General features: G+C 42.7%; 1 protein-coding gene across 2 annotated transcripts; it reads right to left on the reverse strand.

Annotated features, from left to right (window-relative positions):
- Nucleotides 1-19394: 19394 nt before the first annotated feature.
- Nucleotides 19395-85417, reverse strand: EMB2766 (structural constituent of nuclear pore). 2 transcript variants are annotated; one of them, XM_086800843.1, is made up of 9 exons: nucleotides 83665-85417; nucleotides 77680-77767; nucleotides 77478-77553; nucleotides 77273-77395; nucleotides 41298-41375; nucleotides 31644-31747; nucleotides 21277-21364; nucleotides 20064-20162; nucleotides 19395-19909 (listed from the first exon to the last, which is right to left on the reverse strand). In XM_086800843.1, the coding sequence occupies exons 1-9, from the start codon at nucleotides 85304-85306 to the stop codon at nucleotides 19817-19819; spliced, it is 2391 nt and encodes a 796-aa protein (XP_086656969.1). In that variant the 5' UTR covers nucleotides 85307-85417; the 3' UTR covers nucleotides 19395-19816. The 2 variants fall into 2 exon arrangements, with proteins under 2 accessions (XP_086656969.1, XP_086656970.1); XM_086800844.1 differs by having other exon boundaries at nucleotides 83725-85389.
- Between the last annotated feature and the right edge of the window lie 58762 nt (nucleotides 85418-144179).

Below are 144179 nucleotides of genomic sequence, written 5' to 3' on the forward strand. Positions count from 1 at the left end.
CTACTTTAGAAAGTCAACCATTTCTATTTTATAAGAGAAAATCCCTTGCTTCAGTAACTCTAAGCTTGGTAACACATCCTCGGGTGTGCTAACATGACAACAAACCCAAGGAGTCTTAGATTTAGATGTACACATAGAAGAAAAAAATGTCTTTGTGATAGTGATGAAGAGGATGCCTCGTCTACCTCCTTAGGGGAAGGCACGCCAACTAGTGATGGTGATGGTATAGGTAGCAATGATGAGGAGGAGCCATAAATATTCCATGAGTTGTATGTCTAGAAAATACCTCCTTTTTTTAGAGTTATATTAATTTCTTTTTTGGATCGAAGATGGAAATTACAAATGGTCTCTATTTTGGTATATACTTTAAACCTTATTGTTAGATTTTCAGTTGTAATCTCAAAAAGTAAGCAGAACCAAGTCTTTTATTCCATCTAATTTTTTGTAAAAAATGTGCAGTGTCCGAAATATTGTTATTTTTGGTTGGTGTTGTACACATGCATAGACCACGTTCCAAAAAGGTTAAAAATTGACCATTTTTTATGAGATACTAAATTTTATCATTTTTTATGAGATACTAAATTTTATCATTTTTTCATGAAATGTTACCTAGTTTGCTTGCAATAGCGTTCAATGATTTATACATAGAGAGCAGATGCATAATGATTTATACATAGAGAGAATATGCATAGAGTTCTATGCTCTATGGTCTATGCATAGAGATTTCACTACTACAAATCTTCATGGAAATGGTACCCCAAAATTATCATTTCTTATAGTATAAATGGAACTTTTAAGATGCCATTTCCACACCCACCATTCTTTTTGTACTGCTATTTCTTGTGTCATAAACTTTGCTATTTTTTATGTGATATAATTTATGAATTTTATGCCATATTTTTTGTCATTTCACGTGCTACAAAATTTGATAATTCTTATTCCAAAATTTGTTCATTTATTATGCCATATATACTGTCATCTTACACTATAAATTTTTTCATACATTTTGTCATTTTTTTGGCATATAATAGATAACATTTTGACTTCTAGCATTATTCATGAATAGTAGATTTTCATGTGCCTTTTTACCTTGAAATTGATTGCAAATTCTCAATACCATGAAATTTTGATTAATTGAAGATACTCTATGACGTAAATCTCTATGCATAAAGCTCTAGGCATTGCATAAATCTATAGAGCTTGTGTGCATAAGCTCTATATAAAGCTATATGTATAGAGAGTGCATGCATAGATCATATGCATAGAACTTGCATATAAAAAAATAAAATTCAAATCCCAACACACACAAGGGTGCCATGTCGTAAAGCCAATGAGAGTATGAGAGTCTTAATCAAGATGTAAATGATGTTGCATGGTAGGATCCAGTGTAGCTAGCTTACCATGATTATAGAAGCCTCAACTCACAAGGGAGTTATGAAGCACACGAGGGTGCCATGTTGTAAAAGACAATGAGTAGTATCAGAGTCTTACACCTGAGATGGAAACGGTGTCACATGGTAGGATCCAATAGTGTAACTACATGATTGTAGAAGCCTCAACCTACAAGGGAGTCATGAAGTTCACACAAAACTCTTATGCACAAAGCTCACATGCATGGAGCTTCATGCATACAACCCTATGCATAGATGTCATTTTTATATCAAAAAAGGATGTGAAAGAAACAAAGTTTAAAGAAGATACATACATACAACCCTATGCATAGAGGTCATTCTTATATTGAAAAAGTATGTGAAAGAAAAAACAAAATTTAAAGAAAATACATACATGAAAAGCTTAGTGAACTTACTCTATGAAGGCTGTTTGAAAGATTGTAATAATGTACAAAACAAGCTAGGCTATAGATGAAAGCGTTTACAAATCTTTATCAAACATATGATCCCCTTCCTAAAAAACTATAAAGGGAAAAAAATGTGCTTCAAGTAAGTAAGCCAGCTTACCATATCTCTAAATAAGAACTTTCTACAAACTAGCATTTTTATAAAATCTCTTATCCTTGTCTAATTTCAAATTACTCTTCCTAGAATTTATTCTCAAGAATGCCATTTCTTTTTCCTTGAATTCTATTAGTATTTGATTCTCATCATAATATCTTTTATACATGTCTTGTGCATTCTTCATGCATATACTTTTATAAATTTCATCTCTTTTTTCATCTTCTCTGATGTTTCTTTATAAATTTTAGAATGCACATAGTAATATTTTTCTTAATATGTCCATTTTACTTTAATCTCACTCACATAAAAAAAGTTGAGATCTACCAATCTTATTGTTAGCCAAGAAATCCTCTTCAAGCATACTCATCATGATGTCAAAAGGTAAACATTTCACAACTCATTTGTCTAGGCAAGGATTGTGAGCTTTTGTCTAGGCAGGGATCCTGAGCTTTTGCATGATCAGGTCGAAGGGGGTCCTCCCACTCTCCAAAAGTATGACTTATCTTGGTCAAAGCAAGAGAGAACCTCCATCTTAGACTCCTCCCTAGACATCTCACTAGAGATATCCCCATGGCCATCATCCATTTCAATTTTATCCTCTTGAAGAGTTTGGCACATGGGTAAGAACCCCTCATGAGCCTCCTTTGGCAACAACAAAGAGGCAAAGTGTCACCATCGTTGCTCTGTTTCTAAAGCCCCTCCATGTCTTGGGAAGGCAAGTCAACAATCTGGGCATTTTATGTGTTCACCCTTCCAAGTTCTCCTTCTTATATCTGCCTCCACTTGTTTTCGTTCTCCATTAAGTTACCAATTTTTCCTCTTTCTTTTGCATGGCCATCGTTTCCTTCTTTTTATTGGCATCCATCTTCACCATATAATCCCTTACATATTTCTCGATATTTTTACACCCATAACAATCATTATGGAATGAGGAGAAGGCCATCGGTTGCTTGTTACCTCCCACTCTCGTGTCTAGATCCAATCCTTAAGGAATGAGGAGAAAGCCACCGGTTCTCCTGCTCCCATGTTTAGACCACAAATGCCAAAACTTGATGCTCCACATTCCACAACAAACAAATCTTCACATCTACTCCAAAGAAAAGGTATTGTTGCCTAGGAACAAAAATCACTCTCGCCAAGCATATTCACAATGCTATGAATGTGAATTTTGGAGATACATAAGTAATAATTCATTGAAAGTAACCCATAGATAACATGAGAGAAGTTCCTCCCCAGAGGTCCCATGGCATAGAAAAAGCAAAATACATATTTTCCTAATGCCACCTCTACAACAAAGTCATACACAATGTCTTTGGATGTGCACATAGCTAAGTAGAAACCCTTCTTGAGAGTTAGAAATTTTTTAATAGAAGATCCACCTCAGATCTCATGACAACATATGTCATGGGTTTACCCATGAAGTACAATAGACTCCCAATTCCACATGATTTTCCAAACAATCTACTACCACATCTAGATCACAATCAAAGGATTTCTCTCCTAGCTTTCTTTGTTAATCTCGATTAAGCACTAAAGAGAAATGCCTTTGGAAGCTTGCAACAACAAAGGTTGTTGGTCTTAGTCACCAAACCTCATTTTCTTAGATCCATAGAACCAAAAGATAAAGTGAAGGCAAAAGACTTAGCTTGGATAGTATGAGGGTTTTCTTTTGTGCATATTGGCTTACCTAGGCATCCAGAAGGCACACAATAATCTTTATTATAAAGCACTTCAAAAGAATAGATACATACTAGGAGCTATTATAAGAAAATTTAACCAATGATAGTAATTTTGTCAATGTGTGTGCCTTTCATTTACGTACATTCTAAGCATGTCTACTAACACTTGAACTCTTTTGGTCTCTCCATATATCTACATATGAAAAGCGATATGCATTCTCAATTAAGGACCAATAGCTTTGAAAGTAGCTTGCCAAAGTTAGAGGTGAATTATAAATCTCTATCAAAGACAATGTTCGTATGTGATCGATGAAGTCTAAATATCTCCTCTATTCACATTTTAACAACCCTTAATGCTCCATTTGTCTTCTTCATATAAAAAGGAAGTGAGATATCTTGGTTAGCTAACCAACCACCATAAAGATGGTATCATAGCCTACTTTAGAAGTGGTAATCTAGTAGTAAAAACCATTCATATTATTTCCATTGCTTATGAGAAATATCTAATGGCTTTTACTCTCTAGAAGTCCTTATTTGATTCAACTTCACTCCTTGGTGATGGAAGCACTCGTTCACATTCTCAATAACATCCCTCTTCAACCCAAGCCAAAAATTTCTAATAAGTATTGTTAAATCTCAATGCTTAGTGATAGCCCTCATTAGTCTAGAAAAAAACTTTCTAGTAAATCTTGTTGAATCTTATATGACTAGAAAATGATCTACAAAATACTTTTTAAAATTTCTAGAACATTCAACACACACACATACTATTTGCTTCAAGTAAATCTTATCATCAATAATTTTGAACTTTTTAGCAAGTAATTCATTGCCTTCACTCAAACACTACAACGTTATTAGGCATTATTGACACTTATTTTGTTAGCATTAATTTTCTACAATCATAGTATAATGTAGCTTAATTTATGGAAAGCTTATATCCAAGTCTAGCATATTAATGCATCCTTTCAACAAATAGCTTATATCCAAGTCTAGCATATTAATGCATCCTTTCAACAAATAGCTTATATCTAAGCCTAGCATATTAAATGAAAGCCCCCATTCCACTACTTGATGAGGTGGATGCATTATCTTCATCATTATGACGATGAGATGGTGACATGTCCCATTAATTCCACTACTTGATGAGGTGGATGCATCATCGTCATCATTATGACATGGCCCATCAATTTCATTTATTGAAATCAAAGCTAGTGGGTTTCTTCCATCTGTTGGTGGGCATCGTTGTTATATGCACATTATGTGTGCATATACTAGGAGGCTAACCCACATTAGGCTTGTGAGCATGGGAGCATGGGTTAGGACTAACCTTAAGGGTTAAGGTTAGGGTCAGGCATCCAAGCGTCACACATGGGAGATGGAGAGTCAAGAGTCACTTGAGGGCCCTCCTATATAATAGGGACATGGGGGCACACTCAAGGGAGGCTTAGGCTATGGTCTCTTGATGTTATCTTGAGGCTAAGGCTATGTTATCTTGAGGCTTAGGCTATGTTATCTTGAGACTAGGTTATGATATGATGTTCTCTTGTAAAGAGGATTATATCTACTCACCTACCATTTCACACTATAGCTACATGCTACTGGATTGGAGTTATACCTCTTGATGGTATGGGACATCAAGGTAAAGGTATGATGTACATTATAATTCATGTGTGCATCCCTTGGGCTCGGGGGTGGTCAGGTTCTCAGAATGCACACCTGTGATATTTCTCAAAACTTGCCAATTACACCCCATAATCATTATTCATGTGTATACGTCTTAGAATATACACGCTTAGTGCCAAAAAATCAGCCTTCCAACTGCATTACATTATAAAATTTATACTATAACCCAATAAAATTTCAATAATCATGAAGAATCACACTCAACACATCTTGTCAAAGTAGGATCTGTACTTATATCCTCTTGCATATCCCCTTATAGAAAAAGGCTTTACTTACTTGGTAGTTGCATCCCCTTGTAGAAAACAACTTTACACGTACATGGTAGTTGCATCCTCTTACAGAAATTTTTTTTACTTCCAAGGTAGTTACATCCCCTTTCATACTCCCATTCCTCTATCATGACCACCTCTCCCTCATTTTCAATCAATTATATAAAAATATTTACTTATATGGTAGTTATGTCCCCTTGCATAGTCCCATTCCTCTCTCATGACCACCTCTCCCTTCTTTTTAGCTTGCTCCATGGCCTCTTAAATCTCTATCCAATATTACAATCCTTTGGAAGGATCGATAAGAATTTTGGGTATTCCATATGCGGTTATGTGCCCTCTTAAATTATCTTCTCTTTTCTACCCTTCTTTTCCTTCTTCATATTTATTATTCACTTTCTCATCCACAAAATTTTAAGGAGATAAAATGTATTTCCATCACAAAATTGTTTAGGAGAAAAAATGTATTCTCCTTTTTTTTAAATTATCCCTTCATATGTGGCACATGTTGAGAAGAATGCAAGGGAGAGGATGAGCTTGAGCTCCTTGCAAGCAAACACACATACACAAGAGTAAAACACACACACATAAGAGATATAGATGACTAAATTTTCTTCTATTCTATTCTCTTCTCTAAAACCATAACATAAAGAGATAAAAGTACATGCTAAAAGGGAAATTACACTCCTAATATAACATACAAAGGTCAGTCCCCATAGTGTGAGCTTGACTACATAAAATGGTGTTATAACTATGTCATAACTCTAGTACACCAAAGTGGTTGTCACACAGCCTAACAGCGTCCATTATCTCACAAACCAAGCTAGTGGCATAAGTGTGGAAGCTATTATCCAATCAAGTCATCAATGTTTGTAGGACTACTTGAGCTCGATATCTCAACACTCTCCCTTAAGCTCCTAAACTTGCGAAGCTTCTTTGTACCCAAAGCCTTCTCGAAGATGTTAGCCACTTGATCCTCTATGCTGATATATAGCAAATCCACATCACTTACTAGAACATTCTCTCTCATAAAACGATACCGCACCTTAATGTGCTTTGTTCTAGCATGATAGACTAGGTTTCTAGTCATGCTACTCATGTTACAATAAATAACAATGGCCCTATCCATGGGCTCACCCATATCACCAAGTAGCTTTTAAAACCAATCTACCTCATAAGATGCCATAACAGTGCTTGAGTACTCTACCCCTATACTCTATCTTTGTACTTAAAAAGAAACTGTCGATTAGTTCTTGCTGCTCTAACTCATATCAGCACTCCCAAAAGAAAACATAAAGCTACTCATAGATCTCCTGTGTCTGAGACACTACCAGCCTAATTAGCTATACCCATGTAGATGTATCTCTCTACCAACCTCATAGAAAAGTCCATAATTAACAATGGACTTTATGTATCTAAGAATTCGTCTAGCTACATCCAAGTGTGACTTCCATGGGGCCTACAAAATTGACTCACAAGTCTAATAGCATAGTTCAAATATGACCTAATAATGGTAATATAGATCAAGCTACCCATAATGCGCCTTTACATAGTGGGGTCCTCCAACATCTCACCTGTATCTATGCAAAGCTTAGTGTTCTACTCCAATGGTAGAGTAAAATAGGCTTACAGCTTATATCATACCATACTTGGACAACATGTCCAAGCTATATTACCTCTATAATAACAAATTCCATTAGGTGATCTCACCACCTCTATACTAGGAAAATTTTGTAGCTTACCAAAATCTTCATCTCAAATTTTTACTTCAAAAGCATATTGACATCATGTATGTCAACATCGCTATCACTAGCGCTAATCAAGTCATCTACATAAATTACTAATAACATGATTCCTCTTTTTACCTTTTTTACATATTTGCATTAGATATCTAAATCCAATGGTAATAAGATACTCCCCGATCTTGCTTGACTATGCTCTGGGAGCTTGATTTAAACCATATAAGGCTTTGTATAACTTGCACACAAAATCTAGATGTGCATCACTTTCATAAAACTAATGGCTACATCATGTGAACTTCTTCTTGTAATCAACATGCAAGAACGAATTCTTTATGTCCATCTGATTTAAAGACCAACCCTTTGCTCTGTAGCCTTAGCAATGATAGCTCTCACGGTTTATATTCTTACTCCTCATAGCTTATGCCATATATCTGCGCATAACCCAAGCTTGCCTTATATCTATTCACAAATCCTTCTAAGCTATGCTTGACATTACCTTATACCTATTCACATATCCATTTGAGTTATTCTTGACTTTGTACACCCATGTATATCTAATTTTTTTCTTCTTATCGCTCGTGAGGTAAAAACACTAATTTCCATGTCGCATTTGTATCCAATGTTGCCAACTCCTCATCCATGGCATCTTTCCCATTTCTAATTTCTAAGTACCTGCTCAAAATAAGTGGGCTCTATCTCATGTGTTGCCAACTAATCTTGCCTTAATAACTATTCACAGATCCATTTGAGTTATGCTTGACCTTGTACACCCACTTATATCTAATTTTCTTCTTATCCTTAGGCAAAGACACTAATTATTATGTCGCATTTGTATCTAATGCTACCATCTTCTCATCCATGGCATCTTTCCATTTCTGATTTTTAAGTGCTTGCTCAAAACGAGTGATCTCTATCTCTTGTATTGCTTTAACCATGTAAGCATAGTGATGGGTTGTATATCCATATATCTCAACCTCTCAACAAGGTATCTACCTCAAGTAGACTTGCATACACTTGGATCACTATCAATTATCCTCAAAACAACCATGGTTCTCAATGCACCAGGAATAACCACTAATGGAATGCCAAGCTTCTCATCAAGGATCTACTCGGAGACACTAGATTCACTATCCACATAAGAGTGACTTGTTGATAAATCATGCACAAAATGTTGATCTACCTATTTCTTCTCTTTGCATGACACATATGTACGAGCACCTATAGTACCATGAGTTCATGCATCTACATTCCTTTCATATATCCTCAACCTGTGTGACCATGGACTAACACTAGATCCACTACTAGAGGAATCTCCAAGTCCACTAAAGCACTTGTGAGTGTTGCTTTACATGTGGGACTTAATAATTAGTTCTTACATCTACATCTTCAGTTGCCTTTAGTGGTGCATACCAGCTACTCATCTCGTCTCAAAGATAACATCTCCGCTTACTTGAAACTCATGAGTGGTAGGGTTATAGCATCTATAACCTTTCTGCTCCGATGCATAACGAATGAAGATACATTTCTTTGCCTTTGGATCCAACTTAATTCTCACTTCATCTCACGAACACGCACATATATAATATACCCAAACACTTTCAAGTGAGAAACATCTGGTTTTATGGTTGTAAACTTTTATTTAGAGACCATGAATAGATGTAATGGGAGTCCTATTCATAATGTAAATAATGATTACTACTACTTCAGTCCAAAAATCATCTAGTATATCCTATTTAGACATTAAGGCACGAGAAACTTCTGTAATGTGCCTGTTTTTTCTTTCTGCAAATACCATTCTATTGTGAAGTGTACATGCATGTGAATTGCCTCTTGATTCCCTACTTTTTTCCTCACCATCCGATCTTAGGCATTTGATGTGCATACATTTTTCCTTCTCAACTAAGTCTTTAAATCTCTGAAAGTAAAAAAACCCTCTCTTTTCTACTTCATAAAGTAAACGCACACTTTTGTGGTGTGATTTTATCAATGAATATAACATAATACCTCTAACTTGTAATTGTTTGCAGTCTTGGTCGGTCTCCCCATACATCCAAATGTATAATTTTTTATATCATTTTGCTTTTTACAAAGAGTTCTTTGAAATGTGCCCTAGTTTGCTATAATAATAGCACTCCATGCTATTTGTATTTTGATTTCTTTGCTAACCACTTCAGCCTTCTCTGGCTCCCCCTACCTCTAAAGTGGCCTCTTTTAAATGCATGAGACTAATTTTCTTCTTCTTGCTGTTGCTTTTAATTTTGATTTCCAAAGTAACCACCACCACGTCCTCTAGATGACGAGCTGCCTCTACCTCTAGTTGTAAATGAGTAGAAGGCATGCTCGTGTGAGTTTCCAGAGGATGAACCTCCCCCAATATTCATCTTCACACAGATGAGGATTCTTAAAAAATCAAGAAAGTTCTCTCGAACTCTAATGGAGGTCTGGAACTTCTACAAGACCATTCAAGGTCAATGAATGAACTCCCAATTTTCCTTTTCCATCATCCTGAATTTATAAGCCTCGAAATTATTTTTGTCCAACTTTCAGCACTCAAGATTTGAGACAAGCTATCAAACATCTTTACTACCTATATAGCAACTTACTAAATAGTGCTTATAAAAACTTCTACACTTACAGAGCAGACTTGCAATCTCCAACACTTTTACAACAATATTGTAAACATGTTATATTGTAACTGTATATAGAATAGTCACACAACATACATCCACCACCATCAACTTACAAATCTTAGATTCTCTACACTGACCATCTTGCAACCAAACTTATGTTGCAACTTTGTGCGCTGAGCTAGAAATTAGGCATAGACAGTCAAAATTAACACTTCCACAAAGTACATGCAAAAAACTTACACAGTCAAAACGAGGCTTCAAATGGCCTCAAATATAAATTATAAAATCATAAAGCTTCTGCAACCTTATTTGCACAATACAATGCCCCTTTTCTTCACTGCAAAGGGCACCTAAAGATGTGATAGTGCATCTTAATATTGTGCATATTCGCCTAGTAGCTACCTATAGAGGTTTACTTACCCATGCACCACTTCCTTTGCTTGCCTCTTGCTTATCTCTTGAGCTCTTCACATAAACTGGCACTCTAATACCATGAGAAGAATGTGGGAGAGAGGATGAGCTTGAGCTCTTTGCAAGAGTGAACACACAGACACAAAAGAGAGATGGATGGCTGAAATTTCTTCTATTCTTTTCTCTTATCTACAACCATAAGAGTACATACTAAAAGGGAAAGCACTCTCCTACTATAACATATAGAGGTTAGACCTAGCATGAACCCGACTACATGAGCTGGCACTATGACTAGGCCTTAACTCTAGTGCACCTAAGTGGCTGTCACAAAGCCTGTAAACCATTAGCAACATATCTCCTATAATCTTAGCAACCCAACGAGTGACGTGAGTGCGAAAGCTATCACCCAAGCATGTCATCAATGTTCGTAGTACTAGATATCTCAACACATGTGATACCATTCATTCATCTTCTTTATTAAAGGTTAGTCATGGCACAAGACCTATTTGATTTAAATATTCCAAGATGTAAACAAGGATTATTGCACCAAGCAACCCTTTTCCATTCTCCTCTCTTGCCTTGCTCTTTATTTCACAAAACTCTTTTATGTTTTCATGAATATTTCAAGGAAGAACATCGAGTGGGGCTATGAACAATACTATATATAGCCCTCATCCATACCAATGTACCACAAGGTGCAATATTGAGTTGTGAGTATAGTTGTTGGGAATTTATCTTCAATCTACACACTACCCTTATTTCCTTAACTCATTAGGGAAAATTAGGACAGGGATGGTGGAGTACAAACTTGGAAGCTATGTTTTAGGCCCCCGTTATTCCACTAGTGGTCCCCTAGTCCTCCAACTAGCTCCTCTAGCCCCTTTACTTATCATAAGTAGTCATGGCTTATTCCCCCTATTTGTTATAACCAGGTATGGATTTATTCAACTCTCCTTTTCACCTTGGTTGGCCCTCTTTTCTATGGGTGCTAAAGACCATTAAAATTTTCAAATTGTTTTCCCTAACATGTAAAATTTTCCCTCCTAAACCATTTCCCATATGGTCCTCTATAGCAAAAATCACTATTTGCAACCCATGTATTCTCTTTCATTTAACCCACACCCTTTGCATACATTCTTGCCCTCTTACCCACATGCCTTACGTACTCTTTCTTACATATTTCTATACTCTTATCCAACTATTTCTTTACCTTCAATCCCCTTGTCCTTGCAACTATCCTCTGTCTAAGAGATTTCATTTTAGACCTTAGTGTTCATAATGTAAGAGGGGGAAACATTTTCTGAGTAAAAACTTCTAAGCATCCGATTTAAGAACAATGGAGATCTGAGAAAATCTAACCGTCAAGAATGAAATTTGACCATATGGTCACATTGTCCTCATAATTGTCTATCCTTGGATCATTAAATCAAGTAAAAATACATAATGTTTGATATAAAGCTGTGCTATACAAAAAATTACTCTTTTGGTTTATTTAGTTTCTCAAAGAAATATACACAATGATGTGTTCAAATACAAAGTAAAGACTCAAGTACAAAATGAAGACTAAACATTACAACTTTCCTCAAAATGTTCTCCAAGGCTCTTTTACCTCTTGTCAAAACCTTTTTGTGAATTCCTTAAAACTATTCTTCTCATTCTTTCCTTTCTTAAAAAGATATACACTATGCATTTTCCTAATACGATATAAAATCCCAAAATTATGACTTTTTCCATAAATTCTAAGAGGCCCTTCATCTCTTCTCAAACCTTATTTTTTGTAGAAAAATTATGCATGAGATAATTAAAAGTAGAAGTTTTCTTTAGATATGAATATTACTTATGACATAGAAAGCATAATATAAGTTGTTGAGTTTTATATCAAGTTTTTCATAGAAAACCAATATAAATGTTTCTCTTTGCATGTTATTTCCATACAAAAAATGGTATCTTTTTCTTGCATGTCAAAGCCTCAAGGTAAAAAAATGCATGACTACTACTCTTTAAACATAGTTGCTAGCGAAACTAGGTTGCTAGCGAAACTAGGTTTACGGGTTTTCAAAGTAGCAATTACTTTTACATTTAGTGTCCAAATATAGCCATTCAATCACTCAAATCAAGGCCATTTAAAAATATTAAAGGAATTAAATTTATGTATCTCATCATTTATGATAGATTTTTTCAAAAAAAAACTTGTCTATTTTTTTAAAGGCATTAACCTTATATTAGTGATATTTTGTGTAAATTTTATATCATAAATTATTATTATAAAAATAATTTCTCTTAATTATTTTTAAATATTAATGTGATTTTTTAATTAAAAATATTTATGATTTAATCTTTATTTTTGAATTATAATTTTTGAGGATAAGATTTTAAAAATTATATAAAATATTATTTAATCCACTTGAATAAGATACTTTCTTTTTTAGATGTTCTCTATCTTCTTTAGAATAAGGTATTTATGTAAACAATATAAATCTACTTAAAACACTCTACAACTTCTTTTATTCACACTGCCCTAGTATGAATCAAATAAATTTTTCTTAGTTAGGTCATATATTATGTTATCATCATAAAGGTAGAAATTAGACATGTATTCAATATAGATTAGGTAACTTATGATACTAGATTTATCATGAATATAAGTTAAATATTGGTAATAGTTTAGGAAATTAATTTTTTTATACCAACCACTCAAAAATATTGTGTAAAATATGTATCATTTCTCGATACTTACTTTAGAGACTATGCATTAGAAATATATTTCTTTGAGAAAATGATTTTTACACGAGTCTAACAAATAGCCACTCGAAAATCTTACTCTAGAGATTTTTGCTCAGGCGATGTACTCATCCATGTAAAAGATGCACAAGGTCACACAATCTTTAAAGATTTGTTGGTTTTATGCAAGGGCATGGAAACACGTGTGCCTTCAACGAGGGAGAAGAAATGAGGAATGCATTGCTCGCTTGGAAACGATGCACTCACTGCATTACTTGCGTAGAGGCGATGCACTGCATTACTCGCTTAGAGACCATGCACTGGAAATATATATCTTTGAAAAATTAGCTCAATCTCTACCTCAATGCCAATCCTAAGAGTGCAAGATGGGGGAGAGACGGAGAGGGAGAAGAGGAGAGCAAGCAACATCACTCAATGCACTCACATACACAATTCACTAGCAAGAAAGCAAAGCAAGTAAACAAGCCTCACCACAAGAGCTTAAGACTAGAAACACATGATCCACTAGCAAAGAAAGCAAGCAACAAAGAGAAAGCAAAGTAAGCAAACAACCCTCACTACAAGAGCACAACACTAGACTCATACACACAAGCAAGCAAACAAGCCTCAAGAGCACAAGACTAGACTCAATTGTGATAATGGGATTATGTGTATTCTCATTAAAGAATGACTTGCATACATGCCTCATATTTACAATGCCCGGCCACTCAAGTAATGACCAAGGGGCTAAAAACTAGAATGAGCATATCTTCTACATATAGGCTACCAGCATTACACATGTTGTACGTTGAGTAATTATGGATCAACCAGCATAACACACGTTGAGTAATTATGGATCAACTAGCATAACACACTTCATAAGCTCGATGATATCCCAAAATCATTACATGAAGTGCATTGTGTGGATACAAAACAATGTGGGAAAAAGGTGTAGCTGCGTGTCCAAAGTAATGTTAACCATTGTCATTAACATATCCCTGTCCCTAATCGTGGTTCCATCCTCGACGTGTCATAGCAAGTCACTCGATGGAGTGATCCCAATAGAAATCATAGCATGACTTTTGGTACTGAGTATTTTGATGGAAGGTCTTGTAGGACATCCAAAAAGCTCTCTCGAACGTGTCTTTAAAGGTCAGGACACTCACGTATAACAGCCAAGGGTTTGGTTCAGTTTGCGGTCTTTGTTAATATCAAAGGGAGACCTTCATTGAGCCTATGCAAATCAGGGGAATTCCACCAAGAGGATAATGATGAGCCTAAAAAAGCAGATGGTAGTGACTATGTCGAGGATCTAGCACTCTGTCATATTGCTTGATGAAGTGCCTCATCGTTCAGAGCATTGAAGCCTCGCTCGGGATCTTCACTTGGTAGCTTTGGTGGGGAAGAAGTAGATGGGGCTGACTCTAAGGTAGTGCCGTGCGTTCACAGTACTCGTGGCACAAGTGGTGCTTCAGCAAATAGGTTGCGGGTTGCTACCCCATCATGTCATGGGTAAATGGGGCAGGTGTTGGCATGAGTCCTTTTGTAGCCACTATAAGGTCTTCTTGTGGTCCTCCCAAGCCTTGAACTTTCTTCTCAAGGTAGCCCTTGATCAAGCAGATATGGATCACTTCTAGTGATAAGGTTGGTCTCTTCTCGGGAGTGAGTGGAGTATCCACCCCCAAACTCTCTAATATTCTGCATTGTTTTCTAATAGATCACGCCAGTTGATGACAATAGCGCTGCCACGTCTAAGCATAACCCAAGACCAAACAATCCACCACCAAGAGGCAGCCACCACGAGCACGAACACCACCCCCCCTCGGACACTGCAGTAAACCCCCCACCTCTTGGTATGTTGCCCCCCACAAATATCGGCCAGCGGAGGTACCTATGACAAGGTGCAACTCTAGCCTATATATGGCTCTTCTACTTCCCATGTTTCTGCATATGGGATAATCTAGCACACCTTCCAGTACATTTCATGCTCGAATTACCTCCAACACCCTCCTCCATTCAAGCCACGCGAAGGCAGGAGCGAGGGTTGCCTAGGACCACAAGCCTGAGCTCTGAAACCTTAAAATAATTTCTTGAGGTGGAAGTAGAAGCAGCAGTGGTGGATGGAGGTGGGAAGCCTACGAATGGGGGTGGTGGTAGTTGTGAGACCTCATGAAAGGTAGCTTTTGAGCTTGGAACAGCTAATAAGCCTATAGAGGGGGCTTTCAATGATGATCTTCCTCCCGTGTGGGAGAGCCTTGGTGTCCTAGTTTGGAGCCTCCCATCTTAGAGCCAATGGGGATGTCCTCGTCATCAGCAGCACGATCATCCTTGTCTTCATTATCGATGTCCTCTGCCTCCCCATTCTCCCTTTTTGCAATGATGATGGCTTCGTAACTCATAATGCTTGTGCCTCCCTATACTCTTCATCTGTGATGCCCTGAGGGAAGGCAACATGGTCTGTGTTGAAGAGATGCATAGAGATGCATCTGTTGAACACGGTCTATGTTAGAGTTGCTTCCAGACTATGTGTAGTACAAGGATGCTGATGGGAGGGTAGATGGTACTGGCTTCTGCCACCAAAGTGTGCATAGGTGTCATCATGTGAGTGCTAGCCATGCCCCCTGATCCAGTTGGATGAGGATCGAGGGGACAGGGAAATGGAATAGGCCTTTAAGGATGATGAGCTCAATGTGAACTCACCCTCGTCCAGCCTATCAGAGTAGGTGAGGGTTCTGCAACGCACCATGCTTTAAGGTTCAGTTGTGAGGGGCTGATATGTAAGTCTGAAGATGGTGGTGGGTTTGGTGAGGGAGATCTGGGAAAAAATGACAGAAGACATCTCCTTGTCAATGAAAATATTGTGTGTTGAGGAGGTTGATGAGCTGCAGGGACCTCCTGTGGTGGACAGCTCCAGGATGTTGGCAGGTGGTTTTGGGGGGGGGGGGGGGGGGAGAGAGAGAGAGAGAGAGAGAGAGAGAGAGAGAGACAGAAGCTGAGGAGGTTGGTGAAAGCCCCCATGAGCGCATCCACCTTGTGCTCATTGGTGGGAGTGGCATGTTTGTCTTGCGGGGGGGATTTGGGACTGCAAGCTTCTCCTCAAGATTGTAAATGGAGCTTTTGTTGTCAGCCAGGGTTGTTGGCCAGGGTCTTGGCAAAGATCTTCTTTTGTTTCGAGAGTTTATTGTGAAGATAATCTATGGTGGTGGCCAGTTATTTCTTTTGGCCAAGTGGTCTATGTCGGCTTGTGCCTCCTACATGTATGTGAGCTCCACTACATCTTAGCTCCTCAGGGCTTGGGCTCCTTCCAGCTCAGGTTGTAGCACCTCTCTCTCTTTTTAGGTGGTGATCTGTGCTAAGGCTTCAAGTGCACGTTCTTGCAGCTGGTCGTTGAGAGAGGAGAGCCTCGGGTTGCCCTGGCCAGCTCCACCTGGTGATCCATATAACTGCTGACAATGCCCAGGAGCTCCTGTAGCAAAGACGTGAGTCCAGCAGGGACATTTGGCATGGCTCCCTGTGAATTGTGTATGGTGGCTGTGAAGAGCTCTTGGGAGCTGAAATCTTCTTCATGGAGGGTATCCTTAGTGTTCTTGGCCTTGGCACCGGGTCAAAAAAAAGGCTTGTGCTAGGTGTTTGCCCTCTTCTCATGTTGCACAGAATCGGTAATGGGGACGGGCCTTGTGGGAGCCGCACCTGGCATGGGTTCTCGTGAGCCTCCAGTTGCCTCATGAATATGTTCCTGTGTGTGCGGTGTGTGTACGGGAAGGAGACGTTCCTCTCTTCAGAAGAGTGCTTTCTAGAAAATCCTAGCCTCTGTAAGATTCCTCCTACTCTGCTGCTCAGTGTGAGGTAGGGGAGTTGATGGTGGGTGGAGGAATATCACGGCCAAGCATGGGGGCACTCTACTGGCATCTGTAGGGGGGAGGGAGCCGCTCCCAACTGTTGTATAGTAGAGAATCCTTCAACCTGGTTAGCACAGATGCCCTGGAGCTGATGGTGGAAGTGGTCAGCCCAGTTGACCATGTGACCTTGCTTGACGCTGGCAAGGACGGAGAGGTTGCATCGATAATACCTGTCATGAAAGTGAGGGCTCCGGTAGGAATAATGAGCTCAAGCCTGGATATTTTGCCCCACTTGGTGGGACTATGGATTACATCCTTGACCAACCCCTTGAGCTCAAGACTAGATATATTGCCCCACTTGGTGGGACTACCGATTACATCCTTGACCAACCCATAGGGTTCAATGGCTCAAGGCAAGTGGAGGGCCAGACACCCTCCAGGGTGAGATGCTGGTGGTGAGCTCGTCTTCTAGAGGTTGCATCGGTTATACCTGTCATGAAAGTGAGGGCTCCGGTAGGAATAATGAGCTCAAGCCTGGATATTTTGCCCCACTTGGTGGGACTATGGATTACATCCTTGACCAACCCCTAGAGCTCAAGACTAGATATATTGCCCCACTTGGTGGGACTACCGATTACATCCTTGACCAACCCCTGCTCTCATAGGGTTCAATGGCTCAAGGCAAGTGGAAGGCCAGACACCGACGAAGGTGAGATGACGGTGGTGAGCCCGTCTTCTAGATCCCACCACGGGATAACTTCATACATGTGGAGGGATTTGATCCCCATGTAGGAAGTGCTTCAAGGCCCCCTAACCCAAGCGGTCCATGTACATCATCACCTCTGGCCACCTGACAATCTCCTAGCATGGCTCGATGTGGCAGATGACCTTGTGCTCCGCCTTCTGCATGGACTTAATGATGCAGCTGTGAATCTACCTGCCTAACCCAGAGGAGAGTTCTGTATCGCAATCACCTTGTATTCCTGCGGCCTGTGCACCTTTAGAGCCTTCCTCTTCTTGGTGTGGGAGTCTGAATGGTCTCTGAGGAGGGGTTCGATGTGGTCTCTGACATGATGATGAGCCTGTGGTAAACAGCTTGGGAATCGAAGTCTGAATGATGGTCTCTGAGGAGGTGTCTGATGCAGCCTGTGGAAAACAACTCGCTAGCTGCATAAGGATCTACACAGATGATATACAACTGTCTTACCAGTTTGCCATCGCAGGATCTACAAAGTCCATGCAAAAATCTTGGACAAGGCTAAACGGTCCGCTTATCTGTGTGTCACCTAGAATACTATCACTAATGGTTCCTCGTTTATTGTTCTACAGGCCATAAGCAATTTCCAAATTCCCATGGTGGATTGAAATCTTAAGTACTTTGATTACGCAATAATAATTCCTCTTATATTTAATCCTTAATCCCTCTTTTAATTAAGCTTTTAATTGCACGTGATTAAGCATATACCTGGGCGGGTGGTGGCGCAATCGTGGACACATGGGCGAAGGTACGTGGCTGGAAGAGCAAAGCAGGAGACGGATGTCACAGGCGACAAAAGCTGGCACATAACAATCGGCCAGCTGGGCGGGGCTGTGAGGGTGGCTAGCTAACGGCTCTCTGTCCGTGTCCGTGGCACATCCATTGGGAGACTTCTCTCTATGAAAGATAATCTCTATGACATCTTGTTACGTTTTGTCTGTGCGCGCGCTCGGGGGGGGGGGGGGGGGGGGGGGGGGGGGGGGCGCGGCCGGGCGGCCGGGGATTATGATACGCCATCAGGGTGTGGGTGCAGTTGGATGTGGGTGCGGTGTGGTAATGTGACATGGATGTGGTACCGAGAACGGGAGCCCACAAGAAATAGCCTCCTTCCTTTTGGACTCATAATGTCAAAACCATAACCCCACTCTCCAACCCCTTCACTTTTTCAAGTCGATTTCTCAACCTTCTCTTTATGCGAACCTCTCAACGGTCAATTTAACATTCCATCGACTACAATCTTAAGCTATAGAGAGTTCTCTCTCATCATATTCAGCTAGCAAAGGCTCATTGAAAAGCTTAAAGATTCCCAAACTCGAAGGCAAGTGCAAATTAATGAGAGCGCGCCATAATAAATAGCAACAAGAATCCACAACAAGAAGGAAAGAGTAATCTTAATCATGTAAATAGAAGTCCTTTACAATGTGGATAAATTGGCTTTTGTACTATAGAATGTAGATAAATTGGCTTATGTACAAAGAGAGAAGGACACTACACACGTCTTTAACCATTGACTTAATTGTACCTTAGTCTACTCTATCGTTCTATAATTTATGAAGATGAGTGAAAGACTTGCCTAAAATGGCATCCATCAACTATAGTCTACAAAATGCAAAACAATTATCAAGCACGTGTAACGACAACTCTCCAAGAAAAAAATGTTGAAAAAAGGAAATCAGATTCAACGGATAAATTTGAGACAGCAAAAGTAGAATTCAAGTAACTCAATTGTGACCATTCTCACAATACAACGTAGCTCATCACAAGCAAACTGGCGGTAACCAGAACAACAACCTTTATAAGTCTTGCAGGTTAAGGGGGGTCAGATACACTGCATGTGTCAACATAAGAGTGTGATTCTACATGAAGCATTACGTGTGGTCCAAAACGCATGCGTGGGTTAATATAATAAAAGACACGGAGCATATGCCAAAAAGGCCCAGTTCATTAGACACCTGATGGGATTACTGCACAAACCCTTGTACAGAAACCCTAAAACCATGCTAAACCAGTCAGCGTCAACAAGCTATTTCAAGAGATGTTTTTGTATTGATAAAGGGCCAAAAAAAGAAGGATGGCGTGCCACATGATTGAATTTCCTGTTATAAAAGGCTTGTGAGGTCTGCAGACCCATTATGCTCCCCGAAATCTTGAGCTTATCCAAGCCTTGTCAGCTGTTGCACCATGATCCATTAATTTGTGTATCCTTGAGGAGAGCTCTTCTGCCTGGAAATAAAAGCTTACAAAACTCAATTCATTGGATGAAAAATTGTCCCTACCTTCCTATTGCCTGGCACCAGTCACCAAAAAGGAAACCAAAGTTTTACTTATATGTTGTTTCCTGCTCTACTTGCCCTGCCAGCTTTGATGAAAAGCTTACCTTATCATCGATCCAAACCAGTGAACTAAGCTGATTATTCAAAATCCGCACGACGACATCAATGGGGCTACTACCATCAGCCAAGCCCAATTCTCCCACCTGCAATCAAGCCAGGTAGATTTGAACAAGCATAAAAAGAGTATGACCAATTAGAAAGGAACCTATAACACAAGACTCACTTCCTTCTGGAAACTTAGCTCAGACTCTAGTAAATCCACCATCAGCAAGTGCTCTTCATGTAATCTTCACAAGGCTTATGAAATAAATACACCCCAAAATAGTCCACTCTCAATTGATGCCCTACAACTAAAAGAACAAGACCTCCACAGCTGAGCGCCAGTTTTGGCAACCAAAACAACCACAGCCACATCCTCAAATTCGACAACCACTAGATCAAATGCAGTGCAAAAGAATGCCACTGAACCCTTGGGAAACTTGAACCTCGTGAAAAGGGTAGGAATAACCAAAAAATGCATTTGCTCAACATGCAGACCCAACAAGGGAACATACAGTTGTCACATGATCTGAGCAGCCACCGCCCACAGCAGGGGCAAGGACCATTGACACATGCACTCACTAAAAATCACCCATCCAAAAAACAAAAAGGGTGGATCCAACATACCAAGGGTGATCTGACCAGTGCCTATTTCTATTCGTTTGCCCGAAGAAGATACGGGAGCGGACGGGCTTCCAATCTCCTTTTTTCTTCCTCACTAGGATCCTATGGAAGGTGGCCTTAGAGCAGCCTTCAACGAGATTATGACTACAAGTGCCACGCCAGAGAGACTTTTAAAGAATCTGATTCACTTGATTCCTAAGGAGAGTGGCAACAAATTGGAGATTCAGCAGTGCAGACCCATCACCCTCCTCGGGACCGCCTATAAGATTTTGGCCAAGGCCATTAGCCGGAGACTTCAGCCCCTCCCCCCCCCCCCCAGACTTGACTCATGATACTCAAACAGGTTTTGTTCAAGATCGGAGCATTCTGGACGTCTTCACTTTCTGGGAGTCAAGGAATAGACGTATTTGTTTCATATCCATGTATGTACATTGTAGAGTGAGGCCCAATGTCGCAAACAACCGACAGCTTCGACCAAGATGCAACAACAGGATGTCATAGTGCTCCTTCTGGATTTGACTAACACAGTGAAAGAAATTACTTTTATATAAACTGACAAAACGACAAAAATTGCTTCAAAAGCAAGCACAGCACCTGACTCATGTTAATGTTTTCAATTGTCTCTCTAATTTGTTCACCCATTTGCTCCAGCTCTCTTTCAAGATGCTCACTTTGTTCAAACCTACATATTCATAGTAAAGAAGTTAGAGAATTGCAAAAAAAGAAAATGAAATTGATGTCTTAACAGCTTTAACAACACCATAGTCGAAAGGCATGAAATAAAAACAAAAAAAAAATCATGTTTGGTGAAACTCTACCCTCCATTAGTCCACTTCATATTGCACTTAATCCTCAGTGATTTCATGTTGAAAAAGGTAGCAGCAGTCAATTAGAAGAGGAACACAGCTATTCACAAAGTAACATAACTATTGGCATATATGCTATGAGTAGTGCCACATGTGAACATGCACTAACCAAGGGCACTTTTCTCCCTTTGGGTTTCTCCCCTTGGATATTAGGTGTGAAAGGACACCACTCATTTATAGTATTTTGATATTGTGGAGTCAACCCCCAAGCTCCACACATTGTATGCTATCTTCTTTGTGTGAGCATCAATCAACATCTCTCTAAGAGTGTGCTTGCTGCTGTGTGTCTGTATTTGTGTGCAGCCCTAACCCCAATAGTGGTACAAGAGCAGGTTGTAGCCTTTTGCACGGTGTTCCTGGAGTTTCCGACATTCTGCGCGCTTCTGGACGGCCACGGCTCCGCTGTTCCATCGCCGGCAGCCGCTGCTCCGTTGACCCCGTCAAGGCCGCCCTCAGCCACCTCTGCGCAACCCACCTACCGCTCCTCAACCAGTTTCAGCCTCCAATCCCAGCCACACTAGTGCCGAGGGCTCCACCACCGCCCAGCCCACAAGCAGCACTCGCGCCACAATGGATGGTGGCTGGCTGAGCCCCGCCACACTTGTGGCTTACGTGGCAAGGGCAAAATTTTCGCAAAGTATAGGATGCCCATTCCATCGCCATGAACGTTCCGGCGCCCAATCATCGTCAGCTAAGCTGTCCAATTCCTAGTCGCCCAGTCTTCGCACCGTCGCCGCCTTACAACTGGTAACAACCCGCCACATACTGCATCTGCAGCTTCTGCGCATGCACCGACTGGAGCAGCTTCCACACCCACCCATCTGCTGTGCTGCATCTTCACCGTAGCCAACTGTAGCAGCTTCCGCGCCCGTCTGCTATGCTGAGCCAATTGCAGCAACTTCCGAGGGCCCGTCCGTCTACCACCTATAGCTCCTACATGCGCCGCCGACAAGGTCTTGCCTCAAGGTCTTGGCCCACCTGAAATTTTGCAAAATCAAGGTTATAGGTAACTGATTTTTTGGTTCAATTCAAGGGGCTTTTGTACATTTCTTGCTTCATTGCAAAAAACAAGTGCAAGCAGTAGTGCAAGGCAACATTTGGGTGCAAGATTCCGGAAAATTTGGGGATTTTTCAAAATTTGGAGTTTTTTTCAAAATTTTCACAATTACGATTACACGACATAGAGAAATTTGGGGCTTTCTTAAAATTAGTGCTTAATTGCACAATTAAAGCTCATTGGTATACAAATTTTTGGGGCATTTGTGAATTATGAGCAAATGACACACCTTAATCAGCCCATTGGTGCTCAGAAATTGGGAGATTTTCAGCATTGCTTATCTGAAGCCTTGTATTTGGGGCAAAAAATTTGCAAGGGACTTTATGGTTGCCTGGCATTGCACTCCGGTGCGTTTGAAATTTTACGTGCACGTGCTTCTTAGAATAAATTTGGTTGAACGTGTTTGCATATCTCTCGGTAAAGAGAGTTCAACCAATGGCTGGCAATGCGACCGATATATTCGGAGTTTTGTTCCAAGAGGACAAATTGGATGGCAGTAATTACTCTCTCTGGAGTTTAATGGTCCAAAATCTTCTTGTGGCCAAAGGATTATGGGATTAGTGTCCAGTGAAGATGTACGCCTTGTCGACATAGCAACTAACACGCCTGGCTATGGTGCTCAACAAGCTGCAGTGCCCACTCCTCCCTCACAAGAGATGGGATACTCGCGATGCCCAAGCGATGGCTTTGATTACTTTGTCAGTAAAGCGATCAATCATACTCCATATTCCGTCTTGCAAGGCCTCACGGCGAGCTTGGGATGTACTTGAAACCATGTACCAGGAAAAGAATGAGACCAGGGTTGCATTTCTCAAGAAATACCTTGAGAACTTGGACATGAATGAAGGTGATAGTCTGGCTGATTATCTTACGAAGATCCAGGATTTTCGGAAGCAGCTGCTCTATATCAGCTTGATAGGTTTGACAGGAGAAAACATGATGCTCATGTTGTTACCACTCTTACACCTGCCATGCACGAGACAGAATTGTGCCATGCCACGTTTGGGCATGTGAATTATGGCAATTTGATGCTATTGCAAAGGCATAAAATGGGTACAAGACATGCTTCATGTAGAGCTCCCACCAAAACATGTATGTGAAGGATGCATATATGCACAGAAATGCATTCCCAAAAGATCGATTAACAAGGGCTGTCCCGAAATTACAACTTGTGCACAGTGATTTATGTGGTCCTATGCGAACACCATCTATTGGTAAGCACCTATACTTTGTAACCTTTGTTGATGACTACTCCAGATTCGCTTGGGCGTATCCCTTGAAGACAAAATCTGATGTATTTGCATGTTTTCAGCATTTTTTGGCACAAGCTGAAAATCAAACAAGTTGCAAAGTGCAGACCCTTCATACAGATCAAGGAGGGAGGAATACATGTCCATTGCTTTCAAAGCATTTATGGCAAAAAAACGCATAAAGCATCAATGCACGATGCCATATTCTCCTCAGCAAAATGATGTTACTGAGAGAAAGAACATGTCTTTGATGGAAATGGCTAGATGCATGGTTAAAGGCAAAGGCTTGCCTCACAAATTCTAGATGGACACAATAATGTGTGCTACACATGTGTTGAATAGATGCCCTACCAAAGCATTGAAAACCATAACGCCATATGAGGCACGGCACAAAAGGAAACCTAAAGTTGATCACTTTACAGTTTTTGGATGTATAGCTTATGCACATGTACCTCAACAATCGAGAGGTAAGCTTGATGACAAAGCAACTAAGTGCATATTTATGGGTTATAGCAATGGCACTATAGGCTACCGTCTCTTTAATCCTTCCACACAAAGGATTTCGGAGCTGAATTCTTTGGACAACCACCTTCAGGCCCACTCAACATTTTGAAGAACTTCTCCCGTTGGGAATTGATGGCTGAACAAATCAGCCATCAAATTTGCCTAATGTACAGTATTTGGGTACTCAAAATCAGCCCATGAATGAGCTCATTACACCTCAAAATGTGGAAGAAGCAATGCAGCAAGAGCGGACAGCAACGGAAGAGGCTAAAATTGTGCCTCGTTAGCTGCTCCGTCCTTTACAGGAGAGAAAACTTTCAGCTCCCCTTGGTAGTAGGATTCCGGCTAGATCACGTAATGCAAGAGAACATGTAGATGTTGCTTGCATGAGTACACTTTGTGATGCAGATGAGCCAGATTCATTTGAAGAGGCTCATGAGAATGAGCATTGGATGCAAGGCATGCTAAATGAGATGGATTCTATCCATAAAAACAGCACTTGGGATTTGGTAGACTTGCCCGCTAGCAATAAGCCCATTGGCACAAAGTGGGTTTACAAGTTAAAAAGAAGGTCTATGGTACCATTGACAAGTACAAGGCCAAGCTAGTGGCCAAAGGATATGCCCAGCAAAAAGGCATTGATTACGATGAGACTTTCACACCCACTCCTCGTATAGCCACAGTTAGATGTGTTGTTGCATTGGCTGCCCATCATGGATGGAAAGTTCATCAATTGGACATGAAATCAGCTTTTCTCAATGGGGATTTGCAAGAAAAGTGTATGTAAATCAACCCATTGGTTTTGTGTTGCATGGTCATGAAAACAAAGTATGCAAGCTTCGAAAAGCACTTTATGGTCTCAAACACGCTCCTCGAGCTTGGTATGAGAAGATACATACTTATTTGACCATGCAGGGATTTTGCAATAGTCCAAAGGAGAGCACCCTATATGTGAAAGAAGATCATGGCACTTTGATTATGCTCATTCTTTATGTGGATCACATGTTGCTAACTGGGAATGATATGGATAAAATTTCAACATTCAAAGCTGAATTGCAAACGTCATTTGAGATGACAGATTTAAGATTGTTGCATTATTATTTCGGCATACAATTTGTGCAGACAGATGTTGGGATTTTTGAACACCAATCAAAGTACATTCAAAAGCTGTTGCACAAATTTGGGTTTCAAGATTGTAAGCCCATCTCTACTCCAATGGAGCCAGGGCTGAAATTGAGCATGTATGATGTTGGAGAGCCTTTTGATATGAGTGTTTATAGCCAAGCAGTGGGCTGCCTCATATACTTATGCAACACCCGGATATTCAATTTGGGGTTTCCCAGTGTAGCAACTTTATGCACAACCCAGGTAAAAAAACACAGTTACATGCTTTCAGTGATTCTGACTGGGTTGATGACTATGATACACGGAAATCCACCAGTGGGAAATTGTTTCTTTTTGGGACATTCATGCATATCATGGTTGAGCAAAAAGCAGCCCACTGTTTGCCACATCTACTTGTGAGACTAAGTACAGGGTAGCCTTTACAGCCACAGTAGATTGTGTATGGCTGAGGAGATTAATGATTGATCTTCGTGAGTATCAGCAGACACTCACCACCATACTCACTAACAGTCGTAGTGCTATAGCTGTAGTACGAAACCCAATGTTTCATGCACATACTCAGCACATAGAGATTCATTATCACTATGTCAGGAAGAGGATTCATGCAGGGGAGATCTCATTATCTTACTGCTCTACACAAGACAATGTTGCAGATCTGTCGAAGGCGTGAAGTTTGAAGGCTGTCCACAAAGCTTTAGGCTTACTCTCCTACTGAGAGTGATCTGCTACAAAACTTGTACAGGTTCACATTGCCACTACAAGGGGGATTTATTGGCATATATGCTATGAGTAGTGCCACATGTGAACATGGACTAACCAAGGGCACTTTTCTCCCTTTGGGTTTTTCCCCTTGGATGCTAGGTGTGAAAGGACACCACTCATTTATTGTATTTTGATATTGTGCAATCAACCCCCAAGCTCCACACATTGTATGCTATCTTCTTTGTGTGAGCATCAATCACCATCTCTCTAAGAGGGTGCTTGCTGCTGTGTGTCTCAATTTGTGTGCAGCCCTAACCCTAACAAAAACTATATGGTCATTTGAGACATATGGTCTGATTCCACCTACATAGATATGGAACATACATGTCTATCTAACAATTGAGGCAGTACGGCACAAAGGGTCCTTCATGTAAGGTATGAATCTAGTGAACTTGATGCACTAAATGAAAGAACTTTCTAGTAGTCTGCTTTCCACAGATGCTTTCTTTTGACTAATGGAAGGAACTTTTCTTTTGGGGAGAGGTAGTAGTGCAGGGCATAGTAGCAAGGAAACATCTTTCCTACCTTTTATAGGAAACGAAATGTTTCCAACATTGGAAACGCTTCTTTAATTAGCTTTTTTTTTACATTGAATTATGGAAAGGAAAGGGCCGACACCTATAGCCATAGTTATCTTTTGTCTTGACTCTTGAGGTTGATCGTTTCATAGCTTTCATGCTTTGTACAACTTTATGGCATAAAAGAGACAGCATACATATGATTTTTTTGACACCCCCCCCCATGCACGTACGTGTGAAACGTTTTTGAAACTTCTACCATTTGTGCAACACGTTTCAAAAACTTCTAGAAAAACAGTTTTCAAAAACGCCTGGTTCTCCAGACTTATAGATCAATGCTACTATCGAACAAGGTTTTTGGCAAAGCAATGCCCACAAAGTCAAAGCTCCCACATGCACTCCACCAATCCTGTTATGTACCTGGACACATCTGCACATTAGGAACCTAATCGAACAAGGTTAGCGGACCCTTAGATTAGGGATTAGCGAGCGAATACTTGGCTTGGGTTCTTGGATTGATAAACAAGCTTAATGGCCGTTTATAGCAAGTTAGCTATTTATGGCATAGTTATCACTATATAAGTGAGAGCTTGGGTTATTATGAGACACAGTTGTGTGGATGCACGACTGAAGGCCTGGCTTGGACCAAGAGAGCAGACATGCTCATGCCACACACACGACGAATACGTAGGTTGGCGTGTCAACGGCTTACGGGCAGGCTTCGGTGGTATGGGACGCCATAGTCAGACATAAGCCTATAGGATGTGCAGGAAGCCCTAGCCTTTGCTCAGAGAAGATTAGTGGTGGATGTCGCTCGCGATTGGGAGGTGAGCTAGCCTGCTACCTCATGATTTGGTTTAGGAGTACAAGTGACATGGCATATCATAGCATTTATAAGCATTTAGCAGATAACATTCAGGACATCACGTATTATTCAGGGCATTTACAGCATGTGTAGCTTGAGTTTGGGACTGTTTCAGCTTCCACAGCAGCACAAAGCGTTTAATAGCATTTAATACCATTCATTACATCAGGTCAGGGCCTGTTTTGACTAGCCGACAGCAATTATCAACAGCCAACAGCATTAATAAGGCATTTAAGGCAGTTGTGAGGTCTTAGACACCTGGCCGACACCAACAAACCTAACCGACCAGCATCAATACAGCATATATATGTAAATCGCCTTATTCATTCCATAGAATCTGATAGATCTTCCTCTCTTCTCAGCGTTTCCTACCTAGGGAGCAAGGAGAGTCGTCAGATCAGTATACTCAGCATTCAGATCAATCATCTTCCTCTCTTCTCAGCGTTTCCTTCCTAGGGAGCAAGGAGAGATCAGCAGCACAGTCAGCATATAGTCAGTAGACAACATCGTAGACAGCATTCAGTCATCTTCCTACCTCCCACATAGAGGAAAGCCAGCATCCAAGGGTGGACCTCAACAATGGAGAAAGGAACAGTCGTTCACCATCAGCATTCAGCATCTCTCTCTCATTCTGAGAAGGATATTCAGCATAATAGATCTATTCATAGATCTCAGTTTGTAACCATTTCATTTCATTTCAGACTTCTTGTCAACTCCCTTGACAATGTTCCAGAGAAGTAGATAATGGATGAGGTGGCCTGATCCATGTTGAAAAACTGTGCAGCAAAGGTTTCGTAGATCAATTGGGCAGCCCATTTGGTGGAACTGAGCAAGCAAGCTGACTGGATGCAGCCAGTGGCAGAGATCACAGGATGGCCAACAGGCAGTGACAGCAGCAAGAGGTGGTGCAAGGAGTAACGTGGGCAGCTGGGTGAAGAGCATGCGCAGCAGATGCTGACGATGATGGCGGCGATCAACAGCACGGCAAGGCGGGGCGCAGCAGTCAGCGAGTGGAGACGAGAGCAAATGTCGGTGTCCAGTGGCGATCAGGGTAGGCAGAGCCTCAGTTGGGCGCGAGAGGCCTCAGTGGCAGCAAAAACAGCATTCGCCCAAGAACCCAAGCATGGGAGCTGCTCCGCGTGGCTCAACCAAGGTTCTTGCCCCTCAGTCCCCTTGAGTAGTCATCAATGAATGTGACAAAATAAAGATTTCCCCCTATGGATGGTGTCCGCATTGGACCACATACATCACTGTGTATGAGCTGTAATTTATTTTCAGCTCTAAGAGCTCCATCCCTGGGGAATGGTTTACGATGCCTCTTTCTCAAAATACACCCCTCACGTACATGTCTCGTTGGGAGACTCAAGAGGCAACATATTATCAACCATATGATGCTTCTGCAAAAGCATCAAACTCCAAAAATTTACATGCCCAAACGAGCATGCCAAAGCTATGCATCATGCATAGCAGGAGTGTGGGCAGCCACTGCATGAGCATCATAAGGAGGCTTGTCATAGTTGTCCAGCTTATACAAGCCATTGTATCGTGTTCCGGAAGTGACTATTTCATAACCCTTTGATGGGTCTTTCACCAAACACTTCCCATCTTCAAATTCAACCTTTAAACCTTGGTCGTTTATGGTTAAGACAGAAAGCAGATTTTTATTTATCCCTGGAACATACAACACTTTTGTCATACATATATTTGCACCATTGGCTGCAACAAGTATGACATTGCCAATTCCCTTTACTGGATAAGTGGTATGATCTGCACATGATACAATGCGGCCATTCGGATCATAAATCAAGTGCTGAAATACATCTTTGCATGAAGTGATGTGGCTCGAAGCACCACTATCCAAATACCATGATACATCCTGTCTGTCGGATGCAATGCAAGACATATCATTCCCTGAAGCACTTGGTGTGTCACTAGTGCATGTGACCAAAAAAGTATACTCTTCTTGAACTACATTAGTTGATTGCTCTGCTTTGTCATCAGAAGAGTCTGCTAGTCCATTGCCTGCATCTTTCTTCTTCTCTTTTGCAATCCGCTTTCTACATTCATTGATGTAGTGGCCAGGTTTATGACAGTAGTGACATTTGCCCTTTGTTAAAGGCTTGTTTGCATCCCCTTTGTCAAACTTTTAACCACCGGAAGAGGGTTGTCCATGACCAGCCTTACTAGACTGGTGTCCCCTATATTTAAAGCTCTTTGCTTTACCCTTATCCTTGGCTGTAAATGCCTTGTCTCCACCATGGTTGCTAGATAGGTTTGCTCTTGTTTGCTCTTCCTGCAAGAGTAAACCCACCAACTCTTCAAAAGGGATGGGATTAGCACCTCCTCTCATAGAGAGGTTAAGAGAGGTATGAAAAGCCAAATAGAAGGGTGGTAAAGAATTTAGAGTGTTGGTGACCAGCTGTTTGTCTAAGATAACCTCATCAATGTTGAGCAATTGTTCCTGCAAATCTTTCACTTTGGTGAGGTGATCTGACATGGAGTCACCCTCATCCATAGAAAGAAGATCCAATTGCCTCTTCAAGTAGGCAACTCTTGCCTCGTTGCATACCTAATACATTGCTTCCAAAGTGTCCCATGCAAGCTTCGATGTCTTGCAAGACCGAATGTGTGGTATAATGGACCTTTTCACTAAAAGAGCTATCAAGGACATGGCATGTGCATCCCTAGAGAGTCCCATCTCTTCTGCTCTTGTGTGGGAGCAAGTTCTACTTCAAGAGCTCTTAGAGCACCTCCCCTTTGAGGTGTTGCTGGTTGTATGGTAAGTGGGCGTGTGTAGGCACCACACGATGCCCCAAAGCCCTTTGGCTACCAACAAGTTACGGATCTTAAAACTCCACAGGGAGTAGTTTGATCCATCCAACTTGTCCTCCTAGGTGAGCACACCAAATACAGCTGTAGCATTTTGAGCCATGTAGACAAAATACACTTGCAAGACAACCAAGCACCAATGTGTACTACAAGGCAAGTTGGCAACCAAATGTCATGTGCAATCTTTTGCTTGTAACCTCAAGCAAGTATAAAGCTACACCAAATTGTCCAAGTACACTTAATGTGTGTACATTAGTGACAAATCACTGCTGTAATCCCCTATTACATGCTCCAAACGTATTAAATCCCATTTTTTACGTACTACAATTGCTTCAATGTGCAAATAATTGCCCAATTTTCACAAAAGCCCCAAATTTTCGCAACTGAAAGAGGCTCAATATACTGATTTTGACCTCAATTTGAAAAACCCCCGAATTCCAACCAAAGCAGCTCGCTCAATTTTGCCAATTTTGCATCAAATTGAGAAATCCCCAAATGGTGGTTACTGACATAGCCTTCAGTTTACCATGCAAAGGGCAATTTGGCCAAACCCCCAAGCTTTTGTACCTGCGAGTGTCTGCAAATTGATATTTGTTCAGTATAAAATTTTACCTGCACAATGACCTCGTGAGCTGTTGTTGACTTGAGGTGGAGCTAAAGCACGACTCTGACTTCTATGGCTAGAAGTCCCCAATTAATGAAGATCTTCAATAGGCTACCTCAATGTTCACAGGATGCCAAAGATCTAATCGGCCTTGATTTTGCAAGATCAAGGCTGAACAAACGGGAAATTTGGCTAATTAGGGCGAAATTGGGCCTTTCTTGATACAACTTCCATTTCTTGGCATTCAACGGTATCTCTAAGAAGTTTTAGCATGAAAAAAAGTAAAATTAAAAGAAAAAAGGATGGGTTCACCTCAAAGCAAACCTAAAATAGATTTAGAGACAACTTTGAATCGCACTTCCATCACATGCCAATAGGATAACATATATCTTCATGTAACTAAAATCCCCGCCCAGCGTGCCCGCATATCCCCCACCCCCCAACCCCCCCGCCCCTTTTCCCCTTTCAAAGACGCTAATGATAATTTGGCAGTCGATCGCTTTTCCAATCCCCAACAAAAAAATGGAGAATCATAGCACCATCGTTATACAGCAACTATTGAAATTGAAAAATATACTTACATCATATCCCTTACAGCAGAGGGTTCATCTGCAATTATATTTGCACGTTCTTCTTTGTAAAACTGAATAGCCTCTTCTTCCACGCTTTCAAGAGCTTTCTCAACCTGCACAAGGATCATTTGCAGTGAACTGCTAGTCAGTCATTCCCTTGTGAAACACTACTTTGCATGGTCCTTATGTTAAGGGGAAGTCAGGTTCTGCTTATGTTAGTGTCACATGTATCCACATACTCACTATGATGATTATGATGATTACGACAATGACGTGATTGACATACAACTAGTCTATACTTTTGTATGAGTTTTTTAGCTTCTTTTTAGTCTTTTCATGGCTGAGTATCACATGGAATTCTTGTACAACTTTTGGTCTCATTGACCCATTGAGTATTTCGAAGACGACAATATAACTTTCTTTTCTGTCAGCTATCTTGAATATATCAATAAAGTCTATTAGAAAATATCCATCAACATTGTAAGCTTAGGTTAGCCCACTGCCCTTCCAGGCACCGTAGACTTCCTGTTAGCTGACATATCACATGTGTATGTACCACATCAAGGGGATTATGAATCGGACTACTCTGCTAATCCTACTGATTGTCGGTTATAGATGATCAAGGCCCACAAAGTTCATAGACCTATCCTGCACAAGAACTTAAACCAATGAACAATGGTTATTGTATAAAATAGTAATTGATAGCTGATAATCCTAGTCATGAGTAAACTTTTTGTATATGCAATGCTTAGCTAGGGGCATATGTTTAAACTTTGAAAATAATTTTTACGTGCAGTAATGTGTAAACTCTTATTTGTTGTGTTTTGCATTCACCACCCATACCATAAAGCCATATGATTGTTTGAGACAACTTCTAACATATAGACAAATGCCTCAAGAACGAGTGGCTGAAGCCAATGAGCCCACATAACTTCACCATAAATTTAATAGAACACCATATATTGTCTCTTAACCATAAGCCACTCATATCTCAAAAAACCCTAACCGGGCTCCAGATGCACACGACAAATCCGAGAAGATGACCATGATAGAATTTGGCTAGCCACTCTCCTCCTAGCCATAGGTTCCCTACCAGAACCACCTTTGAGCCTAAGGTCCAGATTGCCGTAAGTCAGCCAGGACCCGGCCGTAGCATCCCATACCATCAAACCGCCTGCAGCTACTCTTTTTACCACGGAAAAAATCCTTCTATTAGTTACTATCAAACAGCCATAGGCTATATGTACAAGCTCAAGACCCCTCAAATAAGGTGTAGAAAATCTCGGGGAGGGTAGCCCCTCCATGGTTGGCTGCTCTTAGAGGGAATTACCTCATACAACTGAAAGGGAGAAAGGGGGGGGGGGGGGGGGGGGGGGGGGGGGGGGGGGGGGAACAAGGGGCTTGTAGTGCCAAATATCGATGAAAACGAAAAGGTCTCTCGGAGCCTTATGATGGCATTAAGAGGGACTCTAAAAATAAGTCCTCCTTATACACTGAACAAGTTCACACTCGTCGAAGTGGCTCATGCCCTTGCCACTGGAGTGACTGTCACTCTATTGGGAGAATCCTTGAAGGCTCACTCTTGCCACTGGGGTGACTGTCACTTTGTTGTTGGGACAATCCTTGAAGGCATGTTTGAATCCTCATTTGTAACATGTGCCTCCATAAGAAATGACATGAGGGTTTCGCACTGGATTCATGGATGGAAATGGGAAACTTGGTGCGTTGGCTCTATGAGGACACTAGACAACACAATGTGGGCCCTTGCAATTGGAAACATTGAAGAGTTTGTAAGAAAGCCTCTCGCTGCCTACGTTGCAAAGATTGTGAATGGAATCGATCCATATAGCGCTGATGGACTCGCCTTTTCTTTTCTTTTTCTTTTTTTCTTTTTTTTTCTTTTTTTGGGGGGGGTGCCCTTGATGGCCTCGCTGCAACGGGCCCGCCATATATGCCATGCAGAAATATTGCTATAATGATCTCCCACCTCTACCACACCAAGCCTCAAACGATAAGTAATGGAAGTGGGAACTATGTCGATCCTGCAGTGTGGAAGTCCGAGAGCTTGCCCTCCTACTACCTCCTCATAGTGGAGGGTGGGACTTGTCCCAATCACTCAGACAACAGCTCCCAATGTGATGATACTTGGTGAAAATCTCCCAATCGTGTAAAGGCGGACCATACATGGTGTGCTTTGGGGTAATCCCAAAGGTGCCGCCGCTGCAACTCCAGGGGGTGGCTGCACCGCACACAATGTGCTGGCCTTTTTTTTTTTTTTGGAAAAACGATCCTTCTATTAGTTAATGAGAAAACGCCATAAGGCTACAAAGCTCACCTCACAAGGAGGGATAAAACACACAGTGAACACCTGAGCTCCACCCCCGTGGCTGGCCGCTCTCTGGGGGGGGGGGGGGGGGGGGGGGGGCTACCTAGTAGTACATGTGGGAGGTGAGAAAAGCCAAACTGGAGGCCTATAGACAATGTGCTAGCCTACCACCAATAGCAAACCAAGTGTCGATCATAGCTGTTTCGTACGATACAATTCGGTTCGTACGATACAATACTGTACACTAAAATATGGTATGATATATAAAAAATCTTATCGTACAATAAAATACGGTCTTTTAAAAAAATACTTACAAACTTAGGTATTTTCAATTTCAAAGAGAAAACAAGTTGTCACAAACCAAAATTCCATTACAACCAAGTTGAAAACATACATAGGCTATAAGTCATACACTACTACGAGGCGCTCTAGAAGCAGGTAGTACAAGAAGAAGTGCACAAAAAAGAGAGGCTGGAGGGTTGGGACTAGAATCTAGATGGAGGAGGCTAGATGGAAAAGTGATCACTATCAAAATCAGAGCTCTTGCTAGGATCATCTCCATCAGAAGAGTGCCCGTCGGAGCACTCGCCGAAGTCACCTTCGCTCAGTATGTTGCCCTCGTCATCAAGCTAGGGCTCTCTAATGTCTGAGCAAGGACCATGTGAAACAACGAAGCCTTTCTTTAAACGTGAGTGTAGTGAGTCTTTAGCAATCCTTTAAAACAGCATACATGAATCTGAAAATAGATGTAGTAGAGACGACACCAAATGGGGTCCCAAATCAATTTGGGGTCACGAATTACCCGCTGAAGCGCACCCCCCCCCAACAACAAGCAGGAGTATTTGCTTTGTTTCTTCTTCTAGAGAGCTGTATACAAGCTGAACTGTGTCCACAAGATTGAGTGTACAAACTGACTGACTGACCACCAAACGAAAGGACAAAGCGACCAAACACTGGGCAGAACTGTGCATAAGCTTTAGGCGACTTGGAAGCTATCTTCGAGAGAAATACACCGGCCCGAGACTCAAGGAAGGTGTGCTGAATACTCCTAAAGAGACTCAGCTTCTTTGCCTTGGGCTGAGAGCACAAGTAGGGCTGTAAGGATGCACAAGCAAGAACCTAAGCATACATGCTTGGATTCTGATGATAAACTCTCATTTATGATTGACAATTTATTGTCTGAACAGCACTTGCCCTTTTATATGGCTCTGAAAAGCTGGTCGGCTGCCAAAAGAGGTTGTCGGCCTGCAAAAAACCCCATTATCCCGCAAACTGGCATAAATGCCTAGTTGGCTGAATCTGGACATGGTCGGGCTCTTGGGGCTGGTCGGGTCGCTGGCCCACTAACTGCATGGCCTGGCCTATTCAGCTTGGCCTAGCCGACCGGAACCCAACCCCACAAGGGGCTGCCGACACGGTCTGGAAGGCATGGCAAGGGTTTTGCTACCCTTTTGAAAGGCTACGCACCTCTTGGGGCTGGCCTTAGGGCTGGCCTCTTCTACATGCAATGCACTTATATGCCTAACCTGCATCTACTGCTATGGCTCACCTCTACATGCTCCTGAATGATGAACACTTGCTGAATTCTCCATAGTGAATTAAGAGGACTGACCTAACACTAAGGCTGAGAGATTGACCTACGTAGCTCGTGGGGCTGACATGTCTCGGACTAGGCTACAAAGGGATCATGGCGTACGACAAATAAATCCTAAAAGGTACTACTTCTATACATGATTATTGCAGTGTTGATGAGCCAATTTGTCACCCTGTACCACAATGCATGGGTGCACGTGACATTCCCTCCTGCTTATATTGGCGGCAGGTTCATAGCTTCGAGGTAGTTCACCAATAACTGTGGATACTCGAGGAAGAATTCTTCATCCAGCCAAACGACTTCATGGGTCCCTTGATCTTTGAACTTTGAATAAAATTCGCGAAGACATCATCAAGAACCATGCTTCCAACGATGTAGAAGGATTTGCTCAGGCTCTATCAACTCTACTTCATCAACCATTTCTAGCTGCTGCTCTTCTGGAACATTCTGCAATGAGGGTCCAATATAAGGCTTTAACCAAAAAAAGAAGTGGAAGACATTGTGCATCATCCAACTCTTTGGCGATCTGAGTTGCATGGCGACATTGCTTATCTTCTTTATGATGGGAAAAGGACCAAAACTTCTAAATGACAACTTTGGACAGCGCTTGCCCACTTGCTTGAGTCTTTGTCTTTATCTCTAAAAATATCCCAACTAGTAGTCCATTTGTCATAGGTACTTTGGCAACTCTTGGTATCTGCTCAATTCCAGACGTAATGACGCGAACAAAATTTCCATCGGAGTCGGGCCAAAAATAGCAACTCTCCTAAATTTTAGGACTATGATCCTTTGTATTCTAGGATAATCCCCCATTCCCAAAGCTTGTTCTTTCCGAATATTTGAATGTGCTAGAGTCCACCACACCCCTTTCATACTGGAAATGTCTAGGCTGGTGACACTATCTATCTAACAACGCCCTTGACGGGGAAGGCAGCCCCGCCGACACGGCCACTAGACTGGCTGCTAGTGGCTGGCACCCTTGTTGTGGTGAGTTTGCTGCTTTAGTGGTGGATGTCATGTGACCTGGTGGTCAAGCTTGCTGGGCTCTCGCGTACCTAGCTGGAGAAAGGACCACCTATATCCTCTTCAAGAGAGTCTTGGGGCAAATCAAAGGGCGAAGCTAGAGGACGTCCTCTACGGGCCGACATCAAGGACAAGCTCACCAAGTGCCCCGAATGTCTGTAGATGAAGCATTGTCTATGGAAGCCTGGATACTCAACCGGCTGCGTAATAGGGTTGCATTCAAGGAAAGGGAGCGCAATGAACTGAGGTAGAGCCTCCGGAGAGGCTATGCAAACCCGAATGGTGGGTATCCCTGCTGCTTAGGAAACACAGAAGCGGCAATCTAGGGGGGTTTCCAAAGCCTAACCAATCAATTGGCCAATCAATTGAATGATGGGGAGATACTCCTTTTTGAGTCTTGAAAAGCAGACTTTGACGAGAAAGACAAGCGCACCTCTGAGGGGTTGGATGCGGGTCAAAACCATGGTGCCATCGAGCATTTAGTCCTAATCTCTTTTTCCAAAACGGCGCTCAGTGAGACTAAACGTCCCAATGGCAATACTAAGAACGGGAGATTTCCAAGTTTATATGCAATTGCACCATGTGTGTGCATCTCAGCTTTTTTCATTTCTCGAGTCGAGCGCATTGCATCACGCACACTACAGGTACAAACATAGGACGTTTTTGGCCACGCCTCTAAGGAGAGCCTTCATAGTTACCGTTTGCATTTAGTGGAGAATCTTTGGCTTCAATGTCGGTGTCTAATGTCATGGAGGCACCAGAGGAGGACATGTCAATAGATTTGTCTTCATCATGGGAGGATAGGCCACCTGGTGTATCTTCACAGTACATAGATTTCTTAGAGACTGTACCAACAACCACCAGGGTTTTGACTTCGGTGTATCAACAAGTGTTTTACTTGAGTGTGCTTCACAAGACATGGGTGGTTTAGACATACAAGTGCTAAGTAGTACTGACGGATACAGAGTTCGTGCGTTATTTATGAGAAGTATTGTTCTTGGTTCTACTTTCTTCCTTCAAGGTGCATTGGAGCCGGTGCAAGCGTTTCTTGTCCTCCATCTCAGCCAATGGGTTGGAGTTTGGTGTTACATAGCTATCACTAACCCTTGGGGTTAGGGACTAATCTAACAGGGCTAGGGGAGCCTTGGGATTAGGGAAAGCTGACGGATCCAAGTGGCTAAGGTTAAAATTTAATAAATCCAAGGTTATTGGCTATTTATGACTGGACTGTTATTTATAGCAAAAATAATAAGTAAGTCGTGGGTTATTATTGATTTATTGTGGCTTGGACTTGGACCAAGAGGCATCCTCCTGCCATGGACATGGTGGATCATAGATAGTCTCCAACATGCTAGGATTTATGAGGAAATGATAGCTAGCCAGACGCAAAAGAACATCTCTCAAAAACCTCAAACCACAAAAACCTCTGAGCAATGAGTAAACGAAAGTTTAAGTTTGAGAAGACTTCTTAAAACCAAACCTAGTAGAAGGATCAAAAGCATCAGCAAACCCTCAAGAACATTAAGGAGAGAAAGTGTTTCACTTGCAATCACAAGGGCCATATGAAGGTGAGTTGTTCAAAGGTAAAGACTAAGGCAGCTCATTTGATTGAAGTAATAGGTAACCCTAAGATTTCTTCCGTATATATTATTGTTTTAAGTGAGAGTTCTTGCATGGAATGTGTTTTCTACACAGCAGTCTTCGGTTCTGACGACTTGATACATATGTATGGGTCGGTGTTAGGAAAGCCTCAGCAGATTCTTTTTGACCTTAGTAGCATTCACAACTTTGTTAATGCTAAACTTGTGTCGAAGCTTCGAGTGAAGACGCAACCAAGTTATCACATGTATCGTAAGAACCTGGCAGCGGCACAACATGGATAGATCTTGGACATGCGTGTCTCAGTTACCAATATCTATCTAGAGTTAAACAAGGTCCCTCGATTTTTTGATTATGAATCTAGATAGAGTCGATGTTATACTAAGGTAAAGAATGGTTTAATAGCCATGGCGTCCACGTAGATTGGAAGGGTCATATTTTGTCCTTTGTGACGGAAGATGCTCCAGTATGTTTTAAGGGTGATTTTGCGATCCCACCCTCTATTTTTGTAAACGCAACAAGACTTCGTAATACAATGTAGTATTTTGTTATGAAGTGTTTCTGTCACCATTTGGCCACCCAACTGGTCCACCCGTACTTTCTCATTATGTATGTACATTGGACTAGCGTCCATGGCAGTTACATATGCCCGGGATTGATGCCACTCATGTGATACTTCTCAAGTTGGCTTTTTGTTGGGACTTGTGTCTGTGTGTACATGCCCGGAAATGCTTGGAGGATTGGTGTTTCATTGGGGCTCGTACCTCGTGTACTTGCCTGGAACACATCTACTTTGGTATAGTCTAATGAATGGGGATTGTCCGTACCAATCTTGCATTGCATAGCATCTTTATGTGCTTGCTTGTAAATCGAATTTGCATGTTGTTTTCATGCTTGCTTGACCAATGTGTAGTTCCGGGTATTTATGGAACGCCCTAATTTTTTGATGCGGTGGAAACTGCAAGTGTTGTCGACGCAAGTTGAGATCGTTCAGCAGGTCATCGATGTCGAAGGCAACCATGGATGGCGTGCCAAGTAGAAGACTTGGGCGCAAGAGATGGCGAATGGCAAGTCGACGTGCTGGGCGGCGACAGCAACTGGGTCAACAGAGGAGGCAATACACAATTGGTAGTGCATAAGTGGTGGACAGACGGCGCACATGGTGACTGGCGACAGTGACTGTAGAGCAAGCATTGGAGCACGAACTGGGATGCAGGCAGCAATAATAGACTGAGAGGGATGGCGAGCTGCTTAGGGTGGTGACCAGCAACGCAGCAAGGCGGACTGCACGCTGTACTGTGGCACTGATGATGGGCAGCTGCAGAAACCCTAGCTCTAATACTATGTTAAATTACAAGTGTGTGTACACAGAACCTAACCTAAGGTGGATGGAAGATATCCATGGTATGAGTGCATAGTCACATGGGACGGGAAACGGGGACGGGGACGAGGAATGGGTCCAAAATGCCCATCCCTTGTGATTATGGTGTGTACGATGGGGAAACGGGGGAACGTGGGATGGGAATATTCTGCCATCCCACCGTCTCGAGGTTTGAAAATGGCCATCCCCTGTGACTATGTATGAGTGTGTGCAGAGAGAGAGAGAGAGAGAGAGAGAGAGAGAGAGAGAGAGAAATGAAATGAAATGTTATATTAACGTCTTCAAAAGGCCAAAGTGACCTATGAGACCAAAGTTACAACCATGTGACATCTGATACACTGTCTGGAAGAGAAAGAGTATTACGCGACTCAATGATAGATTGATTGGCATGATTGAAGTGATGCTACTCAGCAATAATGCTTTTGTAGGCTTGGAGCCTTATCTTTTGACCCATACAAATATCACAATCTAATAAGTGGATGCCACATGGCACACTTATCCACTTATAAGAGTGTGTTCACACACTACTAGAACAATAACCCTTTTAAGGGCTGTTCACACACACACATAAACAGAGGTTCACACACACACACACACGCACGAGGGGACACACACATGAAACTCCGAACCCAACAATGAAGCCCCTTTGCACATACCTCACTTTGACTCACATTCATTCATTGCAGAAAAGCACTCCTAGCACTCCCTCGCTTGGAGAATAAGGCTTATCTTCTTTTAGCTTTAATGGAGTGAATCTATGGACAGCATTTGATGAAATCATGCAGACAAGCAAGCTGCAGAGAGATTTTTGAGGGACTCATACACCAAAATCCCGAAAAAGTGGCCTGTTACCTTTTGGATACATTTGGTGAAAGCTTGGGGATTCGTGAAGTCTATCAATCTTCTAAGTCACCGGTCTCTTCCAAACCTTATCCATGGCACTCAGACAGACTTTGTTTAGGATTAAAAACATCATCATCGACATTTTTACTTTTTACAAGGCAACAGCCCTGGAATTGGAGGAATCTACAGAACATTCTTCTCCACAATCTTGAGAAAGCGCTATGCTAGGAATGGATTTCTCTAGACCTTGGATCCTTGTAGATTCAAACATCTACTCATCAACACAAAGCAAGATGAAGCTTCAAATCTCAACTCCATCATGCACAGCATAGACAATGTGCTATGGCATCCCTGCTCGCGTCATCAACGCCCAAGAGTAGGTGAAGGTTCCCAAGTCCTAAGTCGGGCACGAGATGTTGGCTGGTACATAAACCACCTCAATATCTTTAGGAGATGCAGACATCAAACTTCCCATTGTTGTTTTGGGCAACAAAATTTTCTTTGGATGAAATCAAGTCAATCACCTGAAAGCACTGTAAACAAAAAATCAGCAACAAAGAAAACACATCATGGAAAAATATACCTTTTCTCAACCATCAGTAAAGTGACCAAGCCCAATAGCACCTATAGAGTTTACAAAGCCTGATTTGGGCTGAGGGCATCAGTCATAATTTCAAAGAAAGTCTTCTGCCTTGCACCTTGGTTGAAGCAGAGACCTACCGTTGAATATTTCTCTAAGATGTGTCAGAATATCCTTTTTGTCATAACACCTTAATGATAAAAGCAGGGTTTTAAGTTTTTATTACAACGTAGCTTATTGATGGGATAACAGGCGAAAGGAGAAAGGGGAGGGGGAGGGGGAGGGGGGCGCGGGGCGCGGGGCGAAGGAGGGAGTACCTCTTGTTGATGGGTCTCAATAAGCTCCAATTGCCTCTCAAGGCTATGTTGCGTCTCAACTACTTTCGCAACTTCACTCTGCCAAATATCAAAAGAAAAAGGTTAAATGCCTCAATATATCGGAATGCTTATACAAGACATCCAAACTCATAAAAGTAGTAATTTCCTAAATCAATGGTTCTATATCTCTGCTACATAATGTTTACACAAAATAAGTTCCTTTCTGAATCACCATATTGCTCCAGTCCCTCTTCAAGGAAAGATCGTTCTTTTAGTAGAAAAGTCTTGCATCAGATACCAGCCCTCTAGAAAGAAGAAAATCTATACAATGCTCCCTCATTGCTGCCACTCTTGGAGGAATACATCTGGGCTTTTTTTTTAATGGGGGTGAGGTGGGGATCGGTGCACTGCTTTTGCTATTGTGTATTCTTTGGATATTCCCTTGAGAAAAAATGTTATAGATGCTATAACCCCACTGAGGGACTCGGGAGAGATACGAATGAGGGGTGATGTTTTTGATGAGATGAGTAGCTAGTATACAACAATGAAGGATTCCATAGAGGTTGATGTAAGCAATGCCTACAACACGAATGGAGAGCAGCAATCACATGTGCTCAATGGACTAGGAGAGTCCTTAAGCAGTGGGTCTATTGTTAGACCTTGGTGAAGAAGAATGAGCCAAAACGCCAAGAATTCTAAGACATCATTTGGTGGTACTATAGGTGCTTAAAATTCAGTAAATTCACATGTATGACGTAAAAGAAAAGAGATGGATTAGCCTTTCATAACGCCTGATGTTTCAGCTTTATTAATGGGATCAAAATACAGCAAAAGGCTGCACGGCACTCCAGCATGTCCTATGAACCGCCCTGAAAATGCTCCCAACGACCGCAAAGAGTATGAATGAGGTCCGGTTGATAGACTCCACCAAAAAAATTGCCTAAGCATCCAAAGGTCTTGCAACATCACCGCACACGCCAAATGTGCCATGCTGCCATACTGTTGATGCGGTGGAAGTTAGAGGAGTCCCCAATGTTGTGTGGACCTAAGCCGTTTTGTTGGGTACAATTCTGAATTGCATCAACCAAGCTGTGCTATGCTCTGAGTAATAAAAAGGACTCATGGCAGTAAAACATAAAAAGGACGAGCACGATCCATTGCCAAACTTGTTTTCCTTTCAGCCACTCCCACAGGCAATGTCGTTGAGTCTCCTCCTCTATCTGGCAACGGGGCATCATGCTGCACGGCCTCGAATCCTAAGCCAAGTGCCCACTACCGGACCCTATGCGCGGCGGCCACAAGAAATAGATTTCCATGACCATTTCAAGGAGTCCGAGAGTATGGGAAAAGCCATGCCATGTGTCACGTGCATCCCGCACTTGGATGCCACATAGACATATCTGTATAAGAAGGTGCAGGACCTGGGGTGGAAGACTGGTCCCATGTGAGCCCAGTCCGAGACGAGTCAACCAGGGTTCCACTCCATTCGTCCAAGGTCAGGTGTGCATTGTCTGCACATGAAGCACTGTTGGTCCGCGCTCTGAGTCTCCCTCTGGAATGATGTCAGTTGCTCTGTGTGTTTGGTCTGTGGCCAGATGCCAGAGAGCTATGTAGGTTGCATGTAGAAGCGGGCATCCATTAGGGCTACCCAAGAAAGGGATATTATACCACATGTTTGGGAAGAGGGCAGGCCTTAGGCCACCCCAAGGGACCTATGGCCCTTGCCCACCAGCCTAAGGAGGGGCTGGGCAGGCTGTCGGCCAGCCCAAGGAGGGCTTGGCCAGGCAGCCAACTTGCCTTGGGCCAGCTCAACCAGTCGGCTAGCCCATAGGGCAGCCAAGACTGCAGGCGGCTAAAGCCCAGAGGCTGCCCAGCAGCCTACGTAAAGTGGCCAGGCAGTACTAGCCGGACGAAAACTTCACAATGTGAAATTTGCATGTCCGCTAATATGGCTGAATTATATACCTAGATGAATCTAGGAACATGCCCAAATTTACCTTTTAGAAACGTACATGTTTTAGGCTAACCACCTTCGAAGATGCACTCTTGCTTGCACAGAGTGCGGAAATGAAATACAATGGCGGAAAGCCCAAGACTTCCTAGCCGGCTACTCCCAAGGCTACCACCTCGAGGGGAAAAGGTCAGAACCGGACAGGGTCTTCCCCAGGACAGAGCACGGGAACCTCTGTCTCCAAGAACTTGACCAACACGCCCAAGCTTACTCTAGACTAGAAAGCGGAGGCAGGCAAGACCGGTGGCAAGTTGAGTGCTGAGGAGATTGGTCAGTACAAGGAGGAGGGTAGGTGTTTCTTTTGTCATACAAAAGAACACACTTCTCGAGAGTGTCCTAAGAAGACTACCGCTCCAAAGACCACTGCCTCAACTTCCACGACTTCAGTGGTGAGCCCAGCTCCCACAGACCCCAATGGCTGTCCCTAGTTCTTCGAATCCCAATGCTTCCGTTGGAGCAGCAGGACGCCCATGACCAGGAGAATGAACGTAACGAATTGCTCAAGACCTTTGGCTACATAGGTGGCCCTTAGATTCTTGACCTCAAACTCCAATGCCCATGCCACACATGTCCCTAATGCGACCTCCCTCTTGCCTCTAGCCTCTCCCTCTTGCCTTGCCTCTTCAAGCCTCTTGCCTCTCCCTCTTGCCCATCTATATAAGAACAAGCACACAAACACACTTCCTCACACACACATCTGCAAGCCTTCAAGCCTTCAAGCCTCTAGAGTCAAGGAAGTTCAAGTCTAATTGCTCATTGCTCAAGCTTCACTCTTTGATCAACGTATTTTGCTAATATGACTCAAAAGCTTACCATTTTAGTGTAAATTTGTGCTCATTTTGATGTACTTCCAAAGTAGAATAAGTGCCATTCCCTCCCCGTCCTCGTTCCCTACTTATGGTCATCCCTGTCCTCCATCCCTTGTGACTATGCCCGTGGGTATGTCTACACAATGCACACATTTCTTGGAGACAGTATCGAAAATAGCTGGTGTTTTTACTTTGATGTACGAGCAGATGTATTACTTGGAGTATGTTCCACAAGACAGTGGTGGTCTAGACATACAAGCACAATTGGGTATTTCGGAGTCTAGTAGCATGTCCATTCGTGTGAACAACCCTTATTAAAGTCTAGGTCAAAAGATGAGGCTTGATGCTTATAAAAGAAATCTACATGGTACAAGTCCCGTACATGGTCTTGGTCAGGTGTGCATGTCCTGTATGAAGCAATGCCAGTCTGTACTGTGAGTCACCCTCTAGAATGATGACAAATATTCCAGGCATAAGGCTTGTAGCCAGATGCAAGGGCCTGAGGAAAGCATGTAGTTGCATGTAGGTTGCATGGAGTGTAGGGTGGTACCCAACACTTGGGCTATCTAGGGCAGCCCATGGGCCATGAGATTGGCCCACAAGAAGCCCTAAGCATGGTGGCCAACCCTAGGACGGCATGGGCAGCCTGTCGGCCACCTCCTACCAACATGGCAGCCAGCCAAAGGGCTGTCGCCCACTCGATCCCACGGCTCTATATTCCTGGTTTCATCAGTTTGAAGCCTACTTTGCTGCCAGACATAGAGAAGGTGGTGTTAGCTAGTTGCTACATCAAAAGGGAAGCCATCTTTTGGTGGACTCATTGGGCCCAAGTCAATTCCAATTATGGAGTTACTGCCTACGAGTGGGACCAATTTGTTACTAACCTCAAGAAGCCGTTTCTACCGCCTCATTATCTTCAACAACTCGAGGACGAGTATCTAGAATTATGGCAAAACACGCTACCTATCTTCCAATTTGCAAATAAAGTCACTCGCCTGGCTTTACAGTTGCAAAAATCAAATGCGAACAAAGGTCAATTCCTCTATGGTTTGGACACCCAAATCCAATGGGATGTGCGCATGTTCGAACCAGAGACTTTTGATCGGATACTGTCGCTTGTGCAAAGTGCCCAGGTGAAATGCGACGACAGAAAATCAAAGACCATGCAGCCCAGAGTAGCCAAGGCAACCACTACCTCTGGAAAGAGCTAGAACCAACCCTGTCCCAAGAGCCTCTAGCTCCAAGAACTAGAACAATGAAACTCACTTTACTCCATACTAGAAGGCTCTCACCAGCAAGACAGGTGGTAAGCTCAGTCCTGAAGAGCAGGATCAATACAAGGGAGGGGCAGTGTTTCTTTTGCCATACAAAAGGACACACTTCTAAGGTTTGTCCTAAGAAGACCCCTGCTCAGACTACACCCCGGACTCGACAGCTTTTGTGGTGAGTCAGCCTCCCGCACCAACCCCCCAGGTTGTCGCTAGTTCTCCAACTCCCACTCCTACACTTGGTGCCATTGTCACTCGGGAGCTCGAAGATAAGCAGAAAAGCAACCGTGACCAGGAGTATGAGTGAAACGAATTGCTCAAGACATTTGGCTTCATGTGGCTACATAGGTGGCTAGAGAGGAGTCGTCTTGTTTGACAACAGTAGTACAAAGAATGTGGTCACAGAACAGGCCACTCGTCGACGAGCCCGGTCTTCGTTGACCTCCGTAGATAAGAAAGAGGAGGGATTTAACAAAGCACATGGCAAGGAGCATCAAGTTTGAAGCTCACCGTACTAAATTAATCATCCAAGGCACAAAATTTGTGCGTGATTTCATGGTTGCTCCTCTTCTAGGTGCAAACATAATCTTAGGGATCCAATGGTTTCACAAGTTCACCCCAAACATTGATTGGGACCAACACACGTTCCGGATTACCAGAAATGTGTCAAAGGGTCCCGTAATCATTAAGTGTGAACCCACGATACCTAACTTTCCGATCATTGGCCATATACACACTAAACGAGAGTTCTAGAAAGGCGCACAATGCGGTGATCTATGTTCAAGCCACCCAGACAGTGCCGATTGCTTCGGAGCAGTACAAGGCCCTACATGACCGGTTCCATAAGATCTTTCTTTGGGACAAGTTGCCTTCCAAACTTCCCCATCTAGACCGGAGGACCATAAAATTGAGCTCCTCCCAAGTTTCAAACCCCCCAATAAGTTTCCATACCGCCTGAGCAAGGCCATGGAGACAAAGCTGGATCATCAACTCCACGAACTACTGCAGTCTAGTTTCATACATTCTAGTGTGTCTACATTCGCAACCCCAATCTTTTTCGTCAAAAAGAAGGATGGATCCTTTCGGCTTTGCATAGATTATCAGGCGCTGAACAAGCGGACGATAAAGAGCAAGTTCTCTAGGCCTCGGACTAATTACATCTTAGAGAGGATGAATGGAGGGAAGGTGTTTTCCGAAATTGACCTCAAAAGTGGGTACCATTAGGTAAGAATTGTGAACGGGGACATTCCCAAAACCGCATTCCGAACTGAGAGGGCCCACTACGAGTTCATCGTCATGCCTTTTGGCTTAACAAACACCCCAGCTCAATTTAACTACATGATGATGCAAGTTTTCAAGGACTTGATAGAAAAGCATCTTCATCTTTTTGGATGACATACTCATTTTCTTAGCTACAAAAGAGCTATACCATATTGATAAGGAAAAAGTGATGAAATTGTTGGAATGCAATGAGCTTTACATGAATGAGAAAAAATCAAAATTTTATTTATACGAGGTTCATTACCTCAGATATATAACTTGTGCCAAAGGCATCCAATTAGCCCCTGCTCTGATTGGAGCCTCCAAAGGTGATAGAAATCCTTAATTGGGAGATTCTAGAAACGACAGATGACATTCGATCATTTGTGGATATTTGCCAGGCATATTCCACCCACAATGACAAGTTTTCCGATGTCCCAATAGCTTTTACTGATCTACTGAAAGGCATCAAGACTCGGAGGCAACGGATTAAGATGACCCCTCAGGGTTTACAAGCTTTCCATGACCTTTAGGTTGCATTATCTAAGGCTCCTTGTTTAACGTTAGTCTCTTGGGATGACCCATTTCAAGTGATCACCGATACGAGCAACATCACTATCAAGGCGGACTTGCAACAAAATGGACTTACATGTCGTGTAAGCTGATCCCTACAGAGAAGAACTACTTGATCGATATTGAAAAATCCTTGCGGTGATACAGGCCCTGAAGCATTGAAAACATTTTCTTTATGGACTCAACTTTAAGGTTCACACAGATCACCAGGAATTGGATGCCACAGGGCCATACCACAGTGGGAGCAAGCATTGGATGCCACAAGACCATGCCACTTTTGGATACGAGATGGTTGGCTTTTCTACAAAGGCCGACTTTGTGTCATGAAGTGGTTCAAGGCAGCTCTTCTCCATGACGCCCATGATGCCATCACTGGTGGTCACCGGGTCATGAATTCGACTCTAGAGAAGTTAGAAAGGCAATATTATTGGCCAAGAATGAGGGGAGATGAGTTTGCACATGTGCAACACTGTGACGTTTGTCAGAAAGTGAAAGCTCCTTGTGGGAAGCCGATAGGATTGTTACAGCCTTTACCAATTCCCGAAGGACCTTTCCAAGATATATCGATGGACTTTGTCACGAATCTGCCTCCCAGTCCAGGTAAGCGTAATACTCAATGCTTAATTATTGTTGATAGATATAGCAAATTTGTTATGCTTATCCCATGCAGGGCCAATGTGACCGCCGAAGATGTTGCCCATTTGTTCATTCGGCATTGGTACCCGATTGGCGAGATCCCTAGGACCATAGTGTCGAGCCGAGATGCCAAGTTTACCAGTCATTTTTGGAGGACACTCTTTGATAACTTTGATACTAAATTGAATTTTTCCAGTGCATTTCACCCACAGACTGATGGCCAAACAGAAATCTCCAACCAGTTGGCCTTTGATGCGCTAAGCGTTATGTCCACGATCAACAAGGTAAGTGGAAATCGTATTTGCCTTTAGTTCAAGCTATTTTGAATGATTTCTTTTCTTCAGCTATTGGCAGGACTCCTTATGAAGCAGTGTTTGGAAGACCATTCCAATCGCTATTGACCAGAACCTCATCTTCAATGCCTGAAGGCTTGAAGCGAACAGAATGACAGAGTCTTACCAAGAGATTTTGGAGTCAGTGAAAGACGGAGGCCTACACTCGAAAGGCAAACAAAGACCAAAGGGATGTGAAGTTCTCGAAAGAAGATTGGGTTTATCTTCGGATCATGAAGCAAAGACTCAAACAAATGGGCAAGTGATGCCCACAGTTATCGTTCAGGAGCTTCGGATCTTTTTCCATCGAGAGAAATATTAACGTGGTTTCAATGAAGTTGAAGCTATCTCCAAGTTGACTATGCACGATGTGTTCCATGTCAATTAGCTAAAACCATATGCAGGTCCAATCCCTTCATAAGTAAAAGACCAAGTAGAACCAAATATAGTTGATGAAGCTTAAGTAATGGTTCCAAAACAAATCCTTTTGCACTGCTTCAAGCATGGCTCAAGCCAAAGACAAATACAGTACCTCACGAAGTTTCAAGGCCGAGGGACCCACGAAGCAGTATGCCTTGATAAAGAGTTCTTCGAAGACTATCCGGCTTTATTGATAGACTATTTGGAGGCTATGCAGCTTCCGTCAAGTGAAGCAAAAGGGGATGTCACGTGCATCCCGCACTTGGATGCCACGTAGACATATCTGAACAAGAAGGTGCAGGACCTGGACTGGAAACTGATCCCATGTGAGCCCAGTCTGGGACGAGTCAGCAAGGGTTCCACTCTACGCGTTTGAGGTCAAGCGCACATTGTCCTGCACATGAAGCAGTGCCAGTCCGTACAGTGAGTCTCCCTCTGGAATGATGTCAAATGATCTAAGTATCTAGTTTGCGACCAGGTACCGGACATTTGTAGATGCATGTAGGTTTGCATGTAGAATACGGGCCAACAGCCCATAGGGCTACCCCAAAACCGAGCTTAGTGCTCATGTAGTGGGCATGAGGGAGGCTTAGAACCACCCCCAAAGGCCCAAGAGGGCCCCATGTTGTGCCCACCAGCCCTGGCATGGGCTGGGCAGGCTGTCGGCTAGCCCTAGGGGCCCTGGCGAGGCAGCCGACAGGGCCCAGGGCCTTGGCCAACCAGTCGGCCAGGTGTGAGACAGCCCAAACAGCCAGCACAGGGGCTGCCCAGCAGCCCAACATATGTGCTTGGATGGCCAGCCACTTTAAGGTGTGAAACGATGGCTTTTATAGCATTAAATGCTATTTGTTCCTACAACAGGCCAACTAGAAGCCTGAAGGGGCCAAGAATTCAGTTCTAGCATCTCATTATTCATGAAGGGTTGCCACGTTACAAGGGCCAGAGCAGCCAAGGGCAATGCTCTAACCAACGTGAACATTGCAGGTCAGGATTCAGTCTTTATTTTCAGATTTACATCATTCTAATAAAGCAAATACACCATTCGTGGTGGGGGCCCTACAGAGGGTATTTGGGACCCAATACTATGTCCTCTTCTCCCTCTCTCATATGTGTACCCGGGGATTACATTTACGACTCCGCCAGGAAGATTTACTATGGCACAGGCAGCCAAGGATAGACTCACACGAGGGTATGCAGCTCTGGCCATGCTAGAGAGACAGTGTCACCAGGCACACTTCCAGGAGCCCCGCACGTAGGGGTGGTTGTTTGACGCACTAGTCACCCCTGCTTTGATGTATGCTACAGTAGTCTTGGGCACCTGGGCTCGCCACCACCACATGGTCTCAAATAGAGAGGCCTTAGATTCTCGTGCTCTCACGGATGATCCGCAGCAAACCCTCCGTCCCACATGACATTGTCCGGACGGAGTTTGTTGCACCTCCTACGCTAGTAGAGGCCCTCTTCCAGACGATCTGCTTCATAGAGAGGATCAGAAATACGCCATCACATCGACTCACATAGAGCTTTTGAGGCGTCTAGGCAGCTCGCAGAGGGTGGAGATAGGAGGTCATGGTATTCACAGATGATACAGTGGCTCACTCAGCATGGTCTCGACATAGATCACCTGCCACCTTTCCAGTAAGATATACATGCACCACACATCCAGCTCTCTCACAGTGAGAGGAACAGAGTCCTTCGGCAAGATTTATGGCAATGATACACTCAAGAGACTTGGATTACACCCAATCAGCCTGTACCGCCGAAGATGCTATACTACAGAGAACAGTTTATGCGTATCTCAGCGGAAGGATTCATACAGAGACTTGGATACATGGATGTGTACATGCCTCACAGTGCCCGAGTGGCGATTGGCTTGCTCAGAGTGTCATCACACCAGCTTGAGATTGAGGCACGGATCCCCAAAGCAGAGAGGATATGCAGACTATGCCAGGAGGAGGTTGAGAGTGAGGAACATTATGTATGCAGATGCAGAGCATATAGTGTCATTAGAGAGAGATACACCACCATCTTCAGTGGACATCCCTCACTCCGCCAGATCATGGAGTCCGCAAACCAGCGCAGATTTGGCCAGTTCTTGTTAGAGACAGAGCGCCACAGAGAGACACTGATATGGACTCATACCACAAGGAGAGGTGGGCGACAGCTCAGCTCACTGATTTCTTCTAGAGATCTATCCCAGTGCCTACCCTAACACGAGAGGGGGTTACACTTCAGTGCGCTGCGGACCTCCGAGCCAGACGGAGACCAAGAGCACCAAGCTACCAGACTCCCAGACTACATCAGAGGGAGATCACAGAGATACAAGCTCGACATCAGCACCATATCCAAGAGCGGCTAGCTCACTTACACACACCCGGAGATCATGCTCCAAGGTATTTTTGCCTCGCCATCACCTAAGTATCACATATTACACCCCCATTATGGTACTGGTTGGAGCTAGCCAGATCTGCATTGCATTCTTGTATACCCTACGCATATAGGTTGCATACCGAGCCTCTAGTAGTAGTGCTCCATCTATCACACCCCCCCCCCACTAGCTCAGTACTTTCATACTTTATTTCATGTTCATTTTGTCCTTTTTTTTTCTAGACATTGACGATTGTACATTGATTTGTCTCATAGGTCGAGTTCGGCCTCTAGTAGACGTTAATACAGCTTTCTTTCTTTCTTTCTTCTCTCTCTCTATTTTCTGCACACACGCGATGGTTAGCTTTTCTACAAGGTCAACTTTGTGTGTTGAAACAATTCCAGGCAACTCTTCTCCACAATACCCATGCTGCCATTACTGGTGGTCATAGGGGCATGAACTCGACTTGGGGAAGTTAGAGCGACAGTTTTATTGGCCCAGAATGAGGCGAAACATGTTCACTCATGTGCAACACTGTGTGGTTTGTCAAAAAGTAAAAGCTCCTCATAGGAAGAAGATTGGGTTGTTGCAACCTTTACCTATTCCCAAAGGGCCTTTTCAAGATATCTCCATGGATTTTGTGACGAACCGGTCCAAGTAAGCGTAATACGCAATGTTTGACAATTGTTGATCGTTTTAGCAAGTTTGTTATGCTTATTCCTATTACTGTTGAAGATGTTGCTAGGTTGTTTATCCGGCATTGGTACCCCATGAGAGACATACCTAGGACCATTGTGTCAAATCGAGATGCCAAGTTTACCAGTCATTTCTGGAGGGAATTATTTAATAACTTTGGAACTAAGTTGAATTTTTCCAGTGCATTCCACCCACAGACGGACGGACGGCCATAGATTTGTAATCAGTTGGCATTCAACGTACTTAAGTATTATGTTCACGACCAGTAAGGTAAGTGGAAACAATTCTTGCCTTTAGTTCAAGCTTTTGTTGAATGACTCGTTTTCTTCAGCTATTGGCAAGACTCCATTCGAGGCAACATTTGAAAGTCCGTTCCAGTCTTTTCTAATCAGGATGTCGTCCTCAATGCCTAAAGCTAACAGGTTGACGGAGTCTTACCAGGAGATTTTGGAGTGTGTGAAAGACAAGTTGGCTAAAGCACAATAGGCCTACACTCGACAAGCCAACAAGGATAGAAGAGATGCGATCTTCTCAAAAGGAGATTGGATATATCTCAGGATAATGAAGCAAAGGTTGAAACAAGAGGACAAGCGATGGCCAAAGTTGTCATCTCGGAGCTTTGGATACTTTTCCATTTTAAAGAAGATCAATGAGGTTTCCACGAAGCTAAAGCTACCTCCCAATTGTACCATGCACGATGTCACGTGCATGCCCATGCCATGGCTAATCTTCGGCATGAACAACATTGATCCCTAATTTAAGTTAGCATCAGCATCAACATCAGCACCATCATCACCATCATCAACAACATCCACATCATCAACAACATCATTATGGAGGACTTGGATGCCCAATCGGCAACCAACCATGCAATCAGCTGCTGTATGTGGCATCCCAACAACTAGTCGGCCAATCAAGAGTCGAACAGCAGCCTGGACAAGGCATAAGATCAACGCAATATTTAATAAAGAAAAAGAAGCACTTTTCTTGTCCTAGAGCTGGCCGGCCAGCACTCCAGCATTGTAAATAAGAAGAAGTCATAAATTCAGTCCAATCAAGTCATTTTCATAATCATCCAGCACTCCAGCATTGTAAATAAGAAGAAGTCATAAATTCAGTCCAATCAAGTCATTTTCATAATCATCCATCATAGAAGTCATGTAAAAGGCCACCTAGGGCTCAACCATGTACATTCATTAAGCCACCTTTTTGTACCATATGAAATACAAGAAAAACCTTGTCACTTTTGTACTCCCCCATGTATTCATGTATCAATGTACTCATGTACTCCGTAGCATTAGCTTCCCACTCTCCCTAGTTGCTGCGTCCGGATGCTCCCTACTGATGTATTGTAGGGCTAGATACTTACCTCCAGTTCTTTCTTTTCTTTTCCATACAGTGTATCAGATGTCACATGGTTGTAACTTTGGTCTCATAGGTCACTTTGGCCTTTTGAAGACGTTAATATAACATTTCATTCCATTGTTCGAGCTGAGTTTGCTGCACCACCTATGGCAATGGAGGCATTGTTCTAGACGATCTCCTTTATATACAGGATGAGGGAGATGCCCACGGAGAGATTATCCCGCCAAGTTTTTGAGGCATCCAGATAGCTGGCCGAGGCTGGACACACTGGATCTTGGTATGCACACATGCTACAGTGGTTCTCACATCATGGGATAGACATTGAGCGGTTGCCACCTTTTCAGTATGATCGGTCTGCTCATCGGTCTGCTCCACGGGATTACCTCTCTCTCAATGAGAGGAACAGAGTGATGAGACAGGACATATGGCAGCACTACATACAGGAGACATGGACAGCACCAGAGAGCCCACTACCACCGAAGATGGACAGGAGACATGGACAGCACCAGGAGAGCCCACTACCACCGAAGATGCGGTATTACAGAGACCACTTTATGAGCATCTCAGGGGATGGGTTTATACATCAACCGCGGTACATGGATGTATACATGCCACACAGCTCTCGCGTTGCTATTGGATAGCTATGAGTCTCATCACATCAACTAGAGATAGAGGTTGGGAGAGCGGCACGAGTTCAAAGAGCTGAGCGGATATGCAGATTGTGCTGCGAGGAGGTGGAGACTGAGGATCACTTTGTATGTAGATGTAGAGCCCACCAGGGGGTCAGAGATAGATATGCAGGATTGTTTGAGGAGCACTCTTCACTACATCAGTTGATGGAGGCCTCGGACCAGCGACGACAGCTTGGCAGACTACTACTAGAGCTTCATAGTTCTCGAGAGAGACTCCTCCAGACACCCGCTCCCACTAGGGGTGGGAGACAGTCCCAGCTCACAGATTTCTTCCAGAGAGCTATGCCAGTGCCAGCTGATGTACCACGTGGGGTGACTGCAAAGAGAGCAGAGGAATTGAGAGCCAGGAGGAGACCTAGACAGACTAGACATAGAGCACCCCGACTCCGTCACCGAGAGATAGCAGCTATCCGAATGAGACACCAGATGGAGACACAGGAGAGGCTAGCTCGCTTTCATTCAGACTCGGGGTACATGTTCACGCCATTCACAACCTCAGCATCGGCGATGTATGATATCTTATATCCCTCTTATGGCACTGGATGGAGTTAGCCATAGATCTGCATAGCATGCTTGCACTACCCCTTCAGCATATAGAGATGCATCTTGCCTTAGCACTCCATCCACATCCCCACCCCCCCTTATATTGTTTGTATATGGGCTCCACCGATCCATGATGATTCACAGTTGTATCCAGACACATGCACACTTTTTCTTTTCTTTCTTTTCTTCCGATGACCGGAAGAACACAGTTGTATTATTTTTTGTCTCATAGGCCGACTTTGGCCTCTCGTAGACGTTAATATATCTTTCTTTCTTTCTTTCTCTCTCTCTCTCTCTCTCAATCACGTTTAAATCACCATCTTGTTCTTAATCGAGCTTAGGATTGTGGATCAATATAGTAAGGCTTCCGCGCATGCAACATTGGTATCATAGCATTCAGGCTCAGCTCACTAAGCATAGTCCCAAGGAAGGTGCACACTTCCAGTAGAAGTATGCAGCGGGGTAGCACATGGAGTGGTCTGCCAACAAGCGAAGCTAGAGGAAGCATTCCCTAAGGGTCTCGGATTAGTTCCAAAGGCCTAGCAACAAGCATGATCAGTTCTAGAAAGTGACCCACCGCTGTGTTAAGGGCAAGGGAAAAGCAGGCATGAGGACAACAATGGAACAGATGCTCAGCTCTTCAGCAGGACTCGAAAGTGGAGATTGGAGTGAAGGTGTTCAGACAAAAATATCAATCAAAGTCAAAGTCAGTTAAAGTAGCAGGTCAGAGTCAAAGTCAATAGTCCATTGTCCACGGAGGAAGGATGACAAAGTGTCTACCTTGTCATCAAGTTTAACAAGAGGGGATGTCACGTGCACACCTGTGCCATGGCTAATCTTCGACATGAAGAGCATTAATCCCTGATTTAAGGTCATTAGCATCAGTAAAAGCATCACTAGCATCAGCATCAACATTAGTATTAGCTAGCAACAGAACCATCAGCATCATCATCAACTTCACCACCATCCTCACCATCATCAACAGCATCCACATCATCAACAACATCATTATGGAGGACTTGGATTGCCCAGTCGCAACCAGCCATGCAGCCGGCTACTATATGTGACATCCCATCGACCAGTCATCAAAGCGTAGGATAGCAACCTGGACAAGGCATAAGATCAACTCAACATTTAACAAAGAAAAAGAAGCATTTTCTTGTCCTAGAGCTGGCCGACAACAATTCTGCTGGCCGACCAACACTCCAGCATGGTATATAAGCGCAAGTCATAAATTCAGTCCAATCAAGTCATTTTCATAATCATCCATCATAGAAGTCATCAGCAGAAGTCATGTGAAAGGCCAAGGGTCACCCCTTTGGGGTTGACCTAGGGCTCTGCCATGTACATTCATTAAGCCACCTTTTTATACCATATGAAATACAAGAAAAACCCTGACACCGATCTCTCTCTTTCTCTGTCCTCTATCTTAATCACGTTTAAATCACCATCTTGTTCTTAATCAAGCTTAGGACTGTGAATCAGTACAGCAAGGCTTCCGCGCATGCAACACACAATGTATTCCATGTCAGTTGGTTGAAACCTTATATTTGACCCCCTTCTCTCTGATGTCTACAATGAACAGGAACTACACATAGTGGACAAAGCTGAAGTTATGGTTCCAAAACAAATCCTCTTCCATCGTTTCAAGCATGGATCTGTCCGAAAAGAAAGGCAATTTCTCACCAAGTTTCAGGACCTAGGGACACAGGAAGCCATGTGGCTTGACAAGAACTTTGAAGATTATCTGACATTCTCGACAGACTATATTTGGAGGCTTTGCAACTTCCGTCAAGTTTAGCAAAAGGGGATGTCACGTGCATCCCACACTTGGATGCCACGTGGGCATATCTGTACAACAAGTGCAAGACCTGGAGTGGAAACCGGTCCCTTGTGAGTCCTAGTCCAGGACAGGTTAGCTAGGGTTCCACTTTAAGCATCCAAGGTCAGGTGTACAAGTCACATACATGGTGTTGATCACGTGTGCAAGTCCTGAACATGAAGCAGTGTTAGTCCGTACCATAGTTGTAAGGTACAATACTGTATGATTCGTACAATACGATACCGTACAAGAAAATACGGTATGATGTTAAAAAAAATTCTTATCGTACAATAAAATACGGTGTTTTAACAAAATACTTATAAACATAGATATTTCCAATTCGAGATATAGAGAATTTTAAAAAGGTGGGAAGCATCATAGTACAGAGAAAGCTCAAACAACCATAGACAAGCAAAAACAAGACCATTACCCCCCCAAAAAAAAAATGGTGTCGTACGCCATATGGAAACAACTATGTCACCCTTTGGAATGATGACAGTTTTATCATCCACAAAATGCTCACTTTTGGGTAGCCAAGTTGGGTCACTACCTACAACTCTGCTAGCATATTGAGAGCAAGTTCTCACCTCTCTCTCTCTCTCTCATAGGCCGACTTTGGCCTCTCGTAGACGTTAACATAGATTTTAAATCATTTCATTCTGGACATCCAGGAGACATTTACAGTTGTACATTGATTTGTCTCATAGGTCGAGTTTGGCCTCTAGTAGACGTTAATACAGCTTTCTTTCTTTCTTTCTCTCTCTCTCTCGGGAGGAGGATCTACTGTGGCTTTGTAGATTTCCGCAAGGCCTTTGACACAGTGCCCAGAGCTAGACTAATGCGCAGGCTGCAAGACTTGGGGGTTCCATGTGAGCTCATTTGGGGTATTATGGCACTTTATGAGACAATAGTTGGGCATGTGCGGACTTCAGAGGGTCTCTCCCAACCAGTACACTCCACTATAGGGGTGAAACAGGGCTGCCCGCTCTCTCCGACTCTATTTGGACTATACATTGATGAGATCTCTGATTATATTGGGACACGAAAAGCCCAGTTGACTGGCACTTGCTGGGTTGCAGGAAACGTGGGACGAAGGATAGGAAACGTCGTTTCCACGTTTCCCAACCAGCTCCGCGTTTCCTATAGCGGGAAACGGCTAGGAAACGGTTGATTTTAGTAGTCTTTTTAAAAAACACGTGGCAGGCCAAAAAGTGAAAAGAACAGCTACGAATTTAAAAAAAACGAACCGGGCCCAATATTAATAAAAAACGATTCGCCTTCAAAGCGCCCTGCATACACTCTGCGCAGAGTTAATGAACCCACAAGCCCACAAAGAGAACGAGTGAGCCAGAGCATTCCACGCTACACATTCTGTAGATTTATCGTGAACCTTGAAAACGAGAAGCCCGTTTTTTTTAAAAAGCCCGTTTGTGGATTTTTTTTAAAAAGCACCGTTTTAACAAGGTACCTCGAGAGGGTCGAAGGGAGTAGCAGTTCTATTCAAACGGAAGCTACAGGGGAGACTGAGAGAGGTAGCACAAGATCCAGAGGCCAGATACATGTGGATCAACTTACAGCTCTCACAGGACAGGGTTATATACATAGCCCTATGTTACTTTCCTCCATCACGATCCTCCTATGTCATTACAGAGGACATGCCACAAGAGGAGGAGACAGGAGCCTCGCCATACACTTGTCTATCAGAGGAGATTATGCCTTATTCTACACTAGGAGAGGTATTTCTTACGAGTGACTTCAATGCCCACACACAAAGCAGACAGTGTGAGGTGTATGACTATGATGACATGGAGATCCTCCACCCTGTGGATCCAGAGGAGATAGGGGCTAGTCGGGCATCAGAGGACACTGGACCAGACAGAGGACATTATGGGGACCACTTACTAGAGTTGGGAGCCAGGCATCGTCTCGTTATTTATAATGGGATGCTACAGTGGCCGGGATCAGGAGGGCTGACATGCTTCCCTATGGGTAGTTCTAAAGACGCCATCTCTCCCCAGTTGGCTAATAAATTGAACTGCACATTAGTCCCATATCATCTGGATGTGGACGGGTTTACACCTGGTCTTCGCACCCACATTTCCCAGAAGGCACAGCAATTTGCCTTTGAAGTTCAGAAGGCCTCATTTCAACGAGATTTCATCGTCTCACCTTTGTTGGGGTGTGACATGATCTTAGGAATTCAGTGGTTCCGTCAGTATGAGCCTATTCCCAATTGGGGGCGGGACACTTTTACTATTTGTAAAGGTTTTCCTGAGCCTGTCATGATTCGGGGGGATAGAAGCATTCTTGGCATCCCATTGATTTCACATCTCCAGGCCAGACGAGCTATCCGTAAGGGAGTAAAAGGAGCACTCCTTTATGTTCGTGCTCAAACAGCCCCTCTCTCATTAGTAGCATCCCTTACATCTTCAGTCCCTCAGTTAGCAGACCTCCTATCCAGACACCAGGACATTATATGCTTAGGGACGATCTCCCGCCCAATCTCCCACCCTCTCGCCTTGAGGACCATCACATTGATTTGGTCCCTGGATCAGATCCTCCTAGCAGGTTTCCCTATCGTCTTTCCAAGACTTTGGAGGGCGAGTTAGAAAAGCAGTTATCTGAGCTTCTCCGAGCCGGATTCATTCGGCCTTCTTCCTCCCCATTTGCTGCACCTATCCTATTTGTCCAAAAGAAGGACAAGTCTGCACGCCTTTGTGTAGACTACAGGGCATTAAACAAACTCACTATCAAGAATAAGTTTCCTATGCCCGGGATAGAGTACATTTTGGAGCGTTTAGACGGTGCTAAGTTTTTCACTAAGATCGACCTCAAGAGTGGTTACCATCAGGTCCGCATTTTTGAAGCTGACATTCCAAAAACAGCTTTTCGGACAGAGCGTGGTCACTACGAGTTCGTAGTCATGCCTTTTGGGCTTACAAATGCACCCGCAACGTTCAATAAGATGATGTCTAGGATTTTCGCAGTCCACATTGGGAAGTGTGTTTTCATATTCCTTGATGACATACTAGTCTTCTCAGCCACTGCGGAGCAGCATGAGAAAGATGTGGAGAAAGTCTTGCAACTTTTGCGAGATAATCAGCTCTACATAAATGCCAAAAAGTCTATCTTTGGTGTTAAGGAAGTTCAGTATTTGGGCTACATCATCGGTTCCGATGGGATTCAACTGGACCCATCAAAGGTTCACGAGATCTTAGATTGGGACATTCCTAAGACCGCCTAAAAAATCCGTTCATTCGTAGGTCTTTGTCAGGCCTATAGCACACATGTCCATCAGTTTTCCAACCTTGCAGCACCTCTTACCGACTTGCTCAAGGGGGTGAAGACTCGCAAGCAGAAAGTCTCAGTTACAGGTAAGGCACTTGATGCATTCCGTGCACTCCAAAAAGCTGCCTCAGAAGCACCTGTATTAAAGTTAGCATCATGGAACGAACCTTTCGAGGTCATCACCGATGCCAGCAATGTAGCCATAGGTGCAGTCCTCCAGCAGGACAATAGACCCGTGGCATATTATAGCAAAAAGTTGGATGTCGCTGAAAAGAATTATTCGGTATATGACAAAGAGCTTTTGGGTGTGATCACAGCGCTCAAACATTGGAAGCCTTTTCTTTATGGACAGGCTTTCACAGTGAAAACAGACCACCAAGCACTTAAGTGGCTTCAGACTATGCCAAGTGCCCAGTGGAGTGATCGACAAACCAGGTGGAGTCAAATCTTCCAACAGTTTGGAGGTATGATTGAATACATCCCTGGTAAGCATAACCCCATAGCAGATGCTCTCAGTCGAAAGTCCAGCATCCAGGCAGTCCAAGAAGCTACCATTCTCAAAATCACGGGGAAGGACTTGGATAGTATGAAAGACCAATATGTCGACTCCCCTGAGTACTCAGTATAGTTTGGCCCTCACTTCTGAGCCTGGCCACTATTCAGTACAGAACGGTTGGTTGTTCTACAAGAACCGTCTCTATGTTACTCGGGAAAAGCGTTCTGCTCTTCTCCACGATGCCCATGACTCCTTAGTTGGAGGACATAGGGGTATCAACAGTACCCTCGAGAAATTAGAACGGTCCTTTTATTGGCCAAAGATGAGGCGTGATGTCTATGCACATGTACAAGCCTCTAAGATTTGTCAAAAAGTAAAGGTTCCCCATACAAAGAAGGCAGGTTTACTTCAACCTTTGCCTATGCCCGACGGACCTTTCATCGACATATCTATGGACTTTGTAGGGCCTCTACCAGCATCCACTAGATCCCATAACACTCAATGTTTTACCATCGTGGATCGCTTTAGTAAATTCTACATGCTCATCCCATGCAAGCATACGGCCACAGCCGAGGACATAGCCCATCTGTTTCTCAAGCATTGGTATCCGATTTGTGGTTTGCCTAGCACCATAACATCAAATAGAGATTCCAAGTTTACCTCGCATTTCTGGAGGATATTATTTAAAAACTTCGGAACTAAGTTGCAGTTGTCTAGTGCATTCGACATATGGCCAGACAGAAATTTATAACCAGTTGGCCTTTGTTTTCCTCAAGTCATATTGTCATGACCAGCAGTCCAAATAGGAGCACTATCTTCCATTGGTCCAAGCTATCTTAAACGACACTCATTCATCCAGTGTTGGACGGACTCCATATGAAGCAACCTTTGGTCGCCGTTTTTCTTCTCTTTTGACGAGAATGGTGTCTCCATCTTTAGAGGCTAATAAAACCACGGAAACATTTTCCGAGGTCATTGAGTCAACCAAGGACCGCTTGACCAAAGCTCAGGAAGCATATAGCAGACAAGCAAATAAGTCTAGACGAGATGTCCACTTCAAGGAAGGGGATTGGGTCTATTTGCGTATCATGAAGCAGAGATTGAAACAAGTGGGCAAACGTTGTCCCAAGCTTTCATTCCGTAGTTTTGGCCCTTTTCCAATAGTTAAGAAGTTAAGTGATGTCTCCATGAAGTTAAAGTTGCCTGCCAGTTGGACAATGCATGATGTTTTCCATGTTTCTTGGCTAAAACCTGATGGGAGAAGGAAGAATTAGGGTTAGGTCATGTGGGAGACATACACAGAGAAGCAAGGGAGAGAGAGAGAGTTGGGGATAAGTCAACTCATCAAGTGAGTGTGTGACTCCCCTAACACATGTATATTGCACTAGTACACATAGTGCACTTAGTACATTAAAAGTACTAAGTGTACTATGTACTATAACTTATGGGCTTGTACACACTATAAGGGTGGGCATAACGCCTTTACCCCAACAACCTCCCACTTAAAGGCAAAGTGCCCTTAAGTAAAGGAAAAGAAAAAATCAGCATGTACATGATAATATACAAGGCCATATCAAGGCTAAAAATGGCCTCATCCAATGCCCATCAAGTGTCTGCAATGAGCAAACCGCTCTGGAGGCAAACTCTTTGTCAACAGATCAGCCGGGTTGTCATCCGTGTGAATCTTAACAAGCTGAATTTGCTTGTTCTCTATCACCTCTTTGATGAAGTGATACTTCACATCCACATGCTTCGTCTTTGTATGAAAGACAGGATTCTTTGCCAACTGGATGGCACTCTAACTGTCACAATGCAACAATGGAATATCCCCTGTATAGCCCAAATCAACCACTAACCGAGATAGCCATAATGCCTCCTTGCAAGCCTCTGTGGCTGCAATATACTCGGCCTCTGTAGTAGATAAGGCTGTGCACTTCTGCATCCTGGATATCCATGACACAGCACCTCCTGTGAATGTAAATACATAACCGGTAGTAGACTTCCGGTTATCTGGATGACCGGCATAATCCGAATCCGTGTAACCATGCACTAATGCATCCTGTTTGCCAAAACAAATGCACAAATCCTGTGTGCCCTTCAGGTATCTCATGACACCTTTCACTGCTTCCCAATGCTTCTTGCCAGGGTTGGCCATGTATCTAGAAACCACTCCCACTGCAAATGCAATGTCCGGCCTAGTAGCAACCATGGCATACATGAGACTGCCACAAGCTGAAGCATACGGAATCTTGGCCATATCAGCCCTGTCTCTATCTGACTGTGGACTGTCCATAGCACTGAGTTTCACATATGGAGGCAAAGGAGTACTAGTCTTCTTCCCCCCGTCCATATTGAACCTCTGCAAGACTTTGCCAATGTATTCCTTCTGAGACAAATACAACACATGCTGATTTCTGTCCCGAAGTATCCGCATACCCAAGATGTGATTTGCATCACCCAAATCCTTCATATCAAAGGTTTGATGCAGCCTCTGCTTCAAGGCATCCATCTCTTTACGAGATTTCCCGGCAATCAACATATCATCAACATACAAGATGAGGATCAATAGACTGCCATCCAAAGCTTTCTTGGTGTATAAGCAGTGATCTATGTCACTTCTCCTGAATTTCTGGGATTTCATGACTGTATCAAATTTGTGATACCATTCCCTTGGTGCCTGTTTGAGCCCATAAAGACTCTTTTTCAGCTTGCATACAAGCTTCTCCTTTCCACTCACTGCATAACCCTCTGGCTGCTGCATATATATCTCCTCATGGAGATCACCGTGAAGAAAAGCAGTCTTCACATCCATCTGAATCAAGTCCAGATCATCATGTGCAACCAAAGCTAACACAGCTCTAAGTGTGGTCATTTTGACCACTGGAGAGAAGATCTCATCAAAGTCCACACCATATTCCTGCTTGAAGCCCTTAGCCACTAACCTGGCTTTGTATCTTGGCTTTGCATCTGGTGCAACTTTGAGCCTGTATACCCACTTGCATGGCAAAACCTTCTTGCCTGCAGGCAAATGCACCAACTTCCATGTTCCATTTTTGTGCAGAGAATCCATCTCTGACTTCATAGCACGCTCCCAAAGAGCCTTGTCTGCCCTCTGTAAAGCCTCCTTATAACATGAGGGCTCCCCACAGTCAGTGAGCATCAAGTAGTCAACCCCTGGAACAAACCTGTCAGGGGCTCTGGAGGGTCTAGTGGACCTCCGTACCCAATGACCATCATTTGCAGGTTGCTGTCCAGCCTGCATATCACCCATTGGTGGCTCCTGTTCCATGCCATACGGCTGAAAAATCATGCCCGGTATCTCCTCTAACTGTGGTATATCCATAGGGATATCTTCTGCCATATCTGGCTGTCCATTTGGACCATTTTCAGCACCATTTAAGGGCTGGTTTTCCTGCTGTAATGGCTGATTTACAGCCCTTTGTTGTTGTCCATGATGTCCATCATCATCAAAGATGACTCTGCCAGGCTCCTGTTGCCTTGCATGCTCCTTATACATGCATGTTTCATCAAAAATGACATCATTGCTGCGTATGATCTTTCTATTCATGGGATCCCAAAGTCTATACCCCATTTCACCTCTGTCACCATAGGAATATGCATTTGTGAGACTTAGGATCAAGTTTGGTGCGCATTTCCCTGCGTATGTGCACGTACGCAACGCAACCAAACACTCTCAAGTGCTTGTATGACGGAGGCTTCCCTGTCCATACTTCTTCTGGCACTTTCCCACCAAGCCTCGTGTTAGGTGACCTATTTATAAGGTGAACGGCTGTCATAACAGCTTCAGCCCAAAGACCATGAGGTAATGCAGCATGTGACAACATAGAACGGACCTTTTCCTGTATGGTCCTGTTCATCCTCTCTGCTGTCCCGTTTTGTGGAGGATCATAAGGAGTAGAGAGCTCCCTCTTGATGCCTTTAGCATCACAAAAGTCCTGAAACTGTTTGGACATATACTCTCCACCATTGTCGGAACGCAAAGCCTTCAGTGTTTTGCCAGTTTGATTCTCAACAAGAGCAACAAACTTCTCAAACACTGAGAATGTATCACTCTTCAAACGAAGAGGATAGACCCACACCTTGCGTGTGGCATCATCTATAAAAGACACAAAGTATTTTGCCCCTCCCAAAGAAAGCTGAGGCATCTCACATACATCTGTATGCACAAGCTCTAACTGAGCATCTTTCTGTCCAAGAGCTTTCTTGTGGGGGCACTGTAGCTGCCTACCATATATACAATGCTCACAAAACTGAAAACTTGAAAACTTTAGAGAAGGCAAGTAACCCAAACGAGACAATTGCTCCATTCCCTTGACACTCATGTGTCCCAACCGGCTATACCACATAGAGATTTCCGGCAGCTCGGTTGCATTTACATTAGCATGGTGACAAACACCTGCATGCATGAAATAAAGAGTGTCCACCTTAGAGCCTCTGGCAACAACCAGTGAGCCCTTACTAATCTTCCACTTTCCACTACCAAATGTGGTAACATAATCAGCATCATCAAGCTGTCCAGTAGAAAGCAGATTCTTCTTGATCTCAGGCACATGCCTGACATCATGGAGCATAAGCTGTGAGCCATCTGAAAACACAAGCCTCACATCACCTCTGCCAAGAATCTTGCATGCATGGTTATCACCCAAATAAACCACTCCTTCATTGCCAGCAGTGTACCTGACAAACAAGTCTCTGCAACCTGTGACATGAAAGGAGGCACCTGAATCAATGATCCATGAGTGCATACCATGACCACCTGTAAGAAGTGAATGGGCATCAAGTGAAGACGTAAAGAGGACCTCATCCTCACTGCCACCTGCATGTGACACATTGATTTCTTCAATCTTGACTCCACTTTTGCCCTTTGGCTTTACATCTTTGGCTTCATCCTTCTCTTTGTCTTTGCCTTTTCCCTTTTCCTTTTGATCATTTTTCCATTTGTAGCATTGCTTTTTAATGTGTCCCTTCTTGCCACAATAATGGCATTCCAAATCCTTTTTGGAGCGAGACTTGCTCCTTCCCCGTTCTTGGCTTTTCCCCCTTTGCTGGGATCTCCCACGTGCATTCATTGCATTGGACTTTCCAACAGAGTTGTTCTTCCTGTTCATCTCTTCTTGAAGAAGAGCAGCCTCAACATCTGCATATGACAGCATAGCATGCGAATTGCTAGTGGCTGTCCTGAATGTGTCCCAACTCTCTGGCAAAGTGCATAACAAAAAAGTGGCTCTGAACTCATCGTCCATTGCCAACTTTTGATTTATAACTTGGCTGACAATACCATTAAACTCATTTAGATGGGCTGTCATAGACGCCCCTTCCTTCGTCTGAAGACCTATGAGTTTCTTCAACCAATACACTTTGCTTGAGGCACTTTGTTGGCATACAAGTCATGCAATCTCTGCCACATTCCCCAAGCTGTCTTCTCTTCACAAATGCTGAAAAGTAATGAGTCTGACACAGACAACATGATAGTAGATCTTGCCAGCTCATCCATATCTTCCCACTCTTCAGCAGTAAGAGAAGCGGGCATCACACCCCTTTCTTTGATAGGCTTGTGCTGCTTTTTCTGGAGCAACACATTGTAGCACTGGGTTTGCCAAATATCATAATTATGCGAGCCTTCAAGCTTCTTGATGTGAAGCAATGAAGAGCTCTCACCTGTGGTTGCCATAGCAATATGCAACCTGTCAATGCCTGACTCCCTGCAAAAATGTGCAAACACTGCACCAAAAGCACACAAAGTGCTCACAGTTTCTCTCCCAAGCTTTATCTCCCACTGCGGAAGCAAGAATGCAACTTTTCTCCCACTTTATGTGATGAAATCAGCAAAATCTGGTTGCTGCAGATTTTGGACAGCACCTTAAATGTGCTCTATTGCCCTTCCAAAGTACTGTACAGCAGTACTAAGTGCTCACCTGTAATGTACCAAACCTGTACCGGCAAGTTCAGCAGCTGAAATTGAACCTTTTGGTCACTCAAAGCAGTGTACAGCCATGCCAAAACTTGCACAAAGCTGTGCCAAATCTGTACCAGCAGGTACAATAGCAATAAATGCTCTCCTGGCTGTCCAAATGAGTGAAAATCAGACTTTTACAGTCCTGTACACTGCATACAACAGTCCCGAACAGAAATTGGGCAAAAGCCCCTTGACTGCAAGCTGATTTTTGAGGATTCAAGGCATAAATGTCTTGCCTGCTGCTTTGCCAAGCTCAACAAGCATACAAACTTGAAAAGCCCCTTGATTTAAGATCAATTTCTGATCATACATGGTACATTGACGCACATGAAGGCATCCAGAGTGTTCACGATGCTTCCCCCTGGCTACATATACATCAAATACATGAAAGCCCCTTGAGTTACAGGCACATTGAGTGCTTGTAAGGCATCAACACATTATCCACAGCATCAAACGCGATTGCCTGCATGCAAATCAACCAAATCGGCACAAAAGTCCCTTGGTTTGCACTGCAATTTGGCTGCAATTTTGCCCAAATGTGCGATTTTTCACATCATACAGCATGTATGAGTGCTTAATTGCACAATTACATCAAAAGCCCCAAATTTCGACATTCAATTTCCTGCAAATTGATCCTGATTGTGACCAATTTCCTGCAAATTGATCCTGATTGTGACCAATGTCACCCAATTTTGCCAATTTTGCTCAAAAATTGAGCAATTGGGCACCTGTACCTGCTCAATTGATTACTGTACTTGCTCAATTGCAAATCCCAAAAAAAAAATTGAAGCAAAATACCTTGTAATTTTTTGATTTTTCTCTGATTTGCAGGCGGGTTGATGAATTTGGTGCTGATGCTCCTGATGTTCTGTGTAGGTTTTGCAAGTTGCAGGTTAAGGCTTCTCCTAGCTGCTTTGCTGCTGAAGGAGACTAAGATGCAGGCGCATGCCCTTTGAAAAGCAATGATGCAAAAGGTTCTAAAACAAGGCGATTCTCTTCCTGCAAAGACCCAAGGGTCCGGCCGGGCCGTTTGCCACGGCTCCGGACAACCAAATGGAAGGAGGAGGTCTGCGACTCGCTATCCCGGCAAGGAAAGGGGCGAACTGCGCAGGTGAGGCAAAGCTTGTGGCGGTGATGTGAACAGGACCCGATTGCTGCCTGTTGTATTGACGCCTTCGCCTATCCGCCTGCGTGTGATTCAACGCCCGCTTTCGTACCTTCGCTCGTTTCGCCTAGCGCCAGTTGAACGCCCAACGCCACCAGTTCGCTTGCGTATCTTACTCGCTCACGCCGTGTTCGCCTGGCTGCTGAGCGCCAACGCCTGCCTTCGCCTTCTTTGCCAGCAGCGCTAGAACTCCACGATTACACACAGCCTGTTGACGTCTTCGCTTAGCGCCAGTCTACACCCCGTGTGTGCTACGTTTTTTTTAACGCCTCAACGCCTGCTGTGCGCTGCCTGACTAGCTGGTCGCTTGAGTGCTTTGCTCACGCACCACAGCTACTTCTGCTGGATTCGCTACCTCAGCTTCTGCAGGTTACTACAGTGCTGTCTGAGAAGAGCTCGCACGGTTTCTGGTGATGGGTTGGCCCCCAATTGCTTGTCCAGCACAGAATAGAGAGGCAGTTTGGCAGGACTCAGGAGCTTACCTCTTAGCTCTGATACCAGTTGATGGGAGAAGGAAGAATTAGGGTTAGGTCATGTGGGAGACATACACAGAGAAGCAAGGGAGAGAGAGAGAGAGAGAGAGTTGTGGGGATAAGTCAACTCATCAAGTGAGTGTGTGACTCCCCTATCACACATGTATATTGCACTAGTACACATAGTGCACTTAGTACATTAAAAGTACTAAGTGTACTATGTACTATAACTTATGGGCTTGTACACACTATAAGGGTGGGCATAACGCCTTTACCCCAACAAAACCATATGTTGGTCCATAAGTGTTTGATGAACAGCAGCCAGATGTGGTAGACGAGGCAGAAGTTATTAAGCCTGAGCAGATCCTTCTTCATCGATGGAAGCATGGTTCCAGTCGACGGATTCGTCAGTTCTATACGAAATTCCGAGATCGAGGCACCCACAAAGCCGTATGGCTCGACGAGGAGTTCTTCCAGGAGTACCCCCAGTTATTGGCGGACTACTTGGAAGCCATGAACCTGCCGCCAAGCTAATCAAGAGGGCATGGTGACAAGATGGCTCATCATTAGAAGTGCAACAATTGTGCAGTTTTAGAACCCAATAGGATGATAATTGTCGTACGCCGTGACCCCATTGTACATCCTCAGTCCAGGATAAGTCAGGCACGAGCTACGTAGGTCATTCCTCAGCCTTAGCGGGTCAGTCAGTCAGTCAAGTCCCTTAACCCACTTGGAGAGAATCATTCATGCATGTAGAGTCAGTAGAAGCCTTAGGGTTTGCATCAGAAAGCACTCTACATCCTGCATAATATGCATTCATATGCCTGTGCATCATTTAGAACACCGCAGAAGTCTTAGGGAATTTACTAGGATTTATCTGGTATTTTTTCCATATTTTATAGTATTTATTTAGCATTATTTACATTATTTGTCATTTATAAATATAAACTTTATTAAATGACCAGCCAATTTGACCAACCTCCAGTTAGTATAAATAGGCTTGCATAGGGCTTAGTTTCTCATTCAGTCTTCATTGTGCTAAGAGCTCTCCTCCTCAGCCCCAAGAGTATCCTTGCCTTCAGTCCTAGACTAATCCAGCCCTTGGAGCTTATGAGCTTGCTTCTCCAGCCCTTTGAGAACCCTTGCTTCAGTCAGCCCTAGGCGTCTGCATCCAGCATCAAATCAGTCTGCATTTAGCATACAAACCAGCATCAATTCAACGCCAGACTTCAGCAGTACCCCTGTGTTTCTGTCCAGCAGCATCAGTACTCCTGCGTTTCTGTCCAGCAGCATCAGTACACCTGCATTTCAGTCCTGCACCTTCCCTACAGGTCTGCGTTTCTGTCTACAGCAGTTCTCAGCCCTGAATCAACAGTTTGCATCAGTATTCAGCCTTCTGTGCATCATCCATTCATGCAGCAGTCATCTGGTGAAGGTAACACAGCATTCATAAGTATTTACAACATTCTAACATAGCATAGAACAGTCCACCATCTTCTTTTCTCAGCCTCAAGTGTGCAGCCCTTCCTCATGCCCTTGGGAAGAGTGCATAAGCTCGAGATCAGGTCATCGAGGTGTTTCTACAGCCGTGTACAAATCAGCCAATCTCCGATCCTCAGAGATCTTGCGTTTGGCTTATCTACAGTCCACAGTCATTCTCTCTAAAGAAATAAAGCAAATACTATCTCGTTATCGGGATAGGGGGCCCTTCAGTGGGTAATTCAGGACCCAATCTGGTGTACAGTTCTCATCTATCTCTCTCTCATCTCTTTAAAGTTTGAAGTACTAAAGTGGATTGCTAAACTCACGAAACTCAGGATACAGAAGACGGTGTGAGCATTTGTGTGACAGGATCTTCCAATATAAAGACTTCCGCTGCATATCACAATGTCCTTGGTCTTGGCTTTGCAATCTTTGTCTCTGAATGATTATGAATGATCCATGACTTGCCTTTATATAGGAAAGTGATAACAAGTCGTAATCAGGTCGGTTTTCACTTTTCAAGCCATAAAAAGTCATCAAAAATGTCATAAAATGTGTTCATATTGTGCCCATAATATGTCCCAACCATTGGTACATGTCTTGGGCACCTCCAGGCACCTATAGGGCCACCAAATTGGCTCCAAACTGCCCATATACGACCTCTAACTTTGCCCTTAAGGCAGCTGTAAGGAATAGTCATGTCCACGTGGCACCGGAGTAACGTGTGCACGTGACATTCCCTCCTGCTGAACTTGGAGCACTAGGGCACATGATGCGCATTTGCTCTTCTCCCGTATGGGTCCTCGAAAATGCGAGAACTTTGTTGTTGTGGAGGCACCCACACAATCTTCGAAACTGACTTAGGTAGCTCGGCTACCGAATCTGCTTGCTTCATGGATGTCTTTGCCATTGCCTCCTTGGAAGTTGCAGGCGCTGGAACTGGCCCCTCTAACTTAGGATGCTCTGTTGGCACGGTAGACTCCATGGAAGCTGTGGGGTTGACCTCATCCTCCTCCGAATAGGATTTGGATAGATCTACCTGCTCTAGAACTACTGAAACACTTAACTCATCCTCCTCCTCAATGGATTTGGTGAGAATTGCTAGAACTTCCTCCTCTTTCTCAATGCATTCGGAGAGAACAATTGATTTTGACTTAGAGAGAAATGTTGGAACTTTGGAGATTGTGATGACCTCGAAGATTGGCTCGAGGACTGTTGGTGGCTCTGCATAACTAGACAATTGTGGTTCTTGGGTGACCTCGACCTGTGGATCCAACACTGTGTCTTGTGTCTCTATGGTATCCCATTGTCTTTGGTCCTTGTGCTTCACCACACCTCCTTCTTCTATTTGTGCTTCCTCCATGGGTGGACTCACTGCGGGACTTGCTGCCTTTCTTGCTTGAATCTCCTGTTGGCATTCTATCAACTGTTTCTCCAAATAATGATCTTTGAATTCGATTCCGTACTTCTTTCCCACTTCGTGCAAACAAGAAATTTCATTCTTGCAATACTCCGCCTCAGACTGAAGATACTCCATGCTCACAAACCCTAATTCTAGGCTTCTACATGCATGCTAGACTCCCTAGAATCATACTAGGCTAAAATCTAGACTTTCTAGCACTATGCTATGCTGAAATTGGAAAAAAAACTAATGCAAAAATGCTGATTTACTGCAAAAATGCAAAACCTAATTTTGCATGCAAACCCTGATTTTAGAAACCCTAATTCAACATACACAACTCCTACCTAGGATAGACCTAGATGCTCTGATACCAATGTAATATGACTACTATGCGAAAGCGTGCTTAAATGATGATTAACGCAAAGCAATAAAGATTAACGCTAATCACATGCTCATGACATAGAGTAGAGAGAAGGACAAGAGAGAGACTCTTTACCTAACCTACTCCTACTATATATTACTGAATGAATGAGTAATTACAATGATTGTAATAGATCCAATGTAGATCTAGAATATGAATACTATGAATGAACTTATGCTTACTGTTCTCCACTGTGCGTTAATGGAAAACGCTGATTTGGAGATGTACTTGGCTGATCCAAACTGTTAGACTGCATGTCCTTGGTCTTTGCTCTGCAATCTCTGAATGATTATGAATGATCCATGACTTGCCTTTATATAGGAAAGTGATAGCAAGTCGTACTCAGGTCGGTTTTCACTTTTCAGGCCATAAAAAGTCATCAAAAATGTCATAAAATGTGTTCATATTGTGCCCATAATATAGGCCAACCATTGGTACATGTCCTGGGCACCTCCGGGCACCTATAGGGCCACCAAATTGGCTCCAAACTGCCCATATACAACCTCCAACTTTGCCCTTAAGACGGCTGTAAGGAATAGTCATGTCTACGTGGCACCGGATTAACGTGCGCACGTGACACCAGATCTTGTAGATTCAATGTGGCTATTTCCCCCTAGTTGTTGCCTCGGGGGCCTGAGCAAGGGTGGCCGGGAACAGTGTGAAGCGAAGAGAGAGAAGATGACCACCTACGCGAGGCGGGATCAGCAGTGGGGCAGGAACAGGGAGACAGGCTATTTCCCCCTAGTTGTTGCCTTGGGGGCCTGAGCAAGGGTGGGCGAGAACAGGGAGGCACAATGTGAACAGTGTGAAGCGAAGAGAGAATATGACGAAGAGAGAGAAGATGGCCACCTACACAAGGCGCGATCAGCAGTGGGTCGGGAACAAGGAGGCGCAGCACAGCCGACGGGCGGGAACAGTGTGAAGCGAAGAGAGAGATGGCACGAAGAGCAGCACGAATAGAGAGAAGATGGCCACCTGGGCGAGGCACGATCAGCAGTGGGGCTGAGGGTCACGCCATGGCAGCAGAGAGAGAGAGAGAGAGAGAGAGAGAGAGAGAGAGAGATTTGTACACCTTATTAGGTCCCAAATTACCCACCGAAGGGCCCCCTCCTATTGCTAGGAGTATTTGCTTTATTACTTTGAAGAGAATGACTAACTTTGGACTATAGATAAGCCAAATGCAAGACCTTCGGAAGACCAAGAGTCGGAAGCACCAATGACGACCAATCTCGTACCAAAGCAGTCTTCCAAGGGGCTGTAGGAAAGGCTGCAAACTGTGGCTGAGAAAGGGGCTGAATTGGGACCGTTCTAGACTGTGAATATGCAAGGGGAATGACTGAATATGCTGCGTTTACCTTCAGCCGGGAGGACGGAGAAAACGATGATCGATATAAATGCTGAAATCTGCCGTGGGGCTGAGAAACGCAGATGGACTGAAGCGCTTCTTCCCTATGCTGATGATAATACGTTTTGCTGAAGGCTGGATGCTTGTATGCTTCAAAACGCTGATGCTTGTTGTGCTGAATGCTGAGATACATGAGATGATTCGATGATGCAAAACGCTTGCTATTTATGCATCTATGGGCTGGTCGGCTGGCTACAGATCTGGCTGACTAGGCTAATAAAGCTACACGACTTGTACAAATGATATATGCTGAATTTAATGCTAAATAAGCTGGCCAACTTGACATTAAATGTTGTCGACTGGATGATAATATGGATATATGGTCTAATAATATTCTAAGGCTTATGCAATGGTTCGCATGCACATGAAATGAATGCTATGCAAATCCAAACCATGAACTGATGCAAACCCTAAGGCTTCTACTGACTTCTGCATGCAATGTGCATGAATGATTCTCTTCAAGTGGGTTAAGGGACTTGACAGAGTGACTGACACTCTTAAGGCTGAGGAACGACCTACGTAGCTCATGCCTGACATATCCCGGACTGGGGCCATGGCATACAACAAAATCATATCCTAAAGGGTCCTACTGCAATACAATGATGCACTCATGATGAGCCATCTTGTCACCATGCACTACAATGCAGAGTGCATGTGACACATAGCACTCCAGTGCAAGGTGCATGTGACATTCCCTCGTGCTTAGCGGCAAGTTCATGGCTTCCAAGAAGTTCGCCAAAAGTTGGAGGTACTCTAGAAAGAATTCTTCATTGCACCATACAACTTCATGGGTACCACGGTCCTTTGTCTTCGATTGGATCCATGCTTCCATTTATAGAGGAGAATCTATTAAGGCTCAATAACTTCGCCTTCGTCTACCACGTCCGGTTGTTGCTCATCTGCAATATCCTGCAAAGTTGCACCAATGTAGGGCGTCAACCAAGAAACATGGAAAACATTGTACATAGTCCAACTATCTGGAAGCTTAAGCTTCATGGAGACACCATTGATCTTTTTGATGATAGAAAAGGGTCCGAAGCTACGAAAGGAGAGTTTGGGACAATGCTTGCCCACTTACTTCAATCTCTGCTTCATTATCCTCATATATACCCAATCCCCTTCTTTAAAGTTGACATCGCATCTTGACTTATTGGCTTGCCTGGTGTATGCTACTTGTGCTTTGTTATGACGCTTCTTGACAGACTCAAGAATCTCTGAAAATGTTTTGGTGGTCTTGTTGGCCTTTAAGAGAGGTGACACCATTCTCGTAAGAAGTGACGAGAAACGGCGACCAAATGCTGCCTCATACGCAGTCCGATCAATGCTAGATGAATGAGTGTCGTTGAGGATGGCCTAAACCAAAGGAAGATAATGCTCCCATTTTGGTTGCTTGTCATGGCAATATGATTGGAGAATATCAAATGCCAGTTGATTATAGATTTCTGTCTGACCGTTTGTTTGCGGATGGAATGCACTGGACAGACGCATCTTGGTCCCAAAGTCGTCGAATAATGCTCTCCAAAAATTTGAAGTAAACTCGGTTTCCTTGTCTGATGTTATTGTCCTTGGCAATCTACCTATGAGGTACCAATGGCGAATGAACAAGCGAGCGATGTCTTCGACTGTGGTGGTTGTTTGCTTGCACGGGATCAACGTACAAAACTTACTCAATCAGTCCACAATGGTCATGCACTGTGTGTTCCGAGGTCCAAATGCAACAGAAAGAGGTCCAACAAAGTACATACTGATGTCTTGAAAAGGACCTTCAGGAACTAGCAAAGGTTGAAGCAACCCTGCCTGTTTCGTGTTAGGAACCTTCACTTTATGGCATATCTCACATGCTTAGACATGTTGATAGACATCCCGTCTCGTTTTAGGCCAATAGCCTCTCCAATGTGTTGATTCCTCGATGACCTCCAATGAGAGAGTCATGGACATCATGAAGAAGTGCTTGTCGCTTTTCCTTGTGGATACACAACCGGTTCTTGTAAAATAACCGGCCATCATGGATGGTGTAGTGACTTGATAGTCACTCAAGGACCAATCTACACTGAGTCTCGAATTCCAAAGAACACTCGTACCGTGTCTTCATACTATCGAGATCTTTTCCCTTTATTTCAAGCACAATGAACTCCTGCAAACCTTGTCATACACAGAATAGTTCTTTTCTGCGTCATTTAATTTCTAGCTATAATAAGCCACTAGGCGTCCTTCTTGTTGGAGGACAACTCTTATGGCTCATCGCATGAAATGCCTCGACATGACGGTCAATGCGTCTTCATGCCCTTCAACAGAGCTGTAAGAGGTGCCGCAAGGTCAGAAAATTTATCCATATGTAAACTGAATGCTTGACAAAGACCTACAAAAGAGCAAATCTGAGCATTTTTGGGAGCATCCCATTCGAGAATTGTCCTTATCTTTTTAGGGTCGAGGCTAATCCCGTCTCTACTGATAACATATCCCAAATAATGAATTTCTTCTGCTCCAAATTTGCTCCAAAAGTTGCAAGACCTTTTCAACATCCTACTCATGCTGCTCTGCAGTAGTAGCAAAAAAGATGAGTATATCATCTAAAAAGATGAACACACACTTTCCTATTAGCTCCACAAGCACTCGAGACATCAGCTTGTTAAATGTCACCAGTTCATTGGTGAGGCCAATTCGAGGACACTTTCTGTTGCAGTGGTGTCTTCGTGGACACTTTCTTCTGCAATGATGCCTTCTTGGGTGGTTTTTCCCGACCACAATTTTACCATTCACAAACTTTCTCACTTAGGTAGTCAAGCTAGGTCACAACCAAAAGCTCTATACCAATGTAACATGCAACTGGGTTGATCGTGTAACCCACCTGAAGACCTTCTTTACACCTTTGAGAGAGCAAAGATGACACCAGATTGGGTCCCAATATACCCACTGAAGGGCCCCCTCCACAAGCAAGAGTATTTACTTTATTACTTTGGAGGAGAACCGTTACAATGCTGAGAACTTACTGAGTATGACTGACGGAGACTGCCAAATGCAAGGACATCTGCTGAACCAACAAGCGGGTTGAAAGAAACTTTGAAGCCAGTTTGAATAGCCTTATGCACACCCAGATCTGCTAAGAGAGATGCACTACTAAAGGCTGAATGCTGAAGTAAACTTTGAGACTGCCTATGGACCGAAGCACAAAGTGCTTGGCTGAGACTTATGCATGCAAAAGACCAAGATTCTGCACTGTTTCTATGGTTGAATGAATGATTTGTCAAATGATTTATGCAAGGACTGTTTATAGTGTCTACAGGTTGTTGGTCGGTGGATGCAACTGATGTCAGCCAGGGCCCAGTATAAAATGCCCAGGACTGCTGTAAAAATAGCATTAAATGTTACAAAATTCATATGCGATGTCCTATTGCTGCCCGACTACTGACTGTGTTGCTTATGCTGTTCGACTGGTATTCTATGTTGCTTATGCAGGCCACAAAGGCTGCCGATTGGGAATAGGGGCTGGCCCATAAACCCGTGCATTGTCTGTCCCATGGGCTAGCCCGAGTACCTATGCTTACATGCTGTTGTATGCTCTATGTATGAACCTAATGGACAAAACCACAATCCTGCCACATTAAACATGGCCACAACCACTTAACCAGAATCCATAAAGAACTTGCACAATGCACGATACTAGGGTCGGAATGGGCCAACCCCCTCAAAATGCATTTTTATTCCAAGTACAAGCCTTGGAGGTTTTCTTGGATTTGGATTATCCTCATGCAATACCATATCATAATAATCATATACAATGAATCCATAAATCCTGGTCTCATAAAACCTGGCCAATATCCTCTGGGGTCCTCATTCTTCCCCTCAATGCACATTGGCCAACATTGGCCAATAATCATAGAAGGTACAACAGGCTGGTACAGCACTTAGAACATCTGGTACAACCAGTACATCAAGCACAACAGGTTGGTACAGCACTTACGGCATTTGATACAACTCGCACACCAAGTGCATGAGGCTAGTACAGCATTTAGAACATCCGGTACAGCAAGTACAATGGCTGGTACAGCAAGTTTAGAACATCCGGTACAGCAAGTACAACAGGTTGGTACAGCACTTACGGCATTTGATACAACTCGCACACCAAGTGCATGAGGCTAGTACAGCATTTAGAACATCCGGTACAGCAAGTACAATGGCTGGTACAGCAAGTTTAGTCACTAGTACAGCAAGTGCAATTGTTGGTACAGCAGGTGCAGTGGCGAGTACAACAGGTACAGAGGCTTGTACAAGTGCATATGCTGGTACAACAAGTACACAGCAAGAATAACTAACCCTACACATCTGAACTTCTTTGCTACTGATCACTAATATATGGACCTCATCACAACGTATACAACCTCCTGCCCATTGGTCACTTATATAAGGACAATGTACACTAACATTACAAATGCCTAGGCTATTTGTGGAGGGCTAAAGGAGCAAGCACAATAAGGCATGTGAGTTACATGGTAATCTGATCACAGGGCCTTACCCAAGATGAGCCTGCCTTGATCCAACCTTTTTTTTCTAATGGCCCTTGTATTGATCCTGCTCATCGCTCATTTAAATCATAAACTTAGCTCAGATTTAAACTGTGCACAACCCAAATAGATTCAAAATGGCAAAATGGCAGGTGCGCAAACTATGGATTTGATTTCGCTAGTGGGTAAGGACAGGCCAACCCCACACTGGTAATTTCCCCCCCATCCATATTTAATATCTGTGTGAAGTCAAAGATTGGAAAACATAAAAAGGCTAGAACCTACTCACCTGTTGCGGACCATCAATGCCACCAAAGGATACATCCTAAAGATTGGAAAACATAAAAAGGCTAGAACCTACTCACCTGTTGCGGACCATCAATGCCACCAAAGGATACATCCTAAAGATTAGAATGTCCAAAGCACAAATTGTACATCTACCATTCCACTCACTAAAGCTACTCAAGATAAAATGTACCAAGGTTCAATTTGCAAATTAGAAATATTCAACAAAAAGGCATGGCTGGCTTGCATACCAAACAAAACAAATCAAAAAGGTTAGGATGTACCTCTATTCTTATAAGAGCATTCCTGTTGCTTAGAATTCTGCGATCCCATAAACTTAAAGCTTCTGCCTGCTTCCGAAACTTGATACTTTGTTCTTGTAACTCACTGGTCCAATCCTTAATTATCTGCCCGATAAAATGAGAGATGAGCTGCCAAAACAGCAGTAAGCACTTCAAGTTCTAGACCACACTCAACGATGTCTCTTACCTCCTCCACATTTTTCCCTGTGACTTCTGATGGTATTTTTGGAGCTAGGGCATTGCTTGTTTGTCCACTAGTAGCACTGCAAAATGATTAAAAGATGGACACCCAAGTTTCTATTGTTTCACATAACTAGCCGAATCTCAAAAAACCTTTGACTACAAGAAGGTTCAGCAGCCAGTGTAATAGCTTGGACTAGATTTTCTACCCTGAAATTGAGGAGCTCAATGTCAATGAAGAAGAACCCAAAGCAGTAGACGGAGGGGTGGCTCCTACAGAAGCAGATACACCAGCACCTGCAACAAAGTATTGAATCAGCCTTTCCTAGAAAACCAGCAGTGAACTTGCAAATGTGTATGACTGTTGTGTCAGAATATGCAGCGGAAATGATATCCAAACTTGGGTAGACAAGAGCAAGTAGACTGCAGAAAATAATCAGCACAAGAAACACTGAGAGATGTGTGTAAACTCTTCTCTATACACAAGATCCCGAAGATACTGAATGAGAAAGTGGAGGAGGATGGGGGGCAATATATACAAGCCCATGAGGGCAGTCGGCCAGCTCTAAAAGAGGCCCACGACTGGACAAAACCCCACGACTGCTGAATACAGCAGTCGGCCAGCATCTGATGCCCCATGCCTCGACAGAACAAGTCGGCCAGCACTCCTACAGCCCACGACTGATACAGATGCAGTCGGCCAGCTTCAGAGTGCTCCTGGCATCAACTCGCAGCCCTCCAGCCACTAGGAAAAAATGGGAAAAATAGGGAAAAAATACGGGGAGTGTGAAAAAATGATATACGAGTGGGCACACCCACAACAGAGGCCCTGGTGTATACAAATAGACAGGAGATGACTTCTAACACCCCCTCTCAGCTCCTGGCTGTGTAACCAACCCCAGGGAGCTGGAGTGCCAGCCTGAGGTAGAGACTTCGTGAAGAGGTCCGCCGCATTGTCCTCCGTCGAACAATAAAGTAGCAAGATGTCACCCGCCAAGATCTTCTCACGAACAAAGTGATACTGTATCTCTATATGCTTGGTCCGGGCATGGAAAACCGGGTTCCGAGCAATAGCTATACAACTCTGGTTATCACACTGGATGACTGTGGGCTCCCTCTGTGGAAACCCCATCTCGCCAAGCAGCCTCCGCAGCCATACAACCTCACAAGCAGCACCACAAGCAGCCCGATACTCTGCCTCTGTCGAAGAAAGGGCAATAGTCGGCTGCTTCTTGCTGCTCCAAGAAACCGCTCCTGAGCCGAGGGTAAAAGTGTATCCTGAAGTAGATCTCCTCGTGTCTGGATCTCCTCCCCAATCTGAGTCACTCCAACCTTGGAGCTTGACTCCATTCCCTCCTGTGTAAAAGAGTCCCAGATCCTTCGTACTCTGCAGATACCGCAAGATCCGCAATCTTGCGTCCCAATGAGTCTTCAATGGCGTCTGCATAAAAGAGCTCAACAGCCCCACGGAGAAGCTCAAGTCCAATCTGGTGTTCAGCAACCAGATCAATGAACCAACCAACTTCCGGTACTGCGAGGCATCAACTGGCTCACAAGGATCTGTAACGGTTAACTTTGTGTTCGGGTCCATCGGCGAAGTAATAGGCTTGCAGTTCTCCATCCCAAAGGCCTCAAGCAACTCATGAACATACCGCTGCTGAGAGACGAAAAACCCCCTCTGGGTCTGCCAGATCTCCAATCCCAAGAAGAAGTGGAGTAAGCCTAAGTCGGTCATCTCAAACTCCTTTGACAAGGCAGCCTTCGTCACTCCAATGTGCTCCACATGACCGCCGGTGAGAATGAGATCATCCACATAAAGGATGATGAGTGTGACCATGCCGCGTTCCCGAAAGAGATACAGGTTCGGATCTGCAACCGATCTCTGGAATCCAGTCCGAATAAAGAAGGAATCAATCTTCTGATTCCAAGCCCGCGGAGCCTGCTTAAGACCATACAAGGCCTTACGTAACCTGTAAACCATCCCTTCCGATCCTGGAACAATAAAGCCTGGAGGCTGCTCAACGTACACCTCCTCCTGCAGGTCACCATTAAGGAACGCCGATTTTACATCCATCTGGTACACGGGCCACCTCTGAGAAGAAGCAAGGGCAAGAACGGTCCGAATCGTGGTCATCCGCGCTGTCGGTGCAAAGGTATCCTCGTAGTCGATGCCTGGCCGCTGAGCATAACCCTTAGCCACCAGCCTGGCTTTGTGTTTGTCCACCGACCCATCAGCCGCGTACTTGGTCTTAAAGACCCATTTGACACCAATGACTGACCGCTTCGACGGCCTCGGTACCAACTCCCAAGTGTTGTTCTTCTCGATGGCGTCAAGTTCCACCTGCATGGCTTCCCTCCAAGTATCCTGTGAAAGGGCTTCCTTTACGGAAGTGGGCTCTTTATCCCGCATGATACGAGACATAAGAGCATAGTTCACCTGAAGAAGCTCCGCCATATTGCTTTTATCTCGAACTCGATGTGATCTTCGAGGGCCGTCCTCTGTGGTCCACTCGGAGGGTAGCTCCGTGACACCTGACTCCCGAAGGGTGTCCATCAACCACCTAGGTACTCGAACAGATCGTGGAGCCTCCTGTGATCGCGGGGGCTCAACTCCAGCTGCGGGCTCAACCTCCTGTGATGACTGAGGTGGATCAACTGGAGTGATAGACTGGGAATCATCATCAGACTCTGGATCTCCAAGAAGTGGCGGCTCCTCGACAGTGGATGCTGGAACATGCTCGTCAAAGACCACATCCCGGCTGACAACAATCTCGTTCCTCTCTGGATCATACAACCTGTATCCTTTGGAAAGAGAGTTATACCCCACAAATACCAGCTTGCGGGACTTGGAGTCAAGCTTCCCCCTCTGCTTCTTCGGAATATGTACATACGCGTCACTCCCAAAGACACGGAAGTGCGAGACATCGGGTTTCCTGCCAAAATATGCCTCAAATGGAGTCATATGGGGTACAGAAGTCGTCAGAGAGCGGTTAATGGTATGGACAGCTGTCGCCACAGCCTCACCCCAAAGTGGACGAGGAAGATCTCGATGCTCCAGCATGGTCCTCGCCATCTCCACCACAGTCCTGTTCTTACGTTCAACAACTCCATTCTCCGAAGGCGATCCGGTATTGGCCAATTCCCTCTTGATGCCATGATCTGCACAAAACCGAAAGAATACAGTCGAGGAGAATTCCCCTCCTTTGTCAGCCCTGAGAGTCTTGACCTGAAATCCAGACTCTTTCTCCACCATCACGTGCCAATCCTTGAACCGAGCAAAAGCCTGGTCCTTCTGTGAAAGAAAGTAGACCCACGTGAATCTGGTACAATCATCAACAAGCAGCATGAAGTAGAGAGATCCTCCCAAGGATGGTATCTGCTGTGGTCCACACAAGTCAGTGTGAATCAACTCCAAAGGTTTCGAAGCTCGCCTGGAAGCCTGCTTCGGAAAGGATTCCCTGTGCTGCTTACCACGTATGCAAGAACTGCAGCGTCCTTGCCTACTACCAACATCTGGCAAGCCAACCACCATCTGGTCCCGGAAGGCGCGCCGCAAAGCATCCACATTTAAGTGGCCAAAACGAAAGTGCCACAAGTCTCCGACCTGAGAGCTTGTCAGTGAGGAGAGTGCAGAGAGTTTGTAGATACCGTTCTCCACACCGCCTTCCCAAACAACTTTGCCTGTCTCACGGTCCCTTAGAGCAACTGAATGCTCCTCAAATTCCACCCGAAAGCCAGTCTTGCATACCTCATGCACTGACAAAAGATGGAAGCCCAGAGCAGGGACATAAAGAACACGGGAAGCATGCTTGCCCCCCTTGCCGTCGGGAATGATCTCCATCCGGCCCTCGCTATGAATCGGAATAGTGGAGTTATCGCCAATAAAGATACGACCTGACTGCCGTTTTAGATCCAAGAAGAAGTCACGGGATGGAGTCATGTGCCTGGAAGCACCATTGTCGAGAATCCATTCCCGAGTATCCTTTGCGGTGAAGCCAACTGCCTCCTCGCTCGAAGATGATGAAGCATCGGAGTCCACCATCTCCAAGTGCACAAATGCCGGAGTCTTCGCAGCTGAGGCTGAGGAATCAGCACTCTTCCCTGTCCGCTTAGGGCACTTCCTCCAGTAGTGGCCTTTCTCGCCACAATCATTACAAGATCTTTCGGCCTTCAGCTTCTCTCGTTCTGGATCAGGCTTCTTCTCGGAAGACTTATCTGGTGAAGCCTTCCCTTTGCCCTTGTTGGTATTACGGCCTTTCGACCGTTGGCCAGTTAAGGCCTCCGAACCTCCGCCGTGAGGAGGGTTCGTGAAACGTTCCTCCTGGTCCAAGACCATTGGCACAAGCTCCTCCCAAGTAATGGTGCTGAGCCTGCCACTAGTGATCAACGAGGAATAGAAAGCAGAATACTGACCAGGCAAGTGGGAAAGTAACGTGATGGCCATATCTTCAAATGATATCTCTTTCCCAGCTTGAAGGACTTCCTGCTGAAGGGCCTGCAGCTTGTTAATGTGTTCCCGCATCGTCGAAGACTTTGCAGGGTTCATAACCCGCATCTACACTTCCAAGGATATCCGCTTCATGGGTGACACCCTGTTGTACAAAGAAGCCAAGTGCTCCCAGATACCTCTCGCCAGCGTCATGTGCTTCACATGGTTGATCACCTGTGGTGTGCAATTGAGGAATATAAATGACCGGACCCTGGCGTTGACATGGTCCCACATTTGTGCCAATGCCTCTCGGTCCTTCCTCGCTGATAAAACCTCCCCTTCCTCAGCTTCCGGCCTTGGCACCCCTTTGATAATAAAATCAGCAAGATCATATGACTCCAAAACTGACTCCATCATGACCTTCCAGATGCCATAATTGGACCCGTCCAACTGCCGATCCACTGGGAACGTGGGGAGAGTCGGAATCTTCACGTGCTTCTCAGCCATCTCGAGTAAATCCGCCATCTCGGAGAGTAACCTGAAAGGGTGGGTGGGTGGGAAAAATCTGAAAATCAAAAAATATGCAAGTGGCTGTCCAGCCCCTCTGCCCGCCTTCCTCTTGCACCTTCACTTCCCGTTCAGCCCGAAACAGTCCACCGATCAGCAACCTGTTGCTCCCCCTCTTGCTCAGAAAAACGCCCAAGATCTGCTAGAGCCTAGGGCTCTGATACCATGTCAGAATATGCAGCGGAAATGATATCCAAACTTGGGTAGACAAGAGCAAGTAGACTGCAGAAAATAATCAGCACAAGAAACACTGAGAGATGTGTGTAAACTCTTCTCTATACACAAGATCCCGAAGATACTGAATGAGAAAGTGGAGGATGGGGGGCAATATATACAAGCCCATGAGGGCAGTCGGCCAGCTCTAAAAGAGGCCCACGACTGGACAAAACCCCACGACTGCTGAATACAGCAGTCGGCCAGCATCTGATGCCCCATGCCTCGACAGAACAAGTCGGCCAGCACTCCTACAGCCCACGACTGATACAGATGCAGTCGGCCAGCTTCAGAGTGCTCCTGGCATCAACTCGCAGCCCTCCAGCCACTAGGAAAAAATGGGAAAAATAGGGAAAAAATACGGGGAGTGTGGAAAAATGATATACGGGCGGGCACACCCACAACAGAGGCCCTGGTGTATACAAATAGACAGGAGATGACTTCTAACATGTTGACCATATTATCTAAAGTTTAAACAAAGGTCTAGCAACAAGAAAACTCATTGTGATTTAGCCAATTACTTTGTTCCTGGCTGTACGGGATAAATTCAAGAATACCAAATGCACATTGCAGTAGATCAACATCTGGCGGCCGGGGGTTGGGGGGGGCGGAGTTTATGTATGAATCATCTGAATAAAATCTGCTGATGATTCATACATATACTACCCCTACCCCCCCAAAAAAAACAACCTTGCAACACAAAAACTTTGACTAAAGAGTGTACAGCTTGGTCGAACGAAATATCCTTGAGAGTACCAAGATTGGCTTGACAAGCACTCTATTAAAACCATCAAAGCTTTAGACACCAACCACGGTTCGCTTTTCTGGGTAACCCTTTGTGTGAAATACCCTATGCAGATACTTGCCATTAAGATGCAAAAATGTTTCAAGACTTCATGCAAAAATACCAAGGTAATACTCCTCACTAGTTGTGAAGCAGCAAAGCATGATAATTTATTAGCTATATCACTGAAAATTATCTCACCTGCAGTAACTGTTGGACCAGCTGCAGTTGTAGTAGGAGCAAATGATGCCAAAAACCCACCTGTTGTCAAGGATGGAGATGGCTTGGTTCCAGCAGCCGCTTGTGAAGTGGATTGCTGAAAGCTGAGAGAAAAAGATGGTGAAGCCCCTGTAGTTGTGGAGCTGGAGAGGTTAGTAGTTATGGACTGAGAACTTCCTAACAAAGTACTAGGGGGCAAGCCTGAAGTAGAAATTAAGGGTGTCGACCCAGTTGTTGATACCGCAGCAGAGGCTGATGTGGCAGTCAAGGAAGGGGCTGGGGGCAAAGCTGTGGTTGCAGAGGAGAGGCCAGTTGAAGGAGTTGCAAAGGAGGAAGCCGCTGATGATGATGCTACTAATGCAGGCTGGGATGCAGAACTGGTCGGTTGCAAGCTGAAAGAGAAATTAGAAGCAGGAGCTGTGAAAGATGGTGCGGGAGTAGAAGTAGTGGTAGTGCTGGGGAATGCCGGAGAAGTCTGGAATGCACCTGCAGAAGCAGGAGTGGCAGTAATAGTGGATGAGACTCCTGCAAGAGCTGGTGTCGAGGAGGCCCCAAAGGGAGAGGGAGTAGGGGTACTGCTGGTAGAGCTTTTTGACAAGAAGGATCCTCCCAGAGAGAAAGATGGAGCCGAATACGTTGGTGCTGATGATGATGATAATGATGATGCTGATGATGCAAACCCTCCAGAGAAGGGTTTACTCGCTCCAAACAGAGAAGCAGCAGAGGAACTGGATAATGATGACGGTGGCGCTGCTGCTCCTGCTGTTGTCGATGATCCAAAGGCTGAACCGAATGAAAAGGATGAAGCAGGCGATGCATTAGGTGTGGCAGAACCACTTCCGAATGATGATGCTAACGGAGAAGCAGCCCCCGCTGTCGAGTTACCAAAAAAACCACCACCACCTCCTGCGCTACTGCCTAGCATGGACGGGGCAGGAGAGGAGCTAGCTAACATGGAAAGCGCTGAAGAACTGCTGCCAAAGATTGAAGGAGCAGAGGCATTGCTGGCAAACAGTGAAGGCACAGCTGAGGAAGTGCTGCCAAAAGGGGAAGATCCGCTGAAGGGAGAAACGGCGGAGGCAGAGGAAGAAGATGCAGCAGGTGTTGATCCAAAGGAAGGGAAGGAGGATACCAGTGGAGCGGAGGAGCCAAAAGGGTAAGCGCTGCTAGTGGTGCTCGCCTGCTGTTGAGAGGAGCTCGCAAAGTTGAAACCGCCGAACGCTAAGGAAGAAGAAGCAGCCGGGGTAGACGAACCAAGAAACGGCGATGGCGAGCCGAAAAGAGGCGTGGATGGCGTCGCTGGGGATGATGCCGCTCCGAACAAGGAGCCAGAGGCAGTGGTTCCGAACAGTGCCCCCGCCCCCCCTCCTCCTGTAGATGCTGGAGTCCCGAACAGCGATCCTCCTGTTGCTGGCGCAGATGATGGCGTCTTGAACAGTCCCCCCGTAGTTGAGGCAGCTGATGACGATGGCGTACCGAAAAGCGAAGATGGCGTTCCGAAGGGTGTCCCGCCTCCTGCTGCCGCGCCGAAGGCACTGCTCCCATAGCCAAATGCAGGCGTAGAGGAAGCCGACGATGAAGAAGCCCCTGCACTTCCTCCTCCGAAGCTGAAGCCCGTCGCCATAGCTGCTGCGTGTTTTCTAGGCTAAGCTCAAAACAGTCCAAGGTTTAAGGAGGGAAGAACCCAAATGCTTGATTTCCAAGTAAACTATAAAGCCTAGCCGTCTAGACCCCTTCATACGAGGACTCCCTCCCACACACAGCCGGCCAAAAAAATAGGACAATTCATTGATCTAAATTCCCAAACATTAAACAATCAGGGCTCGACCAAAACGGCATTTCAATGTATGAAATTTGGAGAAGAAAAAAAAAGGCGAGAATTATATCAAGCCCTTGCAAAAAATGATTCTAATTTACTAGTTTTTAGTTAAAATATCGGCAAAATATGCAAATTTAGCATAGAAAACCGGTTAATGTCTTTATTTTGACTGGTTTTTAAAAATGCTTCTATGGAGCCCTAGCAGTCACAACAAGCACTCCATGAAGGAGTGTCACACTACTAAATATGGGAATTGAACTTTGAGACCTTGAGGAATTACCTCGACCAGTATGCTAGGTGTAGGAGATGAGAGAGATGGTGGGCTCTCCATGAGAAGGATCACATTCCACAGCAATATGCATGTAAACATTGGCATGATGCTAACGTTAGGTCAATATTTTCCGACCTTAGGTGTGGGATGAGATGCCCCCTTAAAAACACACCATGGGGGGGCGCCATGTGGGAAGTATTGGGTTTCACGTCACATTAAGATATGCAAGTCCCATATATGACTAGACTCATCAAAATTTGCTTTCTTTTGAAACCTTGACCTTCAATATTGTATTTTTGAAACCCAACCACTCATAAAAATCTGCAGGCTGACATCACAATGAGAAACAAGTTGCCAATGTCCTGCCATTTTAGAAATTATAGGTGCTCTTTCTTTTATTATGTGTGTCGTTAAGAGCCAACAAAAGCTCGATTAAATGGTCAAAGGTCACAAAACTAGCGTGATAAGGTCAGCCAACTGACCGTACCACTTGGTTTAGTTGAGAGGTGGTATGTATTAATGGGAAAATGTCATAAATAAAAAAAAGGATCACTAAAATATGAAAGAAAACATATTAATGACATTAAGCTTTATTAGTAATGGGAAAATGTCATGATTTTTAAAAAAGTCTCACTAGAAAACATATTAATGGCATTAAGCTTTATTAGTAATCATTTTACATAAAATATAAACAATGATTCAATCAAAAATACATAAAAAGTAGATGTGGCAATCAACTAGGTCTAAGCTATATAAAGACACCGGTTAACCTCGGTCACATTGGGGTAGTAGAAAGCCAAGAAATTTGAGTTGCTAGAGAAGAGAAGAAGCACTAGAAAGACATACAAAACGGCAAGAACTAAATCCTTAGACAATAAAGAAAATAGAGTGGAATGTCAATATTAGAAAGGTATCAAGGAAATCATTAAGAGAAAATAATAAACTTACAAAGTCAATATTGGAAAATTTTTAAGAGATGATATCAACTTGTAGTCGAGATATAATTTTTCCAAATACAGAGGGTGAGTTGTCATGGAAGCAAACTATTCACAAGAATAAGTGACAACAAATTACATTAAAACAATCACTGCTTTTCATTATGAAAGCATAAGAGCTCTATTGGAGTAGAGAGGTAGTTTCAGTAATTGGCATCACCAAATATCTTAAATAAAAATATCACCAAATAGTACCATATCACCAAAAATATATCTTAAATAAAAATAGGTGCTTTCACATTTATTCACCTCTATTGTCACTAAAAAGGTGAAAAAAATGTCATTTAAAACTCTTTAATCATAACCCTATATATATATATATATATATATATATATAATGGTTAAAAATTTATAACGCAAGTTGGATCATAACCCAAAAATTATATATATATTGGTTAAAAAATTATAATGCATGTTGGATCATGCAAGATCTTGACCCTTTTGAGTTGAATGCCCAAGGATGTTACCTTCCACATTGTCCTACAAAAGGCAGGACCAAAAAACTCCAAACAATCTTATGGGATCAAAACTAGAAAAAAGGTAGTTTGAAAGTGCTTGAACACAAATAGTCATGAGCATAAAATTGTTGACATCGAAGTAAATTTTAATCAAATTTTTTAATTAAAAACAACAAAAACACGTGTGGAGTGTAGAATCTAAGCATAAGTAAATAGCAGCAACTTTAAAAATGAGGAAGTCAAGCTAGAGATGTTGCTTCAACGGAGGGAAGGGGATCAAGTTAAAGATGGCAATTTCACAAGCGAAGAAAGGGAAGGGAATGTACACTACAAGATAGAGGAAAAGCACAGGACAAGATAGAGGAAAAGCACACTACAAGATAGAGGAAAAGCACACGACAAGATAGCATTAGAAAAGGAAGTTTTATAACCTTAGATTTCCAAAGTCTATTTTGAGGTTGTTTTCTATCATTCAGGCAATTAATCCAAATAGGCTCACCTACTTGAGGTGGCCTTCTTTTGCAACCCAAATTCTTGGCTTGTCCTAGTAGGATGTAGTAATCATTAGTATGTGTGTTAAGGAAGCTTCCTAACTTATATTATTTAGAGGGGGTCTAAATTCAAGGCTAATTATTTAATGTTTTGTAAACTCCTTTACTCGGCCAAATCATACTGTGGGGAAGGAGTAAAGGAGTAAAGGAGTAAACTCCTTTACTCCTTCCCCACAGTATGATTTGGCCCTTGCTTGCCTACTAAGGCGTGCCCTACAACCACGGTGGTGAAGCTTTTTGGAATTTGGAAAAACATTTGACCACCAATGTAAGGGGACAGGGGGAGAGAGGGCCACTCATGTGTGCCATGATTCTATATGTATAAATTCTCCAAAAAAATGTGGAAGCCTAGTAGCACATTGAGTAAGAATAAGATGAAGTTGATATGAATGTTAGCCATTGACTTTTCTTTGGTGAAGTTTTAAATGTTGGGCTATAAAAAGGCATCAACCTTAGGTTTTTGACTATTATAGTATCCTAAATATTCCCCCTAAATGATACTTGGTCGCCTAGGGTCACTTCCATATGGTAATTTGACCAAACAACATTGTTGAACCTTGATTTATTGGCATATAAAAACATCACTTTTTCTATAATTTTAGGAGGTTATTATAGTTAAATAATACTAACTTGGGATCACAAATGCATTTCTATACCCTTAATGATGTGTTATGAATGCCTCTTTGATATTTTTTTCTAAGGAAACGAAAACATTCAAGAAAAGCTGTTTACTTTTTTCAATGATGTCCAAGGTTTGAAATTCGTGCCCAAGTAGGCTATTATATTTTATCAAATGCAAGCCCCGTTCATTATAGCATGAGTTTACGATCTCTGTTAGGAAAGTAGAAGATACTTTTTTCTTCATCAGGTCAAAAGTTCTCATCTATGATAAAACAAATTTAGTAATAATAAAGCGATTTTATTGGGGAATAGATATTTGAATGCACAAATCTAGTTCATTCCCAAATCATTATTACATAGGTAAGTTTCCATGGTAGGTTGTTATGAAGTCTACCTAGACTGTATTCTTAAGATTTCTCTTTAAGGTTTAAATGGCTATGATTACCTCTATAGCTTTCAAATTTCAACACTACCACCATTCATGTTGGTTCACCCCAAGTGCAACTAATTTTACTTGAATTCTAGCCAATGGACATATTTGAGGAAATTTTTACTAACTCTCACCTTAAAGTCCATATCAGTTCACCCCAAGTGCAACCAATCTTTTTACTCGACATTCTAGCTATACACATATTTGAGTAAAATTTGGCTAACTCTTTCCTTAAAGTTCCACACTAAGATACAACACTTTTTTATTGTAGAGAACTCCTTTGTTGGCCACTCGCATGAACTTGAGACTTTGTTTTCATCTAGGCTAAACCTTTGAATAGTTGCCTAGCAGCCTAACTAGCCTGGGTGGACACATGGATTGACGGTGCACCACGTTGTGTTCTCCTTGTTCATGAGTAGGATAATAAAAAGTGAAGTTGCATAAACATGCAAGTTCATAAAGTGGCGTACATATGGTTGATCTACAAGAGTTTGAATATTGAGCACCTCAACATTAAATAGCATAGTGAAGGAAAAAGTAGTTCAAGCTTATGCTTGCTCTAGCACTTGTAAGAATGTGTCTAATGCATAATCAATGTACTTTACACGCCTAATTGATATGGTATCCTCCTCCTTATGAACACATGCAAAATTTATAACTCCTTGGGTGCCATGAATAATTTTATTTTTTTCATTGTCTTCCACACATGGCTCGCCTCAACTGAAATTCTAGATGGTGGTGTTGTGTATTTTGGAGTTTATTAGTGTGTCCATTGGTGTGAAAACCCCCTTAGGGAGTGAACATGCCTTATTAAGGTCTAGGTCTAGGTCAAAAGACAAGGCTTGATGCCTATAAAATCAATGTACATGGTGGAAGTATTATTATAATTCATTCATCATTGTGTTATGTAATCTCTCTCCAATGTGCTCCCTCTCTGTCTCTATCTCTCTCACTCTCACTCTTTCCTCCATTGGTATTGTTGCGTATTTTGGAGTTTATTAGTGTGTCCATCAGTGTGAACACCCTCTTAGGGAGTAAACATGCCTTATTAAGGTCTAGGTCAAAAGATAAGGCTTGATGCCTTATTAAGGTCTAGGTCAAAAGATAAGGCTTGATGCCTATAAAATCAATGTACATGGTGGAAGTATTATTATAATTCATTCATCATTGTGTTGTGTAATCTCTCTCCATTGTGCTCTCTCTCTCTCTCTCTCTCTCTCTCTCTCTCTCTCTCTCTCTCTCTCTCTCCTCCATCTCTCTCACTCTTTGAAGCACCATATAATCACAACATGGTATCAAAGTCACCCTACACGCGTTTTCCATCCCACCATGCTCTATGACTCTCTAAAGCACCATGTAATCACAATATGGTATCAGAGCCACCTTATCCACCTCTCACTCACCATGCTCATGCCTAGCTAACCCTTTTCTCCACGCTAGCATGCTCATCTACTTCTCTACATTTTTAGGATTTCTATGTTTTTTTAGGGTTTTGTATTTTGTTTAAAAAATGCACTTTTAGGGTTTTTTACATTCTTAGGGTTTCTCCATTTTCTAGGGTTTTTACATTTTTGATGCCCAGTATCGACAACCCTAATGTGCATTTTTGATGCATCTTCTACCCACATATAGCACCATGCATGGCTACGTTTTCACATATCCCTCCGCCCGCTACTGTTGCCACCTCTACCTACCATACATAGCTTTGTTTTTTTCTACATAGCTATGTGTTCTATTGTCCATCAATCATTTGCATAAGCCACCACAAGATCATACATAAACTGCATTTTTTCTTTGCTACATGAGTTTTTTCTTTGCTACATGAGTTGTGTTTTTCCCTTCGTGTAATGTAATCCACCATGCCTACACTTGATTGCAACCTAAAGCAACTGACACAAGCAAGTGAATACTATTAACACAAGCAAGAGGGGGAGTTTCCAACCACTAAAACGCAAGCACCCCCACATCTACAAAGGCCGATCAGCAAAACACAACCATTTACATCATCATCATGTGTGATGATTCTCTCGTAATAAGGACTTCAATGGATCAAAAGTTGTTTTGACATTTTGCTTTCTTCAAAAAGGAGGCACAAGCAGCATTAACAGGTGCTTCAACCAAAGTCGATGAGACAACAATTCATATGGTCTTCATTGAGCACCTTCACATGCATAAGTTGTGGGACCTTCAACACCATAATGTGATCTAGGGCACTACAACATCCATTGTTGCAACTTTGGGATCTTCTTTATGATCATGGGCTTCATCAATAGTATCTTCCTTGAAAAAGCTTTGACATAGTATCTTCCTTGAAAAAGCTTCATCAATAGTATTTTCCTCTGCTTGGAAATGACAATGCAAAAGAATCTTTAACATCGAGGGGAGACTCTTCTTTCTCAACTTCTAGTCCTTTTTTATTTGAGTGAAGGGTTCTTTGCCCGCGATATCCCACAAAACCTTAATATTTATAGTCATGGGTTCTCTACCCACGATATCCCACGAAACCTTTATATTGAATATTCATGGGTTCTCTACCTAAGCGGTGGGAGATCCCCCAAAATTTAGATCTTTTGAATTCCTTTTTTGTAATTCTCCCTTTTACTCTACCTTGAGCATGGGGAGGGAGACAAGGGGTGTGTTATAACTCAATAGACTAATGTAGGCTGCCTTTTGTCTCCCAAGGGAGGACATGACCTCTAAGTCTTTCGCATTGAGCCATGCTTATTTTTCTCTGAGCTATGCTAGTTAGCCTCTAAGCCATGTTCACGAGTCTTTGAGCCATTTGTTACCAGGACTATGTTTTGATTTCTTGCTAGTCTCTAAGCCGTTTGTTAGGCGTCACCTCCATCACTCCTAAGGGGGGTTTATTGGGTATTTTAGAGTCTAGTGGTGTGTCCATTGCTGTGAACACCCCCTTATTAAGGTCTAGGTCAAAAGATGAGGCTTGATGCCTGTAAAAAAATGTATATGGTGGAAGTATTATCATAATTCATTCATCGTTATTGTGGTGTGCAATCTCTCTGCATTGTGCTCCCTCACTCTCACTCTCACTCTCGTTCTCTCTTTCACTCTCTCCTCCATCTCTCTCTGGAGCACCACGTAGTCACAACGTGTACAAGGGTCCATCATTATTTGAACTATTAATTAATGTGTGCAACTTTGCAACAATATTATAAGTTAAGAATAAGGTGGAACTGGTTTTAAGGCATGTTCAACCTCAACATGTTGGACACCTTTTCTTGAAAGATGTCTGATGTTGGCAATCTAACTAGGATTGTCCCTAGGATAATCTAAAGATAAATATTACATGTGTGTTGTTGTGGCTTATGCCTACTTGTTGAAACTCAATGGTTGTTGCAACCAAGAATATGTTTATAAATTCCCCCCGAGAATTGAGCTTAAGAATTACACATTGGCTAAATAATCCCCTTGTTTGGTTTATCAACCAAGATCCCCTAAGCATTGGGCTTAAAAATTACACATTGTGTAAATAACCTGCTTGTTTGGTTTATCAATCAAGAAAACATTTCCTTCTTTTTCCATAAGGTTTAACCTTGGTGCAATGGAAGGTGTAACTTCAATAACAAATTTGTGTATCACAAATGGAAAATAATGAATTTGCATATTAGAAAAGTAATTGTGTATCACAAGTGGATTAATGGCTTTGCATATTACAAGAGTGATTTCCATTGTGCCTCTAACTTATGGCATAAACATATGACTAGCACCATTTGCATATTGCCATGTGCAAGTAGGATATGTTTGTGCATGTGTTGGGAGATAGCCATGGGAAAACATTAATGGTGTGCACAATCTTAGGATAGGCCAGATTTGAGTTACACTATTGGCTTAGAGAGCCAGTTTATGCAGGTTCCGCGCAAACCACATCTTAACAGGCGATGCACACTTTGGTATTTGAGGGCCATTGTTGATTATGCATGTTTTTGTGTAGCAAGTGTACCACTGCAGCTACATGGGTACACAGATGCAGATTGGGCAGGTAGCATCTCAGACAGGAGTTCTACCAATGGATTTATGTTTTCATTGGGGAGTGCTGCTATGACATGGAGTAGCAAGAAGCAGACCACAGTTGCCTTGTGTCGAGTACAGAGGCAGAGTACATAGGAGGTGCAGTGGCAAAGTGTGAGGTAGCTTGGTTACGCAAGCTACTTTTGTTGATTTGGGATTGCATGTGGAGAGAAAGGTTGTCATATATTGTGACAATATTAGCAGTATACAATTGGCCAAGAATCCAGTTTTCCATGCGCAGATGAAACACATTGAGGTACATTACCACTGTAAATAATATTAGCAAATGTATATTTAAGAAAAATATATAATCAAAATTTATATATTTAATAAGAAGACTATTATATTCTTCTTGGGGCTGCAATCAAGGTTGAAGGGGGGAGGATTTCTTGTGGCACATGGCTTTCTTCATCTTGGAGGGCTCATGTAGGATTTTGGGTAGATAAGAGAGAGCGTTCAGTAAATAATATTAGAATGTCATAGTAAATGTATATCTAAAATAAATATATGATAAAATTTTATTATACTTAATAAGAAGGCTATTTTATATACTTAATAAGAAGGCTATTATATTGAACAAAAAAGGCCCATCCCCTTTCTAGCATTGATGCTTTCAGTGTAGCTAAAGGAAAGGTACAACCCCTTTCTAGCATCGATGCTTTCAGTGTAGCTAAAGGAAAGGTACAACCAAGAAAGATAGAAAATTGTACTAACAACTAACAAAAGACAATTATGAGACAATGGTGGTTAAACTAGGAGCATAGTGAGCATACATAGTGGCATGTGAAGCATGGCACCACTAGAGATCTATCTCACAAAGCTAGAACATGTAATAAGTAAGAAGTCATGATTGTGGGCCCCATATAGGATCGTCTCACATCTTAAAGGATGTGAACAAGCTTTTATATATATAGTAATCATCCTCATAACATGTGCGACATCATGTGTATCTCAAAGTATTGTCACTTTGGAATGAAACCATCACTATGGATCTTGAAAGTGAGCTTGGAAACATTGTCACTCTATTTGTGCAAGGGAGCCACATCCGTAGACGGGTCTCAACAGCAACCTTCCTTATCTTAAATTGTAAGCCATTAAAACATTGTCACCCCAATCATGTAAGGGAGCCATGTCCCTAGCAAAGACGACTCTCAATAACCCTCCTTATCTTAAATTATAAGCCATTAAAACATTCACTGCAATTATGCAAGGAAGCCATATCCCTAGCAAATATGGGCCTCAAAAACCTTCCTCATCCTAAATTATAAGCCATAAAAACTACCAATATGTATCTGTAGGAATCCACCACTTCACTTGGTTTCCCTTTCTATATGAATTCATATTTGTCCATTCTATATGTATCTGTAGGAATCCACCACTTCACTTGGTTTCCCTTTCTATATGAATTCATATTTGTCCATTCTATTCTAGAGGTATAGAATGTTATGACCTTTGTCTCATTAAGAGCTGCCTTAAGATCCCCTTTGGTCACAAAACATCTAAAGAGCATCCAAGTGCTTTTTTCAACCCTTCTTTTGAAGAGGTAATGAGCATAACATCATATGTATACATCGAAGTACATGTCTATCCTAATCTCAATAAACTCAACCATCTCATCAATATAAAGGCCAAAAAGAGTTGAAGATAATGGACCCCCACTATTCAAGTCAAGATCTTACCTTAGCCTCGTCAAATCATGTGTAATTGGGCCTTGACTTAGAGCCGCAATTGAAACTTCCTGATGTGGGTGAGTTAGCTTGTCATTACATCCTCACTCCATTATCACACTGAAATGCTCCTTGCTAAGGGGGTGAAGGAAGAGCTCTCATTATGAAGATGAAGGTAAATAGAGAATTGTCTTTCGGTGGTTCACTCTTGTAAAATGTGGGGGAAGAAGAAGAAGCTAACGTAAGAGGGGAGACCTCTAAATAAATGTTGGAGTAGTGGAGATCAAGGTAGCAACACACATATGTAGCAAGCAAGGAGAGATAGTTGGGAGCATAACACTCAAAGTAGATTGATGAGAATGAGTGAAGTACAAGTGAAGTGACATGATAAGTTCACTTACACACACTCATGAAAGTGCATACATACGCTCAAGGGAAAAAACCTCCTAAAGAGGGAAAAAGTCGCTCAGGGCCATTATTAGCCTATGTCAACACATCAATACCATATAAATGGCTACAAATCCCCCATGTAGTGATGATGTGAACATGTATAGGGGTCTTGTGGCTAATCAATCCCCAAATGGTAAATAAGCTAAAAGCTTTATGAAAAGATTCAAACTTCTCTCATGAGAGAGCCTTCGTGAAACATATCTATCACATTATCATGTGAAGAGACATAATCTAGGCTAATCTCTCTTGAACCTCTCCCTGACATGATGATAATACACCTCCATGTGCTTTGTGCAAGTAAGAAACATTGGGTTCCTTATTATAAAATGGCTAATGCACTCTAGTTTTTAGTGAAGATGGGGGATTATTGTCCAACATCAAGATCTGCTAAAAGGTGTTTGAGCCATACACACTTTACAATCACTATAAAAAGCCACCCTATACTCAACTTCAAACCAATATCATCATCACGTTACGTAAACTATATGCCCAAATAATAACACGATGAGTCTAAATCTATCATCTCAAATGACACATGTAATTCAGCTTTGAAGGCTAAATTTTTACTCTTATTAGGGCATATGAGCAGAACACCATGAACGTATAAAACAATGACCAAAAAATAAGCTTACTCCTCTTTACAATGAGGGTACTCTCAGATAGTTGGATTGTGACAAAAACCATTTGCAACCAAGCATGTGTTATCTTCTCATACATGCTCTAGAAGCCTAATTAAGGCCATTTAAAGTTTTTCTTAACCTACATACTTTAGACTTCCATCCCGTCTCAACAAAACCATGAGGCTGAGATACATATACCTCCTCGCACATAAAACACCTTTCAAGAAGAGGCAGCCTCCTTGATAACTAACTAATGTACATTCTAATCATGATGCTCTGTGCTAATGTAATATTACACGTGATCGTAGTCATACGAGACGTGGGTGCAAAGTTCTCATCATAATCTTTGTCCTTCTCTTGAGCATAACCCTTTGTAACATGCCTTGCCTTGTAGTGATCTCAATGCTACCGTGAGATTTATGCTTTAGCTTATAAACCCACTTCATACTAATGGCCTTTTTACTATAAAGCAAATATGCTAAATACCAAGTGCCATTTTTTAGGATTGATTCGTACTCATCCTGCATGGCCTGCATTTAATGATCATTTTCCTTTAAAAAAACATGTTCCTCCTTTATTGCATACACTAGCAATGAGAGCATGATCCATAATAGAATCAGATGCATAATGAAAACCTTTACGTGTCCTGCTAGGTAAAGGAGTAGCTAATTTGTTGTCTTGCAATGTCTGCTTAAGCCATTTTGGCATACTTTTGGATGGCTATATGGCTACACTTTCCTCATCCACAATTACCTCAATAATAGGCTCATCTTGTGAGCTGAAATTTGGGCTGATTTTTAGCTTGTATGGGCTGATTTGCAGCACCTTGTTAAGCATTCATTTACTCCACATATGGCTGCCTGGCATTATACAACAGTAGGAGTGTCTCAAAGATGTTCTGTGAGCATCCATTTTGGTGTTTTTTGCATAAAAGCATGGGTTGAGTTGAGTTCTCAACAAAGACAACATCTCTTCTCACCAAAATCTGCTTCTGTTGTCGGATGCTAAAGTCTATATCCTTTGCTTTATCTAACCTATATCCCACAAAAATTCTTTTTACCACCTTATCATCCAACTTATTGCATTGTTACTCAGGCATGAGAGTATAAGTAAGACAACCAAAAATAGGTAAATGAGCCAGAGAGGGCTTCTTGTCATTCCAAGCTTCATAAGGGGTAAAAGGCCTTGGTAGAGCATCTATTTAGCACTATGATGTATTTGAGGATCTAGGTGAATCGCATCAACTTGTGTTCATTAGAAGCGTCAAGAGAGTATTATCAGACTAGTACACACACTTGCATAAACTTTCATAGTGCTTTGTAATCTAGTAATACCCAAAACCATCAAACGATATGCCTGGTGAGCAAAGAAAACACTTGGTAAGCACATATGATATCTCCATAAATTTCTATAACACTTTTTCCTAACAATAAGAATATCAAGAAAAAATTTCATATATGTAATCTCTGTTTTTGGTACTTTGATGAGACGAACTGTAGATTCCGAGATTTGTGGAAAAAAAATTTACAAAATGGCCTTGTACTTGTGCACTAATGGCTGGGCTTGGTATAATTTGTATGCACACGAGAAGGCTTTTACATTAACACTACAAGCCAAAGGTTTGGCTAAGAACCCAAGAAGACCAACACAAAACCACCTATGAGCCCTAAGGGGGGCCACCCACAATGGTGCACCACAAAAGCACAAGGCACCATGGCACACAAGATGGGTTTTGAACCCAAGTCAGCCCAACGGAGGTTCAGCAGCCTAGAGCTCGTCCATTCTCGAATGTTTGCAAAGCCTTTTTCTAGGGCAAAAAATGAGTTATCACCCTTTCTTGTAGCCGCACACCGACTCGCCCATCATTGATCCTCTCGATGTGGAGTTGATGAGACGACGATGATCTTCCCACACACAATAGCCACATGAACATAGCATACATTGTTCAAACACTCTCTTTCATGTTGATGCACAGCAAAAAGGGTAAGATAAAAGTGTTCAGTGGAGAGAACACTCAAGCCTTGCAAGATAGAGAGAAGGAGACGAGAATGCAAGAGTCATATGGGCTTGCACCTTAAGCCACTTTTGGTAGAGTAACTCTCTCTTGTGGAGAGATAGGATCCTCAACCTTGCCTCCTTTGTTGTCACCATAAATGAGATTTACAAATGGATGGGGAACAAAGAGAGAGAGCTATGGAAAGCTCAACCTCTACTTTAATGCCATGGTGAGTGAAAGCATGAGAGAGTAGATAAGGGAAGGGGAGAGGGAGAAAAGAGCATACATTAACACCATCACTCACCCACACAATCTCTGTTTTACGGTAATTAATTTATTATTGGATGATCCAATAAGTGAAAAGAATATATTGGGTGAACCAAGTGTGATTAATTTGGTTGTGACTGAATCCAACCAAATTGTGACATGTGTGACGCATGTAATAAATGTGTGAATTTGATTGTGAGTGAATCCAATCAACTCTTTTGAATTAATTATTGATGAGGGTGACCCTAGTTGGTTGTGAGTGAATCCAACCAGCTGTGACACGTGTGAAACATGTGGTGTACTCTGTGATACGTGTGACGCGTATGAAAACATTGTGAGCGAATCCAATGAAGGAGTTTGATTGTGAGTGAATCCGATCAACTCTAAGACATGTGTGATGTGTGTGAGGTCATGTGGGAGTGAATCCACTTAAATACATAATGACATTATGAGTGAATCCAATGTGTGAACAATTAATGTGTTTGATCACTTGTGTGTGCTGATAGTTACAACTGAGGACAGTTGACTTCTCAAACGGGAGGACTATTATGGGAGTGAGATTTTTTAGAATATTTTATCATGGGAGTGAATCCAATTAATTATGTGTAATGCATGGTTCATGTGTGAAGCATAGCAGTGAAATGATTTCCATTTGTTAAAATTATTTTTGTGAGTGATTCCAAAGTAATTGTGATCTAACATTGTGGACTATGTTGAGTATAGATCATGAGTTCGGGATAACCAAGGTGGACATTGGATGAGATTATCTAGCCAAGCACATTGTGCTAAATATTTGATTTTGTATGGTTTGGCCCATTGTACATATGTTGGGCAAGTTTATTTTTTATGAGATTACTTTAAAAAGCATTGGACCAAGGTTTAATTTTGTAAAAAGCCCAATATTGGAAAAGCTATGCTATTTATGGCTCCAAGGGCTAAATTTATGAATATGATTTAAATACCGCGTGTGGGAGCGGAGTCACACACGTTAGGGGGGAGATTGCACCCAATCTTGTGTTCTTTGATTTTTATGCTCTTGTTTTATGCTATGATGTTATAGTTTATTTCTTTTAATATTTAATTTGTGAAATAATTTAATCTCCATGTACCATGATCTTGTAATAGTGGTATCAGAGCATGACAAATTCAAGTATTGAATTTGGGTCATAGAGAGTTGAAGAAAATTTAAGAAATTAATTTTTACTCAAAGGTGATTGGCTTGTAGCAAATTGGAAGGATTTTTAACAAATTTAAAAATACTTGCACTAGAAGAGTAGAATCTGCAGCAAGGGTACAAGGCTTTGGACAAGGGCAGAGTTCATTCAAAAAAAAATCCAAGAGATAAAGAAGAGAAAGTGTGGAAGACCTTTGGGCAAAAGAAGGTTACAAGGCTTTGGACAAGGGCAGAGTTCATTCAAATAAAAATCCAAGAGATAAAGAAGAGAAGGTGTGGAAGACCTTTGGGCAAAAGAAGGCATGGTTATGTGAATTTTATGGACCATTAGATCAAGATTTGGATCAAGGGCTAGGAAGAAAGCCACCCTTTTGAAGAAAACCATCATGGAATTCCCAAAACCACCCTTCTTCTCCTAAAACCACCTTGCTCACTTCAAATCCTCTCCATAATCTATCCTTATGGATGAAATCAGCTCTTTGAGGAGATTGGGGGTCTCATCTCATCTCATCTTTGAGGAGATTGGGGGTCTCAAGATTGGGGGTCTCATCTTCATGGTCAATTTGCATATTGGAGGGCTCTTAACATTTCTCCTCCTCTTCTCCAAAAATAATATTGCCTTAGTGGTTTGGTTTTTCTTGAAGAGCCAAGAAATATATATATATATATATATATCCCAATTGATTTTTATTCCACCCTCTTTCTCCAGTTCGGCGATGGCGGCTTCTTTCCTCTCTCTCCAATTTAGGGCGACAGCAATGGCGACTACAAGCTCATTCATTTTGTTTTCTTTCTTCCTCCAAAGTCACGGCTGGGCACTGGCGGGTTTGGCGGGTTGTAGGCTGAAAAGTTCATTGCCAAAGTTTTTTTAATTTATAAAGCTTTAATAAGCTTTTAGAGAAGCTTAATATAATATAACTACACACACATACATACATACATATATATATATATATATATATATATATATATATATATATATGTATGTATATATAAGCTTAAAGCTTAAAGGGCTGAATTTCCTTCTTAAAGAAGCAGCGCCACGTGGGTTCCATGTGAGAAAGCTTTTAAAGAAGCTCATAAAAGCTTAATTCTATAATCTTATAACCATTACAAGTATATATATATATATATATATATATATATATATATATATTTTTTTTTTAAAGCTCAAAAGCTTTCAAAGTTATCAAAGAAGAAGGGGATCCACCATTGGGAAAAATTCAGAATTTTTAAGATTGCAAAAAATTTTCATAAGGTTCTTCATATTCTTTTGGAAGCTGCAACAAATATTGTGGGTATTATTTCTCAACAAAATTTTTAAAATTTCTTCGAAGTGGTTTTGAACGAGATCCTTTTCGAATTATCAACATCAAAGCATTACTAGATTATTATTCTTATCCTTCGTGGGACACCATCAACTTTAAGCACTTCAACAACACCTCTTTCGAAATACACGGGAGTCAAATAAGTTTGCTATCTTTTCTCTTTTATTTTTGCATTTTCATAATATTTTACTTGTTTCTTTTACAATTGTAATCTATCCACAACCACCTACTATCCAATATCAAGTAAACACGCTTCAAGCTCAATTGTTGAGTGAGAAGAGGCAAAGGGAAGATTTTGAATAGAAATTTACTCGCAAGAAGCGAAGGCGTGCGTGTTCCAAATTTGATTCTTTGGATTTTGACGAGGACCCTATATTGAAAGGACTGTGCAAGCTACTCTCAAAGCCCAAGAGTCTTGAGAAAGGGATACAAGATCAATAGAAAGGCTTTTACTTTTCAGGATTATGATGGCAAAAAGGATGCACACATCATACTCGCATGGTTGAGCTAGCTTGATGATTATTTTTCTAGAGAAAAAATTTCTGAGAAGGATAAGGTTAAATGTGCTACAAATCATTTGGTAAGTAGTGCAGCTCTTTGGTGGAATGTTATTAGACAGGGCAAATGCAAACCAAAGTCATGGAAAGAATTCCAAAAGCTGATAAAAAAGGATTTCTTACCTTCATCGTGAGTAAAGCCAGACAGCAATGGGATATTTTTAGCCAGCTTGAAAAGGAGAATATATCGGACGGTGTCGTCAATAGTGAGACTAGAGATAATGATGCATGGATTGAATGGAAATCCAAGACATGTATGACCCACGACCATATCAATCCTGCATCCTCCTAGATTAAATGGATGATATAATGCACCACATCCATCAATGAGATACATCCAATATCCCCCTGGGTCAAAAAGATAATGCACCCATGCATAGGATCATGTGGGTACATAATAACTCGTATAGCACCACCCACTTGGATCATAGGTGAATACATCATATCCAAGAGTGAATGCTTAATAAACTATGTCTGTATTATCAATGCATAGGCATCCATGATCATCAAAAGAAAATGCCTCATACTCCATAGCATGCTCCATCAAATGTGAATCTATGTCCTCATTGCATCCATCACCATGCATAGGTCCATATGCATGATCCACATCACAAATGACTACCTGAGCATAATCCATATGTACTAAGGCACTAAGGCATAATCCTCATCATTGTCCATATAACCCTTGTAGAGGTCACAATCATAGACTCTCCACTCATATCCCAAGAAAGGGTCATAAAACAGGGTTCTCATAGAACCTCCATGAAGTGTCTAATAGTTGCTCACTACTATATGCATGAATAACCTCATCATTGATGTCTCCATATCATCAATGTTGTCCACATGGTTTGACCAAAGTCAAAGTGCATATATCCTCTATTTTGACTTTTAGGTCAAAGTCAACCTTATATGTGTCCACAATCACCCTCAATCCCAACCATGCATGTAAATTTCAAACTTTTTTTTGGCATGGTCTCCTTTGTATTAGTGACCAAATCTTAAATTTATGATATACTCAAACCACAACCAATGTTCTCTTGGCATGGTCTCCTTTGTATTAGTGACCAAATCTTAAATTTATGATATACTCAAACCATAACCAATGTTCTCTTGGCATGGTCTCCTTTGTATTAGTGACCAAATCTTAAATTTATGATATACTCAAACCACAACCAATGTTCTCTTTGCAATTAGCATAGCATTAGGACATATCTTCATTGCATAATGCATTGACCAAAGTCATAATACATGTGATCTTTGAGCCGATAAAGATTGATGTTGATGGAGAGATTTGATTGCTAATCTCCTAGCCAAGCCTTCCCACCCTCTTACCAAAGTTTAAAGTCCGATGGCAAGAGTTGGGGCCATTTCTTCACTCTGAGTACCTAATCCTCTCCCTTACCGCTTTACCACGGCACTCACACCGACGACAAGGAAGATTCAAGCCATGCTCCCCTTGGCCTCTCCAACCAATTGCCAAGGTACCCTCACACCAATCTAGATTCTAGAAATAGAATGTGGGTACGAAGTGATGTGAGGTGTGATTTGAACTTCAAAAATATGGGTAGGATGACTTACAAATGGTTTGTAATGTTTTCATGAACTTATGCACAATATCATAATATCAATCCCATCATGTCCAATGTCTTCCACATAACACCATATAGCTTCAAAAGTATCAATCAAAACACATGTATGCCTCTTACATAGGCATGTCAAACATATGGGCAATCAACACCTCCATGTACATGTGTATTAGGCATTCACATAAGCATACCATGTGCCATTACAAGTATTGATTCATGCCTTCAATGCCCATAAATGCATTCCAATTTCACCAAGATGCACCAATGCATCAAAATGCATTTACATAGCATTAATGAGTATCTTGACCTTGCATAAATGCACTCCAAGGCTATGTGATGTCAATGAATGAGGTTAAGAATGGCAAAATCCTCAAATATTTCAACACCAGGCATTAAGAATGCAAACCAACCACAATCTTTGTCCATAGCTTGGTAAGATTTAAGCCAACTAAGAGAAAAGACTCACCATTGTTGAAAAGAAAACCCCCAAATTGTTGGCAATGGTGATTAAGGCTTTTGATTTCAAACTTAAAGGAGTGTTAAGCCTCAATCATGAGGTTTTGCCCAAATATGAGGAGAAGAAGAAATATTCAATACTTTGCTTACTTATATAGCATGATTAGGCTTAATAAGCACTAATTAAGTCCTCGTATCCCTTTCCCATGTGTATAAACCCTAATGCTCCAATGAACTCCCTAATATGCAAAAGAGGGTGGAGAGACAGAAAAACTCTCTCACTTGTAGCAAGAGTAGTATGATCCACACTTAGCTCGATCCAATGGGATTTGCATCCCTTTCGGAGCTAGGGATTCAACCCGTACCGGTGCACAAAAGCTTATCCATTTGATGGAGAGAATGCTAAGAAAACTACTACTAATGACATAGACTCAACACACACTCAAGCTCAATCTTGCTATTGCTCACTCAACTCCACATTCCACTCATCCATACATCCAAACAAGAAGAAAGCTTAGCTATTGCTTACACAAGATCAAAGCATTCTTCATTCTCAAATACTCATTTCCCTAGCATGCACACAATCCTTGAAGCTATCAATAAGAAACATGCACACTAGAGAATTGACATGAGAAGAGAGACAAATATCAACTCATTGCATTGAATTAACAAAAGAATAGAACTTACAACAATGTAGATGGGGAGAGAGAAGAGCTTGCACCTCTATGGAAGAAGAGGGAGAGCTAGTCTCAAGAGAGCTCAAACATGAGTTTTCCCAATGTGTCCATGCTCTCAAATGAGCCACCTTTTATACAAAAATTCTAGAACTCCCAAAAGTTCCCATGTGGGATTATTGTCAAGCCCTCTCCCACATTCATCTACAAAGTGGAACTCTTTTCAAGAGCCCTAAGTGTCTTTTTTGTTGCATCCTTGTATTGATCTTCATTTGTCATGCAACACTCCCCCCTTCCTATTTTGCGCACGTCCTCGAGCGCGGTAGTAGCAAGAGCTGCAACAAAAAAAACAATGGATACAAGTAAAGTCTTTTATTGAAAAAAAGAAAAGAAAAGAAAAGAAAAACCAACAATGATAATTTCACACGTGAGCATATAAGTGCAAGGCTGATTAAAGTTTTAATGAGTACTAAAATAGGTGAGTAAAGTCTAGTCAAAGTGAGACTTAAGTGGTAGATAATTCTATGCAAAGGCAAGTGTGCTTTGTACACCGCCGGTTATGACCGCAGTCTCAATGTCCTACAAGTATTTAAGTTATTCCTAAGTGGCAAACCTACTCCTAAATTTGAGCAAAGGTGATTGGAACTCTCTTTTTCTTTTTTTCTTTTTTTTTCTTTTTTTTAAATATGTGTGTAGAAGGTGATAAAGATTAAGGTTCTATCCCAAAGAGACCCAAGCAATGGCCCAGAGACCTCCGCCAAGAGAATCTAAAGACCGCTAAGTATCTCAAGGGCGACAGACCCTTATACTTTCTTTTATGACCTAAGGAGTACCCCATGAAGATGAGGGCATCGGTCTCGAGGGCCCATAGTGTACCCCAGAGTCCTACCACCATCCATCAAGGCGATAGATTCCTCAAAGGTCTTTTTTTGAAGCTTTTAGACATCAGTGTTCACCCCATGGAAACCAAGGCATCGGTCCCAAGGTGCTAAGACAACCCCAGGTCCTACCAAGCATTTCTCATGGCTGCGGACACGTCATGTCTCAATTCACTTTGTACATATATATATATATATATATTTTTTAGGGTATAAATTTTTTATAAACTATTATTACTCCTAGCACCTAAGAGGTAGCTACCACTAGGGATAACTAATATACCTTGAAAGCATAAGAACTTGGCATATTCCCTTGGTATATATCCTACACTGTCTTTAGATAGAAATATCTTTTCCTAAGTCTTCTAAGACTCTAGAATTCACTCACCATATTTTAACAACTAATCAAAAACTTAAACCAGCCAACATTGTGTGAACATGCAAACCATATATTCAAAAGATAAGAGCACATAAAGAAATAAAGATTAAGATTTGAATACACCTGTTGTAGTGCCCTGTTGATGTTGTTCGTTTGCATTGATGCATTGCTGATTTTGTGCAGATTGCTCCTCCTTGATCTTTGTAAGCGTAGCATGTCTCCCCCCTTCCTAATTTGTGTGCATGATAGGTGGACTATTGGGGCGTGTTTGATGCTCTTGTTTTTTACGGAGATTTCTGCAAAATTTTTATTAACAAACACGAAAAGAAAAGAAAAGAATAAAATTTGCCATTGGTGCCAAACACCGAATATAGCCGAGGGGAAAAACCCAGTGGGAGAAAAGTGCCCTGGCTTGTCGATCTTATTATGGAGTCATTGAACTTACCCTTGCGCTGGTGGTGGACCCGTGTCCTCGTCTGCTGGAAAGATGGTATCAATTTCCTCAGGATGCAGAGACAACCCCTCACAAAAACCGGCCGCTGGAGAAGGTGGTAGAGGAAGGAGCGCTTCCTCACTAAAGTATGGCATTGGTTCTATGGGAAGGTTAATCAGACAGTTTCGATTTTGGAACTGTGCAATGTAGGTACTCATATTTATCCAATATTGACATGTTGAGGCTTGGGGAAGGAGGGCTTGCAAGATCGGTGGTTGCAAGTCATTTAGGCTTGTATCCCTCCATTGTTGTGCTTGAACTTCCTCAGGTAATCTACGTTGATTTGGTCCTCTCTCTGGTATTCTCACATTAAGAAGATTATGGCGTTGGGGTGTAACTCCCACAATTTGTTTCATTAAGCCCGTGCCATATCGTCTAAAGTAAGAGCGGCATATCCAACAAATATGTGAAGCTTCTTCTAATACAAGCCGTGCACACTCTTGACAATGTGGAAATGGGTGATGCTGTTGATAGAATAATGTGACAAAGTGATGCCCACAGCAATTTTCACCTAAGGGAGCATAGAAGTACCTAGAATGTGTTTGAAATGGAGGAGCACTATAACCCCCGCGATGATCTGGTCGAGTACTATCGGGGTCAATGCATGGTGGACATGTATCTCGCCAAATATCCATCAGGAGTTATCTGGATGTAGAACAATGAAATTTAGAACACTCATATCCATCATGACAATTCCAATCAAAAAACAAGATTATCTCAAAAAGGACACATCTTCTAAAGACATAAGGAACTACATTATTCAAACATTGATTTACCAAAGAGCTTTAATTGTAGTGTTAATGCCTTATCTTTAGTTTTTGGTATATCCTTTTTAAGAGGTGGAAACTTTAGCAATTGTCTTGGAATTTGAGCAAGATAAGAGGTTTTAGGCGTTGAAATGCTAGAATCTATGCTCAAATGAGACACATTTGGACCTGTCGGTCGTAGGTACACAAGTTGATGGTTGAATTGTGTAACAAGGAGAAATCGGGACAACCGGTGTTTCAATACATGTTTTAGGAAGATCAACACAAGTAGTTTTGTAGGTGCTATCACAGCCACCTTTCCTTTCTTGAAGAGTTTGTGTTGATTTCTTTTGCACCCACTGATATGGACAATCAAGGGTGGCTTTTGGAATCTTTCTGAAACACTCTTTTATCCCTGTCAAAGCATAGCATTTTGGAAGCCAAATTGCTGTTGCACCCTCATAATAGCCTTGTGCTTGGAGCACATTTTTTGGGACCCATCGAGTAACAATCCGAGGTTTGGGCTTGGAAATGATGTGCTTCTTAAGAGGCTTAGCAACTGGACTAGATGTTACCAGTTTGTACGCAGCTTTGGGTAGCCACATTGATAATTCCTTCTTACCCGGCCTTCTTTGAGCAGCAACTAGAGTAGTTGGAACATGCCAGCCATGATCCTCACTCGAGTACTCATCAATTATCCACATCATTTGTTTTGGAGCTTCAAGAGCAGATTTTGATTGTGCTTCGTGTAAGGTAGAAACACCGCCCTTTTGACATGATAAAGCTTGTTGAGTAACAGAGACTTTCTCTACATACAGTGCTGTTGTGGATGCATTCCTATAGTACAAATCATCTAGAAGATCACGTGGTTGTACCATTCGTATAGGAATAATATCATATCCATCTGAGTCACAAAATTGAATTGGTTTCGGTAAAGCACATGTCGATAATGTTGCAAGGAGATGACTCCATTCTAGTGGATCAATTAAATGCTCAGGGAAGGGTGGTGGAATGTATGCTTCGTCTGATACACTTCGATTACCCTTAAGTCTCTCAGTGTTGAAATCCCTACATGAGGCTCCGCACATCCATAGATCTTCTCGCCCATCGGACAATGTAACTCTTGAGCCCTCAGATGAAGCAGAATCAAACTCATCTATTGGAGACCTTGTTACGTCACGATATGAGTGATTCCTTAGGTTCACCCTTGTGATGACAGAATCATGTCGGAGGTACAAATAATTGTATCCCCAATCTTGAATCATTTGAAATTGTCGCATGAATGGTCTACCCAATATCACTTCATAGTTTGGATGTTTTCCAAAATCCACTACTGCAAAGGTGTGCTCATATTCAATCCCACATGTGGTGACCAATATGTTCTCAAGCAGCCCAAGGGGATGTTCTAAGCTTCCATCTGCTAGCTGCAAGCGCATCCTTGTACTCCTAATAGCTGGTTTGCCCCACTTTTCCCAAATGGACCTTGTCACAATGCCCACTCCTGCGCCACTATCAAGTATTGCAGTTGAAGATACTTTTCGCACTTCTAATGGGAGGGTAGCATTTCCCTGATCGTCCTCACAAAATTTTCCCACTTTGTTGATAGGAACTGGCATTACATGCTTTGTCTTAGGGTGTATAGTACACTCATGGTGACCCTTTTGTAGCAATACCTGCTCTGACAAACATGTGGCAATATCATTCCACAACTCAGGTCGAATTTTTATCAAATCAAGCAAAGGTAAGGTACAAGCCACTGGTGCTGACAAAATAGCCTGCACCATACTCATATCTTTCTCCTTTGTCAACCTTTTATGCATGGAGGGTATCCTCAAGGTTTGAGAACAGTTCTCATATTCTCCCAGATATGATGGTAATGTTTTCATTGTCTGCTTACTTCTAGGAGAAACAATTGTTTGAACTTCCTCCTGGATGCTTGGGTGTCTAAATTTATTTTCCGTGCCCTTGGTAAAATCCACCTCAGAGAATGGAGGCGAACTAATAGAAGACATGTTCTCATTAACTTTCTCATGAACTGCAGCCCACATCTCATTTGCCATGTCCTCATTAGCATCAATAACTTCATCATTGCATGGGAAGACAAGGCTAGGTGGTGGCAGAATTTCATCTTTCAATGGAGTGTCAATTGGTGCAGACCTTTCGCTATGAGCTTGTGAAATGAACTCATTTTTCATTTCCCTACTTGATGACACTTCCGGTATGGTTTCTAATGTTGGCTTAATAGAGGTTGGGCCCGCCGAGGAATAGGTGGTGGTGGTCCCTCAAGTATTGACTGAGCTTCCCTAATGAGTTGCTGATGTACAGCTAGATTGATCTTCTCCTCACGAGGGTTTGGGTATTCTTGAAGCTTCTTGGGTAGCTCAGATAAAGCTGCAATGCGACTTCTATGAGCATCAATGATGGCCTCTAGAGTCTCATTCACTTTATCCACAAAAACAGAACCCCCAGAACTATCCTCAGTCGTACTAGCCTCATTTTGTTTAACACTAGGCCCAGGTTGAGGTTGATGTTCCTCATGCACTGCTTGGGATGTAAAAGTTTTATCCTTCATGTTTTGTTTAGAGGCTTCTTGAGAACTAGTGGATGTACTTTTAGTTCGCTTGTTTCGGTTCTTCTTCCTCCTAGTGGTCTTTTTTCTATTGGACTGTAGGGTCTTGTCCACTAGATTTGTCTTTGCATCCCTAGTTCGAGGTGTCTCATCAGTCTGTATTTCAGCGTTTCGTGTCTGTGATCTAGTCATGACTCTAAGTGGCACGACATCCTCATTCTCAGATGAAGGTGGCGATGGAACTGCCCCTACAAGGTTGAGTGAGACCTTTGGTTGAGAGGTGCCTTCCTCATGTGGTTTCAGCAGACAATCCTTTGGGAAGTGTTCTACACAACACCCTAGACAATATCTTTCAATTGGTGGAAACTGTTGTACTGTTGTATTGGATCGAGATGCTTGCCTTGAGCGATGTGGACAATCACGAGCCCAATGGGGTTCTCCGCACTCATAAACAGGGGCCCATTGGTTTGGCCTCTACTTTCCTTGGCTGCCATTGACCTGAGGGGCCTGGAGTCCTAGGTTGGTAGCCGCCTAGCAACATTAAAGAGTTTTGTTCCCCTGGTTGAACGTCTAGTGCTGGGCTTGGGTATGCGGGACTTTCAAAGATATTTTCTTTGGATGAATATGATGCGTATTCCTCCTCCACATAGCCCGGGTTTATTAAGTCTCTACACATATTTGAATTGTTGTAGTCGACAACCCTCACAGGAGCAGTCCCTGGAGCAGGAGGTTGAGCACCAAGAACAGGTCGTGCTTGCTCTTGTGCCATCGGTGGCTTACGTTCAAAATTAGTATACTGTTGATACATTTGTGGAGCCACTCCACCCCTGGGCTGCTCACGTTCCTGTCTCATTCTCGCAATGCGAGTACATTCCTGTGTGGTATGAGTAAAGTTCCAAGCACAGGCTTGGCACCACTTCTTTGTGGGTTGGTTTGTGACTAGAGGAGAAAAGGTATTACAGTCCTCTATTTTATGGTCACCGCCACATGCTCCACAAAGATGAGGACCTGTAGGAAGTACACTCCTCATTCTCTGCTGCTGTTGTTGTGGCTGCATGGGTGGACGATAGGTCTGTCCCAATCTCCTTAGTACTAGGTTAGCTATCTGGTCTGGATTTACTAGCGCGCTAGACCCTGATCTTTGGTCATCACCCCACTGATCTCTAGGTTTCACCTCAGGGCCAGAACCATCCTGGAATTTGAAGTTATCGGTGAAATCCATAGCATCATGGCAACACTCATTGAAACTTGTATGCTTCTTCGCATAGAGATGTGTATGCAGTGTCGAATTTTTGAGGCCTTTTAAGAAGAGAGAAATTAATCGACTTTGGGCGGGCTTCTCATCTTCTGGGCAACGATTAATGTACTACTTCATTCTATTTACACAGTCTCTGACACTCTCATTCTCACCTTGCTTGAAAGAGTAGATGTGTGCTACCGTGTCATGTTGAATTCCCATCAAGGAAAAAGCAGCAATGAATCTCTCTTCCAAAACTCGTAAAGAAGTTTTGTCTGAAGCCTCTAATGCCTGAAACCAAGCCAGGGCTTTTCCCTCAAGAGTGAGTCCAAACCCTTCAATTTGAGTATGCTTATCAGCCACTTGCTCAGCTCGAACTGCTTGCCTAAATGCTGCTACATGGTCGTATGGATCTCCCGACCCTTCATACTTCTTTACCAGTTTCTGAAGAGTTGATGGCCTTACTTGTCTTGAATACTCATCATAGGGCCTACGGCCTCTCACTCTCAGTGGGAATTGTTCCTCTCTTTGGAAAGATGGTCCACATGTTTCCAAAATTGGTGTGGGTACCCTATTACCAGCCTCACCAAACCCCTCCAAAGATCTTGTCACCCGCATTTCAGAAGGTGCATTTATGGGAGGCCGAGTTGGCTCCCCTCTCCTCCGATTGTCATAGTGAGAAAGATGTTGTTGTGGTGTGACCTGTGGTCGCACATTTGGTGTAGGACGATATCTGGGTGCTAGAGTTGGGCTACTAGCAGTGGTCCACTTAGATGTTGAGGGTCCCTCTCTAGTGAACTCTCGTAGGGGAGGAGCAACAGTTTCTCCAAGAAAGGCTGTCTCTCCTGGTTTGGCTGTATTTGTTGAGAACACTTCCATAAATAATGGTTGTCCTTTCCACGTGAGTTCCCGAATCTCTTTCCAATCTAAGGTTCGGTATTCATTGGCCCATTTATCAATTATTCTGTTCATGTGTCCTGCACGCTTCTCAACTACCACCACATGAGCTAGAGGAAGATCTAGCTGTGGCAATTTAGTTGTGGCATAATATCCCTCTAACGAGTCCTTATAGACCTCTTGAAGTGGGTGATCCTGTAAGACCTTTGTCACAGGAATTTGTCGTACAAACTCCCATTGGCTTTCAGCCCCCTGATCCATTTTACTCTTGCCTTTCCTATCCCGCTCCAAATTTAGATCTACAAGAAGTAAATCATCTATGGATGGCTTTGAGGACTGGGCATTGGAAGGTCCAGGCATGTCAGGCTCAATGAGCCAGTCATCTCTAGACTCCCTTGCTCTGGAAAGTTCTGATAAATCTAAGAACTCGGTTTTAGAGAGCTCCCCTAATTTGTCTACCTTTTCTGGATGGTAGGTGACTTCGTAGCGAACACCATCTCCACCCATATACATGTTACCCTAGTCATTGACTAGAGGTGCTCTATCAAGTTCTGAGAAAATGTCTGCGATCTTAACAAGATATCGTTGTTGTGGGTCCCTAAAGATCTCAGCTCCTTGAGCATTTGTGTAGACATATTGGAGTCTCACATTGAGTGTTAACCCCATGGTGTCGGCTTCAAATGGATTAAAGGATCTTGAGGGTGTCCTATTTGGGGCTACGGGATGACTATTTGTCGGCCCTAGATTGTCCATGGACAATGAACTAGTTGTTCTAGAGGAAAGGGTATCGGATTGGGATTCAGAAAGGGTTTCAGCAATATCTGCCAAATTTCCTACCGATTGGGTCCCACTTTCCTGCGTAGGTACTCTAGAAGGTGCCCTAGGCCCTATAGCAGAATCTACAAGACGTCCCGACCGCAAGTGCATAAGGTCAAATTTTTTTTGGTTTTTTTTTGGGTGTTTTTTTTGTTTTGTTTTGTTTTTATTTTTATTTTTAAATAATACATATATATATTTTTATTTAACCTACCTAATCACTAAATGCAACTAAAAGGAGTATGTGGACGTAACTATCTATCCTATTTTTTTATTTTTATTTAATTATGATTTTTTTAAATAATTTTATGTTTTTTATGTTTTTATTTTTTTAAACTTACACAAAAATTATGAATCACACTAAAAGAATACTAATTATGCACAAAGTTACAAAAATTAAAAAATGCAAGAAAATACTAATTATGCAAAAAATTTAAATGAAGAATTACAAAATATGCAAAAAAAAATAAACTCCTAAAAAAACACTTAATTTATAGAATTTTTTTCTTTTTACTTTTGTTTTTTTTCCTTTTATTAGTTTTTTTTAAAATTATTTGTTTGTTTGTTTGTTTGTTTTTTTTAAAACTAATGAATTTTGTGCCTAATTACAAAAGATATAAATCTACTAATTATGCATCATTTACAAAAATTCTAAAAATAAAAAATGCAAGCTACTTTAATTATGCAAAAATTTAAATAATGAACAATGGATTCAAAAAATAAAAATTATTTTTTTTGAATTTAATTGTTTTTCCTCTTTCTTTTTTTTAAAAAACTTTTTTACTATTCTTTTTTTTCCTTTCTTTTTCTTTTTTAATCTCTTTTTTTCTTTTTTCTTTCTTTTTCTTTTTGAATCTCTTTTTTTTTTTTTAAATTTAATTTTTTTTAAATTTAATCTCTTTTCAATGGAGAGACGGAAAAACTCTCTCACTTGTAGCAAGAGTAGTATGATCCACGCTTAGCTCAATCCAATGGGATTTGCATCCCTTTCGGAGCTAGGGATTCAACCCGTACCGGTGCACAAAAGCTTATCCATTTGATGGAGAGAATGCTAAGAAAACTACTACTAATGACATAGACTCAACACACACTCAAGCTCAATCTTGCTATTGCTCACTCAACTCCACATTCCACTTATCCATACATCCAAACAAGAAGAAAGCTTAGCTATTGCTTACACAAGATCAAAGCATTCTTCATTCTCAAATACTCATTTCCCTAGCATGCACACAATCCTTGAAGCTATCAATAAGAAACATGCACACTAGAGAATTGACATGAGAAGAGAGACAAATATCAACTCATTGCATTGAATTAACAAAAGAATAGAACTTACAACAATGTAGATGGGGAGAGAGAAGAGCTTGCACCTCTATGGAAGAAGAGGGAGAGCTAGTCTCAAGAGAGCTCAAACATGAGTTTTCCCAATGTGTCCATGCTCTCAAATGAGCCACCTTTTATACAAAAATTCTAGAACTCCCAAAAGTTCCCATGTGGGATTATTGTCAAGCCCTCTCCCACATTCATCTACAAAGTGGAACTCTTTTCAAGAGCCCTAAGTGTCTTTTTTGTTGCATCCTTGTATTGATCTTCATTTGTCATGCAACAGAGGGGAGAAATTGAATCATTGAGCTGAGATTTTGGATTACACTTGATAGAAGATTAACTGAATGCTTAATCCATCTTATGCCCTGCTAATCCTCATGGAAGCCTAAAGAAGAAAAACGTAGCCCCCCCTTTGTTGCACAAATGCTATAAATCCCATTAATATTGGCTATTAAACTCCCTTTCTTATGTGACAAGACTCACACATAAGTTTAATTAGCCATAATCTTGGTTAGTAAACGCGAGAAAAACCTGCTAATAAGAGGCTAATTGTGCAGGTCGTAGGGATAGAGAGCCGCCAATCAGCATCGTTTTTCCTCTGTTGGACTTCCATAATGTTGGCAAATAGCTTCTACTCCCTCCATGAAGTTGTAACACTTTGCCAATGGCCATGATTAACTCATAATCTTCAAGAAACGAACAGAAAATGGCGGTTTCCTCTTGGCGCATCATTTGTCCTCCATCTTCATGAGAAAGTAGGCTAGATTGCTTGCTTGATGATGTTTCTCCTAGAATGTAAAGAAAATTTGATGAAGGATTTGCTATGGCTATAACTTTCTTAATCATGATCAGCAAAATTTTTCCCCAATTTTAGTTCCCCTCATTCAAATTTTGGAGCGGCCACCTCAGAATTTGGTCCTCAGCCAACCCATGACCCCAAAACTTTAATTAATTCAAAAATTAAGCAGATTTCCAGCATTCCACAGTCCCCATGCCCCATTTCTTGATCAAGAAATCAAACAAAATAAAGAAAATTTCCAAGAAACTCTAAGAAGATCAAGAAAATCAAGAAAATGCAGGAATTTTAAATTTTTTTAGAAAATTTGGATCAAAGGCAATGCTCTGATACCAATGCAAGAAACCAGGGTTGGCCACTTAAGGCATGGAGTGACAACATGGGTGTGGATCACCATCCTCATATCTCATATAGGAGAAGTTCACCATGAAAGCTTGGGCATGAGAGCTCCAAGAAAGGTAATAGTAAAATGATCATAAGTTGTGTGGACAATGTATCCTATAGCCCAAGGCCCCCAAAGGCATATATGTAAATGACTCTAAACCCAAGTGCCTAGGCCCATCCCCCATGTGCATGTGACACAAAATCTACGTCGTTACAGTTACTCGTGGTATGTGAGTTAAATCTTTCGTTTTTATGGCCACATAGGTTTCACTAGTACATTTGAGTGTGGGCGACGCAAATTATAGTCTCATGTTTTTCCTTCAGTGTAGGCCATGGCACTTAAATACCCTAAGTTCTTGGGCAGGTATTAAGAAGATGCTAATGCTCATATTTTATTGTTTGATAGTGCTTACCGTGTGTTAATGTTGTGGTCGCTATGGATTAGGCATTGAAGAAGGCAGCCCCCTTCTCCTGACATTGAACAAAAAGGCGACATTGTGGATAGTCTCGTATGATGCATCCCATTCCAATTATGATGCTATCTAGTTTCTTCTCAGGTTTCGAGAAGATGAAACTTTGGTTCATGTCCGTGAGACAAGTTGTCCCATATCCAACATAAGAAGCTGATTGTCGAGGATTATGTGGCTAGATTCTGAAGTTGTTGCGTAGGCTGGACGTAGTAAATCAGCTTACAATAGAAGTGCTCAATTCTCGTTTTGTAAAATTGTTGAATAAGGAGATCAAGTAGTCTGTGTCATAGATGACTACTCCCATGGTGCTTGTAGCCTCAGCCGTGAGGGCAAAGTAGATGCTGGCAATAGAAGGATGGCATCAGAGTAAAAAGAAGCCCAAGAGACATTCGTTAAACTCCTCACATGAGGAGGACGATTAGAGTTTTGATAACTCAAAAACTAGTGTGATGAGTCGGAGGGCAAAGAAGTGAGGTGTAAGTTAAATGGTAAGGTGAGAAAGAAAGGTGGGAGAACAGTCCAGGACGTGAGTGCGACCCATGGCTCAACTTCTAGTGGGGAGCACATGATCTTCTAATCGCATCCGAATAGGTGCTTGGTGTACCTAGTGTCAAAATTCTGGTCACATGGTGGAAGAATGTGGGCTGAATGATCTCTGGTGTGCTATCTATTGCACGGTTACCCATATCATGGATGCTTATTTAGTACAATGGGAGACGAGCCCTGGCCTTGGCACCAGTCTAGTTTGCCCCTACCCTAGCAGTAGTAGCAGCGATCTAGCGTGTGGCACTAGTCACTTCACTGGCCTAGTCGGAAAACCAGCCTGGGCTCGGGCAGGAGATCCTAGTGGGCAATTGAGTCGTGGAAAGATCCCAAGTAGTCGTTTCGAAGATGGAATGGAGATTATGTCGTGACTTTACTAAAACTGAAGGAATCGGGAAGTCCATCATATGGTCTATGGGAAGATTTTAAGGATCAACCAATTCATAGGACGATGGAACAACTTTTGACACTTATCCCCAAATTTTGGCAGTAGCTAGCCCTAGGAGGCGTTACGGTGGTGACACCAAGTCCGCAATCTGTTGTTATGGAGATATTACTAGAGGGAAAACCTATAGAGCAGAGGGGGCTTGTAAGGACAAGGAACCTCTGGTGTTTGATGAGTTTATGAGTCTAGTGATGATTAATGTTACTCTATCAAGATAGAAGGTCATCGAGGTTTTGCTTGATGGTGGATCCAGTGTCAATATAATCTCTAATTTTACATGTCGTAAGGTGGGTTTGCAGAAGTGGGAATCTACCCCCTTTGTTGTTGTGAAAATGGCAGCATTGGTAGACAATGTCAGGCAACCACTTGGGCTTATTTGAGGTGGCCAGACTTTCTTTTTATAGTCGTTGTGGTGGTCCTTAGGATGGAAGACATTAAGGGTGCTTATTTGCTACTATTATTTAAGTGGTGACCATGGATTTGACAGGCTCGAACTAAGCAAGACTGGGATGCGGATGTCATTACTATTGGGAAAGGAAAAAAGAAGATGAAACTTTTAGTTTCCACCCAAAAGAAGGTGGAGGTACTATCTCGTTCTCGCATAGTGGGAGGAGCTAATATGTTAGAAGGACTGGATATTAATGGGGAAGACACAAACCTTCGACAATATTTTGAATTGGTGAGCCTGCTCAAGGTGGATGTCATGTCAATCATGGAAAAATATCATCCCAGTTTGGATGCTGGAGTTCAAGCACCCTTGGGGAAGCTGAGAAGCATGGCAGTCTTGGGGACTTTGGAATGGGGTATTTAGAAGTAGAAGTCCTAGAGCCACCATTGGATGGTTCGGAAGTCCCTGACCTTCAATAGTGATTGTAGTTGAGGATGCCTTTGACCTTGAGCTATGGAAGTTTATGTGTGTTAAGGAAGATGACTTGGTGGATCCGAATCTCAGATCGACGGATTGTGTGAAGAATGTCCAGGTCAGTGCCAAGCTAGAAGAAGCTTTTAGTCAAGATTTACAGGCTTTGCTAGTCTCCTTTATGAATGTCTTTTGCATGGAGCTACATGGATAGGGGATAGATTCATAATTCTATTAGCATAGGATTAATGTCATGGAAGATGCCATAACCAATAAGACAATATAGAATGAATCCTAATGCCAAAATGGTGAAGACTAGATAAGCTGTTGAAATTTGGATTCATTTATTTGATTGATCGAGCAACATGGTTGTCTCAAATCATCATAGTTACCAAGAAAAACCAGAAGCTTCGGGTCTATGTGGATTACAAGAAGTCGAATGCTGCTATCATCACAGATCCATTCCCTCTACCATTCATCGATTTCGTGTTAGATGCGGTAGGCAGGCAAGAAATGTATTCTTTTTTGGTCGGGTCGAGTGGATACAACAAGGTTAGAATGGCACTAGAGGATAGAGAGAATGGTGTAAGAAATATTTGAGGAGTATCTGACTTCCTTTATGAGGGCTTTCATTGATGACTTTAGTGTGTTTGGGAAGAAAAGTCAACATTTGCATCATTTGTTTGTGTGTTTGACAAAGTGTTGCATTGCTCAGTTGAGTCTCGATTCTAAAAAATGTGCCTTACCATTCAGAGCACAATGCTATTAGGTCGTATTGTATCTAGGGATGGTATAATAGTGGATCCAACTAAGGTGGAGGTGATTCGAAAAGCTCCAATTCTCCTTATTGGTAAGGAGTTAGGCAAATTCTTAGGACATGTGAGATTTCATAGCGAGATGTTAAGGTATCTAGCGCATGTGGCCTTCCCCCCTAAATCAACAAATTAAGTAGACCAGCATTTAGTGGACAAAGCAATGTGACATGGCCTTCAGGCAGCTGAAGTTGGTGTTGGCTGTGACTCTCGTGACCATTGTATTCCACACCAATTTGCCTACATTCCATGGGAATGCATGGATGACTTCATCAACGGAGAGAATAATCGAAAGGATGCACCAACGAATTTTCGTGTGCAATGGACTAAGTCGCGACAACCTAAATCTCTATCCGCTCCCAATGAGAATAGCTACTTGCAATTGACAATGTATGTATGGTTAAATTATCCTTTTTTTTCATCTCTATGCTTCAAGTGTATGCAGTTAAAGTGTTCAAGCACCATTTCTTTAGGTATTGGTGTGCATTCGGCCCTATGGATGCTCTCGAATTGTCCACGTTGAGAAAGTCCCTCACATCTTTGCCTAAGGAGAAAAGAAGAGTGGATGCCAACACACACTTTTTTGGATGCCAATGTCACTTTGTGGTGTCACGATTGTAGCTATTTCCATGGCTAGCTCAAGTCTCTTACACACAATACCATCATGTGGATTTACAAGGTGAAGTATGTCATGGAGCCCGTTGCCCAATGAATCAATCTACTAAGATGTCCTTTGCACCTTGGCTATCCAATGAAATAAAGGGATGGATTTGCACAATGCTACACAAGGGATTCACACCCCAACAAGTCATGCAAAAAATATCCCAAGAAGGCACACTACGAATTGCTCGAGATACTTTTCTTACTGTGTGCGACATATTGAATGCCGCAAGCAAGATGGAGACTCTAACTTTCCAAACAGACGTGGATGATGCACGGAGTGTGCATAATTGGGCTACAACCAATACAAGCCACACATTTTTTATCAAAAGTTTGATGAAGTCTCGTTATGCCCATTTACACTTGGAATTCAAACTAGTTGGCAGTTAGAGATGATGAATGCTTATGGGAACAATAGTTTGTTAGCTATGGATGCAACCTTTGGTACCAACAAGTATAAGGTGAGCTTGTTTTTATGTTGTTGTTTGCCTCAACACATGATTAACATGATATACTTAAAGTGCTTTCATGTAGTTCCATTTGTGCATAGTACTAGTCTTTGATGCCTTTTGAAATGGAGTACCGGTTGCATGGGTCATTACATCGTCGGCGACTATCTTTGACACTAAGGTGTAGTTAACCGCCCTTTGATATCGGATGCTCGATTACAATAAGTCTAATGTGTGGATGACACACAAGCTAAAATAAAAGCCTTGCAAGTAAGTGCTCTTGCTTTTGTCCCATGATGGTGCCTTGACTACACATTAATAAAATTGTGTTCTTTTTAGTGAGGTGTTTGGGGTGACTATTTAAATACCTATTTCTTTGGCACGTGAGACGGTGTTGGCTCAAACACTTGATTAAGAAGGTGCCCGTGCTTCATGCCAAAATGTTTAGGGCACTAGGCGATATTATGAATATGCATGGCACACACTCCACCAGCGTCACACCCAAGACAAAGAGGACCAAGCTATGGAGCTAGTGAGGGCCTTCATGTCAACATATGCTAAGGAGACTTCTTTCATCTCCTATTTCAAGGAGTAGTGGCTTCCACAAATTGGTAAGTCCTTAAAATGAGACTTGAGCTATGGTCTTTGAGTATGAAACTAACCAACACCTTTCTAGATTACATAGGGATGTGGATTTGAGCAGCACGATTGCTACCTCAAGACAAATGGAAGCATTGAGTCTTACCACAATGTGTTGAAAACCAAGTTCTTATGTGTGTGGGCATCACACTATACATGGACGCCCCATTAATTGGCTTATTTAGAAGTTAGTGTCCTCATGTCATTCCTACTACTGGTACCATGACATGCTCAAAGAAGCTGGTTTTAAGCGAAATGTTAGCCCTCTAGGCTTGGTAATCAGTTCATTAGAGCTTGTAAGATCCATACCTTATCACCATGTCAAGTTCTGCAATGAAGGGAACAAAAATGCCAGGGTAAAAAGTCAAAGTCGAGAGTTATGGTACAAATTACGCACGGTTGTGAATGGGCATGTTATGAGTGTGAATGGTCCATGAAAGGAAATCTTTGCAAACATTAGATAAAGGTATCGCTCATAAATGGTATTCAAAGTGATTTGTTTGTCACTGGGACATTGCACATGCTCAACGAGGCTATGGAAAACATGCCTCGTGAGTTCTCTTGCCTTGTTTGTTTGCTCACTTGAAATTCAAAAGATCAATGTGTGTTTTGCATGCCAAATGATGGTAATGGTTATGTCTGTGTGTGCAGGACATGATTTACTTGTTGATGGTGAAGAACAACTTGATGCACCTTTAGGACATCATGTATATGAAGAGCATGTGGAGAAAACAACTACATATGTCAAAGATGTGCCAACAATCGGAGGTGCAAAGTATCTTTGCTCTGAAACCTTATTAATAGTAGGTAAGCTATTTAGTTTCTAAAGAGATTCCAATTTGATGACATTAGTAATTTTATTTTCTCCCTTTTTTAAGGTACACAATGAATTCTCAAAGGATTGGGGGGGAGGAGTTGAGTAAGATATCCTTGGAGGGGAGGCATAAAGAGAAGGTTGTTCTTCAAGTGCCATACACACCCAAGCTTAGAAAAGCAGGACGCCGAAAATGCAATAAAGAGAAGGTTGTTCTTCAAGTGCCATACACACCCAAGCTTACAAAAGCAGGACGCCGAAAATGCAATAAAGCCCTAACAGGACATAACGTGAAGCAAAAAAGATCATGGCTAAAGCCAAAAGTGACAACGAGGACAAGTTAGACTTACTTTCTGTGACCGACCATTTCAAGAACTACACTGACAAACGGAGGGTGGTCCGACTGACAGCTACTAGGGTGAATGAGGATGGGGTGTCCGCATCATACGATGGCCTGGCAAAAGTCAAGGAGGTGGATATTGCGGGACCGGGGGGGGGAAGGAGCTCAATCCATATACATTGCTAAGGATTTGACTTCAGTTGAAGAGGAAGGGCTCATTGTTGCTAAGGATTGCTCTCCTTAAGGAATTTAAAGATTGTTTCACCTGGAATTACAATGAGATGAAGAAGGTACCGCCTTGAGGTGGTACAGCATACGATTCCAATCATGGAAGGTTTGAGACCAACTAAGCAGAAACCATACCAGATGAATCCTACGTATGCTGCAATTGTAAAGGAGGAACTTGATAAGCTCATTGATGTGGATTTTGAAATCGAACATACGGATTGGTTGTCACCAATCGTGTGATAGTGCCTAAAAAGAATGGCAAACTTTGGATATGCATTGATCTTAAAAAGGTTAATGCAGCCACTAGAAAGGATCATTACCCATTGGATATGCATTGATCTTAAAAAGGTTAATGCAGCCACTAGAAAGGATCATTACCCATTACCTTATACAGAACACATTTTGGAAAGAGTGGCTAGGAGAGAGCATACAGCTTCTTGGATGGTTTCTCCGGCTATAATCAGGTGTCCATAGCACTAGAGGATCAACACAAGACAGCTTTCAACACCATGTGGGGGACATATACGTACAAAGTTATGCCGTTTGGCCTCACAAATGCCCCAGCGAGACCTTTCAAACAGTTGATGTGCACAGCTTTCAAGGACTACTTACAAAAGTGATTGGAAGATTCATTGACAATATATGTGCATACTCCCCATGGGTAGACCATTTGGCTTGCTTAAGGAAAGTGTCCAAACGATGTCGATTATATCGTATTTCGTTGAACCCCTTGAAGTGTCAGTTTTGGGTCAATCATGGTGTGATATTGGGACACATTGTCTCAAAGAATGGCATATTCACTAACGATAGTAAGGTCAAACTAATATTGGAGCTACCACCACCTACCAATTACAAATGAGTGCAAAGGTTTATGGGTCATGTGGGGTATTATCGACGCTATATAATTTTTTATGCTGAAACAGCCAGACCTTTATATACAAGCTTCTCATTGTCTTTGAGTGGACTCAGGAGTTTCAGGAAGCTTATGATCATCTAAAGCAAGCACTGGCTAGCGCAGCAATTCTACGACCCTCCAATTGGGATCTCGTATTTTACGTACATATTGATGCATCAAATTTTGCAATTGGTTGCATACTAACCCAGCCTGGTGAGTTCAAATTAGACTATCTAGTTTGCTTCGCTAATCGAACGATGTAGAAGTGAGTTACACCACCACATAGAGAGAAGGATTAGCCATGGTTTATACCATCAAGAAATCTCGACATTACCTCTTGGCCAACAAATTTATATTTTTCATGGACCATCAAGCTTTACTATATCTAGTAAATAAACCTTGCACCACAGAGAGAATCACACGATGGTTGCCATTGTTGCTGGAATTCGACTTTACAGTCTCACGGGCGGCGGTGAGAAAGGGAACACAACATGTGTTAGCCGATCACATGTCAAGTTTCCAAATGTGGGGAGCCAGCAACAACTGGTGTTGATGGTGTTCTTGATGCCTGTTTATTTAAGTTAGACATGGTACCTGAATGGAGTGAAGAAATCTTGGAGTATCTAGCTTATGGGTTTTCGCAGGAAATACCTTTGAACAAATACAAAATGTGGCGGCTTATCAAGCTTGCTGCACCTTATCAACTGATTACAGGAGGGCTATATAAGTTAGGAAAAGATAACATACTCAGAAGATGCGTTAGAGAGGATGAGCTCGTCACCATATTGGAAGAAGCTCATTCAGGGATAGCTGGCGGGCATTTTGTTGGAGAAATCACAGCTCAAAAAGTTCATCAAGCAGGACTATGGTGGCCTACGTTATTCGGAGATGCCATATAAGTGATCAAAAGATACGAAGAATGTCAACGTTTCACTATGCCACAACAAAGGAACAAGATGCCGCTAACCCCCATCATTGTAAGACAACCATTTGAGAAATGGAAGATAGATTTTGTGGGACCTATTAGTCTAGAGGCACACACATCCCAATCCCGATATTCGTAAGCCACTGACTATTTCACAAAGTGGGCAGAAGCCAGAGCCTCAAAGAGAACTGATGCACGAACAACATCAAGATTTATATACGACCAAATCATCTCGAGTTTCGGATGTTTGTTAGAATTAGTTAGTAATCGCGGCTCACATTTTATCAATGAGGTGATTGATCATTTACTTGCAGGGTTCCTAGTAATCCATCAAAAATCAACACCTTATTACCCACATGCCAATGGTCAAGTATAGAGAGTACAAACAAGATTTTGTGTACTTTCTTGACAAAGACATTGGAAGCAAATTGAACAGACTTGGAGCATAAATTGACAGCAGACCTCTAGGCCTATCACACATCATATAAGGTAGCGACGGGATATACTCCCTTTCGACTAGCTTATGGGGTTGAAGCAGTTATGCCCATAGAATACCTAGTGCCAAGCTTAAGGATTGCTGTACAAGAGTGCCTAACAGAGAATGCTTTAGTCGAAAGACTAATTGACTTGGAAAAGCTCGATGAGACCAGGTTGATGGCAGCATCACATGGGCTCACGGTTGAAAACTACGCACGAAACATTGGTTTGACAAAAACCTTAAGCAAAAAGAACAGGAACGGGGGATCTTGTCCTCATGTATGGTGTCTGTAGCACCAGGAAAAAGAAACTTAAATACCGAGGTCTGGGACTATTTCGAGTGTCGAAAATCACACCTCAGTGATCTCTCTGAATTGCAACAATTGACGAAATCCAAATGGAAGGGTATGTCAATGGAAGTAAACTAAAAAAATATTTTGGACCACTAACCCAATGCTCTTGCAAGAACATCTCTTAAAACAACAGAAACAGCTTGCAAAAGAAAAAATCTAGCAAGTGCAAGAAGAGGCTAAGGCTAGGGAGGCCAAGGCAAAACAATTAACGCATAAAAGATTGATACACATCAACATGGCATCTGTGGCCCTTTTGGATAAAGGGGAACTGAATATTGAACGAGCGCGACTCAAGGTGGGATTGACTATAGCTAAAAGCCATGCAATAAGTATTGCAATAATCGATATAGGGTCAGGGTCAAGTCATAACTTGATTGCCTATGAGACTTGGGTAGCATTAGATAAACCAAATCTTGATTGCCTACTATGAGACTTGGGTAGCATTAGATAAACCAAATCTTGAACCCATTGACGCACAAGTTCGTAGCATTCATTCACAAAAGCCAAAGGGTATTTTAATGTTAATATTTCCATAAAAAATAATTCCTTGGTCGGAAAGGTGTTTGTCATGCTGCTGCCTGTAGGTTCCATGGAAGAAGAGATGATTCTATGACGATCTTGGATATATGCCAGTAAATGCAATATCCAATGGGAAGAGAGAACAACATTGCTAAAAGCACAAGCAAAGGTCATGTCCATACCCTTATGGAACTCGACAAACAAAGGGAAGCACGTCATATATGATAAAAGAACAACAAGTACAGAGGCAACACATCAGGAAACAACACCAGCACCTGTTCCAAGAAGCTCGTCTCCACACAATACCCAACATCTAAGGGTATGCAGAGAAGTGGGTGCCTAAGAACCAACTTAAGGGTCAACCACTCAAGAAGGACACCATAAATAGTATAAAAATCCAAGGAGAAACCTGCACATAGTTCAAAAGTCTGACCTTGCCGACACACGAACCAAGTGAAAGGACTCGAAGAAAACCCAAGGATATCATAAGCAATGGGTCCGGAAAGACTTATTGCAAGCACAAGGCTACTATTGAGGCAATGCAGCAATATGGATACCTAAACCAAATCCAATGGTCAATACAGTAAATAGTTTGAATCATCAACAAGAGGGTGGTAGTAAGAGTGTGCAACACCAACTCCCACCCCAAGCTAGCACCACGCCACCTCTTGTGTGGAGGAAAAAGAAGAATCAACCAATTGGGATGAGGAGGGCTAAGGCTAGTAGCCACACTAGCTATAGAAGTACCCACACTAGCTACATAGCCGAACAAGGAATCCAAAGATAAAGGCAAGGATGTTTAGCAAGGAGATGCAGATAGGAGCCCAGAAGTGCAGGGGAGATAGGAGCCCACATAGGAGCCCTCCACAACCAGAAACACTGACAACATTGTTCAGTTGGGTGGAAGGAACAATAAAAAATTCCCACATGGAACTAAAAAGATTGCATCAACAAATGCCCCCAACAAAGCCTAGGTGAACCCTTGGTTCTCATGGCAATAAACAAACAGGTATCCAATTTTTGCATAAATGGGTATAAGGTAAGCTCTGTATCATTCATTCATCATGTGCATGATTCATTGCTTAAGCATAACAAAAAAATGATAAAAATTCGATCTTATGCACTCTGACGTGAAACTGTAGAAAATGGTTTCATGCCGTAAAAAAATTTGACGTGAAACTACAGAAAATGTTTCACGCTGTGAAAAGGTCTAATGCGAAACTGCAAAAAATGGTTTCATGCCATGAAAAAGTCCAAAACAATTCACGTCATGAAAATGGTAATTTTCACGCAGCCACTCACGCAGCGCCACATGGTTTCCTTCATTAAGGTAGCTGCCCTGTCCAACGCATGCGTTATAAAATCAAATTCTCTTTCTTCTTTTGTTATTTCATCGTTTATGATTATCAGTCTTCTGCATTCGATTGCGTGCGCATCTCCGAGCTCCCATCTTCCTTACAAACTCCTCGACCATTCCCTTCAAGGTGGGACCTTAACTCTTATCTTCTTTTTCTTTTCTTTTTGTTGACATGAGTTCGGTGATCAGGTCTTTCGACCTAGGTAACAGGTTATGAGGACATAACCTACATCAAGGAGGGGATGTTAATCCCATTTTGGATTAACAAACATGATCCTCAATTGAGGACGTTAATAAGTGTCATGAAACGGCACTATAAAAGTTGTACATTATGAGATATTGGCCACCCAAGTCCTCGTAAGTAAGTTTTGGGCATCCAAGTGTGAATAAGGGCCAATTGTATATAAGGCATTTTCTCATAATGAAGAGACACAAAATCCCCTTTGTGCTATTGAGAGTTCTCCCTTTGTGTCTTGAGAGAGATTGAAGGAGTGAGAACATTCTAGCATTGTGCCTCTCTTATGCTTGTATGATTCATGCTTGTATGAGAGAGAGAGTGATTGTCCTATGCAACGATGTGAGCGACTCCATGGTGATAGCGTGGAGGTGGAGCTTGGAGCTTGGAGTTTGGAGCTTAACAAAGCGAGCTTGGAGCTCAAGATCGAAGCATTGGTAAGTGCCCTACAACCATTGTGATCTATTACTCACTCATTAGGTGAATGTGTAGAGTTCTCTCTTGGAGGTGTGGTAGACCATAACATCCCAGTTGGAATCCCATAGCACTTGTAGCTTGTGATGCGGCCGGGGTTTCATGTGCTTCGGACTCCAAGGCTGACATTTGTACAGTCACAAGGTATTAGTCTAATGGCTGGTGGGGCTTGATACCATCTTTTCCTTTTCTGTTCTTTTTTTCCCCTTTTTTTGTATATAAATATGGTTATATAGATATATTTTGATGTGGAATAGGTTAGAGAGTTCGTTAGTCTAGAAGTAATTTTATTTCAACATATGGCGTGAAGCAGTAGGGTGTGAAGAGGGCAGACCCGTGTGTGAAATGGTTGAGTCGTAAAATTATTGTGCGTGAAAACGTAGACCCGTGAAATGGTGGGCCGTGAAATGGTTGGCCATGAAATGGCTGTGTATGAAAACGTAGACCCGTGAAATGGTTGGCCGTGAAATGGCTGTGCGTGAAAACGCAGACCCGTGAAATGGTTAGCCGTGAAATGGTTGGCCATGAAATGGCTGTGCGTGAAAACGAAGACCCGTGAAATGGTGGGCTGTGAAATGGTTGTGCGTTAAAATGTAGACTCGTGAAACGGTGGGCCGTAAAATGGTTGGCTGTGAAATGCTTGTGCATGAAAATGCAGATCCGTGAAATGGTGGGCCGTGAAATGGTTGGGCGTGAAAACGCAGACCCATGAAATGGTGGGCCATAAAATGGCTGTGCGTGAAAACGTAGACCCGTGAAATGGTGGGCCGTGAAATGGTTGTGCATGAAAACGTAGACCCGTGAAATGGTTGTCATAAAATGGCTATGCATGAAAACGTAGACCGGTGAAATGGTGGGCCATGAAATGGTTATGCGTGAAAATGTAGACCTGTGAAATGGTTGAGTCTTGTGCGTGAAAATGTAGACCTGTGAAAGTGTAGACCCGTGAAATGGTGGGCCATGTAAAAGGTGTCATCACTATCGTGTAACAAAGACTCGATGTTCGTGAATATTTTTATAGAATCTTTATACTTTGGTTGATTTTTCTTATACACATTTGATGCGTTCATGAATGAAATGAGAAATGATGACGATTTCTGTCGCAATATAATAGAAGCCATTGATAAAAAAACAACAAAAAGAAAAGAAAAAGAAGATAAGAGTTAAGCTCCCACCTTGAAGGGAATGGTCGAGGAGATCATAAAAGGAAGATGGGAGCTCGGAGATGCGCACACAATCGAATGCAGAAGACCGATAATTGCAAACGATGAAATGACGAAAGAAGAAAGAGAATTTGATTTTATAACGCAGCCGTCGGATAGGGCAGCTACCTTAATGAAGTAAGCCATGTGGCGCTGCGTGAGTTGATGGCGTGAAAACTACCGTTTCGCGACATGAATTGTTTTGAAACTTTTCACGGCGTGAAACCATTTTCTACAGTTTCACGTCAAACCTTTTCACGGTGTGAAACCATTTTTTGCAGTTTCACGTCGGACCTTTTCACGGCATGAAACCATTTCCGGCAATTTCATGTCGGAGTGCATAAGATCGCATTTTTCTCATTTTTTTGTTATGCTCAAGCAATCATGCACATGATGAGTGAATGATACAAAGCTTACCTTATACCCATTTGTGCAAAAATTGGATACCTATTTGTTTATTCCCATGAGAACCAAGGGTTCACCTGGGCTCTGTTGGGCATTCGTTGATGCAGTCTTTTTAGTTCCATGTGGGAGTTTTTTATTGTTCCTTCCACCCCAAGGTAGTACTAAACGTTATGTACTGTGTACGGATCCGTACGTACTGTACGTTGTTTGGTAAGAAAAAAAATTTAAGGTACGTAAAAATACGTACCATTGGTAAAAATACATAAAACTACTAGTGGGCAGCTGAGCTCTGAGAGAGAGAGAGAGAGAGAGAGAGAGAGAGAGAGAGAGAGAGAGAGAGAGAGAGAGAGAGAGAGAGAGAGACTTGAAGGAGAGAGAGGCTGAGAGCTCAGTGCACGGTCCACAGATGGTGGGCTAAGGCTCTGAGAGAGAGAGAGAGAGAGAGAGAGAGAGAGAGAGAGAGAGAGAGAGAGTTATGTTGCTGCCTTGGGGGCCTGAGCAAGGGTGGGTGGGGAAAGGGGGGCGGGCCAGCATATTGCTAGCCGTATTGGGCACCAGTGGTGGCGAACAGAGAGGGCGGCTACGCACAGAGGCGCAAAGCAAACAGGGGCGGTGAGGGCAGAGGTGAACTCAGGCAGCGGTGAGCAGGGGGCAGCCCAGGGAGAAGGCGGCGGCGGCGACAGAGCGAACAGAGAGAGAGTGCGACTGTAGAGGAGAGAGAGCATGGAGGTTGGCCCTTACCGAAAGGTTGAGGTCGTATGGCCTCCAGAGTCTAGACGCGAGATGCAGGCACACCGCAAAGAAGGACAAAACGGCAAAAAAAAACCCGTACGGATCGATCCGTACGTACGGATCCCCGTACGGTACGGATGTACGGTGCGGATTGGATCCGTACATACGTTTTGATCCTACCTTGTTCCACCCAACAGAACAATGTTGTCAATGTTTCTGGTTGTTGTGAAGGGCTTCTGTCTGCATCTCCATGCTGAACTTCTAGGCTCCTATCTGCATCTCCCTGCTGAACGTCCTTGCCTTTATCTTTGGATTCCTTGTTCGGCTCTGTATAGCTAGGGTGGGTACTTCTGTAGTGTTGGCCCTCCTCATCCCAAAAATTAGTTGATTCTTCTTTTTCCTCCACACAAGAGGTGGCGTGGTGCTAGCTTGGGGTGGGAGTTGGTGTTGCTACACACTCTTACCACCCTCTTGTTGATGATTCGAACTGTTTACTGTATTGACCACTGGATTTGGTTTAGGTATCCATATTGTTGCATTGCCTCGATACAATAAGTCTTTCTGGACCCATTACTTAAGATATCCTTGGGTTTTCTCGAGTCCTTCCACTTGGTTCATGTCGGCAAGGTTAGACTTTTGAACTGTGTGCAGGTTTCTCCTTGGGTTTTTATACTATTTATGGTGTCCTTCTTGACTGGTTGACCCTTAAGTTGGTTCTTAGGCACCCACTTCTGCATACCCTTAGATGTTGGGTATTGTGTGGATGAGCTTCTTGGAACGGGTGTGCTAGTGTTGTTTCCTAATGTGTTGCCTCTGTACTTGTTGTTCTTTTATCATATATGACGTGCTTCCCTTTGTTTGTCGAGTTCCATAAGGGTATGGACATGACCTTCACTTGTGCTTTTAGCAATGCTGTTCTCTCTTCCCATTGGATATTGCATTTACTGGCACAGATCCAAGATCGTCCATGGAACCTGCAGGCATGAGAAACACCTTTTCGACCAAGGAATTATTTTTGATGGGCATTAAAATACCCTTTGGCTTTTGTGGTTGGTAAATGAACGCTACAAACTAGTGCATTAGTGGGTTCAAGATTTGGTTTATCTAATGCTACCCAAGTCTCATAGGCGATCAAGTTATGACTTGATCCTGTATCGATTATTATAATACTTACTGCTCGGCTTTTAGCTACAGTCAATCCCACCTTGAGTCGTGTTGGTTCAATATTCAGTTCCCCTTTGTCCAAAAGGGCCACAAATGCCATGTTGACATGTATCAATATTTTAGGTGTTAATTGTTTGGCCTTGGCCTCCCTAGCCTTAGCCTCTTCTTGCGCTTCTATTGTTTAAAGAGATGTTCTGCAAGAGCATCTCTTGGGTTAGTGGTATAAAATATTTTTTTAGTTTACTTCCATTGACATAACCCTCCATTTGGATGCCGTCAATTGTTTCAATTTGGACAGATCCCTGAGTTGTGATTTTCGACACTCGGAACGGTCCCAGACCTTGGTATTTAAGTTTATTTTTCCTGGTGCTACCGACACCATACATGAGGACAAGATCCCCCATTTCCAGTTCTTTTTGCTCAAAGTTTTTGTCGCGAACCAATGTTTTGTGCGTAGTTTTTCAACCGCGAGCCCATGTGATGCCATCAACTTGGTCTCATCTAGCTTTTCCAAGTCAATTAGTTTTTCAGCTAAAGCATTCTACATTAGGCGTACAACAATCCTTAAGCTTGATGACGACGACTAGGTATTCCATGGCCATAACTCTTCAACCCCATAAGCTAGACAAAAGGGAGTATATCCTGTCGCGCTACCTTATATGATGTGCGATAGGCCTAGAAGGCTACTGTCAGTTTATGCTCCCAGTATGTTCGATTTGCTTCCAATGTATTTGTCAAGATAGTACATAAAATCTTGTTTGTACTCTCTCCTTGACCATTGGCCTGTGGGTAATAAGGTGATGACTTTCGATGGATTACTAGGAACCCTGCAAGTAAATGATCAATCACCTCAGCCGCGATCACTGACTAATTCTAATGGACATCCGAACCTGGAGATGATTTACTCGTATATAAATCTTGGGTCTCCATCAAGATGGCTTGTCCTTCTTCATCAGTTCCATTTGTTACCTTGGGCTGGTCCTGTATTAGTGCTAACTGCAGTCGTTCTTCTGGTTCGGGCTCCTTGAGAGGCCTTTTTGCTACATGGTTGAGGACCTGTGTGAGAGGAGGTATGGGTTACTTATTTTTGATTGGTGAGCTTTTAAATAGTTTTCCATCTCCTTGTGGAGGTAATATGCCCAATCTTCCTCTTTCTCTTTATGTACCTTAGGCTCACCCTATTGTATTTGTCTATTGGATTTATTTGTAACATCAAAGATATTGCCCTACAAGCTTTTTCTGTTACCTCATCTTTAATATTTTCATACTCAGCACCATTCGAATTGTATGCTATCTTCTTGAGCATGTCCTCCATTGGCATCTTGTCAATGCTGTGTGAATGATGTCTAGTTGCAGCTAGTTGCAGCTGGAAGGTGGACCCGTGAAATGGTTGGCCGTGAAATGGCTGTGCGTGAAAACGTAAACCCCTGAAATGGTGTGCCGTGAAATTGTTGGCTGTGAAATGGCTATGTGTGAAAACGTAGACCCGTGATATGGTTGGCCGTGAAATGGCTGTGTGAGAACGCAGACCTGTGAAATGGTGGGCCATGAAATGGTTGGGCGTGAAAATGTAGACCCGTGAAATGGTGGGCCGTGAAATGGTTGGACGTGAAAACGCAGACCCATGAAATGGTGGGCCGTGAAATGGTTGTGCGTGAAAACGTAGACCTGTGAAATGGTGGGTCGTGAAATCGTTGTGCGTGAAAACGCAGACTCCTGAAATTGTTATGCCTGAAAAGGTAGTGCATGAAATGGTGGGCCGTGAAATGGCTATGCCTGAAAACGTAGACGCATGAAATGGTGGGCCGTGAAATGGTTGTGCATGAAAACGTAGACCCGTGTTGAAAGTGTAGACCCATGAAATGGTGGGCCGTGAAAAAGGTGTCATCACTATTGTGTAACAAAGACTCGGTGTTCGTGAATCTTTTTAAAGAATCTTTATACTTGGTTGATTTTTCTTATGCACATGTGATGCGTTCATGAATGAAATGAGAAATGATGATGATTTCCGCGATATAATAGAAGCCATTGATAAAAAACAACAAAAAGAAAAGAAAAAGAAGATAAGAGTTAAGTTCCCACCTTGAAGGGAATGGTTGAGGAGATCGTAAAGGAAGATGGGAGCTCGGAGATGCGCACACAATCGAATGCAAAAGATCGATAATCGCAAATGATGAAATGACAAAAGAAGAAAGAGAATTTTATTTTATAATGCAGTCGTGGGAGAAGGCGGCTACCTTAATGAAGGAAGCCACATGGCACTGCGTTGTCGTGCCACGGCACGTCTATGGTGTGAAACCATGCATGAGAGGCCATTAAATACAAATCCAGATGCATGGGATTAAGTGCTTGTGTTCATATGGATGTATGGTGTGATAAATAAAGCTTTGTCACATGAAAGCCCTTGGCAGATGTACAGGTTTGATGATTTTTCAGGAAGCATGTCAGTTGGCAGCATTGTTTGAAAAACTGATGATGTTCCTGATGACAAGGTCATGGTGTGGTGTGTGAAACCTTAGCAAGGATATGGAGTGAGAAGGTTGATTTTTTTTAAATATGGTTATTACTTGAAATGTAAATGTGTTGGATGATAGGCGCAGTGGAAAAATTAAAAATGGAAAAAGCTTGATTATAGCTGCAAAAGGTGGTATGGGCGCCGACGTCCTCGCGGGGAAAGAGCAGAAAAACCAGAGATGGGAGGCGGTGCTAAAGAGAGGGGATTCTGCAGAGAAGCAGCGGATTCAACTAGCGCGGGCTCTATATAAAGATGCAGATATCTATCTTCTTGATGACCCATTTAGTGCCGTTGATGCTCACACTGGAAGTGAACTCTTTAAGGAATGCATGCTGGGAGCATTAGCAGAGAAGACAGTTATTTCATTGGTGAGCTAGGCGCAGCTTGAAGTCAGGCAGGCTGTCGTATGTAACATGTCCAGCCGTGCACTGTATGCCTTGTATTTTTCATGAATAAAAGAGAGGGGCAGGTTGCCGTGTTGTTGTATGTTGACAAGAGAGCAAAGCTACTGCTCTGTAAAAATAGAAAGGGCCTTGCCCATATGCTGTGTGCAAGAGAGGCAAGAAGGAAATGGCGCAGCTTGTACATGCAGGTTCATTTCTTCAAATCGTTTTTTTTCTGAATAATCTGTGAGCAAAAGAGAGTGGGGAAGAGGCGCTGCAGATAACCAGTGAGAAAAAGGAGAGCGTAGGCCGCCTGGGGGAGGACCGTGTGGCGTGGAAGAGTCTGAGGGCTGCAGCCAGGTTGAGGAGGGAAATGACTAGGCCCAGGATGCCTGCTCAAGCTGCTGCACCAAGGTATGAGGAAGTGCTCCAATGATGCCGAAATAAATGAGCAGGTCCAGGTATTGTGAGGACTGAATCTGGCCAAACTACTCCACCAATTAATGCTTTCTTAAACAATGGATGTGCTTACAAATGATGCATATCTCATATTCCAGCCACATAAGTATGGGAGGGATTGATGTTCTGTTTTTGGAGGAGTAAAGGAGACAGACAGTTAATGTTTTGGTGTGAATACCTTCTCTTCATGTAAAAAATCAGCACCTTTGAGTTGTAACTCATGTAGATTTTGTGTTGTCATGTAATCAAGCAAGAGGTTATGTGAAATGAGAATGTGAATGCCGTCTTTGGTGACTTGTTACTCTCACAACCAGAAGCCTCGTGTTTTCCCAGCGACACCGCCCACGTCACGACAGCTTTGGTGAACCCGACGTGAAACCGTTGGGGTGAGAGTACGTGGAGATGGCTAGCAAAATGGAGCATTTATATGCAGAAATGAAAGAGCTTGAAGAGCGGTTCAGGAAGATTGAAGAAGAAAAGCGAATTCAGGAAGCCGTGGAAATTGTGATGCAATTGGTATATGACAGGGTCAATATATTTGATGGTTACGATCCAGAAAGCTATCTAAGGTGTTATGAGACAGAGATGAAGAATCAAGGGGTTCCTGAAAACATGATGATTGCATCTTTTGCATACCTTGTAAGTCCTGATTTAAAAGATGAAGTGCTGGAACTAGCAGAGTATCACTCCAAACGATGGAGTGATTTTGCAGATGCACTTATTTATGCGAGTTCCAGGTATAATGTGAGCTGTGATAGTATTCCAGCAACAATCCGAGCCAATTTAGAAGCAGTTGTTGATGCATGTCTTATGGAGGACAATCAATTGCTATTCAAGGCTGATACAGAGATTGTGGAGGCTGTTTATGCTAAATTGGGACTGCAAAAAGCCATTAGTGAGCAACAAGGCCTTCACAATGCAAAAAGGGATGCTTTGCTACAGCCTCATAAAGATGCAATGGGTGAACTCTGCAAGTATAATCTGTCTTCCTTGGTTGAGGGTGCAGACATACAGGGTCCTATGATCATACCACATGATGTATGTATGCCTATGCTTGAGGAAACACTTGATTCAGAGAGCTTCAGGACAGGTGTTTCGAAGGGTATTCCTCAGGTGTCGTATCATATGTGTGAAGAACAGCAGGAACCAATGCTTCTTGTTGAAAGCATGATTGCAGAGTTTGAAGGTCTAAGACAAGAAGAAGATGCTATCATTACTGCATTCTTATCTGGTTATGATGCTTATAAGCAGGATGATGTACATGAATATGCAAACGGGCCACAAATATGTGTGATTGATTTAGAGGGGGTGAGTGATATGGGTGATTCCAACAGTGATGTTGCTTCTGAGGCTGGTTGCCAAGGTTCTTTGGATTTGGGTTATTCTGGAATGCTAACAGGGTGTTCCAACAATAAACAGGGTGATGCTATGTCATCAGTGTCAGGGTTACCTTGCAACCACATTTGTGAGCAACAATCTCGAGCTTGGAAGCCTGTTTATGATGATGATTTGGAGAGGGAAATTGAATCTGTCTTTTTGGATCATGCAGGGTTCAATGACATACAGATTCAAGGGTACTTGGGTGAGGGACCCATAATTCTAAACCCATCTGCAGACAGGTATCAAGAAATACTGGGAGATAACATGCAGGATATGCAAAGTGTGGTCACAGAGCCTCAAGAGGCTGCATATGAGCAACCAAATGGATATAGCTATGGGGGTATGAATGTTCATGATAATCAACATGTGGGATTGCAAGATAATAATGGTTTCAATGTGATTGATAATGGATTGGATGCTATCCTAGATGATGCATTGGATGATTTCATGGTATATAATAGATCCCCATCAGCTTTGAGCTCTTCTATGCTTGATGCTAGTCAACTGTTGGTTGCAAGTGAGGATGTGCAGGTGTTATGTAAGCCAAATGATTGTGATGAGAATGATTCAGAGCTGGAGGCTATTCTCGATGATGCCTTGTTGGACTTTGTATGTGTTGATGCTTTTCCGTCTTTGGATGAGAAGAATGAATGTTTATCAGTGAGTGAGCTGGATCCGGGCACAGTAGATTTGGATGGGATGTTACCAAGTGCGTATTCTATGTTGTTAATGCAGTTGTTACTTGGTGTGGCCATACAATATGTGGTGCAAAGGCTTCAAACATGGCCTGAGGAAAATTTTGAAGCAAATCATTTTGAGGAGCATCCCACTTTGAATGATGAGGGTAATTATGCATATGCAGAGAATCTAAGTGAGGATAGGGCTTCATATGAGCAAAGGATATGGCACATATGCCAAAAGCGATTGGTATTTGATCCAGGTGGGAAAGCAGAACCATTCAGATGTGATTGCTGAGGCTTGTACATATACCAATGTTGGTGTGCAAATAATGCATGGACACTGAATTCCGTGACCTGTGTGGCACATACCAGAGGATGTGTAGGTTTAGAGGGGGTGGATGTCGTGCCACGGCACGTCTATGGTGTGAAACCATGCATGAGAGGCCATTAAATACAAATCCAGATGCATGGGATTAAGTGCTTGTGTTCATATGGATGTATGGTGTGATAAATAAAGCTTTGTCATGAAAGCCCCTGGCAGATGTACAGGTTTGATGATTTTTCAGGAAGCATGTCAGTTGGCAGCATTGTTTGGAAAACTGATGATGTTCCTGATGACAAGGTCATGGTGTGGTGTGTGAAACCTTAGCAAGGATATGGAGTGAGAAGGTTGATTTTTTTTTAATATGGTTATTACTTGAAATGTAAATGTGTTGGATGATAGGCGCAGTGGAAAAATTAAAAATGGAAAAAGCTTGATTATAGCTGCAAAAGGTGGTATGGGCGCCGACGTCCTCGCGGGGAAAGAGCAGAAAAACCAGAGATGGGAGGCGGTGCTAAAGAGAGGGGATTCTGCAGAGAAGCAGCGGATTCAACTAGCGCGGGCTCTATATAAAGATGCAGATATCTATATAAAGATGCAGATATCTATCTTCTTGATGACCCATTTAGTGCTGTTGATGCTCACACTGGAAGTGAACTCTTTAAGGAATGCATGCTGGGAGCATTAGCAGAGAAGACAGTTATTTCATTGGTGAGCTAGGCGCAGCTTGAAGTCAGGCAGGCTGTCGTATGTAACATGTCCAGCCGTGCACTGTATGCCTTGTATTTTTCATGAATAAAAGAGAGGGGCAGGTTGCCGTGTTGTTGTATGTTGACAAGAGAGCAAAGCTACTGCTCTGTAAAAATAGAAAGGGCCTTGCCCATATGCTGTGTGCAAGAGAGGCAAGAAGGAAATGGCGCAGCTTGTACATGCAGGTTCATTTCTTCAAATCGTTTTTTTTCTAAATAATCTGTGAGCAAAAGAGAGTGGGGAAGAGGCGCTGCAGATAACCAGTGAGAAAAAGGAGAGCGTAGGCCGCCTGGGGGAGGACCGTGTGGCGTGGAAGAGTCTGAGGGCTGCAGCCAGGTTGAGGAGGGAAATGACTAGGCCCAGGATGCCTGCTCAAGCTGCTGCACCAAGGTATGAGGAAGTGCTCCAATGATGCCGAAATAAATGAGCAGGTCCAGGTATTGTGAGGACTGAATCTGGCCAAACTACTCCACCAATTAATGCTTTCTTAAACAATGGATGACAATGATGCATATCTCATATTCCAGCCACATAAGTATGGGAGGGATTGATGTTCTGTTTTTGGAGGAGTAAAGGAGACAGACAGTTAATGTTTTGGTGTGAATACCTTCTCTTCATGTAAAAAATCAGCACCTTTGAGTTGTAACTCATGTAGATTTTGTGTTGTCATGTAATCAAGCAAGAGGTTATGTGAAATGAGAATGTGAATGCCGTCTTTGGTGACTTGTTACTCTCACAGCCAGAAGCCTCGTGTTTTCCCAGCGACACCGCCCACGTCACGACAGCGTGAGTGGCTGGTGAAAATTATTGTTTCATGACGTGAATTGTTTTGGACTTTGGCATGAACCATTTTCTGCAGTTTCACGTTGGACCTTTTCATGGCATGAAACCATTTTCTGTAGTTTCACGTTGGACCTTCTCACGGCATGAAACCATTTTCTACAGTTTCACGCTAGACCTTTTCTCACGGTGTGAAACCATTTTCTCCAGTTTCACGTCGGACCATTTCACAGTGTGAAACCATTTTCTGCAGTTTCACGTCGGAGTGCATAAGATCGAATTTTTCTCATTTTTTCGTTATTATGCTCAAGCAATCAATCATGCACATGATGAGTGAATGATACAGAGCTTACCTTATATCCATTTGTGCAAAAATGGGATACCTGTTTGTTTGTTGCCATGAGAACCAAGGGTTCACCTGGGCTCTATTGGGGGCATTCGTTGATGCAGTCTTTCTAGTTCCATGTGGGAGTTTTTTATTGTTCCTTCCACCCAACTGAACAATGTTGTCAGTGTTTTTGGTTGTGGAGGGCTTTTGTCTGCATCTCCCTTCTGAACTTCTAGGATCCTATCTAGATCTCCCTATTGAACGTCCTTGCCTTTATCTTTGGATTCTGTGTTCGGCTCTGTAGCTAGGGTGGGTACTTCTCTAGCCTTGGCCCTCCTCATCATCCCAATTGGCTGATTCTTCTTTTTCCTCCACACAAGAGGTGGCGTGGTTCTAGCTTGGGGTGGGAGTTGGTGTTGCACACTATTACCACCCTCTTGTTTTGATGATTCGAACTATTTATTGTATTGACCACTGGATTTGGTTTAGGTATCCATATTGTTGCATTGCCTTGATAGTAGCCTTGTGCTTGCAATAAGTCTTTCCAAACCCATTGCTTACGATATCCTTGGGTTTTCTTCGAGTCCTTCCACTTGGTTCGCGTCACGATAAGGTCAGACTTTTGAACTATGTGTAGGTTTTTCCTTGGGTTTTTATACTATTTATGGTGTCCTTCTTGACTGGCTGACCCTTAAGTTGGTTCTTAGGCACCCACTTCTGCATATCCTTAGATGTTGGGTATTGTGTGGATGAGCTTCTTGGAACGGGTGCTGGTGCTGTTTCCTAATGTGTTGCCTTTGTACTTGTTGTTCTTTTATCATATATGACGTGCTTCCCTTTGTTTCTCGAGTTCCATAAGGGTACGGACATGACCTTCTCGCTTGTGCTTTTAGCAATGATGTTCTCTCTTCCCATTGGATATTGCATTTACTGGCTTAGATCCAAGATCGTCCTAGAATCATCTCTTCTTCCATGGAACTTGCAGGCAGCATGACAAACACCTTTCTGACCAAGGAATTATTTTTGATGAAAATATTAACATTAAAATACCCTTTGGCATTTGTGGTTGTTAAATAAACGCTACAAACTTGTGTATCAGTGGGTTCAGGATTTGGTTTATCTAATGCTACCCAAATCTCATAGGCGATCAAGTTATGACTTGACCATGTATCAATTATTGCAATACTTATTGGCGATCAAGTTATGACTTGACCATGTATCAATTATTGCAATACTCATAGGCGATCAAGTTATGACTTGACCATGTATCAATTATTGCAATACTTATTGCATGGCTTTTAGCTAGAGTCAATCCCATCTTGAGTTGCGCTGGTTCAATATTAAGTTCCCTTTCGTCCAAAAGGGCCACAGATGCCATGTTGATGTGTATCAGTCTTTTGTGCGTTAATTGTTTGGCCTTGGTCTCCCTAGCCTTAGCCTCTTCTTGCGCTTGTTGGATTTTTTCTTTTGCAAGCTATTTCTATTGTTTTAAGAGATGTTCTTGCAAGAGCATCTCTTGGGTTAGTGGTCCAAAATATTTTTTTAGTTTACTTCCATTGACATAACCCTCCATTTGGATTTTGTCAATTGTTTCAATTTGGACAGATCCCTGAGGTGTGATTTTCGACACTTGGAATGGTCCGAGACCTCGATATCTAAGTTTCTTTTTCTTGGTGCTACCGACACCATACATGACATCGACACCATACATGACAAGATCCCCCATTTCCAGTTCTTTTTGCTTAAGGTTTTTGAACCAATGTTTAATGCGTAGTCTTTCAACCGTGAGCCCATGTGATGCCATCAACCTGGTCTCATCCAGCTTTTCCAAGTCAATTAGTCTTTCGCGGCTAAAACATTCTTTGTTAGGCGCTCTTGTACAACAATCCTTAAGCTTGGGACTAGGTATTATTAGAAGTCTTCTCCTATCTTTAGCAGCCACCACCAGGGCCTCTGTTGTGGATGTGCTCGCCCTTTGTAGGTGTTATCTCATTTTTCCCCACTCTCCATATTTTTTTCCTATTTTTCCATGGTGTGGGAGAGGTAGTATTGCACCTGTCGGCTACTGTACCAGATGCTGGCCGATTGGTCACTGGCAGTCCCAGATTCTCTGTGTTGCTGGCTGACTCCACACGTGTGAGGGCCGACCCTGAGAAGTTAGCTGACTGGTGATATTTACTAGTCGTGGACATTTTGTCCTGTCGGTGGCTGTCCCTACTGCTGCAGGTTGCCTGCATATATATGGGGCCATATAAAATGGCCCCATGGCTCCCCACTTCATTGTATCTTGTTTTCATCTTCGGGATCTTGTGTATAGAGAGAGTTACATGCCTATCTCTCTCCTTCTCTTGTGTTGTCTTTTTTCTGTACTCTACTTGCTCTTGTGGTCTCAGATTTGGTTATCATCTCCGCTGCATATTTTGACATGGTATCAGAGCCCTAGGCTCTTGAAAGATCTTGGGAGTTTTTTGAGCAAGAGGGGGATTGTTGCATTGCTGATTGGTGGACTGTTAGGGACTGTTCGGGAAGAGAAGAAGCAAGAGGAAGGCCGGCTAAGTTGCTGGACAGCCCCTTGTAGGTTTAAAGTTTTTTTCCCCACCCAGCCACCCTTTTTCAGCTACATCCCCATGATGGCAGATTTGTTAGAGCTGGCTAAGAAACATGTGAAGATCCCAACACTCCCCACGTTCCCAGTGGACCGTCAGTTGGATGGGAACAATTATGGCATCTGGAAGGTTATGATGGAGTCTGTGCTGGAGTCATATGACCTTGCTGATTTCATTGTTATCGGGGTTCCACGGCCGGAAGAAGTAGAGGAAGGGGAGTTACTTTCAACGAGGAAGGACCGCGAGGCATAGGCACAGATGTGGGATCGTGTCAACACCAAGGTGTGCTCATTCATCTTCCTCAACTGCACATCGCAAAAGTAATCAATCACGTAAAGCATATGACGCTGGCCAGAGGCATATGGCAGCACTTGGCTTCTCTTTATAACACAGTATTGCCCATGAAGAGGATTTCCTTGGAAGTACAGATGCGGGTTATGAACCCTACAAAGTCGTCGACAATGCGGGAGCACATTAACAAGCTGCAGGCCCTTCAGCCCCAACAGGAAGTCCTCCAGGCTGGGAAGGAGATATCATCAGAAGATATGACCATTACCTTGCTGTCCCACTTGCCTGCTTTCTACTCATCTTTGATTACTAGTGGCAGGCTCAACACCATTACCTGGGAGGAGCTTATGCCCATGGTCTTGGACCAGGAGGAACAATTCACGAACCCTCCTCACGATTCACGAAAGGCCGGAATAACAACAAGGGCAAAGGGAAGGCTTCACCGGAGAAGTCTTCTGAGAAAAACCTGACATAGAACAAGAGAAACTGAAGGTCGAGAGGTCCTGCAATGATTGTGGCGAGAAAGGCCACTATTGGAGGGAGTGTCCTAAGCGGATTGGGAAGAGTGCTGATTCTTCAGCCCTCAGCTGCAAAGACTCCTACATTTGTGCACTTTTACAGATGATGGACTAAGATGCTTCATTGTCTTTGAGAGCGAGGAGGCAGTTGGCTTCACGCCGTCGGCAAAGGATACCCAGGAATGGATTCTTGATAGTGGTGCTTCCAGGCACATGACTCCGTCCCGTGACTTCTTTTTGGATATGAAACGGCAGTCAGGTTGCATTTTCATTGGCAACAACTCCACCATTCCGATACACAGTGATGAGGGCCGGATGGAGATTATTCCTGAGATGACGGCAAGGGGGGCAAGCATGCCTCCCGTGTTCTTTACGTCCCTGCTCTTGGTTTTCACTGGCCAGGTTGTTTGTGGAGAATGGTATCTATACAAGCTCTCTGCACTCTCCTCATTAATAGGTTCTCAGGTCGGAGATTTGTGGCACTTTCGTTTTGGCCACTTAAATGTGGATGCACTACGGCGAGCTTTCTGGGACTAGATGGTGGTTGGCTTGCCAGATGTTGGCAGCAGGCAAGGATGTTGTAGTTCTTGCATACGTGGTAAGCAGCACAGGGAATCCTTTCCGAAGCAGGCTTCCAAGCGGGCTTCAAAACCATTGGAGTTGATTCACACTGACTTGCGTGGACCTGAGCCAGTAGACACCATCATTGGGAGGATCTCTCTATTTCTGCTACTTGTTGATGACTATACTAGATTCACGTGGGTCTACTTTCTTTCACAGAAGGACCAAGCTTTTGCACGGTTCAAGGATTGGCACATGATGGTGGAAAAAGAGTCTGGATTACAGGTAAATACTCTAAGGGCTGACAAAGGGGGTGAATTCTCCTTGAATGTATTTCTCAGATTTTGTGCAGACCATGGCATCAAGAGGGAACTGGCCAATACAGGATCGCCTTCAGAGAATGGAGTTGTAGAACGCAAAAACAGGACTGTGGTGGAGATGGCGAGGACCATGCTGGAGCATCGTGATCTTCCTCGTCCACTTTGGGGAGAGGCTGTGGCAACGGCTGTCCATACCCTCAACCGATCTCCAACGACTTCAGTACCTAATATGACTCCGTTTGAGGCATACTTTGGTAGGAAACCTGATGTCTCCCACTTTTGTGTTTTTGGGAGTGATGCGTATGTACATATTCCGAAGAAGCAGAGGGGGAGGCTTGACTCCAAATCCCGCAAGCTTATATTTGTGGGGTATAATTCTCTTTCCAAGGGATACAAATTGTATGATCCAGAGAGGAATGAGATTGTTGTCAGCCGGGATGTGATCTTTGATGAGCATGTTCCAGTATCCACTGTCGAGAAGCCACCACTTCTTGGAGATCCAGAGGAGTTTGATGATGATTCCCAGACCATTGTTCCAATTGATCAACCTTAGTCAGTATAGGAGGTTGAGCCCGCAGCTAGAGTAGAGCCCCTGCAACGGCAAGAGGCTCCACTGTTGAAATATACAAGTGAATAGGGTGTGTGTGGGAACAAGCCCTTGGCTAGAGGCTGTAAAAGAGAATGTGTAAATGTGAGAGAACCTGTGAAAAGGTGAGAAGAATCTACTGGGAGAGAATAAAGGGTAGCATGAGAAGATTTAGAAAGTGTAGAGATATTCTGGGAGAGGTGGAGAGAATCAAGCAAAAGAGGTGGAGTGAATCAAGGAGAAATCAGTGGGATTAGATGGTTGGATAAAAAACACTATAAATTGAGGCATTGGCCTAATGAGAATTTGCTGGTTTTTGATTATCCATGCCTACATGAAGCTATTAGTTAGTTGCTCACTTATTACGTCTTAATTATTATCTAATCACTAATTACATCTTAATTATTATCTAATCGAATTATATCTTAAGAGCAAGCTCAGGAGAGCATTCTTAGCTTGGTTGAATGTCTTACAGGGTCACCGGTTGTGATTGAGCCTCATAATGCCAAACCTAAAATAGCAACCAAGATACAAAGCCTAGAGGAGTACCGCTTTCCCTTTCAAGACGAAGACATACTCTTTATAGAAGAGTCATTTGAAACAGATTGTATATGAACTATACACTTGAGAAAGCACGTGAGGAATTCGATAATTCCCTTACAAGATTAAAATAGTCTCTCAAAACCTCATTCGAAGGAATGCTCTTCTCTCATGTGATAAAGCCAGCATCACATGAGCACACCTGCATCATTAAGGGCTCAACCTGAGTTATACCACGACATAAAGAACTCCATAAAACAAGACTGTGAGAATTCGCAAGTTTCCAAACAGCCCTCATTAAGAATTGTCAGAGGGCCAAGTGTGCCAATGTACGCATTGGGTACTCTCTTGAAAAAGCTGAGAACTAAACAGAGGATGAAAGTGAATGGGAATATGAAACAGAAACATGATTTGAAGCTAAAACAATAACCGAAACACCCATGGTTCCTTTGGAAGATTCTATCATGGTATGGTTGGATTTCCCTACATGCAATGATGTTAAGTGCAAATGCGCATTGATTAGCACTCGAGCTAGTCATAACATCGTGACAATAGAATTGGGTGTCATTGGGACAACCTAAACTCATCCCTACAAGCAATAGTCTTACAAAAGGAAACAATGGACAAAACATTGAAGTTCTAGGTTACTTTAGACACACTACTCAAACAATCGATGGTGATATCAAATTTACATTTCATGTTACCCTAGATTCTCTTGAGTATGATGTCATCCTTAGTGGAACTTGGATAAGTGAATCGTTGTATTCAATAGATAAATCCATGCAAATAGTCACCTTGAACACTCCTGCAAGCAATGTAAATTGCTATTATGGGAGGAAGAAACCTTGCAGGAGAGCTGGAACTTCCAACATGTCTTATTGAAAAGATTCCTAGGATTCTGGTTGGATTGAAAATTGCAAATAAAATCACCACAGCTCAGGCACAACAAATCCATGCAAATAGTCACCTTGAACACTCCTGCAAACAATGTAAATTGCTATTATGGGAGGAAGAAACCTTGCAGGAGCTGGAACTTCCAACATGTCTTACTGAAAAGATCCCTAGGATTCTGGTTGGATTGAAAATTGTAAATAAAATCACCACAGCTCAAGCACAACTTTATCCAACACGTCTTACTGAAAAGATCCCTAGGATTCTGGTTGGATTGAAAATTGTAAATAAAATCACCACAGCTCAAGCACAACTTTATCCAACACGAGAACACAATCTCATGACCCTCAAGCTATGGGAATTGTTAGGTCAACCAACACTCACGGCACATTCTGAAAGGATTACCTTTACACAAGACTTGAACATGCCATGTTTGGGGTATTTTAAACATACAATGTTTATTGAAACTAACCCCCTTACTTGCAAGTATTTTGTGGTTGAGTATGTGTTGGAAGCAGATTTGATCTTGGGGCATAAATGGACTTTTGCCCAAGCACCACTGTGCTTTGCTAGTGATAGAGTCATCAACATGATGGTAGCGAGCGACAAAAAGTTGACAATACCATACTGCAAGGAAGAGGATCCAACTTTAATGGATTTCTATGATGCTGGACACAAAAGGATACAAGCCTCTTCCACAAAAGCCCCTCTACACAATGACCTACCATCTACGGTCAACAAACAACTCCGATAAAGCATATACTCCTTCAACGCCATCCTCATTACGAAGTTTGATACCAAAACCTCACAATTGACAACTATTCCTGAAGAAGTTCCCAGAGCCAAACCATCTATCTCTAACAAGAAAATCAAAGGAAAGACCCCGGAGCCTATGTATCTTCATCGACAAACCTCACCAAAGGAGACAACCACATGCTCAAAGGCCTCGTCATTGTTGACAGCCACTCCACAAGAGACTCTAACCTCATCATCATCAACAATGCCCATGACTCTCAAACTTGCAACCTCAGCGCCAACCAAAGTCAAGGAGGGCCCAAAACCTTCCACACTGCAACCCAGAAGAAAACTCCACCAAGACTACCACACAATCACGATATCTTAA

Source organism: Cibotium barometz, chromosome 7, assembly GCF_041138505.1.
Source record: "Cibotium barometz isolate CiBa-2024 chromosome 7, ASM4113850v1, whole genome shotgun sequence".
Lineage (NCBI taxonomy): Eukaryota > Viridiplantae > Streptophyta > Polypodiopsida > Cyatheales > Cibotiaceae > Cibotium > Cibotium barometz.

Excerpts from the sequence above, each read along its gene's own strand:
- EMB2766 (XM_086800843.1), bottom strand. The coding sequence starts at position 85,306 with ATGGCGACGGGCTTCAGCTTCGGAGGAGGAAGTGCAGGGGCTTCTTCA. Across the intron at positions 77,396-77,477 it reads CAGGGAAAAATGTGGAGGAG|ATAATTAAGGATTGGACCAG; the intron begins GTAAGAGACATC and ends TTTATCGGGCAG. Across the intron at positions 41,376-77,272 it reads ATGCTCTTATAAGAATAGAG|AGTGAAGTTGCGAAAGTAGT; the intron begins GTACATCCTAAC and ends GATATTTGGCAG.